The sequence below is a fragment of the Aythya fuligula genome, chromosome 24, assembly GCF_009819795.1.
Source record: "Aythya fuligula isolate bAytFul2 chromosome 24, bAytFul2.pri, whole genome shotgun sequence".
Lineage (NCBI taxonomy): Eukaryota > Metazoa > Chordata > Aves > Anseriformes > Anatidae > Aythya > Aythya fuligula.
The window spans coordinates 1,194,928-1,336,046 of record NC_045582.1 but is presented as its reverse complement, the minus strand read 5'-3'; the positions used below and the strand labels follow the sequence as shown (position 1 = coordinate 1,336,046).

Below are 141,119 nucleotides of genomic sequence, written 5' to 3'. Positions count from 1 at the left end.
GTTCCAGTTATATAATAACCATATAGCTCTCTTCTCTTCCCAGATTTGTGGGAATAGTTTTCACTCTGAATGCTGGAAAGCTGTAATGTCCAACTGCACTGTTCCATTGCCTCGTTGTCTTTTCACTGAATTGGGCATCTGGTGTTTTTCTGTATTTTTTTGATGCCAGATTGAATTTTGTTCGCACTAGAGCATAATAAACACACTGCACCTGAAGACCAGAGGGAAGGAAGTGATGTTGATACCTCTGTCTCTGTTAACTATTCCTGACCCTGTATGATGAAAAGCTGTTTCTTTCAGCTCTAAAAGCTCTCTGCCTTTTATGAGGATCAGTCAGTACAGTGATAAAAGGAGACTAAAACTAATCTGTAAAACCCAACTCAAGGCAAAACTCATTAGCACAAGCCTTGATAAGTCTGAAATAAAAATATAAAAAGCACAATCTTCAAAACACTATCTCACCACTGCTGCATCACAACGTATGGCTAAATTGTACTGTAATGCTCATAGGAAAGGGCAGGGTTATTTTAATTTGCACATAAAGTGCTCTGCAGTGTTGTGGTGCTACAGCAGTGTAAGAAAGGAAAGGGTAAGAAGGCTTCACTTGAAGATCAAACAATACCACATAGCATTTACACAGCATTTTTCACAACCAAAGCACATTACCATTAATTATTCTTTACAAACTCCCGAGGAAACAGGTTACAATTAATATCAGGCTTTATAGACAGAAAAAAATACAATAGTTCAATGAGTCAGGTCAAGTCACAAATGTCGTTGTGGCCAAAGATCAGCTTAAATTGATCCTTTCTTAAGAATTTAAGGATGTAAGAATATATTTGTTTGTTTTTGGTGTCTGAAGAAGTAACACCATCACCTCCATCTCCAAGGGAAGGATCCCCAACTCTTCGACCAAGTTACATACCCAAATTCCAGCATCCCACATCAGGCCAAGTTTCTGGCATTAACCTTCAGGCTTGAGCTTTTTATTTTTTCTTCATTGCCTTGCAGGCAACTTAAGATGCACTCTCAAACCAAGGAATTAAAGCATATTTATTTAGTGGTTATCAAGCCCCTAAATTAAACAGACATCTTTATCACTTTGCCAACAATTTAATGCCTGTGGCATGAGGTTATTTCAATGTCTTAAGAAAACAGCTTGGCTCTGGCTAAATAAATAAGTGAGGTCATTCTTCATTCAGGCTACCAGATTCTTTGGTGCAAAAACTTCCCTTTGGAGAGGCCTTGGGACATAGTGGCTCCTCTGAGACTATTTCCATCTGTCAGATTCTCTAATCTCTTCTTCCTTCCTTCCTCCCTTCTATTTCCTTCCCTTTCACTATAAAATGGCCAGTATTTAACTCTAATGTCTCCAGTCTGCACAACATGCTTTTAGAATTGGATGGGTATTATTTTTTTTTTGTTGTTAAACCAGAAATAAGGCTTAATTTAAGGTAATTACTCCCCCATTTGGAGGGTTTTGCTATTTGCAGGGCCTTATTTTATTTTATTTTTTTTCTAGTCAAACTAGCAGGAGAAGTTAGTTCTAAAAGTGATAGTTTTCTTCCAAAATTGTTCTTCAGATTAAGGGTGGTGGTCAGAACCAGAAACTTTTCACTCATTATGAATTTCTGGGTGTCTGGAAACAAAAGTAGCACTCTTAGGAAATAGTTTTTGAGGGGAGAAGGCTATTATACAGCCTTCCAATGAAGGGATGGATTGCATGTGAAATTTCAGTCTGCTCATCAGTTCATATGGGCCTCAGAATAAATGTGCCTTCAGGTCAGAGGGGTGAAGGTCCTCCTAGGAGCCAAAAAATGGAGAGACAGATTTTTCTAGAATGAGTTTTGTCATTAACATCTGCCATGTGGCATCAAGAGCTAGGAACTGGTCCTAAGGCTTATTCTTTGCACTTGCAAAAGTGCCCGAACAGCAGCGCTTTGGGGAGAGACTGGTGTTAATAAATGGAAACTCTCAGTGGAGCACACATCAGTGACAAGAACTGGTGAAGAGGATGATATGTTTAATGTGAAAACTGGCGCAATTTCAGAATTTGAGCATCATATCCTTGAACATGGCCCCTTTTTCTAGTTGGGAATGCCACCTGTCTTGAATTGAAGGGTTCTAGCTACCTTTCTGTGATCTGGGGATGCTTGGAACCTCACAGGCAGATGTGGAGGCAACTGATTTGTAGCATGGGCTGAGCAGACGGTCTGCACTGAGCAATAAACTCCATCCACGTACCATGTACTTTTAAGCTACGTGTCCTTCAAACATGTAATTCTGTCTTGGTCAGCAGTACTGTCACCCTCTATTTACTGAAACACACCATCATCATTTTGAAGTACATGTTTCATACAGACAATACACTCAATTACTTGAATTTGCTTGCATTTCTCTGCAAACAGCAGTGAAAATATAACTTTTAATAAAGAGAGATGGTCTGCTATTTAGCAGGCAAACAGGTGGCCCAAGAGCAGTGGAAATGTCATGCCGGGGGGCACTCCCTTAACCCCCCTGACTTAGTATAGAAAATGTATGGATGGTCTTTGGGGAGGTGGCAGCTCTATTAAACTACATTCAGTAGTAATAATATAGTGATTCTTCACATCTGCAGCACCTGACAACCTAAACATTCAAAAAAAACCACCTAATAAAAAAAAAATCAGAGAATTTCTGGAGTCCATGGGCTATGAACACCTGGACTCCAGGGATTGCTTCTAAGGGGCGTGAGGGCTGGAAACTATGAAAAATAACCCTGCACTGAGGATGTTCACTACACAGCAGAGCACACTTCCAGTGGAAATTTCCAGGTGTGTGGAAAGGAGCATTTTAGTCCAGTTACCTATGTGGGCACGACTTGCATCTCTTGAGAGCCAAGCCTGAGAATTCTTGGTAATGTTTCATCTCTAAAATAAAACCTTGACACACATAGCAGCTAAGCTTCAGCATTAAACCCAAATATTCTCAAAGGCCTCTCAGAATATGAACACGGAAGGATTAGCTTGCCAGGTGGTTTGAGCTGAGCTCTGCTGTCTGACAATTTCAATAACATTTTGGTATCTGAGCAAGGCCAAGGCCAAGTACCCAGTTTACCTTAAAACACAAACAACCTTCCTACAAACTTTGTAGGAAATCATCACATAGTTGTGTTATTTTGCAATAATTTTACTCAGATCTGATATTAAACTCTACACAGACACCAGGTAGGATTTGTTTCATTTTCTTTTATGATTGTATTAACAAATATAGCTCTCTTACTTAGCACGTTCAGTATTTTACTTTCTAATTTTCATTAGGAAAAAAAGTGTGGACATTTTTTTTCAGACTGAATAAGCAGGAAGACCAATATGGCATTTTCTTAGGCACATAGTTAACAATCATAGAAAACGTGGCAACGTTGTACACATTGTTGTGTATCGACAACCATAAAATTGACCTGTGTCTCCTAATTGCAAAATAACTAATTAATTAAATAAATAAATTAGAACTTACTGACCTGATTCACTGGTTTGTTTCTTAAGAAGAGGACCCTGGTCATGAGTTGCCTTCCAGGGGTGTGTTGAACAAATGTGCTTTAAAAACTAAATAATACAGCAGCAGGATTTACCCTTAAGCTGACAAACGATCTATACGTCCAGTATTGCTTTTTGTCATACACGTTAAGATGCTGCCACTGTTAAAAGTTCAATTCATTCCAGCCTGGTAGACAAATCTGAGAGGTCTAAAACCAGCCGGGATATTTTATGTGATCTTAGTTATGGAGGTCATAGCACTCACCTGTGAAAAACACCAGATACAAAAAGCATTTGCTTTGCTGTAGATAAATTATACTAAACACAGAGCATGGTAAAAATATAGCCTGCAGGTATTTCAGAAAAACTTTCAGGCTGCAAGTTCCTTGTGTACCCAGCGAAAGTACGGCATAAATACAAAATAATAACAGAAGAAAATAACGAAAGAAAAGCAAGTTAGACATTCTGGCACTTCCAAGAAAAACCAAAGCCTTAGCCTGAGAAAGGCACACGGTGCCCTTCCAGAGCGTGTCGGTGCTGCCACCAGCCTGAGGGCTCTGCAAGATTTAATTGCAGAGTGGGTTGTGAGTCAGGAGCCCATCACTGCAAGGGGGGGCGACGTAGGTAGCAGCTACTTTTTGTTTCTGAGAACATCCAGTTTTTTTGCTTGCTTTTTTATTACATGGGGGACAGTTTGCCTTTTTTTTTTTTTTTTTTAATGTGCCATTCTGTTTTCAAATAATTTTGCCTTTAAAAATATTGTTTTTTAACAACTGTGGAAGTGATAAAGCTGTGAATGTATTTCTAGAAGACCCTCTTTGTGTGAGTGTCATGGTGAGTGCCAAAGGCTGCTGCTCCGGAGGAAATCATTTTTCCATTTCTATACAATTTTCATTTCCATTTCTATACAATACATGTTTCTCTATACAATAATATATATATATATTTATTTAATTAATTATTTATTTATTTATTTATTTTGCATTGCCTACCATAGATCTCATGTTATTTTTCACGCAGTGCCCGAATCCAAGCCTCCTTAGTCAGCCATGGTCTTTTCCCTATTGACAGCATGCTTGGTGGTGCTAACTCACACACACACAGAATCGTCTAGGTTGGAAGAGACCTCCAAGATCACCCAGTCCAACCTCTGACCTAACACTAACAAGTCCTTCACTAAACTATATCGCTAAGCTCAACATCTAAACTCATTGCAGCTCTTTGGGAATGCCCATGCCCAGATCCCATGGTGGCTTCCCCACAAAGTCAGTGCTTCTCCTGCACAGCCTGGCAGCAGCCCATGGGTACGCGTGGTTATTTCCTACCTGTTATATGTTTATGGACAGGACAAGCCTGCATGGTCATTAAGGTTTATGTGGCAAAGCACTGCCTGATGGCAAGTCACTGTGCTCCAGTGCTGCAGGAATAGGATGCACAAGGGGGCCCTTGCTATGAACACCTACTCTCCTGGTGTTCCAGTGCTCCACCTAAATCATTGCCAAAAATCTTCTGTCAAGCATCACAGACCAAATCCCTCCTCCCCCCATTATTTTTTTTTTAAATTTGCCATAGCAAAATGACATCAGAATAAGGGACAGCAAACTTTCAACGTAAGTTTAAATAATTTCCCAGAAAGATGGAAAGTTTATATTCCATAAAGATACTGATCTGGTGAGAGGCTTGAAGCCGTATATCAGTCCTTAAAAAGAAAAGGGCGCATAGATCTCAATTTTTAACTCATCCGATAGCATGCAGAAGACCTAAATTAAATTATACGTTTGAAATGTATAAACTTCCCATTTAGAATATTTCTTTTTAACTGGGACAGGTGACACAGAGAGGTTGTGGGTTCTCCATCCATGGATAAATTCAAAACCTGGCCAGACACTGCCCTGGGCCACATGCTCTGGCTTACCCCACTTGAAGGGAAGCTCCTGTTATTTTAAATAGTTCTTAATAATATTAAATATTTAAAATATTTTAAATATTTTAGATATTTTAAATAGTAATGATTCATAACTAGTAGCTACAGCACCAAGAGTTTACTTATTGCTTTAAGTGGCAAATACAGACAAAAATCAGCAGTCTGTTGAGGTAGCTCAGCAGGCTGTTCTTATACAACAGTTTTCTTTTTAGAGTCCCTTTCAATTTCAAGACTTTGCTAAGTAAGCAAGCTGGTGAAAAATTAGGTACATATTAAATTCTGAGTAATCAGGCAGGATATATATATATATAAATCTGCAAGTAGAACACACACATAAGGGATATAGACATGAAAGATAGACATGAAAGTAGAATAAGATAAATGCATTGCAGTTATGGGGCAATGATTTATTTTTATTTTTATTTTTATTTTTTTTTTAAGGAAACAAAGCTGGGATACCGGCAAGTCAAATCAGACAACCTGAAATGGGATGTAACTTATTCCTTGAGCCCATTCTGTTTGGCTGACCAAAGGCTGGATGCCTGCATATGCCTGGTGTTTTGTATCCTAAATTACAATATCTGGCAAGAAAAAATAAATAAATAAAACAATATATATATATATAAAAATTGCCTTTGATCCTTAGTTAAAGCAGACTGAGAAAATCCCTTTATAATTACTTAATGGTTCACGGGGCTAAAATTGTTATTGTAGCTCAACCTGTGGGAACAACACAGGAGAAACTTTTCCTGCAGAAGGAATGCCAAAGTTTAATTACCGCACATCGCATGGGAGAGGATTTCAATTTTTAGGGCCCCGTGCTCAGGCAGTTACTAGGTAGCCAGCTCATGCAGGAATATTGATGCTTTGGTCTAATCTCTGCTGTGCCCGAGAACAGCGGAGGGGCCTCATTCTCATGATGGGGTGGGAGGAATGCTGCACATTGCGCCTGCCTGGGCCTTATCGCCTACATTGCTACGCCGGGCAGTTTAATTAATAACTGTCGACATCTTGTCATTTATCATTACCAAAACAGGAGGTGGGGACCCTTCCGTATGCATGCTGTACAAATAAATTAAAGTTTTCTCAACCAGTCCCACGGCGTTGCTGCTGTCAGTCACCGGTATTGCTCTCAGGGCTGTGCACCAAGAAGCAAAACCACACGCGTGCAAGCCTGGTGCACAGCCAGCCTCAGCCAATATCATCGCAGAGAGCCCAATTACCAAGTGCAAGATAAGCCATTTGCTATTAGATTGAAACAGACACCAAGAAAATATGTTTCTGGAACAAAAACATGTGCGGAGATGGGTTCTCGAGTTGGGGGAAATGCTGCGGACAAGAATGAAGCCACTGTAGGCTTTGTCACCAACTTCTAATTCATTGCAGCCACATCTCAGTTTCACATCACGCAGCTCAATACAAAGTATTGCAGTATATGTAAATCCTTCAGCTTTCTCTGAAATCAGATTGCCGTTCTGCACTTGCCTAAAGAAAGCTCAGAGCGGCTCTGGGGTCTGGGCAGGATTTAATTTCTCATCCTCTGCCAGAACCTTCTCATGAATGCCAATTCTCAGTGGCATTTCATAGCAAAGATGGATGCACAGGTGGACATAGGTCGAGTAGCAATGTAACACACTTCCAAACACACCCCGTCTTTAGAAAATAAAACTAAACTTGTTAGAGGTGCTGCTGTATCTCCAGGAGCACAGCATAGCAGGGGTTGCACAAAAAGATCCCACAGATCTCCTTGTTTGAGGTAGAAGACATTAAACTGAATTTTTTGTACAGAAAACTAAGCTGTGAGAAATTTCCCTGTTGATTTGTGGATGCAGACAGAGCTCCTCGTGTCTGCTGGAGCCGTGATGGAGCACCTCTGGGTTGGTTTTTGGCTGTCGGAGCCTATGGGAACTGTTGGATTCAGATTCCTGTAAGGGCTGCCAGTATCTCCCTTCCAGGGGAAGCGTGCTGGCTGCCTTTAAAGAACACATTAATCTGCAACTCCCTAAAGGGTGCGTTAAAGCCGCTGGCACAACTCGGGTCACACTGGCACTTTTTCAAGAGAAGAGTTAAGCAAGACCCGGGGTATGGCAGTTTGGCCATACTGAGTGTCCTGGCTCCGGCCTTGCAGGGCTTTTGCGTGGGGTGACCCCACGTAGCACTGGGTGACCTGTTTCTTACAGAAACTCTGCTTTACAGTGAGACATCATGAGGAGCATATGATCGAAGACCCCAGCATACAGCGAAGAAGAAAATCCTGCACCAGGGCTCGCACACTTCCCCTATTTAAAAAAAAAAAAAAAAAAAGTCAAAGGCACAAAAAGGGCCAGGCATTCGAGAGGCCCAAAAGAAGGAGAATTTCACATGCCATCTGTTGCAGAAGCCCATGCTAGAGCTCCTGCTCCGGGGCCAAGTGGCTGAACTAGGAGAGCATTTTAATAACGTGACAGGGTTGTAATGCTGGCCCCTCCTGGCCGCAGCTAATTGCCCTGTTTGGCTGGAGCCGAGCTGAAATAGCACGTTGTGCATGCACCAGGAAATGAGCTCATGATCTACGGAGCCTCGGTCTGTAGGTGATAAGTAAGGGCCCAACAAATTAATCTCATCAACTGCATTCATCTTCGGCTGACACTCGGTGCCAGGCCACAACGTGTGGGCTGGAGGCTATTTTTTTCATTTGTCTGACTTAAACAGGTAGTTTGAATGACTATGATACAACTGTTCTATTCTGTGCTGTCTGCGTCCTCGAGCCTTCTTACAGAAGTGGGAAGAAGTATCAGGTCATATTTTACAGACAGGGAGACAAATTATTGTGCTGACAGCTTGCTTTTGTCCCTGTATTTTGGATTGCACACGCTGTAAATCTAACGAAGTGAATTTGTTGTTTTCCTTAATCTTTTAATTTTAATGGCAAGATTCTTTATTAATAATTGTAATTTAATTATTTATGAAGCCATTCAGAATGCACTATGTTTTTTAATTGCTTTCCTCACCATATTATTAAGTCCTTGCAAGATCAGAAATCACATCTATGTGAAATGGGAAGGAAGAGTTGCCTTAGGCTCAGGAACAGGATTTATGAGTTGGTATGCTAATCAAAAAACCACACCAAAAAACTCACATTAATTCAAAGAGAACAACCACCCCTGATGTTAAAGAGCGCATTTTTTTTGCCTTTTTTTTTTTTTTTTTTTTCCCAAATACACAGCTAAGCTGTCAGTAAATTTTGCTGTCACAGGAATGCTCTGCAGCAGAAGGAACCAAACCCTCACCTCCCTCTCCTTTTTCCCCAGCTCACGCAGCAGCCCTGTTGCAGGCACAAGGCAGGCGGCAGCTGACTGCCTTCCCTCTTTCTGGTGTTCATTTCACAGTTAGCAATGAGAAGATTTTTGCTTCTCCCAAACATATTATTTGTTCTCAAACCCAACCATTTTTAGGAACATGAAAACCAAGCCTGTGTGCAGAGTCTAAAGATAAATTTATGAATATGTGCGCGACACATGCCCAGACCACACATTGCTGTGAGAAATAACCATTTTACTGCAACATCGGAGTGCTTTCTGATGAATTCCTAATCCTTGGCAGATGAGAAAAAGCCTGACAGCAACCAGAGAAGAGTATCTGTGATATCATTTGTCTTGCTAGCTTGGATTCTTCATTTTGTAAACAGCAGCAAACAACATTTAATAATCATAGTATGCATGACATATAGCAAAATTGCCCACAACCAATGTATGCACAACACTATTTAGTCCAAGATCCCCTGATAACTGTATCAGCCTCCAAACTAGAAAATGCAAAGGTGATGATGGAGTTGGACAGCTCGTGTATCCACCCAAGTCCATAGCTCTGCAGTACGGCGGTTGCCTCTATGGTGATTAGACCGGAGGCAAGAGCATTTATTCAGCTCTAAGAGAAAAGGGGAGAGAAAGGCTCAGGAGCTGATTAGTTCATTAGCAGGTAATGACATTTTGAAACTGTCACTGAGATAACAGACAGCACACAGGGCAGCTGGAATTCAAACATCAGGACAAGAAGCTTGGTTTTAATTCTATGAACAAGGAAAAGAAGTTCAGGTTCAGCATATGCTTGCTGTTGTTTTGTTTACGCTTTTTCCTGCTGCAATACACGGCATCAGCCTTGTGTTGGTCTGGCTTTTGGTCGTCTGCCTGTTATCCACTGGGGACACTACATCGTGTTGGAATTGGTGAAACACCCCGCGGTCTGCTCCTGGTGGCAGGATTGTAGCAGGAGAACGCTCAGGGGAGCAAATTCCTCCTCTGCATTGTCCCTTCTGCACCCTCGGGTGCTGCTGAAGGTGCTTGCAGCTCCTCTTGCATGACAAGCCAGCCAATTTGGCTTCCGCAAAAATTCCTGTCTTAAAACCCTAATTATTGCGTTGGCACAGCGTGCTGAGTGGTTTCCTGATTGTTTGTATTTACTTGCAAAGTCTCTCCTGCACAGGGCTCTGTGATAAATATAATTCCACTCCTGGCTAATTTGGTGTTTTTTGGAGGGAGGGGGGGAGAAGGGAGGGTAATTTCATGGTAAACCATAATTACCAGTACAACTAGTACCTTAATTGCCAATAGGGGGTAGCTGAGGCTCAAATCAGCTTAATTTGAATTCTACTTGTTCATAATAAATAAATAGTGATTGCTAATTGGACCTAGCCTACATTGTTTTAAAATGGAAAACCATTGTCAAGTGTGAAATTTTACGTCCGTTTGTCTTTATTTTTGGCCTTCTCCTAATGGCGTTGTGCTGACAGCCCAGCTCAGAGCAGAGCAGAGCAGGCATCCAAGTCCTCCACGGCTGCTCCTGTGAATAGCTCCTGATGGCATAGAGCCCTGGCAGGACCGGGGACCTCAGCAGGCAGCCTGTGCCCTCCTCCTTCTCTCTAGGAACTGCAATAGCTGGTAATGGGAACGTTATGCCGGCCCTATAAACGCATTCTGGCTTCTGCTCAGTACATGCGTTCAGCTGACGTGAGTCGCAGCAGCTTCATGTTGTTATGAATCCCCTAAAAACATACAGCTAAGGAGCGAGGTGGAAAGTAGCACAAGCAGCGTTTTGTGGCAACAACCTGAAGACTTGCGGCTCTTTTTAATGAGTAAGGATAATGCTAACTGCAAGAGCGACTGGCCAAAAGACAAAATATGCTCTCCAAGTCCTATCCCGTACGTTTGCCCTTAATATAGTCTAGAATCTTTAATTTATTGACATGTTGCACGTGTCTTACAACACAAGTGAGTCCTCTGATTTCTAAGTACATCTGAATGCACAGAAGATAGAGAAAAAAACCTGCATCAGGGTGCATAAACCTGCCAGTGTCAATACACGCTCCTAGCCACTGATAGCATGGTAGAATACACACTTTGGATTGGATGGATCAGTAGCTCAAATTAGCCCCATTTTTAGCTTTTTTTTTTTTTTTTAATTATTATTATTTGTTTTTGAGTTTGGGATCCTTCAGTTGGAAGGATTGCTATTTATTTACTTATTTATTTATTTTCAAGATAAGGGTCTGTTCTCATAGCTTCTGGGCAAATACCTCCTCATCTGCAAGAGGGCTCGGGGCCCTGGGAACCCAGCAAGGGGCAAGCGGAGGAGCTGCTCGCGCTCTTTCTTACCAAGTTAAAAATCACTTCTTCTATCAATCAAACCCTCCATGAGGCCTCCTTCAACTTGCAGCCTCCTCACCTTTGGACGATTATCCTGCCAGCCACTGTCATGGCAACTGCAGAGGCTGTTCCAGCAAAGAAAACGGCCTCGGAGATTAGGGCAGAGCCCCCGGACCAGGACAAAGCCTGCACAAAGATCCGATCCCTGCCCGGCCAGAAACGTGCCCTCCTCACTGCACAAGCCTCCCTGCTCGGTAGCACCCACTGCATTCTTTGAAGCATCCCCAAAGATAACTGTGCCCTTCACCACATCCCTACAGCTGCCTGGTTTGGTCCATAACAATTCTGGGGTAACAAATACTATCGTCCTAGAAAGCTCACACACCTGCCTGGGCATTCAGTCGAAGCTCTGATTTAGATGAGGCTTTTATCAGACACTTTCCCATAGTTAAGGCAATGGCTGTACTTGGCTTTTTTGCATCTTCTTTTCACTACCCAAACTTGTATTTACTTGCCCTTCTCTTGGGAAGCTCCCAAGAATCAAAGATAGCTTTAACCCAGAGAAATTATGTTCTCTCTACTGTTTGGGGAGTTTCAAGAGACGAATGTCTTCAGGAAAAGAGAGAACTTTGGCATGAGCAAACACTTCACAGCACTGTAGATAACAGTGCCTACTTTGCCTTCATTGTCATGGCCAGCCTCACTACTTCTGTCCTTTAGCCCAAGGAGGACTAATAGCAACAACTGCAAATCAGCTAATTCAGCAGCCCAGGCCCCTGCAGAAAATGCCCACTGCGTCTTTTGGAGTGCACTGATTGCTTTTTCTTACTCTTTGCTTACAGAGGTCACTGGCAACAGCAGGACAGTGTCCATAATATCTCATTTGAAGTTTCTGCAGCACTAGAACTGATCAAAATTTCCAAAAAGCTTTGTAAGCACAACGTAGGCACACCTATGGTCCTTTATGTAAGATATTAAACCTTGAGCATTCGGGTAACAAATGATGCAATGCGGCAAATTCTGAAGCAATAAAAACCAGCTCACTTCCACTCAATGTTTTTCAATGTTTTTGCTTGTATTGCTTCTTCGTGCATTTTTATTCTCCTCTCCCGGGCAGAGAAGGGTTCTGTGCATTAATGAGAAACACTTTCAGTGTTAGACCAAGACCTCAGCACCTCAGGCTTGATTTCTTGTTTACAGACACTTCTGCCACTAAGAATTCTGCCACAGAAGCTGATACAGCCATTTTTTTGGCAAGAACCTTGGCTAAGTCAAGGGATTGATACACAAGTGTCAATTCGGTATCTATTCAACCTCTTGCATTGGTTCTCTGTCAAATTTAATAGCGATTCCTTCCCTCAGTGGCCAGTCACAGCAATCCCTCCCTGTGTTGCTCCTTGCTCTGGCCCATCTCCTGCAGTTGCCCTGCACTGGTGTAAGAGGCTTTTTGTTCTAAGCAATCCCATAGCATCATTATCCTGTACACTTGGGCTTTTTCTGCAATTGCACCTTAATTTCACCGGTCTCATAATTCACAGGCTTTTTGGGAACCAGTTGCTTACACCATTAGAATCATTTTTCCTTTTTTTTTTTTTTTTTTCTTCATACAGGGAACTAAAAAGAACAAGACATGTAGTGCTCAAGAAAATGTGGAAATCAATTTTTTTTTTTTTTTTTTTTTTCCTGCATTAACCATAACAGCTACATCCTGAGTCACAGCAGAAACCATGGTGCCTTGCTGTCTTCGAGCAATGAACCACAGGAGTGACTGTCGCGGTCACCTTCTAGCAAAGGATTTTGTTCCTCAGACACATTTTTCCCACAATAGCAACAGTCCAGTGACAAGAAAAAAAAATAGCTGCTTCCCTTAGGCCCAGACAACAATCTGGCAAACACACTTATAATTTGCAGAAGGGGCCTAGAGCGTAGAAGCTATAAACATAAAATAAAAACAAATGAGGCTACAGCCATGGGGCAAAGGATGGAGCTGGGGAGGGGGGGGGAGCACGAATTCAGCAAATCTGGGCCCAATGGCCACACAGGATGCAAGAAGCCAAAAAGCTCAGCAGCTCAGGAGTTTGCCCTCGCCCTCCTGTTGCAAAAACAAGCCTTGACATTTCTGCTTTGAGAAACCCAGAATAACTGCCTTGCCTGGAGCTGTGATTTCCTTCACCCTTCACCATGAGCTGTTGGGGCTGAACTCTCTCACTTTTGCTAGCTGATCACCGAGGCATTCACTTAGGGTTTTCTGAGCTACTCTACATGCTCAGGGTGGGCTTCTTTCACGGCTTTGGTTTGCGGGTCCACAGCCAAGTTTTGCCACTGGGGTCGTGCAAGGGCCCTGCAGCTCCTGGGACTGCTCCCGGAGGCTTTTCAAAGAGCAAAACCAAATAACGTGCAATAACATAGCTTCGTAACACAGCATCTGCAGGCTCTGTGCTCTGCTGCCTTCTTAGTTTTCAGCAGAAAGAGGGAGGAGGAAGGCTGCGTTTTATTTAAACCCTAGCTGCAGCTTTACTGTTGAAAATCGGGGTCATTTAACCAAGACTCGCAGGTGGACATCTCCACCTGGTGGTGGGAAAGGAAGTAGCTTTACAAAAATCTGAAACAGTTTTATCCAAAGATGAAAACATAATTAAAATTACCTTCGTAAATGATCTTACAAAGCAAACTATGCTCCTTAGCAGCGTGCTAATGCAGAAAGGGAAAACTTTCTGTGGAAAACTTTTTTTTTTGGAAAACTGACCTCACATCTGTCTGACAGTGCATCATATAACCTGGTTCCACCAGCTCTATTAAAATCAGTTAAAATTATATATATATTTTTTTTAAGTGATTAAAAAGTCTTTAGAAAAAGGATATTTTGTAATTTTGAAAAACCTCTAACTATTTAAACAAGACATTACTTTGTGCTGTATCGGCTGCTCATTCTTTTGTTTATTGCCCAGCACGAAATGGAAGCGAGCTGGAAGGCGTGGCGAGGCCAAGGGGAACAACTCAAAACCTCTTTAAACTTATTTAGTCCTGGAACCTGATTTCTGCACAGCAGAACTTCCACCTCATGTTTCCTCCACGCCAGCAGATGTCCAGCCTGGGGGCTCCCACCCTGAGCAAGGACGCGATGCCCCAGCCTCAGCCCACCCTACCCAGGGCAGTTCCCTTGCTTCTGGTAGGAGCTCGTGGAAGTTGTCTGCAATCATTTGAGACAGTAAATTCCATGATTTCATCTTTATTTAGCCTCAGTTTTCAGACTTTCGGATGATTTATTCTGCAGCATGCAGGAAGCTATAAATTGCTCCTTTATGTGTTAAAAAATTTTAGAAAAATCAATTGCCATTTGACATTTTACCTTACTATTACCAACTTCTTTCAACTGCAATAAAACACCCGTCTGCTTTTTATTTTACAGGCAATTAGTAAGTCACCTTTTAAACATTTCTTTCCATTTTCTATTAAACAGCTCCAGAATTAAGAGAAAAGAAAGCTGCTTTATGGCATTGAATTTACTGAAGAGATTTACCTGTAGCCTTGCAGAAACTTTCAGCTGACAGCCCGTCTATGCCTGCTGGTTCAACCATATTACCTCAATCCTTCCAAGTGTAGGTCATAGACAGGCTGTCACACTGATTTCTTTGTTATTGAAACTCCTATGGAAATTCTCACAAGTGTTACTGGTGCTTTTCACTGAAATTTTCAGGTATCAAAAAAAAACTTTTTTATTTTTTATCTGACACAAAAGCGTATCAGCTATGTTTCAGATTCTCTGAATTTTCCAAAGGCTTGAAAAGACATCACCAACAGTGAGGGAAAAACCCTCCTGCTTGATTTCTCGTGGCACTGGCTGTATGTGCAAAAGAGTTTCTATTTCCCTGTCCATGCAAAGATTTATTTCAGACCCCACACCTTAACCTTTCCATTTTCCATGTTCTCAGTCTTAATCTCTTTCAACACCTTTTTCCACGCAAAGAGAGAGGCTGAAGAAGGGTCCCACAGCATCACCTCATTTTCTGCCTGATGCTCTCCCAAAGCTTGGCGGAACAATTAAACTTGGGCACTTTATTAAACAGACACCACTCAATTGCATTGACAAGAGCTGCCAGCGGAGGGAGGTGCGGCACCGCTAACAATTAATTCCAGAACTAATTAGCAGCCTCAGGTCCCGGCTGCTCCAGCCCAGAGGCATCCAACAGCACAAGGCAAAAGCTGCGGGGCTCTGCACAATTCCCACAGGGAATGCCAAGGGCTGGCTGCACTCCAGCTGCTCTCTAGGAGTCCACGGGATGTCCTTAGCACCAGAATTTATGCTGCTGTCTTCCAAACCATACCCCCTCCCCCCTCCAAATTTTCCAAATAACAACATTTTAAAGAATACTTTTGATTTTTTTCCTTTTAATTTGCCTAATTTCAATGCCCAGAACAGTCATTAAGATGAATTCCTGCTCTTCTGGGAATCTTTTCCATAATTCTCATTTAACTGCATTTAGTGCCACGTGCTCCAGCTCATGGAGCAAAGCAGCTCCAAAGGAGGGTCTCAAGAAAAGCTGTGCACAAGTCTAGCACTGAAAAATGAAATTAAAAAGCCTATAAGTTGGCAGACAATCTGCTGAAATTTATTTATGTTTGAGGCTCTCCAGAAACATATGGGATTCCTCTTACAACAAAAACTCCAAATGAAAATGTTGCACTCTGTCCCACCTCAGAACACATGAACCATACACTGAAAAATAAATATAGGTTTGTTAATCTATACCCACAAAAAAAAAAAAAAAAAAAAAAAAAAGGCTCAAAAAGTTTGAATGTTCTGTTCCTATCAGTTCCTTGGGGATACCATGGTTCCTGTTTCTTTAGTGTGGTCTGATGAAAACAACAGATGAGCTTTGCAATCTGCCAAAAGCTGAGCTAATTTTGTGTTTTTCAAAAAAATTCTCTGTCAGAATCTTTAACTCTTCCTTTGCTGACCCTCTCCCTTCCCCCAAATATTTGTTATTTCATAGAAAGCTTCTGGTGCCTTGGACTTCGTTCAGGACATTCAGCTCTTTGTGAATAACCACAACAGTATGCACAGTGTAAGGGCAGGACTTTTAAGTTAAAAAATAAAAATTAAAAAAAAATAAAGTTTTTGGTAAATGGTCTTTCCTGTCTTAAGAATTAATGCTGAAGCTGAGACTCTGCTTGCTTTTATGACCTTTCAGGGAAAGGAAAATCCTCATCTTTACATGGCACTAGGCCTCAAATCCAGAAAAAAATCCAGAAAAAATCCCACACCACTGAAGGCGGGGAGGGAAGCAGGAAACCCAGAAGCCGGTGTCTGGACTCCCCAGCAGAGATCTGAAACAACCAAATATGCTTTGCTCCCAGTAATTGCCAGGTCTCAAGGCATATATATATATATATATATATATATATATATATATTTACCTGTTGTCATTCATATTCATCCCGTAACAGCAAAGAGAAATAAAAAAATAATGTTTTAAGCAACTAGTACATAAATTCCAGTTAGCCAGGGACAAATCCAAGGTAAAAAAAACGAGCTGCATGCCTCTACCCAGCCTAGAAGTTACTGTGTCCAGTTCCCTGCTTTCAGTCATAACAGCATCACCGACTTTTTTAGGGTTTCACATCAACGTTTTGGAAACAAGACATTGCCAATGTCTCTGCCTGAGGTTTTTCCCCAGAGCTCAAGTAATCCTGCTAGTTGCTTGCTTGTCTTCTGCAGAATTTGGGTTTTGATCATCGGCTCCCGTGTGTACTTACACAGCTGCGTGAAGCAGAAGCTCCTCCAGTGGGAAGAGCTGGGGGCTTTGTTATCACCCCGGTACATGAGAAGCACCGGGGAAAAAAACAAAAACAAATTGAGAAGTGGCAAGGCCAAGTTGGAGCTCATTTACACAGTATTTTTCTTGCAGATGCAAGTGAGTTTTTGCTGTGTGTGAATTCTCTGAATCTCGCTAACCCGAGCCCACTGCCATTTGCCCATGGCTCATCATCACATCTTGCATTTGCAAACCACCCACCCCCCACTGTAGTAAAAGCAATAATAATAGCAACCAAAAACAGTCATCTTTCAAACAAGAAGGTTAAAAGTGACAGATTATGCATCACGTAACGTGATTAAGCAGTTTCCAACTAGTGGTTTTTTTCCTTTTAATATTCCTCCAAATTTAGAGCTGGTCGCCTGTCTCTTCTGCTTTTTGCTTCTCCTGCTCTCTGCCCTAAAATAAATTATCACATAAGTGTCTCTGAACATATCTTGGTGTTTCCTGTACCTGAAACTTTTTTTTTTTTTCACTACTGTGAAGCCATCAGATTTAATTAATACCGGAAATATTGACTTAGGGCTAAGAGAAACATTATCATTAAATGAGAATCCTTGCAATAGTGGTGCCAGCTGTGGAGCAAGTCAGACACAGCCTCTGAGAAATATTTGATAGGACAGGTAAGGAAGGAACATGGCTAGGAAGGAGCGTGGCAGGAAAAAAGCCTCCACGGCTCCACAACTCTGGCTGACTAACGAGGGCTGAACCCTCGGAGCACACCAGGAATCCTACTGCCAGGGCCAAAACACATTTAGGGGAAAACTTGAGAAAGTTAAAGAAAGTGAAAATTTCAGCACAGGCGACAAAAGAAAAGTAAAAAAAGCAGTAGCAAAAAGACAGAAGTTGAAGACTGAAAAGAAAAGATGAGCTGAAACAGAACAGTAGGGGATGAAAAGATAAGCTGAGGAAAAAGCAAGGTATTTTAAAATACCTTCCTTCACATTGCCAGGGTCTTAACCTTTTTAAGAGGTTGGAAGTTACAACCTCCTTTGAATAGCATTATGTTCAGTGTGAGCATGTTATCACATGCCTTAATTTGTAGAAAACTAAATAGAGAGGCTGACAAACACAAAATGTACAAGTGCTTTTAACAAAAAGGAAAATTAAAACATTAATTCCATGGCTATTCGCTTTGAATCACCTTCACGTGCCAAAGAAGTCAGCAGTGTTGCACTATGTGACAATTAACTCAAAACTCAAGAGATGCAACAGAAGCCTGGTTTAATCCACTTATTAATTTTGCAGCTGAAGCAGAAGCGTGATTTTTATGATGAAAGTGTGGCCAACAACAGATAACAGGATTTTTATTTTATTTTCTGGGCTTTTGGCAAAGTTCTTCCAGGTTAAAACCATGAATTGTCCACATAACCTAGGGTATGCATTATACAACCTTAGCCTGAGAAGCTGGGTGTTTGGCATCTGCTCTCCAACATTATTTCTCTGACATCACATGTAATTGCTGCTCAAACTCTCCCTACAAACCAACTGAAAAGTTGTTCCTAGAGAGAATTATATCATAAAACTGTGACAAAAAGTCACAGTTATTATAATTAATATAATTGTTATAATTTATAATTATATCATAAAACAGTGACTTTACAAAGCCACTGCCTTTTCGAGGAGTGACACAGACTTTCTCGCTCTCTGCATCTCCTCCCCCAAAATCATCAAAACCCTAAAACTGGTTTCTTGCAAATACAGGCCTTTTAAACCAGACTAATTTGCCATATGGGATTACAGCAAAATGCAAGTTAATGTTTCCTGACATTTTGTCCAATACCTAATGTCCTTTAACACAGCTCTTTAACCACATAGCTCTTTAGCTTTCATTGGTAGGAGATCATCTTTCCCTTCTAGGTACGCTGCCTCTATTAGCCCGAGCTTTACACTTTTTCTGTTCTTTTATCCCTTCAGGATACTGAGAAAACTATTAAAATGATGGATAGACCCAAAGAGCCCATCTCTGGGCCTGGCATTTCCTTCCAGCTGGGTCCCAACCCCTTGCAGGTGCTCGCTGCATCCCTGACCCCACGTTCTCCAGGCTCCCCTGCAGCGGGGTGTGCACCACGAAGCCCCCAGCACCCGATTCTCCCCTCTCCCACCTTGTGCTTCGCCTTTTTGCACGCTTCCTATCACCCCTACCAATTACTAATTTCCCCAGCAGCACTGTGCACGCCGGTGCAGACGTCCCCGTTCTCAACACCTGCAGCCCGCCGGTTGCAACAAATGCGCCAGCAATTTTTAGCACATGCCGTGTTCTGCAAATCCAGCTGCTGTGGTTTCTATTCCTGTAGATGTGTGTGTCCAATATTAAACCCTGCTACTGCCAGCTGCGTATCCCAGGACATCATATGCACTGCAGTACTTATATATACATATATATATATATATATATGAGGTAGAGAAGGTTGTATATGTATATCCTCAGCAGCTACTTAGGAACACAAAATGAAAACCAGACACAGAATTGGAGACTTCTGTCTCCTAGGGCCCAGATGTCATTGCAGGTCACCTCCTCTTTAGTAAGTGGACCAGATCTTGGTATTCGGGAGTAAAGATTTCCTCTGTGAATCGCTTGATGTCTCTGTGCCTCATTTTACCATCCCCAACTTTACTGGGCAGTTGTTTCCTCTCAGAAGTGAAAACACCCAGAGGATGAAGCAAACCCAGTGCCAGTTCCAGCCTTTTATTTGGCACACTCATCCTCCTCCTTCCCCGCTCACGTGCCGACACCAACACATTATTTAAGTTTTGCAGACTCATGAAAGCAGACCAAGTATGAGATTGCCAAATGACCAGCCTGACGTACAAGAACAGCTCGGTGAACAGGCAACAATGATTTTTCCTCACAGCACAGTGACTTACCCGTGTGGCAGGAGATGACTTCCTAATGGAATATTGAACTGTCTCCAGGAGCATCTGCCATGCCAACAAGTGTGATGTTAGATCAGTGCCAGCGCACTTATCATTGGGTCTTTGCTGATACAGCAGCCTCAGCTGGCAGGATCATTTTTGTTCATTTCTATTTCTGAATTTTCTGCAATGGATTTACAACTGCTGTAATGGATTTTGAGCCTATCGCATTCATCCTTTAGGGAAATGCTGCTGTTCAGCAGACATAGGATATTTGGGAGTATTTTCAAGGCAGGTGCCAGGCACAGGAGAGCAGAACGTCTCACAGATAAGGCCTGTGAAACTGAGCTGCATGATCCTGGGTTTTCCTTCTTCACTAAGAGAAGCTGCCCCGGGGGTCTCAGCTCAGCACAGGGAGCTCTCATTCCCAGCACTGCATCTTGGAGATAATTCAGAGCTCAGAAACGTGATTAAGAGGCCATGGTGATTGGCTTAGAGGAAAGATGAAAAGTCTGAAACACGTCTGGCTTGTGTTTAAGATGACTTTACATAGGTATCAAAAAATTTAAAACTGTCTTGAATAATTGCTCTCCACCCGTGTAGTGCCAATAGGCTGTGATTCAGAATGACGAGATCGTCAAAAAACTGAGAACTGGGTCTAGACACTAGGAAAGAGCAAAGAATTGTCATCCCCAAAGGAAAAAGGAAAGACAAACTGGGACACTTTCTTGGGTCTGGGCAATATCCTAGAAAATGTCTAGGAGAGAACAATAAAACCACTACCTGTGGGGAGACTAAGTAACAAACTTTTTCCATCCTTAATTTCTGCAGCTTAAGCACCCGCTTCCTGAATTTAGTAAGAAAATCATTGGCCATTTGTTGCTCTCCAGCTTTCTTCCATCAGTGCTAAAACAAGCAACAAAGCTCATTGCAAGGGCTCCTTCATGCAAGGGGGAGATCCCAGTCTTGGTCCAGGGTCCACATTGAGGAAAATTAACTACTTCAGTGCATTCATTGCAGGCCATGCCATGGCTTTGTTTAGTTTTTGCTTTGTTTTGTTTTTCCAAAAATGTTTGGAGAACACTTTTAAAATGAAGGGTTTCAATAACTTGCAATTTAGCAGCTCATAAAAGTTCAAGCAGAAACCTCCATGCCTAGAGTTTTTTCCATGACACACATATTTATTTTTATTACATATTTTATATGTAATATTTATTACATATTTTTCTTAAACTTCTGCTGTGATAAAAGTACCGTTGGCATCTCTGCTGCAAAGGTAAACCTTCCTTGGCCTTGTGATCAGGGTAAAAATCTTTAATCTAAGAAATCAGTTTGGATTTTGGGTGCAGGAACACCAGACAATGGCCCTGGGTCAGGTGCAGAGCAGAGCAGGATGCTGCCCCTGCGAGCTCCGTGCTCCAAGCAGCACAAGCCTGGAGGTGCCTTAAAGGAGGGCTGTGTCTCTGTGGCATGAGTTGGTTTGGGTCTGTCTTCGTTAGGAAAGAAAATCGCCTTGCCAGAGAAAGCAAGTGAAGGCACGGCACGACCTTTGTGGTTTCACCCTGCTGAAGTTATGCAAATTGCTGTGCAAGGTCTCGGGGTGAGCCAGAGCTCGGAGGCTTCCCAGTCTGGGAGACGGCGAGAAATGCTTTCCTGGGGAAGTCACAGCCTGACCTGACAGAGAGCTCAGAGAGAAATCCTCACCTCCCAGCCTTCGGCTTGTTAGGGGGGCATTCATCACAAAAAACGGTCTCCATCCATCCCATTTTTCTCGCCCAGCGCGGAGTTTGACAGAAGAGATGTTGACTTTGCGGAGGTTAAAGGTGGCTGCCTTGTCCAACAAATGGGTTTTAGCAAGAGGGGAGGATTGTTGTTTTTTCTTCTTTCAGGAATGAAGTGTCAGGAAGATGTAGAGGGCAAACAAGCCCCCGCTGAGCCGCTGAGTGACAGCACCAGCTGCAGAGGGTGCTGGAGCAGTGCGAGACCTGGGGGTTCCCACATTTGGGGAGGGTTTGCCATCTCCTTTTCCCACATCTGAAGTCAGAGGAACAACAGAGAGAGCTCCGCTGGGAAAACGGGGTCCAAGCAGTTTCGGTCAGAGTGCAAAGTGATGCGCAGGAACAGAGCCGTGCCCTACGGCCAGACCCCTGCTCGGGCCCCACGTGGCTTCCTGAATGGGAACCTAAACCTTGTCCTGCCTGAACTGAATACAACATCAACAGACAATCTCCCTTTCCTCCTATTCCCCCAAAGACGTGTGTGTGGACAGGAATGGGATATAGGTGATTGTGTGAATAGCTGGACCATGAGTAGGATTGGAAAACAGAGCTAGGCTGGAGTTCATATAAACTCCTAATAACCTCTGTGACTTCAGTGAGTGGGCATTTTACATACGACAGCACACACAGAGGATGTCAATGAAATACTTTGCATTGGCAGAAACTGTCTGGACGCTGCCTTGGATTCTGCCAGCACCCGGAACAGTTGCAGCATTCATAAATTCCTTACAGCCTGGCCTTTTGGACAGAGCAGTCTGGGGCTTTTCTCCTGCCAGTCAGTGGGAAACTTGTGAATGTTTCTTCTCCACTACGACACAGCAACTGATTTAATTATTTAAGGAGGGATCTTCTGAAAGGGTAAATCAGATATGCAGCATTTTGCAAGAAAGTCAAGATCCATGTGAAAATAAAAGAGTTTGAGGTTCTTGTTCAGAAAGATCTGAACTAAAGCCCACTTCTTTGTTTGGAAAAGCCCAGGCTCTAAGACCCAACAGGTATCCAGATGAGTACACCTTTTTTTCCCCAATTCATTGAAATTTTACAATTCTGGATTATACAGAAGCCAAATAAAAGTAGCACTTAAAGCCCTGGGAAAAAAAAAAGGGGGGGCTCCTCGTCCATCTGGTAAATCTCTCTGTGTGTAGGAGAGAACACAAACCCCAGCCCAAATGGTGGGAGGAGAAAGGAAAGACGTGCACACCGTGTAGCAAGGCGTAGCAGAGTAAGTGCTGGATATAGTTGCAAGAAGGCTATGGAAACATGGAACACGTGCATATAGAAATTATCATCAAAAACACGGAGAAAAGCCTTGCGAGAAGTTGCAGTAACCCTCATCTGGCTCTTCAGCAGGGTTTGGGGCATTCCCAGCTGCCACACCTCTGTGAAAAAGGGATTGGGAGCAGCTTCCCCGCTAACGCCCTTCCAAGTGCGGCGGCTCTACGATCTAAGAATCTGCTTTCTGTTAGGAAAAACTATAAAACTTTCAACAAAAGATGAAAAACATACCTCGCGTTGGCATAAAAGCAGGAGATTTCCTTGGAGGAAGGAGTGGCATACTGAAAATTCCCTGGAAAGTAGAATGCAGAAAGAATAACCGCCAGTGGCAGCAAGCTCTGACTATCAGCAAATACAAGGGTTATAAAGCTAACAACAACAACAAAAGAAATCCCTCCAAAATGTGCACATGTGTACAAGCCAGACTCAATACTTCCTTAAAACTAATGATTGGGCCTTAAATCATTTACAATCAATGAAGTACTCTCTTACTTTTATTTCCCACTTTAGTTCTTGAAATTTGGCATCTGTTGAATCCTGTATTAAGGCTTTTTCCAAATGCAAGACCTGGGGAATTTTGTTAACAGTGCAATAAAAATAACTTCATAGCGTTACAGGGAAACATTAAAGCCTCTTTGTGTGTGTGTGTGTGTGCGTGTGTGTGCTGCTCTTTCCTTTTTTTTTTTTTCAAAAAAAATACAGACATTGTTTCTTTAAAAGTCTCCATCTGCAAATCCCATTAGATGTGCATATAAGGTTTCGGATGATTAATAGGTGCCTGCTTTGCTTTGGTTGGAGGGAGCGGGTGTGTGTACGTTAACCCCTCCCTCCCCTCTCTCACATTTCACTTCACAAACTTGTCACTCTCTCCCCAGCACAGTATTTAAAAAGTGTTTCACTCATGTCCAGCACTTCACAAGGAAGCGAGCTTCAGGCCTTGGGAAATAATTCAGGGCAATCACTGCCTAGGTCTGGTTACTCTTTTCCAGTCGGGACAATGAAGACTTTTAGAAGAGTTCCCAAAATAACAAGTCTGCAACAGCCCCAAACCCACAAACAAACTGTTGTTTAGAGAGGAAATCTATCCCGTAACATTGGAAAATTTCCCCTCTTCCGATTGTGAAGCCTGAGCTGCAACCAGCCCCGAGCATCGGAGCGTGGACGGCGCTGGAGGCGAATGGATCCCACCATCAGCAGCTGCATGCGCGGTCCCCAGGCTCCAGCCCCGCTCTGGGGGTGCCTGCGGAGCACCCGTGCGGATGTCCCCACATCTGCAGGGCTGAGCCACTACCCGCCGGCACCCTTCTCCTTCCATCAAAAGTCAGATTTTGCTGCCTACTCTGATTTCTCAGCCTCCTGCCTGGTGACGGCTCCGCAGAGCTTCCCGCCCGAGGAGCAGCACCCTTCTTTCCACCACCCCGACTGGCACCAAGCGGCAAGCGAAGCCCGAAGACGGCTGAATCCGGGACTGGCCTTGGCTTCTGGGGAGTCAGAAGGCGGCAGCCCAAACCTGGTGAGCGCGGCGATGGGCATGAATGAAGAGTATGAGGCGCCGGTAAGCGCTGTGATCGAGACAGAGAAGAAGACATCCAAAAGAAAAAAGGAAAACTCAGGTAGGTGGCGTGAAAGCAGGGATGTGGGATGGTACGGGCTGTAGCATGAGAGCACCTACAAGATTAGAACTAGAGCTGATGAAGAAAGCATTTTGTAATTCTTGACTAGGGAACCCGCACAATAACACCATCGAAACGAAGTTGCTTGTTCCTTGATGACCTCCGGTGTTTGTTTCACTCCTGCAGGTCTTGTTAACTGACTGAGGTGTTTTATGCACCGGCACATGGCAAACTTGCTGTAACTAAGCAGGAATCACAAGGTGCGTGGACACTGAGCTCAGAGTCCTAGGCTGTGGAGTTGCATCTTGGATACCTGCCATTTGCCCAAGTGTGAGAGAACGGGAGTCAAAGGGCAAAGATCCCTCATCTTCAGCTGCCTGGGCCAGCTGGAAATACAGCACCGGGGTTTTGACATCTCAGTTCATAGCATGAGACGCACCAAAGTCTCCCTTTAGATACGAATTCTGTTTGGCCTCACTGAAAATTGAATGTTTTTATTGCAAAACGGGAGATACCAAAAGCTTGCCCATCCGTTCAATGTCTAACCATGTGGAAAACAATGTAGATGGGTTTCATTGCGTCATCCTAGTTAGCAAAACTCTTTCTACAGTACCATATTCAAGAGTTTCAGGTGTATAACCTCTGATTTGCTGCTATTTCAAATCCAGAAATGCAAAATATGCATAAAGTTGTTTTCCCCTAAGGAAGTTGTTCAAAAATACGACATTTATATGCATTCATTTGCTATAGTATTCATTTACAAACCAGTGTGCTTTTCCCCACAGCATTGTTATGAAGCAGGGATTATTTTCCAGCATCCCTATTTTATGGTTAGAGAATTGAGACACAGAGACATTTATTTGATGTAAAAATAATAAAAAAGCTTGTCAATCCTTAAAACTTTCTTTGAAGCAGGGATAGATTCAGAACAGTCAGAGAACAGCTTTGTTGTGGCAATAGCAACAGTGGTCTACTACAAACACGCATATATGAACGCACACACCCCCTTCCCTTCCTCTACAAGCTTTAATTATTTAGATGCTATATTCAGTCCTGACTTCCCAGGCTCAGCAAATGGCCTGAAGACAGCAGATAGCCTAGGGTGAGCTTTCACAGCTGCCCCTGCAGCCCTGCCACAAGCCACAGCTATTAGCATTCACAAATCTTTTTCTTGCAGAGGGCTCCAAGTATTCAATACTGTACAACCTAGCAAATAATTTATAGAAATGCCTTTGTAATTACAGCATTAAAGAGGCCAGAAGGCTTTGTAATGACTTCGGGTTTAATACATCTGTCATATACTACAAAGTAAAAAAACATAAGTCGATCAGTAAGGAAACTCCAAAGCTCTAAATTAATCTTTGAAACCAAAAGATAAGCATTAAAACTTTAGTGAAAGTCACTTTAGAAGTGAACTAATTTTCAGGTGAAAGTTGGGTCTAAATAAACACTTTACTCTGTTTTTTTTTTCATGCTAAATGTTTTTTAGAATCACCAGTTGCAGATAGTCTGGATATCCCAACCTTCTCACCACATAAGCTGAAGAATAAGGCAGCAAAAAATAAATAAAATAGTAGACACCTTTACTATTATGGGAATGAAATAATACAGAACGTTAATCAGAAAGTGGTGCATAATTACTCCCTTCCTTAACCACAAATGGATGTATGCTGTTGACTTTCAGCCATTGACTGAAGAATTCTGGGGGAGAAAAAACAAGGGGAAAATGTGTAGAGCAGAGCTGAATTCTGGCCTGCCATTCTTTCTCCCTCATGCCACTGACTAAAGAGGGTTTTCTAGGCTTGCAATACCCATTTACAGTCACGGAGGTGTAAAAAGCAATACGTAAGAGCAAACAGCAGCAGGTAGTAGCTGAAAACTTGAGGAAGACAGAAAAGGAGAGCACAGGCAGGTCCCTGGGCAATGTAAAGGGACAGATCTTCATCTGTCCCAGCCCCTGTGCACACCCTCTGCCGAAGGGTGCACATCTCATCCTTCCAGGAGGTGCTCGCTGAAGTAACTGCTGGTTACTTTATCATCAGCTGCCAAACGAATCAGCTATTCATGAAGTCACTTCACTTGGCCAACGTTCCTGAGAGCTTTCAGATTTTTATGTTCCATGACAGCAAAATCCATCTTACCACTTGATTTAACCACTTCCAATAAATATGCCCTCAAAGTCTTTAGTATGGGGAAAAAGTAACGTTGTGCAGATGCTTCAGATTTTTATTACACTTTCTTCTACTAAGGAAAAAATTGCAAGCGCTGGCAAGAGTTTGCAGGACAACAAACACCACGTGCCTTGCTCAGGGCTGTGGATCACCACAAGCATTACCAAGCAGGCAGCATCCTGTGTTACAGGCATTAGTCAGTCCCATGCTTCCAGGTTTAAGCTGCTGTGAGTGATACAAACACCATCTCTGGTGCCCAAATCCTGCACATGCACAGCGCAGAGTCCTTGTGCCTTCCTTGAAAGCACTTTTTACCAGCCAGCCATAAGACTCTCTACCTTATGTCCCTGCAATGCCATGTGGGGCAGAGCATGCTCTGGTCCCACAGACATTTAGCCATTTAAAATGATTCATATAATTAATTAGAGGTGAAGAGCAGTGATACCCTTAGAGAGGGTGTCCTTTGCAGAGGGGCAAGCAGTGAACTCCCATTTGTATCCAGCATGGGATCCATGCTTCAACTCTTGCATCGCCACTGCCCTCCCCAAAGCCCCATTTGTTTTGGGGAATGCAGTGAGGCTGGTGTTTGGTGAGAGATTGGCACCAAGAGGATCGGGAGCCAAAACAATCCTGATGTCCCTGCCCATGGCAGGGGGGTTGGAATTAGACGGTCTTTAAGGTGCCTTCCAACCCAAACCATTTTATGATTCTATGTAAACAGGACTAATTGCCTCGAAACGGAGGGCAGTACAGCTGCAGCACGTGGTGCACTGCACATCATCACAAACTTGAGCTATATGCAATTTCTGTTTCTGGTGGGCAGAGCTAAGATCAGATAAGTCACAAAGTCTTCAGCCACACCAATTTTTTCATCAAGGAAAAGGACACCTAGAAGATGCTCATTTCATGCTCATTGCTACTACTTTCTATACCATTTCTATGTAGAAACAGTATGTGCCAGGATGTGTGGTAATACTAGGACATGTGAAACTTCATTGCACACTAATTACACACAAGAATTAAGTAATTAGCACCCAATATAACAAAAACATTACTAACTCGTTCCATGTGGGGAGTGTAGCCAATTGCAGGAGCAAAAGAGGAAGGAGAAGAGGCCAGGAACTTATAACACCAACTGCCTGAAAGACTGGCACAGCTTGGGTTTTGCTCACAAAGCAAGGGTGCTGCAAGGAGATTCTTCACAAGCATTTCTTTAAAAAACAGGAGAACATAATAATAATAATAACAACAACAACAATAATAATAACAACAATAATAATAATAATAAAAAAAGACTGCCACCATCTCAGGCAAAGTCAGTTTGTGTTCACTTTTTGGCATAATTGGTGCCGCATCCCTTTGGCTATGGCTTGAAATTTAGCTTTAGAAACACAGCTCCTAACCCCAGGGATGGTTCTGAAGCCAGTCACACTAGTGCCAGCTCTCCTTCTGGTGGTTGTTCAGCACGGACTTGAAGCAGATAGGTGCCTGCAGCTCTGTGCACAGACACTGGCTCTCTGGAGTTGCTCATTTTCCCACATTCTCCCCTCCCAGTGTTCCCAGGCCGTGTGCTTCCCACCCAGGGTGCTTCCTCAGCAGCTTCACCCTACCCCTTGCACCACAGGAGGTCACCGTGCACCCACTGCACAGCGCCCATCCTGCACGAAGTTGCCTAGCAGTCTGCAAAGCCAAAACTGGGGGAGTGATAATGCATGTGTATGGAGCAAAAGAGGGGAGGAAGGAAATTATTGATAGCGCTGCGTAGATGCAAGGAGAGCTCCTATCCTATGGCTGCTCACTGCAGACCTTGCAGACCCAGCCTGCGCTCCTGTGCTTTAGGAGCTCATCGTCCCGCCTTCACCCCTTAAACCAAAATGCTGACAACACCGTGCTGAGCTCAGGGGGCACAACTTTTACACCTGATCTCTGCAATGCACGTGCTCGCACGGGTCAAGGTTACTGCAAATTCTCTGTGCTTGCCCCTTAGAAAACCAGAACTCGAGCAACAAAGCAGAAAGCAGCAGCAAGTCACGGAAGGAAAGGACGGCTTTCACAAAGGAGCAGCTACGGGAGCTGGAGGCTGAATTTGCCCACCACAACTACTTGACAAGGCTCAGGAGATACGAGATAGCTGTGAACCTGGACCTCACCGAAAGACAAGTACTTCCCCAACCCCTTCCTCCCCACCTTCTTCCCCCCCCATAACTTCTCCCTGAAGCTATAAAGCAGACTGGTTACTCAAGGGGGTATAATGCAACAACACAGAGGTATTTTAATACAAAACTTCCATGGTCTTTTGAAACACAAGTTAAAAAATCCTGTAAGTTTAGCGGAGGCAGATATTTCTCCCCTCTCACTGGGATCTCAGTCAGGGTTTCCTTATCAAACTTGGTGCAGAGGAATTGCTCAGTTAAATGAAGGTGATTGCAATTCCTGAAGGATTAGACTGGTTGGGGTGGATGTTAAAAGGTGCACTGTACCCATTGGAGTGGCATGTATAGCTGACAAAGATACCAGGCAAAGCACTTGTGCTACCTCTGCTGGTCTCAGCAACATCCTCCTGGAACAGCTTAGAAAGAACTGTTCCTGCCTTTGTTAGAGGGAGAGCACTTAAGCTTATGAGGTTCTTTCCAATTTTTCTTCCAGAATTTCACGAAACACCTCTGTTGATATGTATGCATAGGTCTGCTGAGACAGCTCAGCCTGAGGTCATAATTTATCATCTGCTTTCCATCACCCAGGTCAAAGTATGGTTTCAAAACAGAAGAATGAAGTGGAAACGCGTTAAGGGGGGACAGCCCGTGTCCCCCCACGAACACGACACAGAGGACATGGACTCTGCTGCCTCCCCCAGCTCTGACTAGTTCCTGCAACAGCAAGAAGAGCACGGGGAGAGGAACTGGACAGAGAGCAGGCACGACAGTGCCATGGGTCAGCTACGGCACCGTGCCATGGCCCCGCCTGCAAAACCCGTGGTGCTGAGCCTTCGAAAGGATGCTGTAGCTGGCAGAGGCAATCAAAGGGCACAGGGAGAAAAAAGCCAAAGGAGAGCAGGACTTTGATTTTCATCTGAATGAATCTAGCTCTCTGGACATGTCTCGCTGCCACGGGTCTACCTTCAGAATAAAAGCTAAGAACCACTGTATATAAAGCAGGAGTAATGTTGCTTAGGCTCTCGAACACTTAGAAAATACAGGCTATCAGGCAGAAAGAAAGGGTCCAGCTGGTGACAATGCAGCTGTGTTGTCATCCAGCCTCTCCCTGGCCACTTCTACTCATTCTGCACTTGGACTTGGCAAGGCACGTTCTGTTCTCCCTGTACCTTCCTCTAAGAGAAATGAGTGCTTTGATGAACTGTAACCAGAACTAAAACCAGTTCTGGTTTGGGACCAGAACTATACACACAATTCTGCTGACCAGCCTGAGGAGAGCTGGCTTACCACTCACAGCCCGAGAGGACAGGTGCCTTGCTGATAGTAGCGATTTGCAGAGGGACATTTCTTCCAGACCTACTGTAAATCCTGAAATCAAATTCCTAGATATCCCAGATATTCCCAGATTTAAGCCTGAAATGTTTTTTTCAAAGCAGCTATCACCAACTATCACAGAAGGTTCTCTGAATGCGATAGCTTTCACTGTTTTATTTTCCCCATTCACGTCTGTTTAAATGCAGGAAAACTGCTCCTTAGTGCTGCATTTCTTTTGCATTTAGGAAATCCCTCTGGATACCCAGTTTTCCTTGTGAATCCAGGATTGTCAGGAGAAGCAGAAAATGTTTTCTGGAGTGATTTAGCCAAGTTTTCTATCTACAAATTCTTGTTTCATTTTCCATTGGAGACAAAACTTTCTTCAGAATAAACATGCACATGTGTATATTTAAACTGCATACAAATACATCCGTTAATCCAGGTATCACGTGGATTTAGACTTACTACTTAGACTTCTAAATCAATATCTGCTTATGAAGTTTACAGTTATGTGACCAACTTAGCCCTTTTTGCAAACTGTCTATGAATAGGCTATTTTTGTGATTTTTCTTTGTTAATGTTTGCAACCGATCAGATATGCCATACAAATGAAAAGTAGCTGTGCTCTTCAAAACATGCCGACTTCTTGTGTCTTTTCTGTCCTTCCATTTTGGTTTCAGTTTGTGTTTGATTACCTCCACCTTTGAAGGGGTTTGACCAACCCCAAGACACTTTACTGGAGATCTTTAAAGCCACTAAAGCTGACACAGCCAGCTGCCCCTATTTCTTGTGTAAAGAGAAGGTAAAAGCAGCTTTCCAGTACAGGATCACAAACTGCCATGGCACCATCAGATATCTGAACACCACTTCCACTTGAAATTGCCCCCCTTCCAACCAAAACATGTAATACCACAAATTATGAAGTTCTAGAAAAGCATAGTGTCTGCTGCCATTTCTTTTGTCTTTTTGGTTAATGTGTTCCAATGCAATTTTTCCATATTTTAAACAGAATTTTCCAATGGCATACCATATAACGGCTATTGAGAATACCAAAATTTGTGCTTAAATATTTGAAAAGTAATCACAGCTTGCAGCTGTGGCATCCTGTTATACTATCTTCCCTTCACCTTACTCTGAACTGCTGTTAGGCTTTAGCATGGTCTGAAGATATGCTGGGTATAAAGCTGCATAGCTGCATGATATACTTGTAAAGTAAACCATGGTTGTCCCACTTGTAAAAGGCCTCAAAGTAGATTAATAAGAATATTTCTTTTGTAACAGATGCTGGATTCTTTTCAAAGAACTGAGAATTACTGTATCTAGCAGGAAAATCGGAGTTGGAGCTGGTGATGCTTTCTTTTAATGCAAACTAATGGTAAATAATAAGATAAACTAATTACAAGCGTACTTTTCCTCTCTGGGGGCTATATCTATTTGATATAATCTTCAGATCTTCACAGAAAGGTGAAGAAAGCTACAGAAGCAGCTTCTTTGGGGATGAAAACTTCTGGGCTCTTGGCTACCAACATAAACTAAAGTCAGAAAGAAGGGTAATAAATCTTCCCTCTCGCTGAAGCTGCTAACAGCAGCTTATTGCATTATTGCATCCTAATTCACTTAAAAGCAAGTCAATGGGACCTCACTTGGTACCCAGAACTACAGCTTGGACACAGTTCTTGTGCTGGCTGTGGGGCTGTAAGGCACAAGCCACCTGTGAGAGCATTTTACATTAGGCGGTTTCCACATCAAACCATCTGCTTGTCCTGAGCCCTGGGTACTTCGGGAAAGAGAGCTTTGCTCCCGACATCAAAGCCTCTGACCCCTGAACCCTCGGTGCCAAGAAGCTCTCAGACAAAGTCTGTCAGGGAGCAAAATCTCTGACCTGCAATTATTTCTCCCAGAAATCCACCCGGGTTTTATTCTCCTCGCGGAAGGGAAGACAGCTACCTGGGGATGTCTGACGATGCTTCCCATGCCTGACTCGCAATAAATCTCTCACCCGCCTAGCTCAGGGAAGGGCTGGCGGGTTTTCCACAGAGCTGCAAGACTTTCCTCCCATGCAAGGCCAATGCAAGCTGTCCACAGGGACCAGAGAGATCTGTATAAACCTGAAAATATGTGCTGCAGCCCTTTATGTCTGCGTTGCCCCTCCTAGCTGCAGGAAGAGAAGCACCTTCCTTGCAGTCATAGATTTTACAGACCTTTCAGCTACCTAGCCAGATGCCAACACAGCAGATGTTCTAATTTGGTTTATGTGTCCTCTGTCACTAGCCCTCGGTTTCTTTGTGGCTTTTCACAGCACTGAGCAGGCAGTTTCCAAGTCATGGATCTGCTTGGGCAACCCCAGCTGCTGCCCAGAGGTAGGTGGGACTAACTCAGGGGCTGCCCCTCTGCAAATGTGAATTCTTGAATGATTGTAGACACTCACCAAAGGAACAACAAAATATAAAGGCTACCAGCTGTAAACGTCCTGTTTATTTTTATTTACTGAGGCTAATTTTTTATGCTAATTTTTTAATGTTTATGTCAAAATGTTTTCAGACATATTACAGCTGATTCAAAGAGATGATGCTATGCACTGTCCAGTTAGATGCTTCAGTGAAGATTTACAAGAGGCTCTAGTATTGATAAAATAGATATGAAACTAGCAGTAATTAACTGTCAACATAGCTGAACCTCATGTGCACAGCTATGAGATTACCGTGCTATCAAAGAACTCGGTTGAAGCTTTTGTGCTGGCCTCATCTGTTAACCCTCCAGGAGTTCTTTCAGAGCTGAACAATAAAGGTCATCTTTAGCCACCTGAGACAAGTTTATGTGCCGAATACCTGTTTCAAAAGAAAAGATTATAAATCATTCCCTAGCAGTCATTACCACTCTGCGGTAAACGAGCGGAGCTGAAGGAAACACCCGATTCTTATCTTGGAAACATTTGTATTTGTTTCCCCAGGGAGCAGAGCTTTGGAGATCTGTGGCAGTTTTATGTCAGCAGGCCCATGGCCAGCCTTGGGAAGAGGTTCTTCCTTTGAAGCATTTCACCTCGCAGTGCTTTAGCATTTGCTGCAGACAGAATGAACTCTCCCCAGTGATTTTCTGCCATCACAGGGCTCAAGCACCTTGCACATGCCACTAGAAGCAGCAAAGCACCAGCCAGGGATGGTGTTTGATTATTTTTATTCACCTTGTTTGTTCTTTGTTTCCACCCCATATGTTTCTATTTGTCACTTACTGATCACAAACATCTCATCCCAGTTTAAACCAGACTCTCCAAACCTCTACCCAAACTGCCTTAGAGTGAATAGGATCCTAGGTGAGACCCTTGGAGAGCTCTCCCTGGGTCCAAGCAGCAGAGCGTCGTCCTTCCCATGTGCTTCAGCTCAGAAATGAGCTTCCCAAGAGCATCCTGAAATTGCTGCTGTGACCAGCGATCACTGGAGTCCAGGAGTTAGCACCCTGGTGGGGAATTTCCTACCATTTTGTCATGTCTTGCAAGGAGAGGGGAATATGTTGCAGCTAGATGGGAACTCGTTTGCACTAAATGAGCGACTTGTCCTCAATCGCAAGCTCCACCTAGCGAAAGGCTCCTACAGCACACGGTGGCATCAGCCTTCATAAATTATTGCTGTGCCTGGAGCAGCCAGACCTTTCCCATATACCATACCTCCTGCTGCTGCAAATCTCCGCCTGCCCGAGAAGGAGCCTTTCTCTGTCAGGATTACAAGCTGGTGAAAGGCTGGAGGAGCGGAGACTTGCTCACAACTGCACTTTTCACCGAGGCTGGTAATAAAAGGTGTCCAATAAAAACACGACACTTCCTTTTCCATAAGGTATTACTTAAGTGGATATGACTGTATTTCATCATGGAGACAGCAGAGTGAAAAATTGGAAGCAACAGCTCCATTTCCCTTCAAACACTTTTTTAAAGCTATGACATATCCTTGCTAATGTTTTCTTAAACCACCTGCTTGGACTTTTCCCTGACAGCATAAAAGGCAAAAATTGTGGAGAGAAGAGTAGCACAGCGCAACGGTGAAGCTGTTTGAATCACCCATTTGTAATTCAGAAATGCTGTGATGCCTCCTGCAACTGCTCCAGGAGACTTATTGCAAGGGTTTGAATATCCATGTTTATATAGGTAGGTGTATAGATATGTGTATCTGATAGGGCCATGTGAAAGCATTGCCTTGAAACTCTTAGGGTTGGCATTTCCTTATTAATTATGATAATAATCCTCCGGTTTCTTACAGAATTAGGAGCTGTCCCCTTCCACCTTTCTAAGGCCAAGTACGATCATGTCTTGAACTCAGTTTCTCCTGTGCATTTTTGACTTCTATTACAAATATTTAAGCCCATTACTTCCTGGGCCTAGGGGAGTCACACCAAGGCATTAATCTCTGCTGAGATGCTGCTGTGCTGTAGAAGCACTCTGTCAATGCAATGTGAAAAAAAAAAAAAAAAAAAAAAAAAAAAAAAAAAAAAAGAAAAAAAACTAGCTCGCCATTTTTCTCTTTTCACTGGATACACCTTATCATATGACTAGCAAAGCCTAATGTTTTGCTAAGGAGTGCAAAGGTTAACGCACACCAGATGGCAGAGAACCGTGTTTCTGGGGAAGCTGGAGAAACGCTCAGCTGAAAATGCATCAGGCTGCAAAGCTGAGGCAGAAGCATCAGAGGATTCTCAGCATTTGACACAGAAAAATCTAGTCTGAATTGAAATCCCTGAAAGTCCAACTGCCTCTTCAACACCTCTAGAGCTGCCCTGTCTCATGGAGCACCACATTTTGCAAAACACATTGAGACCAATGGACGGTTTGAGTATTTGCATGCGACAAATTACTTGCAAAGCCCTCTCCTAGGTCACGGGCAGCGTGCATGGTGCTGAGTTCGCAATGCTGGTTTAGCTTCATGACAAGAGCAGTGGAAATGGCATGCTACCAGCATGAAAGCAGAGGTCTTGGGGATGGCCTGAGCTCCAGTCGATCACCTTTATACCATGCTGTTACCAGCACCCCAACCACTCTGCCTTTCCTAACCCAGAACTCATTCTCCCAAGGATTCAGTATTGCTTCACACCCCAGCCACTGGGAAGTGACTCATTTCAGAGCCTTCAGCAACAAAGCAGTGCCTGGGGGCACAGAGATGTCACAGCTGCTCCCAGCCAGCACGCAGGGTGCTGAGGCATGCATGTGCCCAGCAGCTGGTGCAGGTTTCTCCTCCAGCAATCCTGCAAGCTCCCAGCCCGTCCCAGGCTAATGAGGGCAGCCCTTGAAACCCCAAGGACAGGCACGGCGTGACTAACAAACCAAAGCTTGGAAAACAGAACCATTTTAGGAACCACTTTATAGCCAGAGACATCGACTGGTTCATATTCTACACGAGCAAAGCTTCCAAATCCTACTTCCAGTAGAGTTTCCTATGCAGGGAGCCAAGCACACACAGTGGATCAGGGCAGCTTATAGAGCAGACGCATGATTTTTCTGTTACCGTGCTTTCTTCCCCCCCTCTAGCTGCACTCCTATTGAGTTTCATCAGCCACTATCTCGTATTTTGGGTAATTCCTTTCCCCTGGGGATAGCACGCTGCCCCTTCAAGAAATATTATATTTCTGCATTAGCGACTGGACTCCGAATACTGGATCCATGTAAGACTTCTAAGCAGATAGACAGGAAATCCATTTTCTTTCAGTGATTACAGTAGAAGGGCTTCTGTCTGACTGGAACTTGCCTGGTGTGGCTGTAAAACAATCTGAGCACCAGGCTATCACCTTTCAGACTATATTTGTGAATTACGACGGGGCAGTTTCCACTGCAGCGCTGGGTAGGGGCAGGTGTCTGCAGAGCCCTCCGACTTCCTTTCCCCATCCTTCCCTGCACAATGCCACATTGTTTTAATTTGTGCGTGAAGGAAGGGGTTTCATCCAGGACCAGACTTCTACGCCACTATTCCATCCTTCTGTAACGTAACTTTTTTTTTTTTTGTATTTTATTTTTTTAAATAACTTTTACCCAAGGGTAAGCAGCTGGATGTCTGGAAGCCCCTTTGGGAACAGATTGCAGAGATAATGGGAGTGAGTAACAGAGAGGATGGTGACTTCATACCACAGAGGCTTGAGTCATGTTTCTTTTTCTTTCCTTTTTAGAGAAGAAAACATTTTTCAAGCCTCCCTCTATCACACTGTGGGTCCCCAACTTTGGAGCAAGAAACAGATGAATTGACACTGAGGCTTCCTTACAGTTTATAATTTTTAATTCACTGAAAGATTTCAATGCCCTGCACTCGTACCATGATCACCTGCCATCCAGAAGCCCACATGGGGAGTATTTCCTACACATGGAAGTTTGTCACCAGCTGGGTGTAAGCCCAACAATACTATAAAGAAGTTAAAGATGGAAGAGACATCAGAAAATGATCATTTCCTCCTCTTAGACCAATAAACATCCTTACAGTTTTACACTTCTGCCTACTTTTCATTTTATACTACTGGTATTTTGACTCTTTCCTGTATTTCTACATTCCAGCCTTTTCCTTTTGATATTTCTTAGATGAGAGAAGATCAAGAAAAGTGATGCAGCTGATGTGGACCCATGTGGCAGACAAAGTTCAGACAAAGAAAATCCATCATGGTTTGATTTCACGCTCCTTAGCTGCAGGGAAGGAGGAGGACAGACCTCTGGTCCTGGAGTTGGGCACAAGGGACTCCGGACATTCAGGGTGCTCACAAATCTGGCCAGAAAGCTATTTTCCATGGAAAATAAGCATCACTATCTGTGATATTTATTTATAATTTGTTCTATTTGAAGTTAATTTAAAAGGAAATTTGAGGAAAAATATGGCCCAAGAAACTGAGCTCCATTAAAGTGCTTTGAGATTTCTTGCTCAGTTCAAGTCCTGCTCCCACCCGAGGTCAGCATGACTCTTCTTTCCTTCACTGTGACTATTTTAGGCTAACCTCAGTCTATGCTTGGATATCACTCGCTGATTTTTACTCAAGGGATCTAATTTCACGTACTCTGATCAGCCTGCAGTCTCCAGCTTTGCACACTGCAAAGAGGGAAGAACGCAGCGTTCTCACCGAGTACATGGCATTTTCAGACAACGCTGGAAGCAGGCCTCCAAACAAGGTGAGAGCAGATGAAATTGAAGAGCACCACGTTCCTAACAGGACGGACCCAGCAGCCACACTCCCTGATTATTCCACTTTCAATGCTGTGATGGTCACTGTCCTTATTTTTGAGGGGTAAAATCCAGAAGAGAAGCCAGCCACCAGGAGGAGAGGTACCTACGGCTGCTTTTGCTCTCAGGCAGGCAGGTTTCTATGCACTCCTTGGGGCTGCTTTGAGCTACTTTGCCACCACGAGCACTTGAAACACAACACAGCCCATCTTAGGCACTTGCTGGATGTGCTCAGGCATTGGCAACGACCAAGTGGGCTACGTACAGCATGTGCAGGATGCACACAGCAGGTAACAAGCCAAAGGGAACAGCCTGATCAGACCTGGCAGGGTGCTCTCACATGCTGGTAGAGAGAAAGAAAAGCTGGAAAGGATCCTAACACTGCATGGCAATGAGGGAAAAAAAAAAAAAAAAAAGGTGGTCTCCCTTTTAAGAGCTTCCACTCCAGTACATCACAGCTGCTTTTCCATATTTCTGCAGCAGCACTGGCTCAGATGCTCCTTTCTGTCAGATTTCTCATGACAGAGCATCAATGCATTCTTTACTTGTGTGTGCTGCACAGCAGATTTTAAATGTGGTGGAATTGGTCTTATGGACAAGGAGCAGAGAAGGACAAGGGTGCCTTTCCTCCACAGGGTGCATCACTCAGCACAGGGCTGGTGCCTCCCGCCTGACCACAGCTGATGGAAACCCCTCACTGGCCCTGCTGGGGAGAGCAGAGGCAGGGCAGCTGTGGGCAGCTCTAGGAAGTGTCTGGCGGGGCATTAATAGGGAAAAGAGTGATGTCACACCACAGAGGAAACTTGGACAGGAGAGGGAAGAAACTGCATGAAGGATTTTGCAATGAGAAAGTAAAGAGAAAAGGAATTCTGTGTCAGAGCACGCTTTCAGTCATGGGACAGTTGATTTAAATATTTGCCAATGCGTATGTGTATGTACCCTACACTCTGTATTTTACCAGGAATATGACAACTTGTAAAATAAGGCTTCTCATTCACAAGGACTAGCAGCACAGACTTGGATCGGGCTGCTGCAAGAGCCCTAATTTGGCAGGACTGAGTTAAAGCAAAGTCAAAGATCTTTAAAGCTTCACCTGAAAAAAAAAAAAAATATATCTATTAAAAAAAGAGAATGAAAGAATGAGATGAGAAATTGTCTGTCTCAGAAGGAAACATTTTAAACACATCTCTGCCTTGTTTATTTGCAGAAGAGAAGACAGACACAACCGGGGTATGTTTTACATTACACGACATAAGGGTTTGTGGCATTCCTGTCTGCACTGAAGACATGTTTATACTGTTGGGTTCCATTACGAATCTGTTTAATATCCTGTGAATGCTCAGAGTCCTTTGCACACTCCAGGCAGGAAGTCTTTAATGCACATACTGAGAAGACATTTCCAACCATTCAAACGCTAGACAAATAAGCATGGAAAAAAAAGTCATTCTACTGCAAGAATCAAATTCTTCCTGCTCTTGTGCTTTTGCAAAATTTCTTAGAAAAAGACTCCCAATTCTAGCAGAGCATTTATAAAGTCAGAGAAAGCCATAATGGAGACAAACTCAGTGGAAAGTATTCTCAGTTATTTATCCTTGGGTTCAGTAGCACCAAGAGACTTCAGCTGAGATCAGAGCCTCGTAGTGCTCAGCTCAGAGCAAGTCTTGCCTTAAGGCACTTTGTCATTTCAAATACCAAACTTCCAGAAGAAAGCAAAAGTGGTCCCCTGGTGCCCTCCTTTTCCAGATGGAAAGCAGGAATTTGGGAAATGCTGGCAGAGCACTTGTAGGGAACCGAGACTTCTGGAGCCCCAGTCAGGTAGATCAATGACAGCACCCTACTTATCCTGACAGCATTATAAGGAACAACTCCACTCATCTGGAAGATTGGTCTGGCCCACAGCATCTCACTGTCACTGGTACATAACCATTCCTACTGCAATTCTTTTGTATTGAGTGTGTTTCTCTACTGAACAAAGCAACAAGCTGAGAGGCAGCTGGAGAGGAGATGGCACCTGAAGCTTTCTAGAGCTGAGGATGGGCACAACAAATATTCTGAGGCCAGTCAAAAAGTTGTCCTTTGGAGATCAGCCTCTGGATGCTGAGAAAAACAGCTGCACTTGCTTTACTGTCTTTTGTGCATCTGAAGAATATAATACCATTTGGGAAACAACACAAGGGCAATAATGTTGGATTTGGAATCTGCATACAGCTTCAAATATGAAACTTGGCTTGGATGTTCACTTTCCTTTCACAGTTTTTAGGACTAACTCAACTAGCATTATTTTTAGGAGAAAAATGAGCTTTTATTACTGTCTTCTCTCTGCTGAAATCTCATTCTGTCTCTGCCAAAATCAAGATGAGACGATGCCAAGAAATAGGATGAGCTCATCGCATTTAACAGTATGAGGTTTCACAGATAAAAACCAATGTTACTCCGTCCAGAAGTAGACAGTGGTAGACAGGGTTAAATGGCAGGTAGCTTTTAATGGGGATTAAAAAAATATATATAATTATTCTTCAGATGTGAAGCTGGCTAGCATTGAGAATGCATCTCATGCAGCACTAAGCCCACCCCATGCCAGCCTGGCACAGCACTCATCAACAGCCAAATCTGCCTGTCCTATAGCTGTGTGTATGGGAGCGATGCTCAGATGTGCTGAATATTGGCAGCTCCAACTTGCTTTCATGGCATTCATTGTGCATCATGTAGTATCAGGCCATCATTCATAACCAGTTAGCCCTCTAGTCACAGTGAACACAACAATTTGGGCAGGTGAGGAGGCAACACGTGGTTAAAAATACACCTGTGTACTTTATATACAGATGAAGCCTTGCAATTTAGCCTGGGTAGCTCAGCCCCTGCTCTCTTGTAGAGCTTAGGGATATGGTTTAGTGGAGGGCTGTTAGCGTTAGGTTGGAGGTTGGACTCGATGACCTTGAGGTCTCTTCCAACCTAGAAAATTCTGTGATTCTCTTCTCATGAGATAGCCCAGCCATGCTCACTTGCCCCAATTCCAGTTTGTAACGAACCATTCTCCATCCTTTTTTCCATGCTTTGCAATGCCTATGCCATAACTAATAATATATTACTGTGCAGCTGTGGTTCAATTCTGCATCTCTTTTCATCTCATCACACAGGCATTTTTAAGGAAAAGGATCTAGGCTTTCTAAGAAGTTTCTCTTGCTGGTAGTCCTTACAAAATGGATCCAACTGCCCTTCCACAGAGAAAGAATTTCTGATCATTCACCATTATTGCATTGTTACTGCACTTTTACGCCCCTTCAGATGCCTCTGATGTGCACCTGAGCTCAAGACCCAATTGAATGGTCAGTTGGAGCACAAGGGCTTGGATGGGTTCACCCAAGACATTTCTTGCAAGCTTGGTAGCCCTCAGCGTCAAAGATTGCCTCATTCACTATGTTGCCAAAATTTAAATAAAACTTAAATAGTTTTCATGTATCCTTATAAAAAAAAAAAAAAAAAAAAAAAAAAAGCTTTAACTCTGCTGCTGAGCATCCCATGGCTCCTATTTAGGAAGCAATGGGAGGATATGGCCCATTCCTTCTCCTCTACTCTTCCTGCAGCATAACGGGATCAGAGTCCCCTGTGACTTCCTCAGTGGTGTCTGCTCCGATGTCTCACTGACACAGAATGACCTCATTTGTTATGGCTGGTAAGAACCGAGAGAAATGAAACCCAGGGCCTGTAATTAATTGGGGTCAGGTTGAGATGATTTATGATCCAAGGAATGTGCTCACTCTTGACACTATCATGCAAACAACAGTATCAACCAGGCTTTGGAATCAAATTTAAGTTGGGATTTCCAGAAAAATGAGAAATAGCATGGCAAGTCCTGAAGGAGGAGGCAGAACAGGGGCAGATGAGGCCGTATTTGAACTGCGGGGCCAGACACCTTCCCTTCCTAGCCTGTCAATCAGCAAACTCAAGTCCTGGCAACATCTCTGAATCGCGATAAATCAGGAGTGAGCCCACGCCAGGAAAATTTCATCTGTCTGGAATCTGACAGGAAAAAAGAGGCTTGGAAGTTTCAGAGGAAGGTGGGATTTGGGCTGGTTACAGTGCCTCTGTTTGTGTTCCCTCAGCTGGCTCACGTTAGCAAGGCAGGCTCGCAGAGACATTGTGTCAAACGGTTTTTCCATCACTTGAGAACCTTGAGCTTGATCCCGAGCCGGCTGCGCACCACGACCCGCGACCCCGTGCAGCAGGAGCCTCCGGCAGGTTCCCCCGCACCTTCTGCTCCACGTCCTAAACCAACAGCTTTGTTTTCTCTGCAGGCTGGAGAAAAGGATTACAAAAGAGGCACTCTATTTGCAAGCCCAAGGCACTTTAACACTTTGGAAGTTAAATATAACATGAAAATAAATGGATTCGATTTGGTTCTGATTTCCTTTCAAGAAGGATATCACCGGTGTTTTCCTTCCTAGTTTTACCTCCTCATCTTTCTTCTTGTTACCTTTGTTTCCCGTTCTTAATTGCCAGCCACGAGCCCAGTGCCACCAGTGACTGACCACAAACTGGAGCCTGGCAGAGACCCTTTTGCCCTCTGACACCAAGAGGTGCTTCAACAGACTTGGAAAACCCAGCAGGGAGCCCAAGCCTTACAGCCACTCCTAAAAACGCCTTACTCCAGGCAATTGTCCCTAGAGCAACTACCGTGACAAAGCACAGCCATTTGTATGTGCCAGAGGGACAAGGTCGGGGTTGGAAACAGTCAGGGATGCCGTTCGCATGGCTCCATCTGCTGCTCAGGATTCCCTCAGACTTCAGTGCAAGTTATAACCTTTGTGTCCCCCCGTACTGGCCTGGAAATGTGTGGGATATTGACTTTGCAGCCATTGGGAATCAATATTCCACGTTCTGCCTTTTAGAAAAACCTGGAGGGGAAGCAGTCATCTCCTGTTAGCATGCTGCTGCTGAGACCCAAGCACAGTACACATCTTGAAGACTTAGTTTTGTTCCTTTCTCATTTCTTTGCTTTAGTTTTGTTTTTAATCTGTTTTTGTTGTTGACAGTCAGATGAAAGTCTATGAAACAACCCATAGGGAGCAAGAGCACTAACAAAGATTGAAAGCTTTGGACAAAACTTCCCTCCTCTTTCAGGAACCCATCTTATTCCTGATGGCTGGGAGGTGTCATACTGCAGGTCTTGTACTTACCCTGGGCTTATTTGGCTTTTTGATAAAGAACTAAATACCTTACAGAATATGGCACTGAGTTTTGGTGTTCCTCCAGTCACCGTATTGACTGAGATACAGAAGAGCATCTTTTATAGGTTCAATAACTTCAAGTTAAATAATACCAGCCTAAGCTCAAAAGATTTGATGATATCATTCAAAAAGACAAATTCACTGTTATTCTACATCCAAAATGCAGAGGAGCACCTTGAACTGGCCAAGAACAGCACCAAGAGAAAAGACAGGGGTCACAGAAGAATACAGGCTGCGTGGAAGGCTGGTCTGCTTGAAGACAAGCAACACAGTTGAACTTACTATTTTTGAAATCACATTATTGAATAAAAACATGAAATGAAAGCAGATTCACTCCAGCAAGCCTGCCTTTTTCTATGCTACCATCTCCCTAGCTACAAAATAGAAAATTCATCAGCACAGAAGTCCTTTCACAAAAAGCTCTTCTCCAAAGATACTAATTCTTTTTTAAGTAGCAAAATCAGCTCTGTTCTGCCAGCATTTACCAAAATAGGCAGAGGAGTGGAAGGAGGAAGAAACTGCTGCAAGCTCAGGAGCAGTGGCTATAAGAAGTCTCCATAAGACCTCGTGCTTCTGATTGAACCCAATCTCAGCTGCTGGCTAAGTGTGAAAAGCATTAACCCTTTCTCAGCCTGTGTCCTAATGGGGACTTGGCACGCTATCTCACAGGGGCATGAACCCCAACCATGTAAAACTTGTTGGGAAAATGAATCATCACTTTGGAGGGATGCAAAATTCTGTATAAGGGCTGAGAATAACCATACAAAAACCAGCCTGCACTAGCTGAGCTATGAGCTAAACAAACAAAAAGGCGCTTGCTAAAAGACCAGAAGAGCATGCAGTCGAGCCACTTCATTCCCCAGTGGATGCCCAGAGCACTCCAGTTCCTGCACAGGGAGAGCTGGAAATGCCACTTGGTCCTTCTAAACCTCTCTGACTTGCCCTTATCTGCAGGACTGTTGGTGGATGCAGTGTGGCAATAAATACATTTGGCAGTGCTCTTGGCTACCTGTAGTTTGACTTCCAACCAAGCAGACCACAATAACATGGGGTATTTATTCAGCTGTGCCTATCTGCAGATCCTGGGGAGAAAGATATGTTCTGGCCCCATTAATCACTTCACTCTTTGCTGGAGTAAACAGAAGGAGCCACAGGGGGTTGTCTTTGCTCAGGAGGAGCTGCAATGCATGGGGTTTGCTGGAAGGGACTCCCTCACTAGAAGACCATGAAGGTCCCTTGCTGGAAGATGAGCTGGAATAACTAGTGTCTAACCTCCTTACAGATGAGAAATGGAGATAAAAATAGGAATGAGCAATGGCCCAAGCAACTCCTTTCTGTCCTTCCCAACACACCAAGCAGCATCTTGCTTAGCACACCACATGCTGTACCCAGGGTGTGGGATTAGCAATGCTTCTTAGCACACAGTCATTAGAAAAAGCGTGGTTCAGCTCCCACTGCTCCTGCACGATTTGTACCAAAGGAAGAAGGACGTACCTGGGCTGCAAGAGCTCCTGGATCCAGGGGCTTGGGGATTTTTGCATTCCATGCTCTAAAATGCATACCTTCATCTATGAGGCACAAAGCAGTGCCCCTTTTCACCAAGGCTTCTGACACAGATGAGGACATTGTGGAAGCTTGGGTTTTCACAGCCCAAGCACGCTGCAGCATCACTTTTCAGACAGATGCTGCAAGATGGGAGAGCCACAAGGCTCTGAGCCTCAGCTCTGCTCTGCTGAACATCTGAGACATGCCAGCATGGGCATGGGCAAGGCGGCTCCATGAGCAGATGAGATGACAACGTTTCCTGAGCACCACTAACCCCAGCCCCATTTTAGGTGGAAGCCTCTTAAAGCCAAAAAATATACACTTTTTTTTTTCCTTTAAGCCTGAAAAAAAAAAAAAAAAGAAAAGAAAAAAAAGATTGAACACCACTACCAGGCAGATTTAGGCTGAATTAAAACAGCTTCAGAATAATGATTAAAAAAAGGTATTTCGTAATGTAAATTATATTTGTATACATTGAGATTTTTCAGTGCCAGCCAGGCTAGTATGTGGTGTAAAGAAGCATGAACCATACCCCACCAGGGCTTCATTCAGAAAACACGTAGTGCTGTAAAGGGATGACTCACTTCTTCCCCTCACTAAGCACCAAGGTCTCTCTGGCAAGCAAGAAGCTTGGCCAAGCACCAGGACTAAACAGTTTATAAAGAAAACAAGGTAAAATCTGATAAAGTAGGAGCCTCTTTCAAACTTTCAGGATCTGGAGTTTTAATATTGCTCTTACTGCAGGCAAAAAAAAAGTCTCGACTCCTGCAGCTCTGACGTTCCAGTCCCAAGGCAGCTTCTTTAGAAAATACATTTCCTCACATTGTAATTCTATGGATTTTCTTACTGCTTTTTAAAAGGGTATGCAGAGGTTAAACATGTTTTTCACCCAGTCTCCTGGTGTTTACAAGTCTTTTTTTTCCTCCTTTCTGCTTACATGTAATAAAAAAGTCAGAGGCACCAAGTGAAGAGAAGAACAAAAGGGATGAGTGTCCAGGGGGCAGATGTGTTATAGCACTTCCAATACTTTTTTAAATTGAAATTGTGGAAACAGATCTGACTGATACTTCTGCTTCCACATGAATGTTTTCTCTTCCCTACCACGTGATTCATGTGCAAGAATCAACTCTGTAAGAACTGATGACAATAGAGCTCTGGATAGCTAATTTTCCCTTATGCCCAACTTATTTTGAAACAGTGACTTTGTTTCCAGCTTTACATAGTAAATGGGGACAGTGCATGAACTAGCACTTTTTGCAAAGTACTTTGCAAGTTCATTGAGCCCAATTAAGTTTAGCTGGAATTTAATGCATAGCCAAACCTGAAAGATTAGATTTTCAGGAGGTCTACGCTAATAACTTCTTTCAAGGTACTTTCTCTTTTTTTTTTTTGATGTGTGATTTAATTATGTTCCCATGTCTGTTGGATCTCTGTTTAGTTTCTGACATAACAGAGCAATTTCCTGAGAAGGGGCAGTAGCAAGGCAGATTCTGCTTTTTGTCTTCTGGCTGTAATGATCAATCACTACTGTCTAAAGCTAGACAAAGGAGAGCTGCTTTGGGGACCAAAAGAAGACCCCAATGAGAAATCAAATTAATGTGTGTGTTGTTTTTTTCCCCACTTTCTAGGGGCTGGTTTATTTTGAATTTTGGTGCCAAAAGACCCTTTACTTCGCAATGCTCTTCTGGGTCCGCCAAAATCACCTTTCATACTGCCCCAGGCAGAGGATGCTGTGCTGATTGCTGGGCTCCTGCCAGCTCCCCAGTTTGAAGCAGCTGGCTGATAATTCCAGGTACGCTGCGGAGGGACTCCTTGGCATGGGGAGAAAAGTCCAGTGCTCGGCAAGATGAACCCATCACCAGACCAGGGCTCCCCATTATCACCACCCACACTGCTGGGTTGTCAACTCCTCAGCTGAAGCCTGAAAAGCTGACTGAGTGCCCTGGTGTTCCTGCTGCATCCCTTCTCCAGCTGACAGGCATCGCTTTGCAGAAGCAGGAGCTGGGCTGTCTGTATTGCCCTCTGCTGGGCTGCAGCAGGACAGATGGCTCTCCTCTGGCACGGCAGGGTTTGGAGGGTTAAAAAGTCTGCTGCAAGTTTTGTGGCTTCTTTCCAAAAGGTTTCAGTTAACACCAAAGGTCTCCTGATAGCTCACTCACTTTAATAGATTTTTCCCATTGACTTCTCACTTTATAGACTATCATTTCCTTTTCTGCAGGGGAGCTATTTTCTGGGTCACTGATCCAACCAACTTAAAAGGGATTTCATTGATTAGGTTTTATTGGTGGTTACTTCAACCATAATGGGGTAAGTTGCTAGTACCTGCTAACAGCTGCGTGTCTTGCTTTGGTACCCCAGCTCCGTACAGCGACAAGTGAAGTCTGGGCTCCTCTCCTGCCTTGATTGAGTGCTCGGTAATTACTAGCACCTTCTTTACCAGCTCAGTTGCTTTTGTCCTCTTTCCCTTCAATACAAGGAGACATTCACACGGCCAAGTGCTACTACCAGCCTCCTCCTCACTGCACGTGGGCCCCTGTTCCAGCAGCTCCACACATCCCACAGCCACACCAACATCCCCCAGCTCCAGGGTTGCAGCCCAGTCGGCTCCACCTCAGCACATGAACCACCTCACCCCTTTCAAGATGGAACTGAGTGGGGGATTCTCAGGCAGAAAGTTGGGTTTAGAATCCATAACTGAGGAGCAGAGCAAAGAAAAAGGAAAGAGCAGAGCTTGCAGACATGACTGCTCTGGGACTGACCCCTGGTACTTGTGCTTCATGCTGCTGCTCTGTCCCATGTGAAAGGAAGGTTGGGAATCTTAAGGTTATACCTGTTAGAAGCATAGCTTGGTAATTAAGGCAGGCATTTGTAGAAATGCCTGACAATGAATGTATAACTTCTTTTTGACTGGACAACACAGTGTCCGTGCTCTAAGCTCCTCCAGGCTTTTCCTCAGCATCATTCTTGCAGCTCAGGCTGAGCTGACTCTCTTCCAGCCTCAACTCCATAATGCTTTTAAGAGTGACAGCCTATGTAAATCTTCTACTTGAATATACCTTTCAGTTTGAGTGATAACATGTAAACATTTAAGGAGAAGTTGCAATGATTTCTGCACTTAAAACAATGGTACCAAGCTGCATTATAAGAAAACAATTGCTATAATTGCTAAATGGGATCTTACAACATCTGGCCTTGGAAGCTGAAGAAGGGGACAGGGAAGTTCTCTACTTCATCTCTCCCCCCAGGATACAAGGAGGAGGAATCAAGGGTAGGTGGCTGCTGCTCACCCCCATTTCCCTAGAAGACATTCCCCTTTCTCTGCACTTAATCTCCATACATCCTGAGCACAAATTCCTCTATTTGCTGTCACAACCGCCCTGGTACATTACAGCAAGATGACAATCAATTAACTGCTCACTCTATCACAATAAAGAAGCCACCCTACCTTATATAACTCTTTTTAATTGTTTTCTTACATTATAAGATTTTGCTAAACTTATTCTGCCATAAGTTATATCATCTAATTTCTCAAAGTGCTAATAATTTAATTGCTTCCTTCCTGCAGACAAAGTGCCTGAGCTGTCTTCTCTCATTCAGAACATTATAAAAAGTAGCTGGCATGAATACTTAAGAGGGGCATTCTGATCACAAAACCCTATAGAAAACTGCTGTCGCCAGAGTCTGTTGTGTTCCAAACAGCTCCCAAAGAGCAAAAGCCTGCCGAGATGCTTTCTTGCACACTGGGACTGCATTGACTACAGAAAGTCACCCATAAGTGCATGGTAAGTCTCATAAGCAAACCTCTATGGGCTAGTGGAAGACTCCTGTTGTATTGCTCCTATATAATATATTGAAATGAAAATGTGAAATTCAAAATAACTCGTTCCCATAGAGCTTCTTGCAGGTTGCAGAAAGCCTGAACAAAAGTCATCCTTGTAATTTAAATATTCATGCTTGAGAAAGAACTTGCTAGCAAGAAAACACACTGTGCATTTTAAACCCTGATCAATAGCCTGTGTCTGCCAATTTTATCCACCTGTTTCTAGGAATATGGACCAATTGTGCCAGATCAGCTTCTGGGCTTCCTTGGGCACAGCCTTTCTTTCACTCTGTCTCAAGATGAGTTATGATGGGGTCACTGCCAAACATCCATCTTTGAAGTCAGATGACATTGTTCCTTTTATTCATTCTAGCTAGTTTTGATGTTACAGCTTGCAAAATAAAAGGACGAAGAGCAGACTGACTTAGCTGATGATGCTTCTGATCTGTGGACATAATGCCAGGCAATTATCAGATAACACTGTTAAAATGAAGTTATGCTGATGGAGGAAGACTCACTCTAACAAAGAGCCTTACCACTTTTTCATCTTAGTTTGCCAAAAATAGCAGTTCAAGGATATAAACAGCCACTCCCATTACTAAAATGGGTCAAGAACAGCAATAGCACCCCAAAATGCCCATTGATGAATGCCTTAGGAAGCACGTTGCAGAACAGCCTACACGTTAGAGAGCCAAAGCTCTCCAGTTCCATTCCAGTACTGATGTGGTCAGATGGCTAGCTGCTAAGCCCCACACTTTTAATGCTCCCTTCCTGACTGTGTGGACTTGGAAAACCCCCACTAGGATTCTTGCCTGAGTCACTCCGTCAGCCTGGCAGGAAGACTGCAAGTACTCCAAGGCAAACATCTTTGCCCACATATTCACTAGCTCTGTAGGGAAAAGCTTCCATAGCCTGAAGAGTGTTACCAAGAGGCTGCTGCAGAGAGAGTAGAATGCAAGGGAGCCGCGACAGGCTGTAAGGGCTCAGCCCCCAAGCCGTTCTTGTCAAGGCACAGACCACTACCACGCATGCTACAGGAGAAAAGTAGGCTAGCCAGCAGTGCAGACAAGGTATTTCCCCCTGGTGAAAGAAACAGCAACAGAACCCACATGTGTAATGCCTTTTGGACTGTCTGTTAAAACACAGAGTCTTTCGCTCTAGGAATACTCTGTAACTGATGCTCCCTCCAGTTAGCTGCCCCTCACTGCTTCTCTGCAGTGTAAGAAGCCAGTTTGGTGTTCCTGCCACCTACCTGACAGCAAGAGGCAGAAGCAGGGGCTGGGCATAGCTCAGGGAATATGCTCCTTCTCTCCAGGCTCCTTCCTGAGCACTGTCATTCACGAGGCTAAGTTAGAACTGCACACAAATATTTAGCAAGTGTTTCCTGCGTCAGGATTTCTGTGTTTTCTCAGGTATTACAAACGCTTGCTAGAGAAAGATGGCTAATATCAACGGGCAATGGGTAGACTCAGCACCTTATTCACAATCCTCCTGCCCAGGGAACAATGGGCTATTGGAGAGCGGCTGGGCTGATTTCACTCCTGATGGGAAGAAACCTGAGCTCTTCATCCAGCTGTTTCTTTATTCTGTTATAAAGGTACAGGTCTGTTCATGCTCTTTTCTACAGCACAGAGAGCTTCCACCCCCCCTTCCATCTTGCAATTTACCATGTTCTAAGATGTACTATTTGTTTCTGTTGGTGTCAGGATCTATGATTGGGAACTTTATGTTGCACTAACCATAGCTAGTGTGGACCACAGGGAATGTATCTGAAACTCAGGAATGGGTTTTCTCAAGCCTATACAGTAGATGGAAACAGTTAAATCATGGGGATTGACACAGGATTAGACCCAGCACCTAGTTAGCACTTAAAGAAAAAAGCTATAAGTGCAGGGACTAAACATCCCAGGCAGCATGAATTACATTACTAGAGTAAATCTATTACTAATACTTAACAAGAAAGAGACAGCTTCCCTCTGGTTTGTATATCACTTCTGAACTCTTCACGCACTCCACCACACAAAGCGAAAACTTTAGAAGGTAATTAATGATCCTGAATGCCAGCTCTTGAACGTATAAACAGAGCCCTATCCCCCCTTTTGATCAGTTAACATCTGAAAACACATAACATATTTATGCAACAAGTACATAAGAACAGGAGAGAAACCATCAAGCAAGGAAACGACACAATCTGGTACCTATAACTTCCACTAACCTTTTGCTTATCCTGAGTGCTTCCCAGCATGAAGTCAGCAGTCTTTTTAGGAACCCACACCTTTCTCTCCTGTTGCTTATAAACCCTGCATCCTCCATGCTACTAATCAACAACACTTTTATAATTTTAATAACTTGAAAACAAAAGGAGGGGTCCATATGCTCGGACTGGCGCACGCTTCGTTGGGTTAGAAACTGGCTGGATAGCCGGGCCCAAAGAGTTGTGATGAATGGAGCCAAGTCCAGTTGGAGGCCAGTCACTAGTGGCGTCCCCCAGGGCTCGGTGCTGGGGCCGGTCCTCTTTAATATCTTCTTCGATGATCTGGATGAGGGCATCGAGTGCATCCTCAGTAAGTTTGCAGATGACACCAAGTTAGGTGCGTGTGTCGATCTGCTTGAGGGTAGGAAAGCTCTGCAGGAGGATCTGGATAGGCTGCACCGATGGGCTGAGGTCAACTGCATGAAGTTCAACAAGGCCAAGTGCCGGGTCCTGCACCTGGGGCGCAATAACCCCAAGCAGAGCTACAGGCTAGGAGAGGAATGGTTGGAGAGCTGCCAGGCAGAGAAGGACCTGGGAGTGATGGTGGATAGTCGGCTGAATATGAGCCAGCAGTGTGCTCAGGTGGCCAAGAAGGCCAACGGCATCCTGGCTTGTATCAGGAACAGCGTGACCAGCAGGGCTAGGGAGGTGATCGTCCCCCTGTACTCAGCTCTGGTGAGGCCGCACCTCGAGTACTGTGTTCAGTTTTGGGCCCCTCGCTACAAGAAGGACATGGAGGTGCTTGAGCGGGTGCAGAGAAGGGCGACGAAGCTGGTGAGGGGCCTGGAGAACAAGTCCTACGAGGAGCGGCTGAGGGAGCTGGGCTTGTTCAGCCTGGAGAAGAGGAGGCTCAGGGGCGACCTTATCGCTCTTTTTAGGTACCTCAAGGGAGGCTGTAGCGAGGTGGGGGTTGGCCTGTTCTCTCACGTGCCTGGTGACAGGACGAGGGGGAATGGGCTTAAGTTGAGCCAGGGGAGTTTTAGGTTAGATGTTAGGAAGAACTTCTTTACTGAAAGGGTTGTGAGGCATTGGAACAGGCTGCCCAGGGAAGTGGTGGAGTCACCATCCCTGGAAGTCTTCAAAAGATGTTTAGATGTAGAGCTTAGGGATATGGTTTAGTGGGGACTGCTAGCATTAGGTCAGAGGTTGGACTCGATGATCTTGAGGTCTCTTCCAACCTAGAAATTCTGTGATTCTGTGATTCTGTGATATGTACCACTGAGGAGAGTACAGAGCAGAGGAACCAGTAGGTGGCCAGGTGAGCAGATTTAAAGCATAACTGACCCCCAAAGGCATTGTTGTCATCATGGTTAAATGAGGCTGGCCTGGGAAGCCTCAGATTCATGTTGACCTCACTTAACTCACCATCAGGACCAGCTATACCAGGATAATGACAGCCCCATTCTAGTACTGCACCTCTTGTATTGTTGATTAATGTTTTTGTTTGTTGGTTGGCTGTTTTTTGTTGTTTGGTTGGATGGTTGTTCTTTGTTGTTGTGGTGTTTTGTTTTTGTTTTTTGTTTATTTGTTTTTTCCTTTTAAGGTGAGGTACTATGTGCATCTATGAGCTCTCAGTTAACAAGGTCTGAACTGAGACAGAAATTTTATGTATTCTAAAGTAAAAGGCTGAGTCTGCTTGATACGTCATTGTTAGATCCTTAGATTATCTGACGTTAACAGAGTCAAGTTCCAGTGTGTCTATACAGCCTCTTGTTCTAAGTGTGTCGCTGCACTTGACAGCAATAAAGAGTGCTGGAAAGGTTGTTTTTGTGTTACAGAGACAGGGAGGTGAAAAGAATCATGCTGGGACACAAGGTCTCTCCTACAACAGCATTTCTGTTGCTACCTGTTGAATGGGAAATTAGAATGTCATAAAGTAAACAAATATTGCAGTAGAAAATCCCATCCACTTCAAAGCACAGCCATATGTTGAAATCAGACCTGAAATAACAAAGGTTCCATTATCTGTTAACCAGGAAACGCAGCAGAAATAAGCAAGAGTCAAACTGTTGTTTTGCAATGATCTGTATAGGAAAAAGTGCAAAGCACGAGTATCTGATGACTCGTAGACTTTGCAGAATAATTAAAGTATAAATCACCTAACAACAATCTAACTGGGAGAAATATTCTCTTGTGGCTCTCCAATTAAATTAAATTTAAATTAACAGCCTGAATAGATTGTTACAAAATATATAAACAGAAACAAAATCAGTAAAATTCAAAAGTCAAAAAATTAACTCATATGCTTTAGTGGCCTTCTCAGGCCAGAGTAAGTTAAATTTTCAGTGCTGTATTTATCTACATATTTGCAACGTGTGGGGATGTGGGAACAGTTAACACAGTTTCATTCTGCTCCAATGCACCAGGTAAAATGGCATTTTGGTCAGGTTCTCTGACAGAGTGGGTTCCTGGTAACAGCAGATCTGCATCTTGGCAGCAGAAAGGTTAGGATGTATGTTGACTAGATGCTTAAATGTATTGCTTTCTATAACAGATACTCCTTTCGTCACGGGCACATCAGTATATGTTAACTGTAGAGAAAACTTGTCAAAAATGCACAGTTTCCATTAAGTGTTAGGGATAATTTAGGCCTCTTGCCCTTTTAACATTTGCAAGTCAAACTGTTTTCGTTAGCTCAGGCTTTAGTTATTTTAACTCCAGATAGATGAGTGAGATTTTTCCAAATCTTGTCGAAACTTGAAGAAATTCCTGAACAGAACAGCGTCTGAAGAGAAACAACCTCAAGACTGTTTCAAAATGACTGCTGCGTGGGTGAGAATTGGCAGGCCCGGTCGTGTGCCCCGCTGGGTGGGAGTCAGAGCGCAGGCTGAGCACGCTGCCAGGCGCAGCTCGAGCTCCTCCGCAGCCTTTCATGAATGAACTTCGGGAGTTTTTTTATGAATGGGCGCTCCGTCCTTGAATGAACACCCGAGCGCCGCGAGCTGATTGGCCCCGGCGGATAAAGCCACGCCCACTCCCCCCTGGCTGAGGCCCTGCGCGAGCTGCGATTGGCGGGCGTGCCCGGCGCAGGGCTTCATTCAGGGAGTCAATGAAACAAAGGAGCGGGGAGCCGGGCCGGGCGGGCGGCGATGCGCCAATGGGAGCCCGGCCCCGGGCTCACGGCGGCCTGAGCGGGCGGGCGGGGCTGCCCCGGGCTCCGCATGGGCCGGGAGGCGCCGCCGCCACCACCGGGTGAGGCTCGTCCCGGGGGCTCGTCCCGTTCACGCTGGGGGGGCTCGTCCCGGCCAGACGGCCTCGCTCCCGCCTCGTTGATTCAAGTTTGGGGAGCGGTGAGGAGCCCCCCACCGGGTATAGGGTTCCCCCCACCCGGTGTGGGCTGGCCTCGGCAGGTGCGGGAGGCTCGGCTCGTTGTTAGTTTAACCCCCGCCGTGCCTCTGCCCCCCCCTCAGGTGCCCGCCGAGAGCAGGCAGCTCCGCGGAGGTAGCGCACGGGCGGCAGGATGAAGGGGTACCTGGACCAGCAGGTGCCTTTCACCTTCCCGCAGGTGAGTGGCGGCTCCGCAGGGCGGGGGGTGGGAAGGGTTTTTGGGGTCTGGGACGGGAGAGCCCCCGCTCAGAGCTCCCCGCACTGATCATCTCCACCCGCAGCAGCCGCCCGGCCATGCGGGGCCCGGGTGCGGGGCTCCGGAGGGCGCTGGGAAGAGCCCCGTGGAGCCGGGCTTGCCTCCGGTGCAGGATTCGGAAGGTAAGGGGGGAGGTGGAGGGGAGGTTGGGGGTGTTGAAGGCTTCTGGGCAGGGAGCAGGTCCTCCCCCTGCGCCTCCGCCCCCACCTCCCCGTCCCGCCCGGCATCTCCGCCGCTGGAGCATCCTGCTGTCCCTCCCCAGCGCTCCACTGAGGAACCCTCTCGCTTTTCGTGCAGACCTCTTCCAGGACTTGAGCCAGTTCCAGGAGACTTGGCTGACAGAAGGTAGGCTCCTTCCCCTCGCTCTGTTTTGGTTTGTTCGGCTCTCGCTCGTTCGTCTTTCGGTGTTTGTTCTGCTCCTTCGCTTCGTTTGCCTAGCTCCAAACGCTGAGTGTTTTTTTTTTCAGACTTGCCAACCTCTGGGCTGTGTAAATGAAGAAGCATGAATCACACTATTGTGCTGGGTATTTGCTTATGAATGGAACTTGGCTGTTAGCCCGTTTTCCTGGTTACAATTTTCGTTTCAGCCTCTACTTGTTACTGGTTTGATTTTATGTTAATTTTTTGCTTATCTTTGTTGGTTGCCAAAATATTGATATTTTCTTAAACAAACAATAATCTGTTATTTTAATTCGGGGAACAAGGTGCTTTTCTTAGTTGTTTTTTTTTTTTTTTTTTTTTTTTTTTTTTTTTAAAGATAATTCTCTGAAAGGATCTTCCTGGAGTTTGTCTTTCTACATGCTGCTCAGTTTGAAGTCTAAATTGTTTTGCCTTTTGATTTCAAGGAAGAGGAAACTTCAAGGTCCAGGGAGTGCCGTTAATTCAAAGTGAAAGTGGTTCTAAACGGCATAATGAATTTGTTCTGATTCCAGGATTACAAATGATCCCTTTTCTAGAAGAATTCAAAATGTATCCTCAAGTACAGACTTTTGATAAACATAAGAGAGCTTAATGCATCTAGGTACTTAACAAATATTTAACAATAGTATGAAAACATGCATGGCATTTTGAGCAGGTTTTTTTCCTTGAATTCTTCAACAAGTGAGGGACAAACCTGTCAAACAGTTTTCTGTATTTTTTTTCTAAAAACCTTCAAAAAGGTAGTAACCTAAGTAAGGTTAGTAAGAAAAAAAAAGTGTTTTACATTCTTTTCAAATTCAAATGAAATGTCATTGATCAGGCAGCATTCAAGGGTGTGAGGACTGTAAGGATGCAAAAGGAATTATCTGGAGGCTCCTCTGCGATTTAAGCAATTTGCTAATTTGGAGCAGAAAAATAGGTATTAATTGCTGATCATTTATTAGATCTGCGGAGTGTGCATGCTTGCTTGAGACCGGTTTCTCTTAAATCTTCAAAAACCTTGAGATGCCGATGAGACTTGTTTGCCTCAGTCAGATTCTGGTAGACTTTCAATTTTAGACTTTCCAATATTTTTAAATAGCTCCTTAATCCAAACAATTTGCACACAATCACTACGATACAACTGTCAGTAGCAGAGTGTTTGTAGAATGAATTCACCAGCACCCTGGGTGAAGAGAAGGTCATCCCAGGGTCTTGTAGCACCGAACGGAGAAAGAGAACCTGCTGTCCTGTGACTGAGAAATTGTAATGCAAACCTTAGAAGAAAAGTAGCAGCACAAAACTGTATTTCCTATTGAATACCTTCCACTTCTGGGAAGAAATCTTTAGTGGCTACTGGAGTGGAAGGAACTCTGGATTCTCCAAACAGCTCTGCTCTTTGCTTCCTGTCAGTGAATGGACTTTAGCTCCCTGAGTTCCTACCTTCTCGCTTGATCTTTAGAAGTATTAATGCTTTGTAGCATCCTTTGTTCAAAGGATTTCAGGAACTTTGCCACTTCCTGTATTTTTTTTTTCTTTGCAATACATCTGTCAATTATGCATTGCAGTCTTGATTTTCCGATTGGGATAGCTGAGTCCCAGAGCATCCCAACAGCTTGCCAAAATCACACGGCTCCGAATGGGCTCCAGGTTTCCCATTACCTGCTTTTGCGCCATAAACATGAAGAGCAATACCCTCCCCACAGCAGTCAGTGCTTCATAAAACTTAATGAGATTTTTTGATGAAAATGCAGAGAGATTTCTTGAAATTACTAATGAATCTTCAGAGCTGAGAAGACAAGATTTTAATAGGGACAAAATTAAATGAGGGTAGAGTCCAGAAGTAATGATCATTAAACTATGGTAGATACAGAAGACTTCAGAGATGGGTTTGTAGCAGGGGTTAGTTTGGAAAGGTCACAATAGAATCTGGATAAAAAAAAAACTCATGGAAGGATATTGTTTTTTTGTTGTTTGTTTTTTCTGTTTTGGCAAGTAGAATTTCCATTTCCATATCTTTTTGTCTTTATTAGATTAAAAATCCAGGGTGACTGCAAGAGAAACACTTGACTTTCTAGAAACTGGCTGTTGCAATGCAAGAAATGCCCAGTGATGATAGCTATTGCATGCTTTCAGAAAATAGCAAGTGGGTTTCTTATACAGCTCATCGCATCCGGTCATAGTCAAAGTGAGATTTTTGAGGAAATTCAGTGTGTGTTTTAATCATCTGATTTATGACTTTAGACTGCACGCATAGGGACCTATTTTCTCCCATGGTGATTCCCAGTTGCAGAATTTTAACCAAAAAAAAAAAAAGCCTTTTGAAGCAGGGTATTTAGCTTTTTTGTCTATTTTATTTTATTCTATCTTACAGTTACTTTTAAATTAAGGGGGAAAAAATAGGAAGGAAGCAAATATTAGATACAAATTTACAACAAACATTCCGCCATATGCAAAATATTAATAAAACTTCAACCATGTATACACTTGAGTATATATGTATGAATATATTTTTGTGTATATGTGCGTATGATTTCATTCTTGGGGGTATCTTTGTTAGCTTTTTAGAGTATTTTAACAGTAGCAATTAACACCTGATTTCACCTTTGCATAAAACACTATCTGCAGATAGATGGCTCTAAAAAGAAACAGATGCTTAGAAAACCCTAGGCCTTGTTACTAAAATTCTGAAGTCCTCATCTACACCATTTTAAGCAGAATTTGTTAGAATGTGATGTGGAGCTGGCAGCTGCACAGAAGTGATTCTTTGAGTGAGGTTGTCAGCAATGCAATGGGCAGTAAGCTGAGAAATCCAAACTCAGCTCCTGTGATGTGATCCCTGTTATTTCTCCTATTTTGATGTCACTTTTTCAAGGTAGTTCATAATTCCTTTTATGTAGGTTTGCTTCTGTTCCCCTCCTTTTACCACTTATGGTTCCCATTAGTTGTCATATAGGTTATTTTAAGGAGCAGTGAGAAGAGCTTGGCTCCTTCCATTCCAATCCGCAGCCTGTCGTTAGTGCAGTATTATTCCCTGAGGTTTATTTTTGGCTTGTCTTGTCTAGCTCAGCTTCACATGACTGAGATTACTGGGCTTCCATTCCTCATCTCCCCTTACTTTGACTACCTCACCTTTGCTTTAGAGCTAAGTGCAGTATTTTTGTTTGCATTGCAATATCCCAAACTGGCTCCGCTATGAACTAACAGCGACGTTATTTTCAGCCATAGTTTCTGAGAGATTTTGTGAAATAAGCATCTGCTGCAAAGTTCTCCCTTCCCTGCAATTAAAGGGACATAAAAGTAATTGTTGGAAGTAATAAAATATTATTGTAACGCGACACGTGCTGTGGTTAAGGGTTCTCTCTATGGCAATTTCTCCCAGAGCCTGCCTAGGTGCTCAGTTCTTTGTCAGGTCTGAATTCACCACGTCAGCTGCTATCTCTGGGTAGTGGAGGGCTGCTCTGGGGGTGGACTGAAGCCATCTGAGCTAAGGAAAGAGAGGAGCAAACCATCTTGTAGGAGGGTGTAAGCGTGCTGGGTTGTATTTATGGTTGAAAAATCTGCAGGAATTGTTTCCTCTGCAAATGTGCAAGGGCAGAGCTGATTAATGCTTCACTTGGCAAACGAGGGAAGCAGAAACTGGAGAACATGCGTAGCTGGCTTCTGTGAAACCAGAAGAGCTAGTAACCAAAATAAACAGACCAGCACTAGCTGCATGTACCAAAATGACTTAATTCCTATTCTAGCATTTGATTTTGCGTTACAATAATCTGTCAAGGGCACCTGTGCATCTTGCAATAAAACTTTTCCATCTTCTGGGCTGTTTCAGTATGTTTTAATTCCCTGTTCTGAAATGGCTTCAAGGCAACCCAGGCATGGGCTAAGGCCACCTCGAGGTAGGTGATCCATGAACAGGCTGATCAAAGCTGGAGCTGAGAAAAGGCAGGCAGCTGCGTGTAGGCAGGTGAGCAATTTCGTATTCCAGTGGAATATGGAATTCCAATATTTTAATTCCAGTATTTTAAAATAAGTATTTAGTCCGAAGAATGATGAAGTACACAGGGGAAGACTTTCCTCATGTCTCTGATGTCGATGCTATGGGAATCTCTCGCCAGCTTTTTTTTTTTTTTTTTTTTTTTTTTTACAGCTTTAGCAAAGTCTAGTCGTGGAAATCAGAATTACTAAATGTGAACCCCTGGCTCGCCCAGTGGCATCAAACTACAGACAGCGCACTTGTGACTTCATGCCACAAGCCTCTCCAGTTTGGCTCCAGGAGGCTTTAGGCCTGAAGCTTCCCAACATCATTGAGATGCTAATGTTGTTAACGATTTATCACCCTCAGCAACATCTTGTAGGGGGTGTGCTGCTGCCAGGTGAACGGGGCCTCTGCAGGCTTTCAGCTGTCTTTTAGACAGTCTTGGAAATTCCAGCAAGGTTTGAGAAATCCGAGTGTTCTTGGAGTGGTGCTACCAGTGCTGTCGACAGGGCAGAGGCTTTTAGAAATAAGCTTTACAGCACTGATCACTGGGAAAATAGCAGTGCTTTGCAGTCAGGCTTGCTCTTACATTTCCCACTTACAAAATCATACACACATGCAAGGCATTATTTATAATTTCTCTCTCCTGGTACCAGGTTATATTATTATTATTATTTTCTTCTGAAATATTCTCTTTCTGCTGATCTACATACTGTAGCCTATTCTGCTAGTGCCAACCTATCCACTGCTTCTGGAGCTACTGAAAGGATTGTTTCTGTTGAAGCCATAGATGTTCCCCATGCTCAGCGCTTTGGCATAACCCTGCCAAATCTATCAGCTGGTAATTATTTTCCCCCTGCTAAATGCTTAAAAATCTCTGCATATTATGTTTCTAAGGAAAAATGTGAGCCTTGAGCTAATAAACCCGGTGTCCTTTTTCTCTCCAAGGTAAGAGACCAAGAAAGTGGCAGGCTGATGCAGCACAACTGCAGGCAGAGGAATGGGATTCATTAATCCCAGAGGGAAAGTAGCCTTAGTCACTAAAGTGCATCCCCGCGGAAAGCTCAGATCTTTCCTGCATAGACTTATTTCTACCTTACTGTTAATTACACCGCGCAAAGTGCCAAATCTAATTCTCCTCTCTCTCTCCCTCCCCCGGCAGCTCAGGTTCCAGACAGCGATGAGCAATTTGTGCCTGACTTCCATTCAGAGAACCGTAAGTAGCGCAGGGGCGACGGGCGGACGCTGCATCTCGGTGCATCTCTGGGGAGAAGGGCAGGAGACACTTCACCCAAAGGGATATGTAAATGCAACACGCAGGCATTGAGGCTGCAGTGCTCCTTCCTGCATTGTTGTGACAGACAAGACACAAAAAAAAAATGCTAATTGTCCCCACCTAGACAATGTAAAGGTATGTGTGTGGTGGGAGCTACCAGTCCCTTATGCTGAGTGCTTCCAGCAGATGTCTTGGTTAGGGTGTGTGTGAATTATTAGCTATCCCTGAAGAGCATAGGAAGTGCATTAGTATGATATTCAAAGGCAGAATTTGAGCGATTGCCCCCCAGAGCAAAAGGAAGGGGGCTGTACGTGGAATTCCAGGTGCTGTACATGGGATTCCAGGTGCTGCGTGTCCCCGGGTGCTGCTCTGGGGCTCACCTGCGTGGCCTCTGGCTGAGCTCATGCTGCCAGCACGGCCTCTCCCTGCCCCGAGGAGCCATCTGTTGAAAACACGGCACATGTTTGCACAGGGGCGTGCGGAGCACACCGCAAACATTTGCTCTGAGAGCTGGGCAGAGCATTCACCTTGCAGAGGAGCTGAGCGTTGCGCAGGTCCAGGCGTGGATCTCGGAAAGTTCCCCGCTGGGGCTGTGCAACAATTTCTGCTCTTCTCACGCTGGGCCTGCTTCAGCCGGTCCTTGCAGGGTGCTGCCAGCTCAGCTGGAGCCTGGTGCTGAGCTGACCAAGCCTACACACTTGAAATTAATCCAGACCGTTCGAAATAGCTGCGGGAACCCAGAGCCTCAATTTCAGCGGCGTGTCGGGGCTGTGAGAAGATGCTTCCCCATCCTCTGGGCACGCACGCCTGGCAGCACAGGGAGCAGAGGTGCTCCTTTAAAGCTGCTGCAGTCAATTTTGCTCTCCCATGCCAATGCCCTTCTCTGCCTGGGGCGCTTTTCCCTGTGAAAACCAAAATGAAGCACTTTGATGCGGTGTTCTCGCCTACCTCCTTCCCCGCCTTGGCTCTGGCGTGCTCTCTGAGTCATACAGCTTGTTTCTTCCTCTCTTTGACCTAGAACTGAGGAGAGGGCTGCTCCCATGTTTCACTCCGAATGAATGAGCCAGTTGTAATGCGATAGCCTGTTCCAGCTATTAGGGGCCGGAAAGAATTGGCTGCTCCTAGCACATTTAGCTTCTCGAGGCTTCAATGGAGCTCAGTGTACTGGACAGAGCTTTTTTTTTTTTTTTTTTCTTTCCAAAGCCTCAGCCAAAACATCAGCATTTTTAGATGGGTTCTGTCCATCCCTTTACTCTGCATGCTGAAAAGAGCTGCTCAGAGCTGGCCGTGGGAGCCCCTTGTCCCTGAGGAGGAGCAGGAGCCAGAAGCAGGATGAGGCTCTGGTCTCTTATGGATGGATTTATTCCTACTGATTGTGCTGGGCTGTTTGGAGCCGTTTGGGTCCTGGTGCGATGCAGAGAGTGAAGATGGGCTTTCCTGGGGTAGGCTGAATCCCAAGGCAGGCAAAAGGAGTCAGACTTGTGGTTTGTTTTTTTCCTTTCTTGCTGAGAAAAACTATTTTGGGGAGGTGTGTTGGCAAACTGAAGTGGCCAGACCCTCCTGTGCTGAGAGAGGCAGCAGCATTTTTGCTAGCAGCCTGCTACGGCGCTTCTGAAGGGGCAGAGCGGATTTGCTGGGAGCAAGAGCTGTCCTGAGGGTGGCTGCTGCTCATACGGCTTGGGTTAGTGCTGAAAGAAACCCAGCAAAAGTATGAGGTATTTGCAGCTCAGGATGTGACCTTCCACCCTTGGAACTGTAATCACAGCTCTGAGCATCCCACTCCTCGTAAGCAGCGTTGTGTCAGCTCGAGAGGTGGGAGTAAACTGGCAAACGGGGACTGCAACGAGCCTTAGAAAGAGCTTACGGTTTTGATTTGGAGGACAGACCTCTCCCTTGTTTGAGAAACAAGCCTAGACCTGTGCACCTTTCTGGGGTTACTCTTCTTTCCTTCCCAAGTGTCAGCAGCCTCCTAACTGCAGTAGCAGAGCCCAGAGGCAAAGGCAGAAGATGCTTACCGTGTGCCCTGCAGCCAGGATGAGGTTTTCTGATGAACTAGTGAGGGAAGTTTTGCTCCCTGCTGGATTTAATTAAGCACAAGAAGTAACAATACCCACATCCTGGTGCTGTAAACTGCAGCCCACGTTTGTTATTCATGAAATTCTAACCAGCCCAGAAATATTCCTCCTCCTTGCACCAGGAGGGAGGCTGTGGAGAGGACCTGCAAGCCGCTCTTCCAGCTTGGAGGTGGCTTCTGGTGAAAGTGGGGACTTGGAAGTCAGGCTTCTGCTTTGTACTCTGCTCTAACACTGATGCAGCTCTTCTGGAATAGCTAATATCAAATAACGTATAATAATATATCTGTATAAGTTGGTTAGTGCTTCTGGAAATGCTACTTTCGTGAAGTGTCTGCGTGCAAGGCAGTCTGGTGACAGCCTGTAATAGGATGCAATGTATATAATGGTATTTTCCCATGGAAGGCTTTCAGCTCATTAGCTTTGTCTGCAAAAACCTTCACTTATTGTCCTACAAGACGAACTATGCTATCAGGAAATCTGTAGCGCAACATCATAGAAGTATGTTGTACCTTAATGCGGCGTTCCGTGGTAATGCTGCCCACAAGATGTGATTGCCAGGTGTGTTAATAAAGGAGCACTTTGCATAACACAAACCAAAGCTTTGCTTTTGTGGGCTCAAAAAAAACAGATATAGGCACGCTACCCCTCGGGACTCTCTCCATAACCAAGAAAAGCTTCAACTGAATTTTTCACGTCTTCCCCCACAGTAGCTTTTCACAGTCCTCCTGCTAAGATTAAAAAGGAGCCGCAGAGTCCCTCCTCGGACCCCACGCTGTCCTGCAACCACAAGCAGCCATTCCAGTACCGCAATGGCGAGCAGTGCCTTTATGCCAGGTAACGCCGCTCCCCCAGGCGCCTATGGGGAACCGTTTCCTAAAACAAAGAGCTACCACCTTATCTGATGGGGTGGTGTCACCACCATCTGACCTGGCTGCTGGGTGAGGGGGGTGCGGTGCAGTACAGATCACCCTGGGGTTGGTATCTCCAGTGCGTGGGGTAGCCCGGAGCCATGGGGAGGGGATCTGGGCCAACACCTTCAGTTTTCCCTGTTACTGTCCTGTTGCTGAGAGCAATGTTGACTGCAGCACTGTAACGCTACCGTATCTGTTTGACTGTCCCAGTGCCTATGATCAGCCCAGACAAGTCGGAATCAAGTCCCCCGACCCAGGAACCCCGATACAGTCACCGCTCCAACAGTTCCCTAGACAGGACCGGAGCTTCCTGACCCCTGCGGGGCCACCCCACCCCACATCCAGCTGTGGATACCTCATCGAAAACAGGTGAGTTCCCGCTAGGAGGAGCAGCTGCTGGCCAGGCTTTGGTTGTTCAGAACAGGAGGGGCTGCAGCATCCGGATCCAAGTGCTCAGCTTCCAGCAACCTCAGGATCCCAGGGAAAAAAAAAACTAAAGCACCTGGGACCCACAGCTGCTGCTGCTGCCTGGGGTTTGAAGAGGAAGTCTTCAGCACTGAGCCCACCATGGCAAATGCCTGCTGCTGGGTCCCTTCCTTGCCCCATGCAGCTCCTCCAGCCCTCGTAACAAGCAAAACAAGGCAGCTTGCCCCCTCGAGCAGACCCCTTGCAGCTCAGAGGGCCAGGCAAGCAGCCATCCCATGGCCTCTCCCCTCTTCCAGCTCTGCCTACCAGCCGCCCGTGGAGATGTGCCGCTCCTTCCCCTCCTCGCAGGGCATGGCCCGAGAAGCCCCCGTTGGCTACCAGCGCCAGCTGTCCGAGCCCGGCCTCCAGTACCCTCCGCAGGGCTTCAAGCAGGAGTACCACGACCCACGGTACGAGCAGGCGAGCCAGGCAGGCAGCAGCTGCCAGTACCCAGCAGCCGTGGTGGTCAAGCAGGAGCAGGTGGACTACGTGTACGACTCAGGTATAAACCAGGTTTTATCTTGTGGGGGTGTGTGGTCTGGGAAACTGGCTGTGGAGTAGGAAATGCAATTAATTTGGACTGCTTAGAGTGCCCAAGAGAAGCTTGGGACGTTCACTCTCCATACAATGTTTGCAGATAACAAACATGGAAAATGATCATGCAATGCCATGCCTCATCTCAGCCAGGCTGGATCGCTGTGTTAATAAATAATGGCAATTCCATTTCCATTAATGGAACCAGCCCTGGCTTCTTGGCTGGAGCCCTGACTCCTGCAATCTCTAAAAACACTTTGGCACCTGGCCAGCCCAATGCATTTGGGAGGTTTGGACAGAAATCTTGCATTCTTAGATATATTTTTATCTGGTCAGATAATGCTGATCGTTCTGGTTAGATTCCAAAGATGAGCCCTTAAAGGAAAGGAGCTTGTTCATGGGGGTTGGCTGAACTTACTGAAGGACTGGCAGAGAAAGTGGAGCTGGGGCTTCTGCCTCAGGCACATGAAAAGGTACAGCAAAGGAACCAGCTTGCCCTATTAACAAGAAAACCTGGAGCAGAGGCTCCAGGTTTGTGTTGCCCAGTTCCACTATTTGGATTATGCCTGGTGCACATTACAGATGTGCAAACAAATGCACAGGAATGGACATAAGGAGAGAAACTTTCTCCTAGCTCAAGGTGGTTGGAGGACAGTTCATGCCATGTAACTTAGGAGCTTGAAACTCCCTTATGCATTTGTATTTAATCTAATGTTATGGGGTGGTCTCATTATTCATGTAAATGTCAAAAGCTTATGAAGGACTTGGATTCAGTAAAAACACCCCCAGGGGAGTAGACTTCACACGATACTATGCAGTGTATAAAGGACTTTTTTCTTGCTTTAAATTTACCTTTGTATTTCTCCCCGTTCATGTCTCATAAGAGACCTCACAAACAGAGGAACACAGAGATGAATCTCAACACTATTTCTCCTCACTTCATATGGATGTCAGTCAGAAACCATAGCAGTGACTAGGTAAAAGCCCCTAAACCTGATGAATTAATGTGCTGGAGAGCGCTGTGCAGTGAGCTCCACCACCAGCCACTGAAGTTTCTCTCTCACGACACTAGAAACGGAGGAGAGGGTGTTCTGGTTTTGCAGAGAGTTTTGGCCTTGAGGGGGTTGTGTGGGCCGCTAGGTAGCAGAAAGAGAAAAGTGAGGTCAGCTTTAAAGGATTTACACTGAAAACCTTCTGTAAATGACAGCAGAAAGGAAGGAATCAAATATCTTGGAGCCCGTACAGAAAACCCATCTCGGATCCCTGCAGCAGGAGGTGACCTTCGAACCCCAGCAGAGGAGAGGGGCGCTGGGTGCAGGGGTTGTGCTGGGTGACCCCGAGCTGCGGCTCACGGAGCTGCCTGGCCCCGTGCCTCTTCCCTGAATCCCTGAATGGAGGCAGAGGAATTTCATTCACAAAATGGAGGCGTCGGGAGATGCAGCGCTCCCAGCCCGGCTGCCTGGGGATCAGCTTTCACTGCTGACAGCGGCTGCTGCTGGAAACCCGAGTGCTGCTCCCTACAGCAGCTCCCCGAGGGAGCTGGTGCCCCGTATGAGATAAACCTGCTCTGTTCTGACAAACAGATCCTAAAGTCTAAAACCAAAAGAGGCTGAAGAGACTCGGGTGGCTAACAAGAGCCTGGCCCCTTCCAAGGATGGGTGAGCATGGAGCTGGGGCTGAGCTGCCTCGTGCCGAGCCAACCTCCACCTGCTGCTTCCCATAGAAACAGGGCGCACAGAGCAAATAGCAGAGACTTCAGAGGATCACAATAGAAATAAAGTTTATAGTTCCCAAAATAGCTCTCTAGACACCAGAGCAATCAGGTAATTCTCTTACATTCCACGAGGGATAAATCTTATTTTTTTTCTGCAGACTTGTCCAAAGACTTGCTGCCCTGACATCGCTCGCCCAATAAGCTGTTCTAGAGGGAGCGTTGCTTCTGGTGTCCCGGTGTTTTAATGGACACTTTGAATTTGGTCACTTTAGCAGAAATAAATACTTGAAGAAAAAGCTCCCCCGAGAGTAAGGAATACATCGCTGCTGATACTACACTTTCACTGGGTCCTTCTGCCCAAACAGGGGAAGAAAATGTGCAAACCCCAAAGAATGCTTTTTTGAGAGTAGTTTATGATTGCAATAACGCACAGTCTGTCAGCTCAGAGTACCCTTCCGCCCTTAGCATCAGCAAAATGTCTGCTGAAGACAATGGCTTTACAGAGGAGCATAAAGGGTACGAGGTAAATCTTTCCAAAGCTCCCTGATACAGCTTCCATTTTGGCTGTGGACAGAAAATAAGTTTGTTTCAGAAAACGTGGGATTTGGAAATGAGATCTAGAGGATATAAATTACAGTGCCCAGGCAATGATACATACTGCACAGAGATCTTAAAAAGATCTGCTCGTTTGCAAACTTAGCTGAGAAAATGTACAGGCAAAAATAATCTGTCCAGGAGAACTCCCTGTCTTGATGGGAAGAAGCCAGGGAGATGTAAGATAGGAGATTTCTGAGCCACTGCCTGTAGAAAACATTCAGATGCTGCTGGTCTCCATTAATGCCTTTATAACACAGAGATAAAGCTTAGTTTGAGGTAATTGAGGGAGAGGAGTCATGCAAACCCAGCCTGCTGAATACATGACTATCTGAATACGTGAGGAACTCAGCGATTGTCATCCCTTCCCTGTGCCTCACTGCACTCTGCTGCTCCCCTGGCCCTGATGCCCTGTGTGGGTTTTTCTCTTTCAGGCTGCAGCTACGACAAGCAGATGAGATCCTTCTCTGATGACGTCTGCGTGGTTCCAGAAAAATTTGAAGGTCAGAGAAAGACTAACTTCTAGTTTTGCTGTAAGACAGGGTTATTCGGCATCCCTGCTAGCCGCTTGGCCGCTGTCCACGTGGTTCATTGCGCTGTGTTTTTGCAGGTGTGTTAGCTGTGGTTCATACTGCCCTTTTGGCATTTTGTGCTTTTTTTTTTTTTTTTTTAAGCAGCAAAGGCCTTCTGGCATCCGTAGCTTAATTGTGAGGGGCATCAGAGCTCCTCCTAGAAGAGCTAACGGTAAATTTGCTGCTCTGTTTTATGTGAACTGAAATGTTCTGGGTGCGTTTTTGTGAAATATGCTTTCTTTGCAACTTTTTTTTTTTTTTTTCTCTCCACGCTGTTACCCTTAGATACAGCTTGTTTCTCCTCCTCAGCAGGAGACATCAAGCAGGAGGTCGGAGGGTACCGGGAAGGACCTCCCTACCAGCGACGGGGATCTCTCCAGCTCTGGCAATTTCTTGTGGCTTTGCTGGATGATCCGACCAATTCCCATTTCATCGCCTGGACTGGAAGAGGGATGGAGTTCAAGCTGATTGAGCCAGAAGAGGTGAAACCTTCTAGCTTCTCCGCGGGCTCAGGGGAGCAGCTGCTGGTTCTGAGCATGCAAATTCCCTGGTGGTTTTCCTCTGTCCTGCGAAGGCTCCTGCCTCCCAGGGGTACTGGATAAACCCTGCAGCAAGCCCAGGTTTTTAGAAGAGGTCCAAACACCTGGGTGACACCCGTATCAGCTTGAACAAAGTCTGGCTGTAGGTTTAGGGTCTTGGCAGTGCAGTGGGCCAAATCACCCCGTCTCCACTTCCCAACACACGACACACTTCAGTCCCCAGCTCGCAGTGATCTGTGCTGTCTCCTCATGCTCCATGCCTGAGGCTGGCTGGCATCGAGGTTTGGGGTTTTGAACCCTACTGATCATGGAAGCTTTCATGAAAATCTGAAAGAAACCACGGCCTAGTCTAACGGTATTTTGGTATCAAAACTAATGTTAACTAAGGTGTCATTCTTAATGCCACCATGTTTAAAAAAAAAAAAAAAAAAAAATCCACCTGATGATGTCTAGGAGACTTTTGGAATTGTTTGTATCTGATCAGAGCTGCTTGTAGCCCTGTTCTTGCTGCATATCACCCTTTTGGGCACTTGCCAGTGCAGATGAGTTGTTTCGGTGGGCTGACCTGCTTACAAGAGATTCTTCGGCCTCGTGGACAAAGCTGAGCTCCACGTAGTGGGAGTAAGAGGCACGTTGTTCTTCCAGTGGAGGAGGGTTCCTGGTGAACTCATCTGATTCTTGCAGATCAAGCGTAGCACAGGATGAAGCAGTCCTTCAGCATCCTCAGGCTGTCAGAGTGCTGGAGGATGAGAAGTGGGGGCAGCAAAACCGAGCTCTGCAATGGCAGGAAAAATGTCTCTGCTTCAGTCTGAGTTCTGCTCTCCCTCTTGAAGAGCTGCTAGACAAATATTGAGCCTATTACTGAAATGTTAGAAGGGTTGCTATGTGCTTTGGCGTGGTCCTGCTCCTCAAAACAGAAACAGCTGGCTAATGGCCTTGTGCCCTTGGGCCGGGCTCTCAGACATCCACGTGCTTTGTGGCTTTGTCCTGCAGGTAGCCAGGCTGTGGGGGATCCAAAAGAACCGGCCAGCCATGAACTACGACAAGCTGAGCCGCTCCCTTCGCTACTATTACGAGAAGGGCATCATGCAGAAGGTCAGTTTGCAAAGCAAAGCCTCTCGTGAGGCTCTGATGGGTTTGCCGGGTGATTTTGCAAGCTTGCCCTGGTGCCACCCGTGTGCCTGCAGGATTCTCCTCTCTTCCCTGCAGGTGGCTGGGGAGCGCTACGTGTACAAGTTCGTGTGCGAGCCCGAAGCCCTGTTCTCTCTGGCCTTCCCCGATAACCAGCGGCCGACTCTGAAGGCAGACTTTGACCGGCAGATCAGTGAGGAGGACACGGTGCCTCTGTCTCACCTGGATGAGAACGCCGCTTACCTGCCGGACCTTGGGAGCCTCCCCCCGCAGCTTTATGGCAAAGGCTACACCTATTAGTGCTGCTGGGAGCCGGCTGCCACCCCCTGCTTGTGTATATAAGGAGATGTCTGGTTAGTATTCAATCCGTATAGGCATTTTCCCAGGCCAGCCTGAGGCTGCACTGAATGGTGAATACCTGCCACGGTCAGGAAAAGGGTTGGGGCAGATGCGTGGATAAACCAGCTGGCAGCTGACAGGGCTCCTGGGTGCTTGCAATGCCACCCTGGTGTTTGGCAGGATGGGACCAGGTCTCAGCGATGCAAACGTCTTCCGAGCAGGGCAGCCCCAGCTTCAGCAGCACCTCGGGTGGTTGCTGCCTTCTGCCAGAGCAAACTCTCCTGCTGAGCCCCTCTCTTTGGCGAGATGTTCTCCTGCTCAGCTTTTTCTCAGATGTGAGGATGCTACAGTGCTGCTGCTGGCTCTGCTCCTCCGGTCTTGAGCCTCTGGATGCCCTGTCCTCAGCAAGGGATGGTTCGGACCTGCACGGACTCACCTCTGCAAAGCCAGCCTTGCCTTCACCCCAGGTGGCTGCGCCACGGATCCGACGCCTTCCCTGTGGACTGCTCTGTGGGAACGGGGAATGCTCATCCTGTTTGTGCATGCTCCTGCCTCGTCACCTCCCTGCCCGTAATACTCCCTGCCAGGGCTGTCTGGTATGTTGGTGCTCTGTCTGAGCAAGGCAGCTGGAGACAGGGGCCAGGATGAGAGCGGGCATGGAGCACACAGCCCTGCTCCAGCACGGGGGAACTGCAGAGCTGCCTCGTGGTGTGTTTCTGGGGTGCAGGTCAAAGCCAATGTCACCGTCAGGTGGGGGGATTGCAGGAGGCAGCCAGCCCTGGGCCACCAGTCCCTCTGAGTGGCGTGGTTATTCCAGTCTGAACGATTTCTACAGCAGCCCTCGGGATCTGTGAAGACCTGGCAGGCTCCCGGGCTTGGCTGGAAAAGCAGCTGAGGCGAGAAAAGAACCTGGTGGGGCAAGTTAAGAAAGAGCTATACAAAGTGACCTAAACCAGAGTTCTTAAAATCTCAATTTAGACTTCACCACTGCAGGCGGTTGCCTGTTTGAAGGAAATTCAGCTGCGTCGGGAGGGCAGATATCTCTGCAGCCAAATGCAGCGTGTGCAGCTGAACCACTCTTTGCCCGTTTTTCCACAATACTGAAAATTTACAACGGGCACCACATCCCCAGTGAGATGTGCCACGCTTTTTAATTAGGTGCTCCGGCCGTGCGCCCAGCTAGACAAGGAGGAGTACACTGAACCCATACAAAAAAAAAAAAGAAAAAAGAAAAAAAGAAAAAAAGCTTTTTTCCCTCAGCTTTGGATTGACGTCCTCGCTGCTGAATACGGAGCCTTGCCAATGCCTGGAGAGAGAGGAAACTGTGTGTTGAGTGAAAGCCCCATTTCCCCCACTGCCTCACCCCTGCATGGCTAATGCCAGCCCTGCCAGCCTTGCTCCTGGGCCTGAGGCCAGGGAAAGCAGCTCTCCCTGCCCCAGACGAGGCCAGGGACGTGGGGCAGCCTCCTCTGCTGCTGCCTCCCTGTGCTCCTGGCAGCTCCTGGCCCTCCTCTGCCTTGCCCTGCTCCCACCAGGTGCCTCTGGTGTCCCAGAAGTGAGGGGGGAAAGGAACCCTGCCATTGGTATAATCTGCCTTTACTATTTATGAGTGTAAAAATACTATAATTAATAAATTGGTCTATGTCTTTGGCCAGCGGCCCTTCATTCAGCCCCTGGCTGGTCCTCCCTTCCCCTCTGTGCTGGGTTTGCCCAGCTTGCAGCCCCGGGTAGCTAAGCAAGAGCATAGGGAAGGGGGCTTACTCCTGAATTTTGGGGGTGTTCCAGAAACAAACGGTTCCCTCCCTGGATATCCTCCCAGGATTAACCCCATCCTAGCTGAAACTGGGACAGGGGCAGTCACCCTCACAGCCCAGCCTGAACGCTCCCCCGAAAACCCAACCTCTGGCTGCAGTGAGCCCATGCTCCCACCCTGACCACGCACCAACCACCGAGACGAGCTCTGTGGTTTTAATTAAAGAAATTGTTCCTTGCACATTGTCTCTGTCTTGAACCCACAGTTACACAGGCGTGGAGGAGCCCTGTCCTGCTGCATCTGCCTCCTTCCTCGAGGCAGGCAGATGTTTCCGAGGGAAGCGTTCGTGGTAATGAGAAGCCGACCTGTAGGTGTGGGATGGGCCCTGCTGTGTTACTCTCAGTCTCCAACAAATGCAGTTGGTAGCTTGTTTTGATCTGGCAGCTCTTTCTGCAGGATTCCCAGAGCATTTTGTGTTTGTTGTCTGCTATTCTTCAGGCTACCCTCTTGCCCAGCCAACCTTCCTTCCAGAAAGGGAATTTGAGGGGCTGATCCCCCTCTGCCTGAAATCGGAGCCCCACATTTTGCTCGGATCTGTCAAGTCAGTGCTCAGATCGATACCGCGCGGAGCAGTTCTGGGAATGGGTGAGATCAGGTTCTCAGAACTGAGGGGCGGTGACCTCGGAAGGGCAGAGATTGATAACATCAGCTCGGAGAGCACAGAGCCTCCCAACGCACCCTACTCCCCGTTCGGCATGCCAGAAGAGGCTGCTGCTGAGGGAAAGGTGCCGGTGGTGGCAGCCAAGTGTCACCAGGTCTTGTGCTGCTCCTGGAAGTGCTGGCCCCGTCCCATCACATGGGATTTATACAGCGTCGTCCCCCCAGTCACTCACATTCATGTCCCAAAGTTGCAATGACTGCTGCAGGCAGCGCTGCCCTGCCCTGACGTGTGTTTGGCACATCAGTGGCCGTGCCAGTACAGCACGCACATTGCCGCCCCCTCACTTCGGTGTCCCTTCCCCTTACAGATTCACAGCACAACTTTACTCCACATCAGACAGGGGGGAGAGGTAAGAAAGACAGCACTCTTCACAGAAAACCCTACAACGATGGGGTGCTGCTCCTAACAACACCAACACCTGGATGCAAACATACTGAATATTCTCCCTTTTTACTACAGTTCACTGATCATATTCAAGATTTCTCTGAGTGGCTTATTTCTCTCTGGTGCTTTGGGACCAGCTGGAAATAAATCCTCAGCAGTCCTTTCTTTCTAATGTCATTTTTTTCTAGCTTTTTTTTTTTTTTTCCTCCTCCCAACGTGCTTGCTGTTGTAACCGTGGCCTCGCTGTTACTCCACCGACAGCCACAGCACAGAGCCCAGCAGGACAAACCATAAATCCCTTACCCAGAACACGATGCAAAGTTCCTTTCTGGTCACAGTAAATAATTAACATGTAACATTACAGCACGTCCCAGATGGACCCTTCGCATCTGCTGTCAGGGGCAAAGGAATTAGCCCTAACAGGTTGCAAGTCGAGCTGAATCGTTCTGTGAACCACATCGACAGGGTTTTCTGATGCAATTTGTTGAGGCTGACCCAGTAAATATTTATATTGACAGATTTCATGCCCTGAAATAAGTACGAGTAGTGATAATGAAGGACGAGGGCAGCAGCAATCCTCCCCTTACAGGCTGAGCACTGACCAGGAAGGCAATAGAGTCAGCTGGAAGTGTTTTATGCAGAAAAAGCTGAAAGCAGAGCCAGCTGCAGCAGATATTCTTTTGCTGCTTTGGTGCTGGTCCTGTCCCCAAGCACAGAGCATCAGGCACCGTGCTGGACAGACACATTTCACACCATTACACCAGCCACTGCCAAGCATGGGTAACTCCAGGGGCAATAACGCCAGGACATTTGACTCCTTGGAATGTTTTATGGAGGTATAACACTCCTGAAAAAGACATTGGCATTAATTTTGCCAATATGCTCGAGAGAGCCGCTCTGATAAATGAGTCGGCCCTAATGACACCTATGCACTTCTCCCCATCCTCCCCTGCGTTGGTATCAGGGGAACGGTGCAATCTGCCACCACGCCGGAGCCCATTTCGCACAATTAATATTGATCCCTCAGCGCCTCGATGGCTGAGACACCGTGGAGATGAAGTACCCGCCAGCATGCTAAACACGGCAGTGGAGGAGAGCAGAGGACCCAGCCCCAACAGGAGGCTGCCCCTCGGTCCTCTCCCCCCCAAAAATTTGTTGCCCCTGAGCCCTGCGTGCCCCTCACTTGGGGAAAAAATCCCCTTCATCCCCTGCTCCCAGGGACGGCCACATGCAGCCTGCTCCTCTCCCAAAAAAAAAAAAAACACTTTAGCAGCTCCCAGCCTCCAACCAACAAATATCCACGCACCTCAGTGCAAGAACATGTAACAGGAACACGGGAATTATGAAATCCTCCCACTTCTGTTAAGAGAATTACAGCAAGAAATCAGCACAGCAAACCTCACGAGCATCCCAGCGGAGACAAGGAGCGCCTGCACCGACCACTGGTGCCTGCAGAGCTTCTGGGAGGTCTCCCAGGTTCTGATCCTTCAGGGGGTCCCTCAAGGGGCTGTTCTGGGGCAGGGCAGAGCCCTGCGTGTGCCAAGCTCAGGCGCTGCACCAGCAGGAGGCTGCTTCAACCCCCTTCAGCACGCCCTGATGCCACCCAGCACCCCGGCTTGGCCCTGGGCTGCAGGAACAGTGGCAGCGAGGTGGCTTTGGCCACCCCAGCTCAAGGCCAGCTCTTCTCCATGAGTGTCACCCCCATTTCCCAGCCACTTGCATGCAGCAAATTGAGCCCTGCTCAACCACAGTCACCTGGGCTATTCAAGGGACCCTGAGGCAGGGCACACGCCCTTGAATCCCAAGGCTAACTTACCTCAGAGATGATCCTGGAGACCCAGCAGCCCCCAGATGAGGTGTAAAGCAGCCTCCCCCCTCTCGTTTGCAAGCCAGCATGGGGCAGAGCAGGCTACCTGCACTCCTGTGGGTGGTGGCAGCCGGGTGGGTTCCCCTCAAACCCTAAATCCTGGCTGCAAAAGCTGCCAGGATAATCCCCACCGAGCCCCAGAGCTTGCAGATGAGCCCAGCCCAGAGGGGAAGGGAGAGAAACCCGGGGTCCAAAATGCTTCAGGTGGAAACCGAACCCCCCCTGGGTGGCTGTGAGCACACCTCAGCTCTTCAGAGAGTGAGGTTTCTGTGCCAGGGGTAGAGCAGAGCAGGAGCTTCCAGCACATACAGGTTTAAGTCTTAAATGGACATGGTAGAGAACCGATCAAAGGCAGGAGAGGTACAAGAACTTATAAGGATTATCTCGACACCCGATAGACTTTTTTTTTCCTAAACTTGAAGTCTAACACTGGATTTCCACCCGCAGGTTTTTCAGCTGCTGTCACTTGCAGCAGCTCCAGGTGGTGGAAATTAAAGGTTCCACTCCGAAACAGCCAGGATCTGCCACCAGTCGTGAGCCAATTCGCTCTCACCTCCTTGACCTTTTTCCGGTAAAAGGGGACAATTATTGAACGCAGACAGGAGATTTTTCTCCGTACCACTGAACTCTCCTTTCCCAGCAGTGTGCAGAGCAGATCTGTGTTTGAAGGACCCACCAGCTACGAGAACTCCCCCATCGTTTTCGATCCAAACCAAGCAGCACCACCCCGCATCACCACCCCGCGGGCACCGACGGCCCGGCCCGAGGATTTATGGAGGCTGCAGAACACGCGCATGCAAAACACGTTGGCTAAAAACAGATCCTCGCTCAGCGTATTCCCCGCTGGATTGAAGGAACAATGCATTCATAAATGAAAAATTCCACGGAACTGCTACGGGGCGAGTCCTGCAGCCTTCTGCGATTGTCACAGAAACGTCATGAAAAGCGAATTACCCCCAAACAATCCCCCCATTGTCCGAGCAGCACGTTGCTGTCACACCGGCTCTGGTAACAAGCCCGTTAATGATGTTAAGGTAGTTACTGTAACAGATGGAGCACGTGTGGGGTGGCTGTAAAAATCATATTTATCTTTCATGCATTAAGGGCAAAAGGTTGGTTTGGGATGTGTATGAGCGTGTGTGCGTGTACACGTGGATGTTTAAGTCATTCTGTGGCTCTGAATCCTTTGTGACCAGCAGCTAACACGTGGAAATCGGCCTGCAGCTCATGCTGCTGGAGTTTAGAACCAAGTATTGTTTGCTCTGTCTCTTCAGAGAGATTCACAAGCAGAATGAGGTCCCCGTCTAGGCAAGGAACAAAACACCAAACCCCAGGGGCCAGGGGCCAGCCACGCTCCATCCATGCTCTTTGCATTAAGTGTTACACCAGCCCACGTTACTCGGGGTGCTGAGGTTCACGGGTGGCTTCAAATTCCTCAGAGGGCCCATTCAGCAGCTCACACATCTCCTTGGGCTTCCAGGAAAAATACTAAGCTTTAAAAATGAGATGTTATCCATGTGCATCATTTTAGGTAAACTGAAAGCAACCAGCACAAGGCAAGAGCCTCCACCTGCCTCCCCATGAAGGCTGGTGCCAGTCTGCCTACCTCCAAAAAAGCATTCCACACTAGACTCATGGCCTCTGCCGGCAGAATTTTTGGCTTTAGATAAGAAACTTTTGTTATCAGTTCTCATTCACTAACTCAGGTCAGTGAAAACAAGCCAGAAAATCTACAGCTCATACTATTTAAGATAATCCAGACCATTTAGACAGGGGCAGATGGTAAGCGCTCATACAAGCGTCTCATCCAGCATTGCTCAAGAAACACTTTCTCCCAGCAAGGGGCTAAAACACGCAGTCAGCTGATGCAAGTACTGCCAGAAGAAAGCATTATGCTTGTGGTTTTATGCTGGGATGACATCGTGTGTTTTGAGGTTTTCAGAATCTTTTTACCATTATACAAGATAAACCAACCAAAAAGAATCACATCAACAGTAATTAGCATGTTAAGCTTAAAAGCTTCAGAATGTAATAGGTGGGTAAAACGTATTTTAAAAAAAAAAAAAGATCAGTTTTGGTTGTGGGGGGTTCCCAGAGGAAGCAGCTGAAATCCACGTGGAATTTCTGCAAATGAATTAAAAGATGTTATCGACAAACTAATTGTCAAAAACAAATAAACTGTTGATGCATTTTGCCATACCATGAGGTGAGAGAAAGAGGCTACACAAGAAAAGCAAAAATCAAATTAATTTGGAACAGAAATACCCCAAAATATGCTGTCCAACTGCGACTCTCACAATTTGCATTTTCTCTTTCACATACTTCATTTGGTTTTTGAAAATTAACTGCAAAGTTTCATGGAAACAATAACAGAAGCAGCTGCAGAGCTCTTAGAAGGAAAATGTGCTTGGAAGAATGTTCACACAGTGACATAATTAAAGAGTCTCCAACCCTACAAAGTTTTTAATTCTATTTAACTTTATAAAGATGTAACACCAAGGAAAAGCTCAGGGTATTTATACAACATAATAAAACACTATATACAGCATCCCTGCCCACCTTTGTACATAGATACAGAGTTCCAATATATCTACTTAGCAGTGAGAAACATCCTTCAAAGTAGAGTAGAAGACAACCTGCCAAGCTCATTCTACTCATTTCATTAATAACTTTAACAATGTCCCAGATTTAGGGAAAAAAAAGAATTAAAAAAAAAAAGTCAAATAATGGAGTCAAATAATTTTCATCTGTTTGCAACAGAAAAAAATAATTTACAGATAGCTTCAGCATGACATAAAACACACTGGATCGTCAAATCCATTTTTCAAGAGGGAACTGTTACACTGTGTTTTACAGACATTTCAGCTGTAAGAGAACATTCTATTAAAAAAAAAAACAAAAACACAACAGTTGTGATGTCACCAAGCATTGTAAGTGGAAATAGAACACATGACACATTGTAGAGAAAGTCTAAACATCTGTAAGCACTTATGTTCATAGACAGAGCCGTGCTGCAGAGTGGATGTGGTTAATTACCATTTGATATACTAGCCTTCAGCACACAGGAGATGGTGATGAAGGATAAGGCTTGCAGTCTGACCTGTGCCATTGTCCAAGTATAACAGACATTCTAGCCGGGTTTCAAGGGATCTTTCTTGTATTATTCCAAAGCCACAGATACTAAATACCTCACTGCAGATGGCTTGCGTAAGAGACAAATAGTTACAGTAACCAGAAAAATGCATAAAATAGGAAAAACTGAGGATAAGCACCTCCCAGAAAACTGCCACTGTCCAAGAGCATAAATTGAAATAAATCCCTTTTAGCAGGGTAAAGAAATAAATTTTTATTTGGTCATTCAGAGCGGTTAGGTTGGTGAACGACTATTTCTTAATCACCGTCTTTTTGTTGTTGTTCTGCTCAGTGCCCACATTTCTGAGTCTTAAGATTTTCTCTCTAAAAAAGGAGAACGACTAAAAAAGTGTTTCAAGAACCATTCCTGAAATGATGCAATACATTGAGGAGTCCCAGGACATTTGTCATGCAGCTGTAGAATCTGAGGGGCAACTGACATGAGCAAGCATCGCCCCCTTGTGCTTCTGCTCTGAAAATACTTTTCATGTTGTAGGTAAGCTTCAACTGCAAGAGTCCCAACAGAAAGGACACTCAACACTGCGAAATGACAAATATAAAACCAGTAACAGTCTAGGGGGGAACTAGGCTCATCGCCGTCTGAATGCACGTGATATCCTCCAAGCGTTGGGCTCCTCGTAGCGGTTGTAGAGGGGTTCAAGCCGCTGCTGCTTTTTCTGTTTGCTCAGTTTGGTTGGGTCGGAAACCTTGAAGAATGCTGGTGCAAATTCCACCAGCCAGCGTGGGTCAATAGTTGTCACTTCACGCATGTACTCCTTGGTGGTCAGCACTAGCTCATGATACACCACCCTGTGAGAAGAGAGCAACTTGGGATATTAGTATTTCCAAACAAGAAGAGGCACGGCAAGTGCTGCAGTATCTAAGCTCACCCTTTTTATCTCTGATTCTTCCCTCTTTTAGCATAAGACTCCTTATAAGCTCTGGTGCAGGCTATATAAGAACTATCCAGAAGAGTCATCATCTTTTTCCTCTCCTACCTCACACCTACTCTTCAGCATAAAGCTGCTCTCTTCTGTTTAAAACGATTCATTCTCTCCCTCAATATTTCAACATTGAAACTCCATTCCACAAGACAGGAACACAATCACAAGGCTTCAGTCCCAGCCTTGGTTTGAAAAGTAAGTCTCACATCTGCACAGGCACAGATTTTAGCAGCAGAAAGAGCCAAAAGCAGACTTGAAACTTTTCTCACTCTGCTCCTTGCTGAGAAGTCAGCAGCCTATACTTCAAGCTGTATTCTACAAATAGTGCACACCATCGGCTTCTCAGTTAGAAAGTCTGAACTGAAACAGAATTATGTAACAAGCCCTTCCTTACCATTCTGGCTGTCTGTTGAAAAGAGCACTGGATGGGTGGATATAGACCACCTGTTGATCAATGAGTGTCCGATAACCCTCCTGGGGATCCTTCTTTGCAGCATTTCGGAAGAAGCCGCTGCAGATGGCCTTCTGGACTCGAACCGTTGCCTTGCCACAGGACACCACATCCAGCTTGTGTCTGCCAGAGAAGAATTAGGGAGAAAAAAAAAAAATTAGAGTTCTCCACATTCAGGTAGAGCTACTAACAGACTAATAGGTTTTGTTTAGCTACTATGGTATAAGAACACTAAGAAAACAGTCAGTACTCATCCTTTCGGATGTGCTCACCTGTCCATAATGCCCAACATCTGCTTGCGGATGTCCTGTGCCCTGCGTAAGGACCGGGCTTGGATAAAATTTTCATAGCACCAGGGATTTGAAAACTTATTGTTCTTCCAGGAATTGTAGACAGCCAGCAGAGTGAGGTGGTCTCCTTCCGTCTGGTGGAACTTGGCTTTCTTTTGATCAGCAAGTGCTTGTTTATCCTAACACACAAAGTACGCATCCATCAGATACCTACAGACACTGACTCCTCATCACCCATACCGTGCTTTTTTAAGTCTACCCAGAAACAGATCATATAAAATGGGGAAGATGACACAAAATTGAGTGGTGACTTACTAAGGATTACTGAGGAGCATCTAAGTGTTCCTGGGACAGCTCTCACTAAGCCAAACCTACGCTTGTATGACAGGAAAGCCTAGAACTGCCCTTGCTGAAGCCAGACTTGCTGTAGGCTCCCTGAAGACTCTCACAGGTGACAAGGACCTGACCAGGAAAGATGAATTCTTTTTTTTTTTCCCCTCTCCTCATTTTATTTAATTTCTGCCCCTCATTTTGAAAGAGCACTTCAAAGGAAACTAATCACTTATACTGTAGGCAGTACAAGCGTGAATCAAACTAGGCAGTTTTATTGCTCTTGAAGCAACCTCAATGACTAACCATCAAAGGTACTGAAGCAGTAGCTTTGACCCCTCCATCCCTCCTCACTTGTCCAATCTGCTCATAAAAAGTTAATCAGACACTGTAATTACATAGTCTGTTAATTTCAATTTTGGTCTAAGTTGCAGCAGGCCATCATAATGAAGAAATAATGGTTACAAGAAGAGTCTGCTGTGAAAGAATACTACCACAGCACAATCTGCTGCTTGCTGACTTAAAAGTAAGAATGAAGAAAGAGAATGCCAAGGTTCTAACTTTCATCTTCCCATCTGCAAAGTAACTACCAACATCCATAGCTACAAGGTGTTTATCCAAAAGGTACATCAGGTACGTAATGTATGAACCAACAGTCTAACCAAGCCACAGGTTTATTTGGGTAAATACACTTGCTCCTTAAGACCTGAGGCAGGCAACAGAAAACACAAACTGTAACAATTCTTGGCTGCACTCCTTACCTTTGGCCTGTAGAACACATTCTGTACAGACAGCATGGAGACTATGGTCAGCATTTCCTCGCTGCATCCCAGATGTACAGACATGATCAACATCTTGCACAACATGGGCTCCAAGGGGAATTCTGCCATCTGCAAGAAAGATGTTTCAGGGTACCCTGCAGAAAAATTCCTCTCAGAAAAATCCCAAGTTCCCTCTGCAAGAGAGGAAAACTCTTTCTTCCATGCTTTCTTATCAAAACAGTGTGCTTTACCCAGAATAACTTTATTCAACATGAAACAAATTATATACACACTCCCAAGGATATCCCAATTCTTACAGGGGATTATTTTAGACATTTTACAAATACGTTTGCTTTTATTAGAGAAGTAATACCTGCTCTTTAAAAAGCAAAGATACATAACAACTACTCCCCTGTCATCCTCTAAAAACTCGCAACCCAGCCAGCACTATGAAGCATTCTATTTAACCTACCCTGCGCCCAAGTCGAGTGAGAAGTCCTTCATCATCCAGAGCTCCCAGAGTGTACAGCTGCTCCATAGCAGTTATGAGAGTTTCCATTGGGGGAGCGTCCATAAAGTCAAAGGAGAGCAAATCATTGATGCCCATGGCCTGAACAGAGGAAAGGGAGAACAACCAAGTTACAGCACTGAGGAGAAAGAAGACACTGAACTCAACACTTCAGATAATCTGCATTGGCCTGTGGCTTTCACCTATCATTCGGTTTTCTGGTTTGTTTCTTTGGTACTGTTCCATACCTCTTCCAAGCAAAATAATTTCATCTAGGCAACATATAGGTTTAGTGATGGTTTTGAGGACTTCCTGCCTTGTAAATAAGTGTGACATAACAGCCTCACTGGACATTAAGTATGTCTCCAGCCTTCCCCTTTCCCAGAAGAGGGGAAAGACAGCAACTTCCCCAGCTTCTGTGTACTGAGTTAAGGTCCTGTTTGTGGGCACTCAGAAGGATGATATACGCTTAGAAGATGTGTATCTTTGGGGAACAAAACCCACTCTAAAACAGTGTATTTTATCTGTCCATGTTTAACAGAAAACCACCTTATACAGGAAATAAATACTGCTCATAAGATTCCTGTATTTCAAGTCTCTTGCATCCAACTGTTCTGCTCAGCTAAGACTTGTAATTTAGGTGGATATTCAACACTAAAACCCTCAACAGAAAAATGCAGGAGCAAGCTCAGTGCCTAAGAACTGCATGTGATGCAATCTCCCTTTCAAAATACCTCTGTTCACTAGGAGGATCTGAGGCTTATAAAGACAGACTAATTTATTGAAAGGCTAATGATCAGGCTGGCTTGCCAGAAGTCAGAGAAATACCCACCTTCAGGGAGAGCACTGTACTGGCCAAATTTGTTCTCTGGATTTCAGGCACATTGGTGGTTAGCATTTCATCTCGATAGGCACGCTCTGTATACAGCCTATAGCATTTTCCTGGCCCTGTTCTCCCAGCTCTTCCTGCTCGCTGCTTTGCTTGAGCCTAAAGATAAAGAAAAGAATCTCAGTGAACAGGTGTAAACAAGTACAGTTGAAAACAAGTCAAATTAAATGATTAATTAATCACAATTTTATTTGTATTAATAGAAAAAGAGATTTCCAATCCAACCAAGGTTCCCACTACAGTTCCTTCATACGGCCTCAAGTAATCTCAATTGCCTTACTTTGTTTCCACGGTCTTGGACCATCATCAAGACACATTAGCAGCAGGAAAAAAAAGTGTCAAATACAGAATGCTCACCTGTGAAATTGGTGTAACAACCAGCTGGTCGATTCCAGTTTTGGAGTTGTAAACTTTCTGCTTTACAAAGCCAGGATCAACCACATAATATATTCCATCAATAGTAAGCGATGTCTCAGCAATGTTAGTGGCAATGACAACCTGCAAACAACAGTGATTCAGTAATCAGTGCTGTGTTTGGCTGGCAAGCCAACCATGCTGCTCAACTTGAATAATCCATCCTATGTGATATAATCAGTTCACTGTAGATGATATAATCAGTTCACTGTAGATTCAACTCTAATTGTTTAACATTAAAAGGAAAAATGTACTCAGGAACTGAGGAACAGCAAAAAATTATCTACAGTCAAGAATGGTGAGGAGTTAAACCTCTATCTACCTTTGTTTTAGATTTGGACAGTATGGGAAGAGAGCATAATAAAATTTGCAATTAAAAGCAGGTGAAAGATCACTGTAATTTTGTACACAGGCTGCAATGATTTCAGGGAAAATTTCTGCCTATCATTTAAACACAGTCCATATTGAGAGAAAAAACTTCCACAGACTGTATCTCTAGGCATTCATAAGCCGTCTTTTTCTTCAAAACTACCCCACTTTGTCTGAAGCGGTAACTAACAGAATGAGAAGTACTAAGAAAAAAAAAACAAAACAGCACAAGATGAAGCCACACTTAGCTGAAATTACCTTTCTGCTTCCTGGTGGGGCTGGGTCAAAGATCCTGGTTTGCATTTCACTGGGTAAAGCTGAATATACTGGCAGGATAATTAACTCTGGAACATCAGGACCTAGAGATTTCATCCTCTCATAGAGGATCTCACAGGCAGTGTCGATCTCTTCCTGACCAGTTAGAAATACCAAGATGTCACCTACACGGAAGTAAAACACACACACAATCAATTCTGCTCAGTACAGCTCCTGCATAACCAGCCCTCACCTCTTCCATTTAAAACAGAGATCCCCACATTTGCTAGCACCTGGGCAACAATTTTTAGCCAGCAGCAACAGTGCCAAAGGCACTATTTTACTCCTGCTTCTGACACACGATCAGTGACTCAAGAAGACCTGAATTACCAATCACCCTAGATTCACCATCCCTCATTCACTATTCCCCACTCACCTGGTGGCTCTGTTAAGTGGATCTGCATTACTGTAATCAGACTAGCATCCAAATAATCTGTCTCTGGCTCTTTTGTGTACAGGATTTCTACTGGGTATGTTCTGCCAGGAATTGTGAAGATTGGAGCTTCATAGAAATATTGAGAGAATTTCACAGCATCCAGTGTCGCCGACGTCACTATCAACTTCATATCCTGCCGTTTCTGTACTGTCTATAGCAGGAAAGAAAGTTCTCTGGTCATTTACTGTTTTTGGGACTATTAATACATAGCATTTGACTTCAGTCAAAGCAATACTTCACATTACAAAAAGAATTATGACCAGCTATATCAGGCGTTTTGACAGATTCCAAAACCTCTACAAGTAAAACAAGCAGCTCATTCCAGCATCCATTATTTCAAACAATCAACCACCAAGGTCACATTTTAAACCTTTCTCGGCAGCACCTATCAAAGAAAGCCTTTGTCAGAGAAGGAAGGAAGAGCAAAGCAAGAACATTGATCTGCTCATCCATCATTACGAGCATTCTGGAGTGCCAAAGCTCATTGTTTCTGTGAATTTTGCTTGCTTTATCTTCACCCAGCAGCTCTTTTTATGAAAATCCGTACTACAGATCCTTAGGAGTACTTGCTTTGCTCCTGAAGAGACTCTTAGAAAACATGAATGAACTTGACTCGTGTGACCTTGCCTCTCCTGAGGGGCTCCTACCCATACATAGCATACAGAGGACACCAAAGCAATAAAATCAAATGCTATATTACCTTCTTCAGGAGTCCAAAGAGCACATCTGTATGAATTGTCCTCTCATGGGCTTCATCCAGCATGATAATGGCATACTGGGTCAGATCAGGATCTATCAAGCACTCCCTCAGTAACATACCGTCTGTCATGTATTTGATGACAGTTTCAGGGCTAGTGCAGTCTTCAAATCGAATGGTGTAGCCAACCTAGAAAGAAGAGTTGAATACAAAGCAATGCTCTCTTATCACATCACAACTTAATCTACAGAACTAAGTTATTAGCACCATTAATTCCCAGTTTCATTATTCTGACAGATCATTTTTACAGCCTACATGGGAAGAGACATGTGGACATGAACAAATAAACTAGCCCCAGCACCGATTTTTCCAACTTTTCTCCATGCTTATTCTGGCACATTCTTCAACATGGAAATTTACCTCTTGTCCCAAACAGCAACCGAACTCCTCTGACACCCTCTTTGCAACAGACATCGCGGCCACTCTGCGAGGCTGAGTACATCCGATCTTTCCTCTTGATGTATATCCCGCCTCAGCCAGGTACTGGGTAATCTGGGTTGTCTTCCCAGACCCTGTCTCTCCAATAACAATCAGAATCTGGTTGTCATGCACAGCCTAAAGAAGGTCATAACAGATACACTTGTTAAAATTTAAAAACCGAGAACAAGAATCAATAAAGTATAGTTCAGACTAGACTGAGTACCTACTGCTCTTCCTCCAACTGACCCATACCAAAAATGATACAAGCAAGCATTCTCACTGACCAAGCCAGCAAACTGCTCAATCACTTAGCTGACTCACCCCTTTGCCCACGTGATCCTAGTTTCAATTTTGATTTACATTAGTAAATACCTGGAGCTTTACTAAAATATACAAACACACCCACACAAGTCATTTAAAATAATTACTCTAAGCTACAGTTCCACACTTAAAATTATCAAGTGGCTATTCATCTGTTAACAGGCTGGAACAGTATTTATATTAAATTACTGCTTGTTCAAACACGAATGATATTTCAAGAGTCTTACTTGTATCAGCTGCTCCTTCAGTCTGAAGATTGGGAGACTCTCTCTCTGCTCAATGATAGAAAGCTGTGTCTTCTTACCATAAGAGGCTTTGTTGCCACCAAATGCATGTTTCTTCCACTCTGGGATATCATTGGGCATCATCCCAATACCTCGCATGTTTGCAGCTATTTGTCTTCCATCCACTAGAAAAGAAACAGTTTCATCATCACATTAGGTCTGTGCAGCACAGATCCCAGTGATCCTGCTCCTAACACTCCATTATCCTTGCCTTCTACAGTTTTCTTGGGCATTTAAGTTTATATATTTTGCAAGTTCCTACACATACATTACCTCTATTACACTAATTTCCATGTTAAAAAAAAATGCTTTGCCATCCATCTTGCTTTTTGGTAATGAATCTTGATGGACAGCAGGATATACCTGCATGTTCCCCTGACACTTCTATTTTGCATCAGCAAAGACAAATTTCTTCTTTGTCTCACTTTTAAAGTGAGGCAGAAAAACAGGTTATCATGAGCTAAGCATTATGGTATTTCTCTTAAGTTGCTCAATTACCCCAAAAAATGCACAGTTCATATTTAGATGTGTTCAGGCATACCATCAGGGAGAGGATCCACCCAGTGTGTGTTGAGACCCATGGGAATAGAATCCATCTCTGCTTCTCTTTGTGCTTGTTTAAGTTCTCGTCTTTCTTTAGCTAAAGCACTCTGCATCATTGCAGCCTGGGACAAGGAACCATCCGGATTCTGAAAAACAAGAAAAAAAAGGTAAGATCGCAAGTACTCCCAATGTTTCAAATTCAATTATCTTTCTGTCACCACTGTCCTTTTGAAGTTTAGAACATTTTGGTTCTATTGCTCTATTTCACTGTCACCAGCTAAGTAAGAACACGAGTTTGTAAGTAAAGAAAGGATCTTGAGTTCAGTGACAACATTTTTCAGTGCTCTAAGTAAATGCCTAAGTGGAAAACTGGTTATTGGTTATTAAATTCCCAAACATTTATTTGATTAAATCAAGTATGCTGTCTTTAGTCTTGAAAATCTCTTACCTTTACTATTTTGATGGGACTCATATCCATGCTTTGTTTAGTATGACCTCGAAGGAATGGTGGCTCTTCTTCAACTAACTCAATCTCAAGATCCTCATCTAAAATCCAGAAGTGACAACTTTAATAGAAAGGTAAGCACCTTCTTTCAGCTACACAGTAACAACATTACCTCTTCAAATAGTGCTCCCTGTGTATTCTTAATTATCACATAATTAGTCAGTGTTAAAAATGAAAACACCATATAAAAAAATGCACAGATATTTGATGCATATCCAAATGTAAGGCTGGAGCAATCCTAGTTCCAAATGTTTAAGAAATTGTGATTTGTTTCACATCCAATCTCTTTTTGAATCAGAACATGTCCAGAAACAGAAAGCATATGCAACCATAAGACTACTCGGAAATACTACCTTCTTCATCATCGACTTTAGGAAGAATCCCAGTCTCCTCATCAAAGTCAGGAAACTCTTCCTTAGAAAGCACATTAGCTGCAATCATCTGAGAACAGAATGAATAAAACATGAATTTAAACCAAAGAATGAACACAGCTTATGCCCATGATGTCTCAGTTCTAATGATATTACCAGACTTGCATATCAGGAACAAAGGAACGTTCTGATTTCAAGAGGGCTGCACTAATAACTAAGTATCACTAAACAGGGATGCCCCAACTTGCTGTGATCTCTGGAGACAACTTGGTCCAGCCTCCTGGTCAAAGCAGAGCTAAATTCAGAGTCAGAACCACGCTAAAAGTCCCAGTTCACAGGAAGACAGCAATTTAGATAAGGACTAAGTTAAAGAAACAAACAAGGAGCTGTATTCTAGTCCACAAAACTCCCTAACAATTTTACTGAGCGGCACCTTATTTCCCCTCAGTACAAAACATACCTGTTTTATTTCCCATTTCTCTGGGTCTGAAATTCGGGTGAGGCGTTTCCGTTCCAGGGTGTCATCCTCCACCTCCGGGGCATTCACCAGGGACAGGTGGCTGGGTCTGTCTGGGTTTCTCATTGAAGTTTCTTCATTGGTTTCTCCAACCAGGTTCCTCCTCCGGTTTGGATTCAAGTCTTCCCCAGTATCTTGATCAACATCCTACATCAGATCGATTAATCAATTAGCTCTACCTAAATTTCACTTGTCATTAACAGCAGCAATTCCTCTAACACAAAAAACTGAGTGCGTTTCTCAGAAAGAATACTACCAACGACAGCCAATACATTAAAAAATGTTATTTTGTGTTGTGTTTTTTTTTTTTTCTTTCTAGTATTACGAGCCGAGTACGTCCCAAAGCCTGGGACACTCTGCCTTGGCAACTGCACTGATTTCATTCAAAATAAAACGCTTCTCTCCTACAGATAAAGGAAGCCAAGCATAGCCACTGCCTGAGGTTTGACCTCTCATGTCACTAAGTGACAAGGCAAAAAATCCTGTTAGTACTGTTACATCAGAAACACGCAAAAAAGAACCTAAGGAAAATGAGTAAAAAGTAACAGATCACTTAGAACTGTAACGCATACTTAATAAGTGTATAATGTTTAAAAAAAAAAATAAATAGAATAGAGATTACAGGATGCCCAGTGCCACAGAACACATTCTATACCTTCATGCTCAGGCTGGTTTTGGATCCAGTAAAGGATAACACTTTGACTTTTACTCTTTGTCCTTTGCTCACAACATCGGCAACGTTGGCAACCCGTCCTTCTCTTCGAAGCTCTGAGATGTGGACCAAGCCCTCCCAACGCTTCCTGTAGGTGAAACAGAGAAACGTATGACATTGACCATTATCACTCATGCAGTCCTTTAGATCATTCAAAGTCTAGATTAAAATATTTTGTTGTCAACTAATTGTGTACATTCATACACTGTTTCCTTTTCTAAGGAGAACATTATTTGCTGTCAGACTTATTTGGCTGAACCAGATCTTCATTCTGGCATCAAAACTCAGCATGTTTTATTATAGCATCATCTTTTTAAGACACTAGCAGAAAACAGAACACCGATGGAGCAGTACCAGATTTGCTGTGAACATCACAACATACCTTAGTCCTTCCAGCTGCACAAAGCACCCAAACTGCATTATACTTGTGACTTTCCCATTATATATGTCTCCAATGGAAGGCTCCTCAGGTGGTGGACGGTCTACGTGCTTGTCCCTCCATCTCTCACTGCCTTTCTCGAGATACTTCTCTCGATCCCTCCGGTCCCTACTAGGACTCCGACTCCTGCTCCGTGAGCGGTATCTGGATTTTCCCCTGTTCCTATCCCGAGTCCTTGAACGAGACCTAGAGTGAGATCTGTGCCTTCGTCTCCTGTCCCTGCTACGGCTTCGGCTTCTCCTCTTCTTCTTTGTCCTAACAAACCAACATTACATATTTGCACGTAAGAACAGAGCAAGCAGGCAATATTAACTGCCAATATCCATCCCTCAAAGATATTCTAGAACCATACCGGTGGTCGCTGTTCCTCTGTTTGCCTTGCCTGTCTGCACTAGGCATCAGAGCTTCAAGTTCTTTAAGCGCATCAGCTGCCACTTTCACATCATCTTCATCCAGCATATTCTGCAAGAACAGAGAATTATTCTGTATGAAGGCTGATAAGAAGTCTGTCGCAGAGAATTAATCTACAGAACAATATCATCCATCTCTATTAAGAAAGAATGCAAGTTAAAATAAGAAAAGATGAAACATGAAGGAAAAATGGAATTATGGTCTTACCCTTATGTTGGGATTGTCCGGCCTGCAAAGAGCTGGAAACAACTCCTTCAACCTTTCCTTTTCTGATTTGGGTTTGACAATGGTCTCTGATTTTGAGGTTAATAAAACAAACAAGCAAAAAATAAATAATTAGAAGGTCCAAAACGATCTATCACCAGCTTTTCTGTAATCAAATGCAAAGCTTAACTTTCATCTGAACGCAAAGTTAGATACGGATTTTACAGAGATTCTCTTCAACGATGATGTTACTTTCCTACAAACACAGTTATGCATGAATCTATGAAATATTAAATAGTCTGAGCAGTGTGCTCAGTGTGGTTTTTTTTTTTTGTATCTGAACAGCTTTCCTAACCCACCACTACTAACAGAGTCTTCCACATGCAACAGAAGGCTATGAAGATCTTGCCTTATAAGATTAGGATTTGTACTGCATCGAGCTCATGCAGTATGGCTAAAAAATACAAAAGACTTGGAATTATGTTTTTGTAGCTGTTTTTCCTTTTTTACACCTAACTGATGAAAGGGACAAGATTACACACACACCTTTATTTGTAGTTGGTTTTGATGGAGGCCGCATTGTCTGTATGAGACGGAGCAAATTACTAATAAGGGAATCCTGCAAAATTTAAAACAATAGGTTAAGAAGCATCTGCATTACTTTTGGTCATTCTTACAAAACACAAAATAGAGGTAAATAGGTCAAAAAAGGCTCAGCTCTTAAGATGTTCACTTTAAAAGAGAAAAGTGTTGCTACATTTTGCTTACACCCAAAAAACAATATAACTTGAATCTGAAAGTGATTAAGATAAATCAATTTAAGTGATTGTTCCACTTATTCTTTAAGCATTTAAGCCAACTACAGTAGCTTCTGAGAAGCTCATTAACCCCGCATCTAAGTACCACAAAATGCTTTAAGCTAACACTTAACTCCAAGAAAATTTGTTTCTTCCGTATTTTATATGCTAAACAAGACAGGAGACAGTAAACAGCCTCAAAAGAAGGCTTCACCAAGACTATGAGACAGGGAGACTCAATCAGACAGGTACATTCAGGTGCTAAACACTGCGTGGTTTTCCAGGTGAAGAAAATCAATAGTCAGTCCTCACACCTCTCTCTGACACACCAGGACAAAAACATGTAAGCAACACCCAGATCTCACTCACTGTGAACTCGGCACCATTCTTCAGAAGAACAGCTTTAAATGTGTCAAACGTAGTGTTTTTCTCAGCAAGGCTTATGACAAACTCGGCTGCAGAGAAGAAGCAGAAAGTAAATCAGAGCACAGGATTGGAAGGAGTACAAACAGCAGGGCAAAAATTGTTCTGTGGCATCTGGAATATCGTCTCCAATTCTGGGCCCCTCAGTTTAAGAAGGACAGGGAACTGTTTGAGAGAGCGAAGTGCAGAGCTACGAGGATGATTAAGGGAGTGGAGCATCTCCCTTACAAGGCTGAGGGAACTGGGGCTCTGTAGCCTGGCGAAGAGGAGACTGAGGGGTGACCTCATCAATGTTTATACATACATAAAGGGTGAGTGTCAGGAGGACAGAGCCAGGCTCTTCTCGGTGACACCCTGTCCTGGTTTCAGCTAGGATAGAGTTAATTTTCTCCTAGTAGCTGGTAGGGCACTATGTTTTGGATAAGGACGAGAAGAATGTCGGTAACACTGATGTTTTAATTGTTGCAGAGCGGTGCTTGCACTAAGCCAAGGACTTTTCAGCTTCTCCCTCTGTCCTGCCAGCAGGCAGGCTGGGGGTGCAGCAAGAGCTGGGAGGGGACAGACCCAGGACAGCTGACCCAAGCTGGCCAAAGGGATATTCCATACAGGGTCATGCTAAACAATATAGAGGAGGGCTGGCTGGGGTGGGGGGACCAGCTGCTCAGGGGTAGGCTGGGCATTGGTCAGCGGGTGGTGAGCAATTGCATTGTGCATCATTTGTTTTGGACACGTTATTAGTAGTACTACTATTATCGTTGTTATTATTTTTTTCCTGTCCTAATAAACTGTCTCTATCTCAACCCACAGGCTTCACTTTCCCGTTTCTCTCCCCCATCCCAGAGATGGAGGAGGAAGGGTGAGCAACCGGCTGCGTGGTGCTGAGCTGCCAGCCGGGTTAAACCCCAACACACCCAGTGACAGGACAAGGGGCAGCGGGTGCAGGCTGGAACAGCGCAGGTTCCCCTTAAATACGAGACAAAACTTTTTAACGCTGAGGGTGGCAGAGCCCTGGGACAGGCTGCCCGGGGGGGGGTTGTGGGCTCTCTTTCTCCGTAGACATCCAAAACCTGTGGGATCTGATCCAGGCGTTCCTGCTGCGGCAGGGGGCCTGGACCAGGCGATCCCTCGAGGCCCCTTCCTCCCTCAGGCCCCTTCCAGGCCCTGCCGCTGGGATCCCCGGATATTTGTTTACATGGCGGCGCCAGGCCCGGCCGTGGCGCCCTACCCGCCGCCGCCTCAGCCCCACTTACCCAAATCCTTGTCGTTGATGCCCAGGTGGTTGTCCAGCTCCGTGCACACCTTGGAGACCAGCGACAGGTACTCGAGCTTGGCGAGCTCCTCCAGAGCCACCAGGTCCGCCATCGCTGCCCCCTCACCGCCGCCACCACCACCACTTCCGCATCCGGCCGGCGCCGGAAGCCGCGCCGCACGCAGCCTGCCCACACTGACCATAGAGAGAGAAGCCGGCGTGCTAGATCTCCTCGCGCCCACACTGACCATAGAGAGAGAGGGTCCTCCACGCTGATCGGGAGGGAACCAATCAGCGCAGCCGAAGGAGCGAGCGGGGCTCGTGACGCGTCTGTTGCTAGGCGCTCCCCGCCGCCGCCGCCGCCATGTCGGCCTTCCACTGGGAGGCGCGGCGCAGGCAGGCGGCGCTGGAGCGGCGGCTGCGGGTGAGACCGGGACTGGGACCGGGACCGGGAGGAGGCGGAGAGCGGCCCCGGGACGGCGCTCACCGCCCCCTCCCCGTTGCTTCCAGGCCATGGCGAGCCTCGAGGGGGACCCCAAGCACAGCCCCGGCACCGGCGTGACCCCGAGCCCGCCGCCCGGTGAGGGGAACGCGGCCGGGAAGGGGGTGAGGGGAGCGGGGGGGGCTCTGAGGCAAAGCGGCTCACGGCGGCTCCGGTCCCTCCACAGAGCCTCGGATGTCCCGCTGCTGCTGCTGCCCGTGTCACCGAGCACCCACCACCAGCGCCAAGCTGCCCGACCGCTTCACGGTAAGGGCCCCGGCACCCAGAGGAGTCCCGGGGAACGGGCGTTAATTTCTTGGTGTGGCTCCTTCTGGGCTCTGGTTGTGGTTTTATTGTTATCACTTCTTGCTTGGTTTCAGTAGGGCTCACGGCTCAGAGCGGTAAGGAGGCGGTTGGTGAGTCCTTTGTGAATAACACGGAGTTAGCCCTCAGCTCCGTCACACCCCGAGGAAACCAAAGTGGTTTTTCACGCAGTGCTGTGCTGCTGAAGGATTAATAATATCGTTGTTTCGCTTTTAGGCTCTGCAGTACTTGCAGCAATGGTAAGACAGGAGTAGGCTGCAGGCCAGAAGTAAGACCCAGGATCTCCATCAGAAGCGGACAAGCTTCGTGAATCCAGCACTACGAGTGTACAGCATTAAGGGGCAGTTTCACCACCTTCAGCAGTAAAAGCTAATCCTTAAGTAAAACATCACATCTCAAAGGGATCCTGGTTCTATCATGTCGTGTCCTTCCCTCCTCAGAGCCCTTTCCCACAGCCAAAATCCTATTTCTTGCCCGCAGAAGTGCTGTTGCCAGTAGTACCAGACTCCAGGATTACTGGCTGATTACTCCAGGATTATTTAGCTGCTCAAGGGAGGAAGGTGCCTAGTTACCAGTTCAGTGTGATGAGACAGGGAGGAGGAACACTGCAACAGCTCTGTAAGAGTTAGGTGTTTGGGGAACATGTTTTGAAGAAAGGAGCAGAGGTTTTCTTCTGACTGCACCTGACACCCTGCTCTGCCTTCCAGTGGGCAGAGAAAGTGCTCAGCAGTGGAGTTAAAAGTTTTGTCCTGAAAATCCCAGGCTACTATTTGACCAGGCAGCACCCACACTAGAACCTGAGGCATACATTTAACTCATCCATGGCATAGGGAACACTAGTGTCAGCACACAGAAGGCTGCCAGGGCTGTTCTTGTAAAAGGCTCTTGGGTTGTCTTGCAGCTTTGCACAAACTAAAACACAAAAAAGGTCTGTTTCCTGACATTTGAGCAAACTATGCTTTTCTCACTCATGCTTGCTCATGTTCAGAGCATCCAGTGGCAAAGTGTACAGGAAAGCAATTCAACAAACAGCAGGTACCAGCTACCACATACCGCTAGCTGGAAAACAGCAAGTCTTCCACATTTTCTCACTGAGATGGATCCCGTTACAGAACAGCTGGAGGATGATCTTATTTTAAAATATATATTTATGTATAAAAAGACAAATCAAGGCATTGCATTCTTGCCTCCTACACCAGAGAGCTCAAACAGCAGGTATCAGAGTCACTCTCACGTGGTGTTTTGGCACGATATGCAGTAGGTTGTGAGTTTTTTAAAGAGAAAAAAAAAAACAATATAAGAGAGACATCAGTCCTGTTTCTTGCTCCCATGGAACAGGTTGTGCAAGTGTCAGACACTAGTGATACAGATGTGATCCAGCCAGGTCTCACCCCAGTCCCTTTGCAAGTTGTGAGCTATTAAATTCAGGACATCAGTACTAAATTGTGCAAGGAAGAAACAAGTAGGGGTAGACTAATTGGACACCACCTCTGATGGAGCAGTGAAACATGGCAGAGTGTGACACCCCATCCTCTGGCCACTCAGCTGTAGGGTCAGCCACGATAAGGAACTGAAAGAGAAAAAGCTGCAATCCAGGGGCAGTACAGTCCCAGTACGTTACCATTTTCACAAGGCAGATGGGAGCCTTGCCCAGCAAACACCAAGCCTCCTGGCTTAAGGCATGGGTTGAGAAGCAGCCCCACGAGTTTGTCTCCCTACAACTTGCCTTAGTGATGGAATACCCAGCACCCAAAAGCTCTGCCAGCCTGGCCCTGTCACGGTGGGCGGCGGTACAGTGCGTGAGGTAACGTAGCGTTCCCCCGGCAGTCCACGTACTGGTAGTCTTCAAAAGCCACCTGCTCTGAGTGACACAGGTACGTGCAGGTCAGGGTACCCCTGCAAGGCAAAAGCAGAGCAGAGCTGCACTTGTGATTGCCCCAGGTAAGACTTCTCATAATGCACAGGTGCTGTGGTGAGCTTCCACTGCTGTCCTCTTTTGTCCCAGTGACACAGCCCCAGAACGCAGCAGTTGAGATATCCTCAGCTCAATTTCACATGGTGGAGTGGAAAAGCATCTTTCAGACTGCATTAGTTTAAAGAGCTGCCTCAGGCAACAGAATACACAGAAGAGCCTGCTTTCTCCCGTCTTGCTCTCAGCACCTGCTGCTACATTTGGGGTCAGACACCCAGACAGAGCCAGACAGAGTCCAGGCTGATTCCCAACAGCACCAGGAAAGCAGGCATAATCAAACTAGTAATTAACTTCCAGCTCTGGGACGAAGAGCTACTTCACAGCTACAATTAGTATTATGGACAGAAGTCTGCCAGGCCTGCTTGTGACAGCTCAAGCTGTCACTGTTGCTTACATGAAGCCTGAATCCCAGAGACTTCTCACAGCAGCAATGGCTTTGGACAATCATCTCCCCCCACACCTCAGGACACCCATCTAGGTAACAGCACATTTGCACTGAAGGCAGTTCTGGTCTTAAAGAGCACTGACAGGCTGACCTTCTTTTAGAATGGTGTCCAAGAAAGAAACGCAGTTCACACACGTGTTACTTATAGCTCTGATCCAGGCAACACTTACTGTAGGTGCAGCAGAACGTTGTGAACTCTGACTTTTGTCCAGGTGCAAATGTTACTGCAAGAGAAAACAGAATTAATTTCACAGGAGCTGCCTGCACCACGCATGTCCTGTCTTCAATCATTCCACTGTTTCTCTGCTTCTCTAAAAACATCTCTGTGAATTATTCTAACAACTATGCAGTCAAAATTCTTTGAGAACAGCTCTTTCTACACCAGTAGAAGATGTTTTTGCCAGTATAACACAACTGCGGATATAGTAAGCACAGGTCTTGTATATATGCAATGCAAAGCCTGCCTGCACAGAAGCTTTGGTTACCATGAACTCTGCATAATTTGCTGGTTACTTGCAGAGAACTGTATTTTGCATAAGGTACAATTCCTTTAGCTTCTCACAAATGAGAGATTAGAAGTTTACAGCCTAGACATTGAACTGATACCATCGCCTCCTCATCAGAACATATGGAAAACAACATTGTTGAGCCAACACTAAGCAGAGAATAGAAAACAAGCTTAAAATGAATGTGCCAAACTTTTATCCGGATCGACTCCATGCAGTAAACTGAAAAGAACGTACTCACTGCACTGCAGACAGGACCAGTGCAGGAAATCTAGTCATAAAATGCCTACAAGCACTAGGGTTACTTAGTAATCAAAGGAAGAAGTCTTTATGAATTACTCACTAAGTGTTGTCATCCGATATAATACTGGCCACCATGTAATAGATCTGAAGAGAGCAAGAAACAAGAACTAGAGTTACATTTGCATACAACTGAAAAACTAAAAATAGCCAGAGTTGGACTGTCATTAGGTGTCTTAAACTGCATTTCAAGGCCTAATTCAATGCAATTATTAACAGTATGTAAAAAAATAATCAGAAATTCAGTCCAAAAAGACCTTAAGAAGGCCATCTAGGCCATACACATGACCTTCACAGTAAGGATGGATCAGCTGCACTCAAAGTGCTCCCTCCAGAGTCTTGTCTAAGACAGATATGCCTTGCCAGAAGTTGGTATGGCTTCAAACCCAGCAACAGGTACATTTTTAGATCACACTTTCTGGAAGTGGGATGTAGGAAGCTCCATGTTGGGGGACTTTGAGTATTTGGGAGGTATATGACAAAAGAGTGGGTCAAGTGTGCAAAAAGGACCTCCCTGCCTAGGACATCCAGATTAGTTTAGAAGGAAATGCAAGAAACACCAGAGCTTACCTGGCCGCTCTGCAAAGGGCTGACATTCAGCAGGGTTTTCACACTGGTCTTCCCTACTACCAGGGACTGGTGCAAAACCTCTATGTCTAGTTGCACAGCAGTGACCAGGTAGAAGTTGCTATTAGTTATATTCAGCACATTCTGAGGAAAGAAAGAAGACAAAAACCACCCTGTAGCAGGGCCACGGGCTATTGTTGCCAAGTAGCTTCAAATGTGTTCCTGTTATGGTCTTACAGCAGCAGCACAGGACCACACAGTCCCTCTCAAGACACCAGAAATACACTCAGCCTGGCCACAGAGGTGTATATGCTGCAGTGTCTCCCATGATAGCCAAAGGGGTACAGCCAAAAAGCTCAAGGATGCGAAAGAAAAAGGATTCCCAGAATTAATCACAGTGCTGCTTCTACACAGCCTCCTTTGGCCCCTTTTTGCGACCTGCTCGTATGCAGCCACACCTCTGATGCTGAAACATACTCCTGATATTGCTTCCAAGCAGCCTGAGATTAAACTGAAATGGCAGGAATGACAAGACTGACATCAGCCAGCCATCGGCTAGCCAGCCTACACGGAGTGGCACAGGAGATAAGCAGGGAGCCCTTCAAATCTGTTTGATTGAGAGCTGAGTGAGCACTTACTGTCATGTTGAGGTATATACTGGTGGTATTGACATCAAAACCAATGGAGGAGGCATTCAGCCCTGCAGGCAGCACAGTAATGGAGCGAGGAAACAGGAAGAAGATACTGAGAGATGTCATCAGCAGGCAGATTGTCACAGCAAGACATACGTAGAGTTTCCTGCAAAATACCACCAAGGCCACAGTCACTCATGGTTTGTCACCCTTGTCACAAGCACCTGCAGCCCTGCTCCAGCTGAAAGCCAGGGGACAAGAGGAATACCAGAAAACAGAACTATTTGCCAGCTCCCAAACCACAGCAGAAGCAGGATAGAGTCCCACACAGCGGCATGCTGAATTAGAGCAGAGATCACTGGAGATCCCCAACAACTGGGCATTTCCTCCCCCACAGAAGACTGTCCAACACCTACTGCTGAAGACACTGTGAACACTAAACTTACCGCAAGCCACAGCACAAACAGCAAAACACCCACAAGACTGATGCTTCCCTCTGCACACAGAACAAACATTCAAAAAATGAGAAAAAGGATTCATTTAGTAGGACTTACGTTCGTCTGGGCTTCAGCCTCTGGTCACCATATGGAATCAGTGCCACCAGCTGCTCCTCTTGCTCTGAAAGAGGCAGCGGCAGATCAGAGACCACACAAGTGAATAAAGCAAACTGCATTGCAGCTTAATGTCTGCCCATGCTTACAGGTCCAATTTAGAAGGCAAGTGTGAGTTAATTAAGAGTTAAGCTTGGGCATTCCCAGCTTGGAACTGAAACAACTCCTCAGGAGCTCCTTAATAGGCTTCAAATAATTATCTAAAAGCAGCACTATCTGCTTTCCCACCCCATTCTCCCCCAGCAGGGGCACCCATGGAAGTCACTGGTGAACCAGAGATGAAATGGTTCAGCCAAGGTCTTTGGGCAAAGAGCCATATTCCTACCTCAGAAGTCTCTAAAAACACAGAGGCAGCATGCAGAAGAATTACATACCCCTGGGGATCCTTCCTGTTCCCTGGCATGTTGGGCAATTGACGTAGCTTCGACGTAAGATGCCTGCACCAAGCATGCCAGGTGTAGCAGAATCTCCTCCGTTGATGCTCGCATAATTGGCGATTTCATCTTCAGCATCCAGTTGCCCAGGTAAGATCAGCTTCCCTTCACTCTCCTTTTGGGCAGATGTTTTCCAGAACTGTGAAATTTTTCCACCCATGGCTGAAGGAAGAATTCTGTGTCCAACACGAAAAATGCATTAAGAACATTGCCTGGGTAAATCAATCTACAAGAGCAGCACCGTCGGTGTTTACAGTAGGAGATCATGAGTATCACGCCATTTATATTCGCTAAGTTTCCTAAAGCACAGCTCTGAAGTTGCTTTAAAAGATGAGTGACTCTATCTTTTAAATATTCGATCTCCTAGACACTCTAGTTGCGGGAAAAAGTCTGAGGATGCCACTTACAAATATGCCAGATTCTTCACCTCATGGTATTTGGTAAAACGAGTGCAATGCTGACTCAAAGCACGTGAACATTTTAAGATAACAACGTCGCTCAGAAGTAGAACTCTCAAATTCTTGCCTAGTCTTTACTCACGTGTGTCCCCTTGGCAGTCCTAATCTAGCCTGAGTAAAATCAAATAGTACTCAATGTAAAAACATAAACTATCTTTATATTCTGTAGCCTTACGTTATCTCTAAAAGTTAAAGTGGCAGCTGAACTCATTTTCCCAGACTTCTGATAGTTAAATTCTCAGCTCCTAGTAATCCTCTCAACAGCATTAACGATACCAAGCAGAGAAAAGATGCATCTTCATCACAAAAAGCATCACTTGAACCCGGTTTTCTACTGGTGACAGTCTTTGCTGTAGGCAGTCTGGTTTCAGCGACTCAGAGGTAGGATGCTTAGCTTTGATACCAGCAGCCTCTACATTTGCCCAGATGATAGAGAGGCTTTGAGTGAATAACCCCTCAGGGCTCTATTACAAAACATACCAGGGAAGAAACATCACCACCTGCTAGTGGAGAACCACCACGAGAGTCAAATTGCATAGAATCACAGGGGATTTATCGCTCAGCCCAGAAACCAGAGCATATCTGAGAGCTGATTCCAGGGGCAGCTGTTCCTTTCATAGCTGACAAAGGAAGAATCAGGATCTCATTTATCCAGGAGCAGGACATGGCTGCAGCCCTGCAGAGCCACAGAGGAACCTTCCGCAGCCTTGAACCCCCTGGACTTGAGGAGGTTCTGCAAGACAGGTAACACTGTGTGCTGCAAGGTGGTGGGGAACACTGAGTAAAAGAGAAGGATGAGGACACCTGAAGGATTTGGGCTTCCCCAACACGGAAAGAAGAAGGGCCCCGTTACCATAGGGACTGCGTTACAATCTCAGCAGTCTTTCGAACGCCCCAGGAAGCAAAGCTGCAGCTTCTCTAATCTCTCAGTTAATGTTTACCAGCTTTTTCAGAAACAAGCAGTGAGGAGGAGAAGTAACAGATTCTTCACGCAGCTGGGACAAACAACCACGGAAGCTGGGGAAAGACTCACTTGTGTGTATCAGGGAGACCAAGTGCAAGCCGCAAGCAGGTGGAGAAGTTCACCTCAATCAGGTACTGCCCCCAGGCAGTCCTTTGGGTCTGCTCTAACCCACACACCCTGCCCCACACGCCACTATCCTCAGGGACAGTCCTGAGGTCTGTCAGGGGAAGTGGAAGGTAACCAACAGAGGCAAGCTTTGATAGGGATCAGGTCGCCTCACCTTGAACCACCACGGGGGCGCAACGAGCTCCTGCAGGCCCGACTGCCCCTGCGCCATGGCCAGCCCCAGCCCCACTGTTCCGAGGGGGCTTCTCTGGGCCCAGCCCCACACTCCCCCAACAGCAGCCCCAAGCCCCCAGCAGCCCTGCCAGAGGCCACCGGGGGCTGGAGCTGCTTGGGGTCCCTTCCAGCCACCCCGCTTACCGGTCGCCCACCACGGGTGGCTGCTGAGCCCAGAGAAGCGGAACCGAAAGCAGCGCGGGGCGGGCTGCGATCCTCCCCGGAAGGGAAGCGGGGGCGGCCGCCCAGCTGGGGCCCTGGTGCTGCCACGGGGGAGTGAGCAGCTGGGACAGCCCTGTATGCCCACAGCCGAGACCGAGAGCTCCATCCAGAGCTGCTGCTTGTGAAAAGCCCCATGAGAGCCAGCCAAATAAAGAGCTTTATTGTCAGCAGAAAGAAGAAAGAGGTGGTTTTCTGCCCTCCTCCCCTTTCCTCCCCTTCCCCAAGACACTTGACTTTAAAATGTTCACCCTAAATAAGATACAGAGGTCACGTTTTGCACTATAGAATATATTATAAATTATACCATGCATCCATTAACAAAATATACAAAGCCAACGGAAATACATCTTAAGCCCGAGCATACATTATCTAAACCCTAGTAAAAAGTAACCTAAGGAAAACAGCATTTCACACTTCACCTTTCAATCTGCAATGAAGTGCTTTTTCCTCATACATTTTAGTGTTTTGTTAATTTACAGAATACATTAAAATCCTAAGTAGAAAGGTACACACAGAAATAACAAACGTCCTGCTGGGCATTCCAGATCAAAGCAGACAACCATGCCAGGCTTAGGAATTCCACCAGCTACTGCACTTCATCCAAGTCCTTTCCTCCTCCTCATTCTATAGTAAGCATAAGCCAAAGGTACTCAAAACAGTATGTGTAAGTTACGGTTGGAAAATCCAGGAGTTTCAAGTTACAGAAAGATCTTCATCTGGTCCACAGCAGACAGTTGCACTGGGGTACAGACAGATGGGAAACACACTGCAAAATAGTGCTACTGTATTTCAAAATAAACATTTAAGAGTATATCTTCCACAATCTATAAAAATAGGTTTAAAACAGGAACAGTATGATACATTTTTTTCTTCATTTATTTTACTGGTATCTTATCTCTGAGGGTATTATGTCTTTTGAAAAAAAAAACATTACTACTACTGATCACCTGGTCAGTTACAATACTGATAACTGCTTCAGCTACATTGCGCCTAAACAGAAACACCTTATTTTGAAGCAGCAATAATATAAATATTTTACTATCAATCGTCTCTTCCTGCAGCAAGAAAGTTTGCTCAAAAAGAACGTAGCCAACACTGCTGTCACTTTCAGAGGACCAAACTGAACAGTTCCCTAAGGACACACCACTGCACAGCAGTGTATGTTGCTGGTTTCTTGTGATTCTTCAGAATCAAATCTCCTCTCGGCATGTTTAGAAGGGAATTCTTAAATTTCAAATTAAATATGGGTATGCAAAGCAAAATCTTGTGAGAAAGTGAGTCCTACAGATGTGTCTATGGAAACACAGCTAGAACCATCACAGGAGACCGTACACTTCACACTGCTTAAGTTACTACATTTTTTCAAAGTATAAAAAGTCACACAACCCCTACGTCGAGCATTCTTCCCATTCTCAAACACTACCAGAATTTGTACTTCAATTCAGATCTGACTTTTTACACATTCTTCAATTCTTCTGTGTGGTATTAACAGGTTAAGAGGTTTGATAAAAAGAAGATAGGGGTCAAGTTTAACGTTTTTATGAGGAACCTCTAAATGTTCTTAGAAAGGCTTAGAAAGGCCCTTCCCACATTTACAAATCCATCTTTAACCACATATTTTTACATAGGCTATATTTTCTGTTAGAGATATGATTTGCATTATTACTAGAGATGGTTCAACGGTAAAAATCACATTCATGCTTTATTCTGCTATAAGAAACAATGACTTTCCTGGTAAATGTCAGTTTAAATTAACAGTGGTTGTGATTTCAGACTGTTTGAGAACTGTTCGATGGTTCAAGACTAATTTCAGTCTATAAGCAATTTTTTTTTCTTAGAATGACTTGTAAGATTTAAATCTGTTACATTACTATCATGCATCGGACAAAAAAGATCAATGACTAAGTTATATAAGAAGAAACAGCTTCCTGTTTGTGGGCATCTCTTGTAGATCAGGCATGACTACATTTTACAGAAACATTTTACATTGTTTCCTATTCCAAAGTTTGTTAAAAGTCAACAAAACAAGAGCCCCAGCTGCCAAAACTATTTTACATACAGTAAAAGGGGAAGTTCTCATCTGGGTGCAAGTTTAAGTCATTGTCTACAATTCCCAGATAAAAAGGATCCAGTATAAAATGACAGACTTCAAGACCACTCATTTCACCAGGAGGTCCAAAGTATAGTTGGAATTCTGGTCTCCAATTCATAAAATGCTGTGACAAGCAGTTTGACATTTCCATGAAAGAAAAAAAAAACAAAAAAAAATCAAAAGCTCAAAGAAAAGCTAAAGTTATCTACACCTCCAAACAGAACACAGATGAGGAACAGCCTGCTACTGTTGCAGTGTTTAATGAGAGTTTGCTCAATTAAGGTGATTCATTGCTCCACCAGAAAGGTTCAGCACCTACTGCTGTACCAGTCACTGTTACTGATCTGAAGCAATTCAGTTACCACTTGAACCATGTTATTGTTGTGTTTCTTCAGCAGTCGCAGGTTTAACTGCCTGTCACAGAATCCCATCTCACACAGACTGGATAGAAGAGCGGCAGTGTGCTCTTCAGTAGCAGCAGGCTGCAAAAAACAAAAGATATGAAGAGATCATTTATTGTCTTACTTTTCCCATTTCAATTGGTGGTCCTGCATTAAACCAAAATATAATTAAGGCACTGAGGCCCTTTGTCTGCAATTAAGCTGTTGGTGTTCACTTCCATTGTTTGCTTACAAAGGTGAATTACTGTTTTTGCACGATGCTTTAAGAGATACTTCATCCCCACAGCATGGATTTCCCTATCAGCTGGTGAAGCAGCATACTTCAAGGGGATGCCATAAAGCTCAAAGTCTTACTATTCCTGCAGTGCATTGCAAAATGTCCTATACAGAATGTTGATACATTCATAAAACATACAAAATTCCAACCTTAAAACTTGTAGTGTAGGTGTAAAATTCACACAGTATACAGGAAAAAGACATTTACCTGTTCTGTAATGGGTGGTCCAGCAAATAATGCTTTGTAGGCTGAGGCAGCAACTGATAAAGCTCCTTTAACTAGTTCTCCTGCAATACTGCTTCCTTGTGGGTGTCTGCAGAGAAGATATTACTTTAGGTGTCAGCAAAGCCATGTGTGCATGCAAGTCTCTCCCCATTAGTTGGCTGAGACTTAATTCTTGTCAGAGAACAACCCATTATCCAAAGGAATCCCCATCAATCAAGCCATTTGGGAAAGTCACTGCTTCTTTCTTGACACTTTCTGATAAACTTTTTATGCTAAAGTTTTGTTAGCCTATTTTCCATTTGCCACTGTTTGAAAGGAATTAAGTACTGTCACCCCAAAGAACGCATCTGTATGTGGAAGTTGTGACACATCCATCCAGGCTACAGCAGCTGGCTTCCACTGATTCCTAGTCACTTAATCTTAAAAGAAGAGCCGCAGAATAAACGTCATTTGTGAAGTCACGGCTTCTGTTTCATTACCTTGGGTATTCTGAGAACCTCTGTTTTCTTGTTGTAAATCCAGAAGATCCCGGTCCATGACTGTCTTCACCACTAGGTTCTGGAAGAAGCAAAGACACCGTATCAACACGGACAGTAAATGAAAAGCTGAAGTGCTGCAACATGTATGTAAACGGAAAGGGGTGGGAGTCAGTCCAAGTTAATACTTTCAAGTTTAGTGATCCAGATGCAACCTAGGTATGCAAGATTCTCATCACATTCCTGACTATCAAAAGAATTCCAGGAATCATTCGGCTGATTAGTCAGTGGTTATCTGCTTTACCATGAGATGAACTGCTGTCTGAGCCCGAAATAACTGTAACAATAGCTTATACACAAGGCTCTAATTCCAGAGCAAAGTAATCTTCCATATTTATGCAAACAAACACTTCTGAGTACCCTCCTACCATTTCTAATAAATGCTCTTTTAACCTGGATTCAGAAAGCTGTATTGCTTTCTACAAATCTTCTGTATAGTAACATTTTAAACACCCAGAGAGAACTAAACATTATTACTTGGCTAGGTTTCTGCTCTCCTCTAGAACAACAAGACAACAAATCCAACCACAGGTATAAGGAATAGGAGATAACTACAAATGCACCCTTCAGTCAGTACTGTCAATACCTTCTCTTATTTGATTGTGAGTAGTGGAAGAGACATTCTCTGGAGCTGGTACGTTTGGTTCTTGGAAGATACAGTTCTGAAGAGATGCAAGATTCCTGAGAACATAAGGCAAAAAATTACTTTTACCACTTTCATTCTACACATACACATGCAGGCAAGTCAATCTATAGGCAACAGGAAAATCTTCACAGATTCCCTTCTTCCCTTCCCTACTCACTGATTAGCTAAGTGCATCAGGTTATATAAAGAGTTATAGGATATAGGACATTCACTCCATCATACACAACACTGATTTTTTGCAACCAGTTCTATTTGAATATTGAACTTGAGTGCAATTCCCCGCCCTGTTAAGCCTGCAGCCATTAACATAATGGCTTTGTTCCGAGAGCATACCTTTCTGTCTGGGGTAAGGTATCCGTGGTCTCTGGGGTCAAGGGTACTACAGGCAGCGTTTGTGATGTTGTCGAAGTATCAGCAACGCTGTGTATCTCTGGCTGACTTCCCTCATCTTGCCCTGCTCCTGTTTCAGTTTCTCCTGTCTTTTCCAGGCTGGGCTGAGAAAGAGCCGAACTATACATGGACTCCCCTAAAGGACGACTGGTATCAAAGCACTCAGGGAGAATAATAATATAATCCTCTGATGAAGCAGAAGAGCCTTGACTTTGTACATCATCTTTATCATCACCTTCATCTTCATCACCGGAATCGCCGGCGTTGCTACTAGGGTTTACTTTCTCGGAAAACAGAAGTTCCCCTAACAGAAAAAGAAAGAATAAAGCATATTAAATTTGTCCAAATTGCCTGGGTAACAGCAAAAGCAGTGCTGTCCCAGATATAAAATGCAACTACTCAGAAATAACTGTAAACCTTTGCTGTCAATGTTAACTGTCTGGTTTTCTTGATCTCTTGGGAATAGGTTGGGGGTATGGTGTGAAAGAGCAACAGATTTTACTGGTAAGCTTAAGCATAATTCAACAGGAATAACAGCTACACTGAGAACAGTTTTCAGCTCCTAAATTATACGTGTTGGATACAGTTCAAAGCACAGCCTTTAAGCTACATGTACAAAATACAGAAGCACCAGCCATACTTAGTCTTTGAGCACTTATCTGAATACTTGACTGGAACCATTATGTCTCAATATCACTTCTTAAAAAAAAAAAAAAAAAACAAACAAAAAACTCTTGAAATAGCTGCTTGTTCAGTGTATTGACACCAATTTTCTGATACATCAAGAAAATCGTTGTTGCAGTATCCAGTTTCTTAGAATAGCAGATATCTTCTTACAGCTTTTTTGTAGCCCATTACAATTTCACTTTAAATCTAGGCTTTACTTACCACTGCCATTTTCTGTCATGGCCTCTGATTGACAGATCTTTGATTCCTTTTTAGTTTTTATCCTGGGAGATTCTTCACTTAGTACATTACAAGTGAAGGTGTCTTGCAGTGTTTGCAAAGAATCTATACAATAATCAAGAAAAACAATTAAAAAGATATCGCCACCTGCAGTGCACAGCAATTTGTGGCCAATGTCTGAGTGCAAAGAAAGTAAAGCCACAGCTAGCCAAAGAATGCAGCTAAGGCAGTACTCACTCTTCATCACTTTCTTTTTCTGTGGGGGCTTATGGTCAGGTGCAGCATCCAGGGTAAGAGAGCGAATTACAGTTTCACAGACAAACTGAGTCCCACTCATGTCTTCTTCCCCTTCCTCCTGGTTTAGTGGATGTTCACCTTTCATTTTCACCATGCAAGCATCTGTAGGAAAGCAGACCTCAATTATTCCTTTGAAAGGAAGAGAGATTATTTAAACGTGACAACAAGGAAACACAAGTATGAGAAGAATTTGTAAGCTATCCAAGGCTAATGCTGATTTTGTGTGTGGATTCCTCCTTAAAGAGTGAAAGATTTTGGAAGTCATTTATGTTGAATGTGAAAATGATTGAGAAGTAGGGGGACAACATCTAGAATGGTTCAGTATTAATCTGGCCTATAAAGAGCAAATTCTGAATTCTCCCAACAATTCTACTAGGCAGAAAAAAATCTAGTTTTCCATTTCTGAATTGCAGATATTACACTCCAACATCCACAATCACAGTAGTGCCATACTACATGCTTATAAGCCAAACTACTGTTTTTTTCTTACACAGAAAGAGAACAGGAGTTAGAATTCTTCCAGTAAATAAAACATCACTTCTGCCCAGTCAGACTTGATGATACCTCCTCCCTGCTCCCCAGGCTCCCAGTGATTACTGCTTACCAGACACTGGTTTAAATCCACTTCCCTCATTCTCCTCCTCTATCTGACCTAAGCCAGGTTTTTCCACCAAGGGGCTATCATGTGGCAAAGGGGACATGCATGGAGTCATGTCTGAAAAACAAAAGCAGCAAAGATAATGAGCATTAAAATAAGAACCTTCCTTCCTCCAAGAGGCAGCCTTTTAAGAAGTTATCTTTTCCTTAAAGGATGTTCTTCCAAGACTGAAGCCCAGGTATCTTACAAAATACTTTGGTGAAAAGGAATTAGCTTTGCATGACACTGGCACTAGTTGAGCAGAGAAATTGACAGCCTTCTGCAATGCCTGGAATCTCATGGCCTTGAGTGGGTGAAGATGGAAAGAAGTTAAGACTGCAAATTACAAAGGACTATCAGGTATTTCCTCTAGGGCTGCAGAAAGAATTAAAATGGAAAGACATGGGAGCTGGGAGGACTCTCTAGCCAGAAGACCAAAAGTTTTTTGCATATAAAACCTTATCATTGGGTAAACAGTAGCTTAGAAAGCTAGAGATAACACACCAGAGTATCAAAAATCCTTACCAACAGGAGTGTTGTGTGGCACTCGCTCCAGTTCCTGCACAATATTGATATCCAATAGTTCAAAGGACAGTAAATCCTACAGAAAGAAACCCCACACAGTTTTCATCAACAAACCCTGAACTGGAATCCTACATGGTACTCCCCAGCATTAGGTCCCAATATCTTACAAAGAGGTCTACTTCATTTTGTTAGTTACTTAGCATGATCTCAGGCAGGGGATGTTTACCCACAAAGGCCATCCCCACATTACAGAAAGCAGTACATAAATTAAGGCAGCAAGAGGGAAACCTAAGTACTCCCTTGTCAGAGGTCAGGGAAAGACCCAATCCTGTAACTATAGAGAATTTTAGTTTGTCCTGCACATAATCTTCCAGCGACAGTCCCCCATCCTAATTCAGGGAAACAGCTCTGCTATATAAAATGCAGTATATTCTTCCTGAAAATAGAAGTGGCTATTTTAGGGTTCAGAAGCTACTTTTTTTTTCTTACGGATGTCTATGTACCTAGATATGAAATCCAAGGTGGTTTGGCTGATGTCTACCTGTTAACATTTTTACCTGTGCAGTGAGGAGATCCACAGATGGGATATAAAATTCTCTCTCGCTTGGCAGATTTTTCATCTTCAAAGGAAGAGTTGGCAGAGGTATCTCAGCCTGTTCCACAATTTCACCCATCACTTGAGCATCGCCTTCTGTCTTCAAGGAAGCAACCTGAAAAGGCCAAAAAAAGGCTCAAAAACATCTTAGGCAGGCAGCAAATAAAAGTTCCATAAAATGCAAAGCCTAAATACTATGTATAAGAACACCAAAAACAACTTGAAAAAATATTTAATTCAGCTCATTTTAGAGCCAAAAGGACAAGATTTAACACAAAAAAAAAATCTTGTAACATTTAATTTTGATCAAAGAACTATACAAGTAGCTGAAACAGACTGTTAACTTATCCCACGTCTGTCAAAAAGAACTACCATTTCAGAGCTTATAAACGCAAGAGAAGTTGTTTCTCTTCCCTACTAAGAATAAGATCAGAAGAAAAATCAACTAAAGGAATCCCCAAGAGATCAATGCAGTTAGGAACACTATGTCATTGCAGAGAACAATATACATTGCTCAATCTACTCAGCAATTCACAGCTGCCCTCAAAACAGTATGAATTACTTGCCTGTTTGTTACTGGAGGAGGATTTATCTTTTTGATTGGAATCGGAGTCCTTCCAATTGTTTTCTAAAGACTCAGTAGCTGGGGAGGGATCCACAACAATACTGCACCAGATCCTAGGCCCAAACTGTTCCCCTCTGTGTGACAGTCTCCAGTGAGAGGTGTATGTTCCTTCTATATTAGGAGCCACAAACTCAACTGAAACAGTTCCTACTTGTCCTGATGGAAGGGATGGCACCAACACATCCTTCTTCTCAGAAGATGCCAAGGTCAAGTTTCCCCACATAAGTTTCAGCTGAAATATACAACAGAGAAAGCAAAAGTTAACTTCACTTGTTTCTTTGTGATCTGTATGGAGTAAAGAACATTTCAAGTTCTGCTGAAAGGCCTTGCACAGATGTGAGGCAGAGAAAAGCAGCTGCTAGTCAAGGTTTTCAGTCTATCACCAGAAAAATATTTGTTTAAAGAGGAACTCAGTCAGCACTCGAAGAAAAACTTTTACATGTCAGAAGTGCAACATATGTGCTGTAACAAGGTTGAACTACTATTACATTAGAATAGCACTAGAAGACAGTTTCAGTGATTGTTATGTTGATTGCTTCCCTCCTACCCTCTGTAGTTTTAAGGAGGACCTAGATAGATTAACGCCCAGGAATTCCCAGTTTATAAATTAACTGGCCAAAATAAACCCTAAACAGGTTCTGAGAGAGAATTCAAATCCCTAATTCATGTATTTAGTCTTCTAGAACTATTTTAATGTGTAAAAGTAACAGCAAAGGAAAGATACCTTTGTGTCTGAGCCCCATTCCACATTGCCAGTATTTTTCATTCGCCAGTGTTTGATAAACTTTGTTCCCGGCTGCAAGCGAGTCCCATCTGGCAAATTTTCATCCACAAATACTGCACTTAGTGTTGGGACAATTGCTTGGACGGGTTGACTAGGACTCCTGGGATTCAGGGAAAAAAAAAAAAATGAACTGAGGAAGTCACTCAGCTGCTATTTCACTGGCTAAACTGGAAGAGGCTATTTAAAGATTTTTTTTCCTTTAAGTTTCTCTGGCTGCAACATTAATTTATACTGCATGCGCATGCACGTATATATAATGGTAGGTATTTTTCTTCCTCATAAATCTGTTCAAGTTTCTGGTAACAATAATCAGTTGCTTTGCTTTTTTTCTTCTGATACTCTCATCAAAAAGAAAACACTCCACTCTGCAAATTCAGTTTAGACAAAATCCTCACAGGGTCCAATCACAAATAATACTTCAAATGAGCAACTGATTTCATAATTTTCCTACTGTTATTTTAAAACTTGGTCTCATCACAGAAGGCCAGACACTGCAACTAAGAAATGCTCAGCTAACAACATCCCTTACAGTAAGGTACTGGGTTGGAGACTCTCAGACTTCAGAGTAGGTGAGCCACTAGTTTCCAACACATGGACAGAGTTCCACAGATGAATTTTCCTGTGCAATTTCAGTTGCTTTTTGAGCTCTCGGACCTCTGCCTTTCGCTGTTTCTTCTCTGCTCGTAATCTCTGCTTTTCTGCCTTCAGAAATCTTTTGTCCATCTGTTTCTGGAGCCTGCAGGGAGAGAGAACTACCTTATTAAACTGATTAGAACACAGCTTTAGCCAACACAGTCCTAGTCTTAAAGGGAATGTTTCATGGAATGTTTCACATTTCAAGACTGAATACCAGATGACTTTAAAAGAACAACTTCACAGTTGCTGGTGAAGACATTTAGAACTGCCCCAGTGAGAGGGTAAAGACAGATTAGAAAAAGCAAGCTATCCATGTCTACCATCCACCTATGAAACAAAATCCTATCTTTTCTACTTCGTTATCAATGATCCAGGAAGATATTTGTCTGAGGCCATTTGTAAGTAAAGAGCTATTTTTAGCTACTTGCACTACAGTTCCAGAGGATTATTTCAATTTCCTGTTATCTCTAAATCTAAATTCATAAAAGCTGAATATCAACCCCGTGACAGGTTTTTCCACTTTGCTACCAAGACAGCCTTATCAGGTGTTGACAGGTGCCACCATTTACCTAACTTGCTCCAGAGTAGCAGGCAGGCGAGGTGAAAACTGTGCAAGGTTGTAGTTCTCAGCAATACACAGTATAGGTCTTCGTAGCTTTAACAAGACGTGATTAGGATCGTGTGCATATGTTCCTGCTTCACACTGTTCACAAATATTGTAGGCTGGACAAAGGCTGCAAAGCAGTAGAAGTAGGTTACTGAGAGGCAAAGAATACAATAGAAAAAGACATTGAAGAGTACTTAATCCTTACATTTCTCCTGAGAAACAAACTCAGTATCCAATTATCATTTTAAACAGTGACCAAGTGAAACAGAAGCTGCTTATCCACTTATACATCAATATCAGGAATATCGAGATCGATATCTCTTCTTTAAAGAGCTGTAAGACAGTTCCCACTTCCTTCTTGAATAAGCATTGAAAAACCTGACATTTTCTTTAGCATGAGCTCCTGACAATTGTTGCTATAAAGAACAAAACTTCATACTGAACTCAAATGCCAGAAACAGCATTCCACTTGTGAAAATACAGAGGATAAGACAGCTGAAGTTTTCAGGATGCAAAAGAGATTGCTCTAGCAGCAACAGGACTGGTAAAAACAGATTGCCAGCTCATGCCAACGAGAAAAACATCCACAGGAAAACCTTTACTGGCATTCCATTCACTGCTGCTGCCTAAAATACCTACCTACAAAAGTAACTGCCTCATTCAAATTAAAACCTCACTTAAGACACTCATAAAAACATATTTCATATTATTAAGAAACTGCCAGAAAGCTCATTAAAAAAAAGGATAACTTCATTGAAACTCATTGACTGTCAGAATGGAAAACAACTTTTTTTTAAACAGTGTATGTAAGTTTTGCATTTTTGTTTAACTAACTTAGCCAAGCATTTTCCTTTACAGTTACTACATGCCATATGCAAAGGAAGTCTAAAAATGCTTGTGAAAAACATAAGATCTTTTACATTGTTTTAATGATCGTGTTTTTTTCAAAACAGTATTAATCTTGCTCTTATGCAGATAAGGGCTGTTCACACGAACAGAGAACGTAAGCTGTTTATGAGAGACATGCTAACGGTCCTGAGGCGTACATCATGCTGAAGATTAGCAAAATGGAAATCTGTGATGCTAAGATGTCTTTTCAAACTCTCATTCACACACACAACACACTGAGTTTCCCATACAGCCATTACTCATCATATCCTACCTGCACTGGTAGCGAACTCCAACAATTCGGGCCTGACAGTTGCAGCAGGAGATGAGCCAGTCACACTGGTTCTCATTCCCAGTCTGGGTCTCTGAAGCTGGAGGTGCTGCTGTAACAGAGCTCTCAGGAAAGTCTGGAGCCTGATTGTGATGAACAAGCTTCTCATACAACTTCTGTTCCAGTTGCTCAACAGTTTCCTTCACCACTTGCTCCCTGAACTGAAGAAGAAAGTCATGAATTGGAGCAACGCAAGCAGCTTCAAAAAGTTGGATTACGCTGCCCCAAATCTCCCAACTCACAAGGCATAAAGCAGTTCAGAATTCACTCAACTCTGCAACAACACATTCCAGATGAATTTGAAGAAATATCACATTCCTCAAAGAGAATTTATTTTAGAAAATACCAGCCCACTGGTTTTAAACAAGGCAGGACAAGTAATTTCACTACGATAAGAGTGATTAGATGCCTAAATGCCATTTAAAGCTCTGGTCACAAGTACCAGATATATATATAACTATATACCTATGATCAGATATATTGCTGGGCATTACAGGTATCTTCTTCCCATAACCTCTTATGTAGCCCTTTTATAAATAACCAAAATTCAGAAGAAAAGACACTTACTGTTTCCAAGTAGCTAGTAAACCATTCTGGAGGATTTTCATCTGTTCTCCCTGTTCTATTGTGATTTAACTTTTGCTGGTGGAAAAGGAAAGAGTCAAACACATTAAGCACATGAAGCTGTAAAACAAACCTCAATACAGCAGAACAACAACTTTCAAATGGTACTCCCCTCAACTCTTTTACAAAAAAGACTTCAAGTTCTTTGGAAAACAGCAGAAAAGTTACACAAGAAAGCCACTACAGTTTTCTGAAAGATTTTTACCTCATTAGCATTTGAATGTAATTACACATCGAAGCTAAAGAAATCAAGTCAACCAGAAGTTACTAGATGTCAAATCAGAGCTTCAGGTCAACATTAAAGAGCCTGTTTTTCTAAATGCAACATCAAAAACCTCCTCTTTAAGACATTCAAACAATTTCATGACCCGTAATGGGAGCATACAGGTAGCTACAAAGACCAACTTCTAATTGCATCAGTTTTTAGGTACGAGTAAAGATGATAATCAGTCTATAGTATGAATTACACTTATGAATTTTCTTTTAATGAATATATAGTCCAACTCTGCATCCTACCTGAACTGCCAGCTCCTTTTCATTTTTCAAGTCTTCCTCTGACCCCTGAGCTACCACAGAGTAGTGTGAAAGAGGTATTTTCTCATCTTTAAGAGCTGCCAACTGTTCTGTCACGGGTCTTTCACGTGGTTGTGAAGAACAAGATGGAGCATCTTTCAGCAAAGAGCCTTCTTCATACACATTCATCTGGAGTTGATTTCCTTGTTTGACTGCAATCTAAATAAAGATTACATGACAGACCCTATTTACTTCACTTCAAAACAACACTAAATATCCTGTAAAAATACAGCACTACACTGCACTGGAGAGGTCATGAGAAAAAAAAAAAAAAAAAAAAAACAAAAACAAGAATTGAGTCACATGCCAAGCTACAGTCAGCTGATTTTTTTTTATTCTGCCTTTCCTAAAAGTTACTGATATGCTTACTGGGAAGTCCACTATAAGCAAAAAAAATTATGCAGATATACTACAGTTTTTCAATCTATAATAAAGCTGTTTATATAAAGCCAGTAAACAATAAAGATTCTGTCCAGTAAATTCTCATTTGTGATTATTTTCAAGCAATTTCCAGATTAAAATTTCAAGCCATAAGCAAAAATGTTCTGAAAGCATTAGTACTGTACAATTTAAAGGAATGCAATCCTTATTTTTTCTAAAAAAAAAAAAAAAAACATGTAATCATTTAAGAAGTAACTAAGCACTGACATCACCAAAAGTTTTATTACCAGAGAGTGCAATGTTGGAGCCTGCATGGCAAGGTTTTTAAAGGGATCCAATAAAGGGCCAGTACCTCCAAATGTGGAATTCGTGTATTTGAGAGAGCTATTAATTTGACTCTCTGCTCTGGGCCCTGAATCACAACTGCATATTCAACTAATTATACAAAACGAAATTAGGCTGGTGGGACAATAGTATAGTGAATATTCAGGATAATGCCCAAAGCAAGGAAACTGAGCTATTCTGATTTCTACGAGTGAGATATCCATGTTTTTCCCCCCCCTCTGCTACATCAATTCTCATCAGAGAAAGTTGAATATATTGAAAAAGTCAGAAACCAGTTACCTTCAGAGCTTCTTCATATTCCTCTGAAGAAAAAAGAAAACAAATGTGAATTTTCCCTATCTCAAATAATACATGCAAACTTAGCACACTGTAGTTAAAAACCTAGGAATGTCTTCCATACCTTCTGTAAATTACTTTAAAATAGTGCTTCTAAAGAAAACACCTGTATGTATGGCAACAAGGAAACACACTTGCAGCCTGGAGACTTCCCATTCCATTAATTTACTCATTTTTGAAAAAATTAACTTTCTGTAGATAAAGAGTATTTTCCTTTTGGAAGGATTTGATGCCAAATCATACACAGATCCCCAAATCAACATGTAAGCTCTCTCATCTCCTTCTCCATAAATATAAGCAACAGCTGGGGTCTATTTATAAACCTCATTTCATTTTAATAAAGTAATAGCTCACCTTTGCTATTCACAGAGACCTGCAAAGAGAGAAAAAAAGTGATTAACAGACAATTAAATATTTCTGTGATTCCCTTAAAATTAACATGCTTTCAAAATAAATGTACTTTTATCCAGTGTTTCTAAAGTATCATTCCTTCTGGTATTTGTTATTGCTGCCATGCTTAATTATTAACTAATGACGTGGTGGTTTAAAGTAGACCATGTTCTTCATCAGGTTTGCATACTAAGTGAGGCCTCTCGCTCTGCTGGCATCCAGAACGAGCATGGTCTCATACAGTGGAAGGAAGCCAGCGCTGATATCACTGAGCTTTCCAGACAAATAAACAGAGCTTGGACCGTTTGCTGTTCATGGCCAGATGCAACACTTGCCTTGTTTTTTTCCTAATCAAAAGGACTTCACACCATGTACTTCAGGTGCTCATTTATCAAATTTGCACACAGAAGTTATTAATACAAGAAATTATTTAATCACTACAGCATTACGTGATTTGATCAGTATTTACTTTATCACTATGTGAAAGATCTTAAACAGATATTTATATTTAAATATCAAAAAATACATACATATATACATATACATTTTATATATACACAGAGAAAGAGAGAGGCTGGAAAATAAGAGCAGAATCTTTCCTTGAAATGTTCCTGGAAGCGTCCAGACATTTCCCATTGGGTTAAGAAAATAAAACCAAGGATCCCCATCTCTGCAATTTAGCAGAGCTGCAAATCAATCACTGGAGCATGGCAGCTATGTTCACATTCCGATCTAAATCTCTAGATAAACAGAATGTGAGGGTGAGGTTGTGCCAAGCAGGAAGTTACTCAACAAGGACAACTAGAAGTAACCAATTTGCTTTCTGAGTCAGTAATCTGCTTGGAGATTATAGCATTTGCATAAAACAAGCAGAGGATTTCAGTACACCAGATCTCTGAAGTAAACATATGCTAATGACAGGGGACCTACATTTTTCAGAGGAGGGAATGCAGATTGAAGAGACGGGGCTTTACCACAGCTGCAAACACAACCAGTTATAACATATTCTGATAAAGTAAATAAAATTAGAAATCCCTCAACAGACACATCCCTTCCCCTGAGCACAAAGAACCGCTGGCTGTTTCTATTCTGTTACACTGGTAGGAAAAAAAGAAAGGCAATAGCTTCAAAAAACATTTTAATTAAGAGTACTATATTATATTAAGATTGAAACCAAAAGACTAATAGCTATTGTCTTCTCTAAAGGACAAAAATGTCACCTCTGATCTGCAGAACAACCACTCATGCAAGGTTCAAACCGTTACATTTGGGAAGCAGGGGGGAAGGAGGAATGGAGAGGAGAAGGTATCATACCTCGTCCTTATCCTCATCAATGTATTTGATCTGAATGTTGTCCAGGTCAAACGAAACTTTAACCTGCAAGTAAAAGAAAAAAAAAAATGAGGAAAAAAATGCCAATACAGTGAGACAGAGCTGTAGCAGTTTTCAGTTAATCATGACTGCTAATAGGAAAAAGAAAAAAAAAGCTTTAACCCTTCCATCCCTCCCTTACAGTTTCTCTGCTGAAATAAATACACTTTTACCAAATCCATCCTCCTGGAGTTGAGCTACACTCCCAGTGCCTCGCTTCCGACCTTTACCAACTTTTTATAACGAAGAGATGAATTTCATTTATTTTGTTTTGCCTGCTCTAGTTAATGTTTACCCTAAAATCAAGATCACTGAGCAGCCTTTCCGTGGAAAGAGGACTTGTTGTCAGTTAAACTCAGACACGGTAAACACTCCCACTTCCAGAGGCTAAAGCCAACGATCTTTGAACACCAACTTTCACATCACAAAGCACCTGGAAGATAGCTCAGGGAGGTGGGCAGCTCCTCCCTCCCCCGCCCCCAGCAAACCCATCTGTGTTTTGAGAAACTAGGATTAATTCAAGTGCTAAGAAAAGCAAAGCATTGCATTCTACAACTCCCTGGCAGATGCACTGCACATCTGAACACGTAAATCCATTATACCTATCTGAATAAGAACAAAGCTGAACAGCTACTTGGTATTACCAGGGCAGAACCAACAACGGCACAGGAGCCATAAACAAAAGCAGCAAAACCCTACACTGAATAAATCTTTGAGGCTCAAGTGCACTTCAGTGTTCTTTACCTACACAAAATGCATTTTCCTCCCGAAGATTGCTGTATCTGAGCCCGGATCTAACAGAAGATGACTAGCAGCCTTGGAAGACAGCAGATGGCTGGGATTTACCTGGCCTCACAAGATGCTTCTTTAATTGCACAATGTGTGTGCCTGTCACGGTGCTCCAGTGATACAGCCCCAATTAATTTGGGGAGTGCAGCACGAGAACCAACTCAGCTGGGTGAGAAGAAACTGCAGTTACAAGTCTCTCTCTACATCATGCCCAGATTGTTCCCCTGAACACCAGCTAGAAGCAGAGATTTGGCGATCCTTTACCAACACCAGACCCTTTGACAGTAAAAAACCCAAGGAGCAGTATAGCCAGCGCTGCCTCAAAGCAGCAAATCCACGCAGCACAGCACAGACACCCAGCGCTACGTCCTGGGTTAAAGAAGCAACGTTAAGAGAGTCCCACACGAGGAACAAGCACAACTGTCACTGCGAGTGCTTGGGAGAAAGAGCAACACCATGCCCACACAGTGACCTGCTCCCAGCTTTGACAGAAGCAGGACTCTGACCCCTTCAGGGGTTCTTGCAGGGTTTACGGGCTAGCAGCTGTCCAAAGGCTGACCTAGCACCTCCTCTATGAGACCCAAACACAAGGAAGAGAGCAGATGATGCAGCTCACACTTTGAATTTGAGGCAGTGACCGTGCAAGAACCTTCCACGAGGTAGGCTACAGTAGCCAAAATGAAAGAGAAGAAGTAAAACATGGGTAAAACCTCTTAAGATACAACTTTTCAAACAATGTACCCACACAAACCAGGAGAGCTACTACAAAATTAAATCAATAATCGCTGCTGCTCCATCGTAACTCTGAGAATCCTAACAGCACAACATAAACCACATCCAACAAGAGAGTCTTGACTAAATAGGATGGGAAAACCTGGACGAAAACTTCTCAGTATGCCAAGTATCTGATATGCAGATCTTCATAGACACCTGCCTAGGTACGCAAGGCCTGCTGACAGGAACAGTTACAGCCACACGGGTACGCAAAGCACCAGGAAACAGGAAACCAAAAGCCTATGTTCATGACTCGGCATCCCAGAGGATAAAAAGAGAGAGAGAGAATGAGAGAAATCCTCTGTAAGTAACAGAGAAAGGCTAAAGTTGTGCCAGGGAGGTTTAGGTTGGATATTAGGAAGAACTTCTTTACCGAAAGGGTTGTGAGGCATTGGGATGGGCTGCCCAGGGAAGTGGTGGAGTCCCCATCCCTGGAGGTCTTTAAAAGACATTTAGATGTAGAGCTTAGGGATATGGTTTAGTGGAGGGCTTGGCAATGTTAGGTCAGAGGTTGGACTGGGTGGTCTGGGAGGTCTCTTCCAACCTAGGTGATTCTGTGAGTAATCCAACTACATCTAGTCAAATGGACAACAGAATGGCAGACGAGCAAAACTCAGGATTGCCAACAGGAACAGAGCACACAGCTCGGGTCCCCTGCCCCCACCCCAAACCAAACCCAAACCCCACAACCAACCCCCCAGCAGCTTTCTCCACAACACCCTTCCCACCTCCCCCCGAGCACACAACGAGCCCCAAAAAGCTCCAACCCCCCCCCGAGGCGACAGAACCGTGCAGCACCCCCCCCACACTCCCCCTTTAACCCCAAAGAGCCGGGCTCCGGGCTCACCATGGCCTCCACATCGGCCCACGTCGTGTGCGCCGAGTCGGACACGAGGAAGCTCTGGGTCTCCCCGCGGCAGCTGACGCGGAGATTCACCTGCGGCTCCATGGCCCGCTCCTCGCCGCGGGAGGCCCCTCAGGAGGGTCCGGAGAGGCCCCTCACACACCCGCTGACCCCACCGAGGCCGACCCGGCAGCCAGGGCCCCTCGGGGTCCCGCCGCCTCAGCCCCCGCCGCCCCCAGCCCCTCAGCGCCCCGCCGGCCCTAACATGGCGGACAGGCCCCAGACAGCTCCCCCCCCCGCCCTTCTCGCGGTGCTATTGGTCGTCCGCCCTGTCGCTCATCCGTCCCGCCGCGCTGATTGGTCGGGAGGCGGGGCCGCGCGCGGTGGAAACACAACAATAACACAGCCCGGGGAAGCCGGAAGCGGGAGGACGGGCGGCGAGCCAGCGGCCGCGCACTTCCGGTGCTCCCACAATGCAGCGCGCCGCACGGGCGCTGAGCACGCTGAGGCTTTGAAGGTCACGAGGTAACACCGCAGCCAATCAGACGCCTCGATCCCCGCCGTGGCAACAGAGGCAGGGCCCCTTCTCAAGAAAGCAGCGAATAAGAGAGCGTTTCTCGTGCCACGTGACTCAGCCGGCGGGTGCGATTGGCTGTTGGGGCGCGTTGTTTTTCTGGTTGGCGGGAAGGGCGCGAAATGTGACAGGGCGGCGGCGGGCGGGTGAGGAGCGGGAGGGGAGCGCTGCGGCCTCCGGGCGGCCTCCTCCGGGCAGCCTCCAAGCGGCCTCCCCCCGAGCCTTAGCGCTGGGAACGGCCGCGGGGCTCCCCCCAGTGCCCCCTTCAGGCCGTGCGGCGGGGCCCGGAGCCGTCCCGTGGCGCTGTCGGGTGCTCCTTGGGTGCGGGAGGCTCGGGGAGCTTCGCCCCGGAGCAGGGGCTGAGGTTCGGGCCCCGGGCTGGGATTTTTCCAGGCTGAATTTTTGGGGTACGCCTGTGTGGAGCCGGGGGTTGGGCTCGGTGATCCTTGGAGGCCCCTCCTGACTCGGGGTATTTCAGTGTTTTGTGACCTTTGTGGCGTCTCGGGGGAAGGGAAAAAACATCCCCACAGAGCGGAGCAGCCCCGGAACGCAGCGGGTTATTGGTGTGTTTTTTTTTTTTATTATTATTTGCAGGTATTTGGGGCTGCGAAGCATGGACCTGGCCGTGGTTGCCGCTGGAGAGGTGCAGAATGTGCTCTCGGCTATGCAGAAGAACTTGGAGTGCCCCATTTGGTACGGCCGGGGAATCAGCGCTGGGGCTTGGTCTTTATTTTCCTCTTCTGGTGAAGGGATTTGAGAGTGGTGGGGTCAAAAGAAAACACGAAGAGTAATGTTTTAAAGTCAGTTAACATTGGTGTTTTCTAAGAGCAAATACAAGACAGGAAGTGCATTTTGCTCAGATATTTTGGCAAGCCTTGTTTTCGTGTTGCCACCTCCGTGACTCGGTGCTCTATCCAACTGAAGTAAAAAGTCAGCTTATCCGATTAGAGCATTGTTTGTAAAGCAGTGTGGATCTTTGCCACCGGAAGTTAAGTGTGGTTTGTACTTCTGCAATGTAAACAAATGCTAAAATAGCATAAATTCTGTCTAACGCCTGAATATTTACAATGCCTGATCAGTTCTTAAAGGTTCTTGCTGCTGGTGTTGCAGATTTTTTTTGTCTATTGTGGCAAATATTTTTAAATATCTAAATTTTTCTTATGTGTGTTTAACATCGTACATTACTGCCTCTAGAGAATTAAAATGATTTCCATGTTGATGACATTGCTTACTGCAAAAGCACAGAGGAGAAAATACAGAATGTCTATAGAGCTACACAACAGGGAAAAAAAATCTTGAATCCTAATGAATTTCCTTATGAAAAGACAGCGTGCTTCTTGCTGAGGTGTGACCACTGGTGGCTTGGGTGGGTGGCTTGGTTATTCATGGGCTTAATGTCCCAACAGAATAGATAGCGAGAATAGAAACTCTTTCCTGTATCTGCTGGTTATAAGACATGAAGGTATACTTTCTTGTTTTCTATTACACGGGCTCTTGCACCTCTTTTTTACAAAGGCCTTTGCCCTTGCCATGGGAGGTCAGAATTGAAAAAGAAAAGCTGCTAGTGTTCTAACACCAAGTTTAAGTTTTGGAAACTGACTGCATTTTTGAAGCTCATTTTGTTGCAGTTATTTTCAAACAAGAACACGGAAGTTATGTTTTCCTTTTATATTTTTTTTCTGCAGTTTGGATGTAGTGAAAGAGCCAGTTTCAACAAAATGCGATCACATATTCTGCAGGTAGGTTTGCAAACTTCTAATTGCAATGCTTAGTCAATCTGTTTGTATTCACAGCAGCATTATGCTTCTTTACTACTAAAGATGTTTACTGTGTTTTGGTAACTTAATATGTGGCTATTTTAAGGGGAAAACATACATTCTGAAAAAGCAATTAATGCAGTTACACAAATGTACCACATTGGATTGATTAATTCATTGTAACATGAGAATGAGAATCTAGGTATTCTGCTTGAAAATGAAGGATTTCTACTACATACTGTGTTGTGATTATTCTTTTTCTAGGTTTTGTATGTATAAACTCCTCAGCAAAAAGAAGAAAGGTGTGGTACAGTGTCCTCTGTGCAAGACTGAAGTTACTAAGAGGTAAGGCATCTTTGCAAGTGGGCTTGGGGATGAGAGAGTCGAGCTCTGAGGAGGAGATGAATCATTGTTTCATAAATGTTTTGGCAGAAAAGTGAAAGAAAAATTGATTGAGGGAACTGTCAGCTTTCAAAGGAGTAATGCTTTGCCTCAGTACAGTGTGACCTGTGATCACAGGTCACAGACACTGTTCTTAGCAAATGTTTGTGCTATCAATTATAGGCTGTATTATTGTTCAGCCATTACAGCTAGTTTCTCTGCACTAAACCTACATGAGGAAAAGTATTATGACATTTTCCCTTTGTGATAATGTTTTAGTTACAATAGTAGGCTGTTTTGGGGAATTGTGTTGATACTTCTTGGCCACAGTTTTCTATTGTCTCACGTTCCACTTTGCAGCTTTACTCCTCCTTTTTTATTCAGTCTATTCTAAGAGAACTGTTGATAGCTTGCCCATACGTTTGTTTTAAAAACATGTCGTGTGGTGGTCTTATTTCAGAAGTCTGACAGAAAATTCCAGATTTAAGCAGCTGATTGAAGGACTGTTGGAAGCCATCCACGCATTTGAGCTTGACACTGGAGTAAAATGTAAGTGTTAGGAATTTGATACTTTTGTCATAGTTATTTACTGGGTGTTTCATTTACTGTGAAGTACTCAATATGGGAAGAATTTTTGAAAGTGTTTTCTTGGATATAGAAGCTCAAGTTCCCTTGAAAGTTCCCCTAATTTTCCTACAATAATATCTTAAACTTTCTCAAGGGTTTTTACTGCATGTTCCATGATTGCAAGCTGTCCTCTAACTTTCAGTTCCCGAACTATGGCTGAATGAGTATCAAATGATCTTTAACTTATAACTTTGTGGCAAAGACTTGTTCTTGATTTGTTATTACACCTAATCTTGCATCTCTAACTTCTTTGAAAATCTTGGGGCATGAATTAGTAAGTGCCCTAACGGTATATGTTAACTTGTTCCATTCAGCTCTGTGCTTTTGGAATCCAAATTGATCCTTCCTAGCACTCAGTGTATTTTAAAAGCTATTGGCAAATCAGAAGTTTTTCTATTTTGAATAACATGTGTTGGTAGTTCTGTTGAGATAGATAAATCTATTTTTTCCTTAGTAAGGAGTACATTGTGCTATTTAAAAACTAGACTTTCTTTTCAAGTTGTTCAGTCATTCTAAAATCAGTACTGCTGGACCCCTTTCATGCTAGATTATCCATAAAAGTAAAATTTTGGGGAAAATCAGTTACCAAGATCAAGATTTAACTTAATATTTCAGTGCTTACTTCAGGTAATAGGGTCAGTACTAGACTGTTTTATGAATAGATACCTGCTGTCATGCTCAATGTAAGAAAATATTTTTTTTTAATTTATTTCTGTTGACACTTTCTAGTTTTAAACAGCCATCACCTTCCTAAATCGTCCACAGAAGCCACAGCTGCAAAGCTTCCATGTAATGAAAGTTCTGTCATCCAGAGTAAGGGCTTCAGAAACAGGAAAAGAAGTGCTAAAGAAAATGAACAAGAAAACTGCACCTTGGTAATGTTATTTATTTTTTTTTGCGAGATGTATTTTTGGATTGGTTAGCATTTTATTTGGAGTATGTGTATGCACATGTACATAGGTAAATGGAATATGAGATTTCACTGTGCTTTCAGATTCCTGTTTGAGTATTATTTCAGACAAGAATATTTGAATATTTCTGTCTTGTTAAAAAAGCTGCTTGCATAAATTTACTTAAAAAAGAAAAATCATGAAAAGATAATACTGCCTTAATATATTCTGTTACTGATAGTAGGGTTGAAAGCTTTTTCTTCACAGCTTGTTTAGTGAGGCTGTCAAATAACTATTTGTAGAGGCTTTTTACTTTTTTATGGGTAAGATCATGAATTAACTGGACTTAAGGTGACTGCTAAGTGTATGAGTCTGTTCACAGTGCAATATTAATTGTTCTTAGCTACTTGTACTGATTACAATATTAAGTATGATAAAACTCTTACTGATTTAAGCTGTTAAATGCATGGCAGTTGCTTTTATTAATACGTTCCATTCCTGATACCGGAATGGATGATAGATTACAAATAATGGTAATAAGTTAAATATATTGGCAGTTCACATAGAGGCTGCCAATTTAAATACTTTCCTTTAGTTCTTTCATATTCGCCCCCCTGTGTAGTTCAAGTAATTACTTTGTGGTTGTTTTGTTTTGTTTGTTTGTTTTTAAATAATCTACTGTTATTAATAACTATTCCTTTCTGTTCTTCCATCAGCAGGGAGCTGACGTGGATGCACAGCGTGCAGACATCAGTGTGAAAAGGTGTTCCCTAAGAAACCGAAACCAGAAACATGACTTAGAAAAAGGAGTATTTATAGAGCTTGGTAAGAGCTGTTGTAGATCCATATTGGCTAAGCTCATGTATGATGCTTGCAAAGTAATGAAAGGTGGAAAAGTTCAGTGTCTTTAAAGCACTGGTTTATTCTCAGTGACTGAAGAGAGTAATATGTAAGACAGATTAACAAATCTGAAAAGTTATTTGTAACTAAATAACTGCCGTTTTGTAATTATTGCTTCTACCAATATTAAGCAAAGGATCTGAGCCATAAATTCAAACGTAATGCTCTGACTTCCAGTTCTCAATGCAGGCAACTGTTTCCTGTTTGGAAATTAGAAATGAACTCTTACTCTGTTACCAGTCACGATTTTTAAAAACCTCATCCCCTGGAACAGGAAGCAGACCTGTATCCTGGAGCTATGTAGATAGTTGTGCACTGAAATTGTGATAATTATGTCAATTGAACTTGATCTGATATGATGAAAGTTGAAAGCATCTGCCTCTGGAAAGAATTAAGTGCACAAGCCTCTGTGATAATAAACACTGACAAGTCGGCTTTCTCTGAATCCTTTCACGCAGAATAACAGCTGATTTGTTTTTAGGCACTGATTCATCTGAAGAGCTTTGCAAACAGGCAGGCAATACTGGGTAAGTAAGGGTTATTAAGGAATTTGTATTTTCTGAAGATAACAGTTCAGTATGCCCATTACTCTGCTTTAGTTACTTAACATAGGACTGACAGGAGTCCTCAAGCTCTCAAGTGGCTTTCAGCTTTGAGACATCAGGGTAGAATGGCTAGCTGATTCCTGTTAGATTGTCATATGGTATGCTGCCAAGATGTTTTCTAAATATTTTGTCTTTTACATAATGCTTCAGAATAAAAGCTTGTAGTATGCCTTAGAAAATAAAATCAAGTTCAGGACTAGGGGGGGAGGCTGTTAAAGTATCTGAAATCCTGAAGGGATGTAGTTGTGGCCAGTGTCAGTCATGCATGGTTGTCTTTACTCAGCAGCCTAATTTCTGTAAAAGCTATTTCCAACAGCAATAAGGGGAAAATTAAATTAAGTCTCCTATTGTGTCAAATCGTTAGCTCTGTAATGAAAATAGATTTATTTTTTTTTCCTTTCACAAACCTTCCCAACAGGTTAGGAAACAAAGAAGTGGTTCAGATTTCATCTGAAGAAAAGCTAGAAGAACCGAAGAGCCCTGAGAAGGGGAATGAATATTCTTGCAATACACGAGCTACCGAGCTGAGAGCTAAAGAAATAATTCTACCAAATGTCATAGGTATGTTCATTAATTTAGTGATAAAAATGGTTGAGAGGAAAGCTTGGAAGAAAGACCACGAGTTAACACTTATATATTTAATAGTGTGAAATTAATTCTTGTAGTCTTGTGTTCTGTAGTTTTGTTGATGCCTACAGCTAGTGACAGTGTAGTAGAAGACTGCCTGTAGACTAGGCACTTACTGAACACATTCTGTGCACAGAAACGGAAGGGAAAATAAACTTGATCAAAGTGGAAAGATCCTTTGGTCTATTTAAGCCATTATATTGTCCCTCAGAACACAAAAGCTTTGTCTGGTAATTCGCGTAAGTAGTTGAATGAACACGCATCGTGTAATCTGATATTTTCACCTTCCTCTGGAGAGAGGCTTGTACATTATAGCATCCTGTTTCGGAGGGAAACAAGAACTGTTCTTTTAAAACCAAATAGAAGCCATTAAGCTTGTCGTTGTTCCTGTGCATTTAAAATAGGGCTTAATAATTCATAATGCTTATAAATCTTCAGGTGAAAGTGATTTCTCAAAGGAAGCCTTGAGCAAGAAAAGCACGCAGAGCATCACTGAACATGCAAATCCTGACCAAGTGAACGAGATGGAATGCCAGAGTTCTCCTTTAAACATTCTTTCCCCAGACCTGCTCACAGAGAGGTGTGACAGAACAGATAATGCCAGTCCCTTAAAGGATGGGGACACGTCTCTTTCTAAGAATGCAGAAGAAACGGGTGCAGAGCAAACTCAGTGCAGTAATAAAAGCCAAGAGTTTGATTTAGAAGATAGTTCAGAGAACAGACCAGGTAAAAGCAAGGAAATAGATGCTGTTGTGCAAAGTGTGGAAGATGTGGAAATGTGTGAATCTGAGAACGATTCTGAAAAAGAATCTCCTCTGGAGAAGCTCCTTCAGCCAGAGACACCACACTGTCCTACGCTGCATCAGGTCTCTAGGAAGAGATTGAAACGAAGCATTCAGAAAGTCAATGAATGGTTTTCAAAAAGCAATGAGATTCTATCTTCCAATTCCTCACATGATGATCCTGCTGAGGCAAGTGATGTTTCAGGTGAAGGAGATGCTTTATCAGATAAAGATTCATGTATTTCAGAGAAGACCAGCCCTGTGGTGGGTTTCATGGAAACTACAGTGTCTGAAGGAAACAAGAGGTGGTCCAAAGAAAAAACAGACAGCATCAAAGACAAAATATTTGGTAAAACGTATGAGAGAGAGAGGAAGTCAAATCCCCCTATTATCCTGAGAGAGATTTTACCTACTACAAAAAAGGAAGATGTGCCTGCTGTTCAGGAGTGCTTGAATAATTCCAGAAAAGATAGCCTAAAACGGAAAAGGAAGTCTGTCCGTCACCTACAGCCTGAGGACTTCATCAAGAAAAAAGATGTTGTAGAGGCAGGTGGATGCCCTCAAAGTGTTAACTCGTGCCTTGGAGATGCTGAAAAGAAAAAATGTGAAGAAAGTTCTGCTGGTAAGGAGAATCCCCCACCTGAGAAAAGAAAGGGTAGTACGCTAGCAGAATTTGAGGAAGGAGCATCCATGTCGAAAAATGCTACTGAAAAGGTGACGTGTGAGCACTCTGGAGAGCTAGAACTGAGTAACTCTGATCAGAAGAGCACTAAAAATCCAAGTTCTGCAGCAAAAAGATGCAGACGTTCAACTAGAACTATGTGCGCTTTACAGTTAGTAGTGGATAAAAACTCTGCTTCCCCTGATCCAGCTGAGACGCTGATTGAGAGCTACCCAAGCAGTGAAGAACCAAGGAATGCTGATTCTGAGCAACGGCAAGTCAGGCGCAGCAGGAGGCTCCAGTTACTTTCTGAAGAAATGACAAAAGAGACAGCAAAAAGGGTAGTAATTAAAGAAGCGAGCAAATATGACGGTGACCAGGAAGGGTCTGTCTCTGGGGTTGAAAAGACTGTGTTAGTTCGTGATTCTGAATGCAAAGACCTGTGTGAGCAGCAGGATATATCGAGTTGCAAGCCACTCACCGATTTGGAGAGTGCTGATCTAGAAGCAAACGCAATACAGATGAGTCCAAAAAATTCATCTGAGACTGCAGAAACTGGAAAACGTCTATTCAATCCTGCGCCTTCACACCAGCATTCAGATTTGAATTCCTCTTCACCCAGAGCAGGTTCAGAAGAAGGTGAGGTGCTGGGTAACCCTTTGCTCCACCAGTCTCCTTCAAAGACTGTTGTGCAAACTGCTTCCCACCTGCCTGAAGGGAAGAGGGCTGAATCGTGTCCTACTTTACCCCAGGACGAAGAGCACAGTACACAAAATGTTCCAGAGGGCCTCAGAACTGAAAAGTCACCAATGGCTAAAAATGTGTCAGAACTGGCTAAGGAATCTGAAGACAGTGAGCTAGACACGCAGTATCTGCGCAATATATTTAGGAATTCAAAGCGTCTGTCCTTCAGCCTTTATCCTGCTCCCAGGAAAGCATGTGAAATAGATGATGATGCATCTGAGAAGCTAAAAATGTCGTGTGCTGATCAGGTAGAAAAAAGGCATAGTAAATACTTCAATACAGAAAACTTGCAGGAAGAGAAAACTGCCGAGAACTTGAGTAATGTTTGTGAGAAAGAGAAGATGAAGAACTGTGAATCTGCTTGTGCTAGTCCCGTGTCGTGCACTGTCAGCAATGCTGAATGTGCGTGCTCTGGGGACTGTCAGGATGTTTCACAGGTTGCTAACCAAGGGAATTTGATGACACCGGTAAGAATGGGTGCTGCTAGCAGTGAAGGCAAAAGCAGACCACAAAAGGGAGAACAGGGAAGTGAAGAGACAGCGTCAACTGACGCAGGGGCAGAAAGCACTTTGAGACAGAATCCAGGCAAAAGCAGTAGAAGTCAAAGTGTTCAGAGCAATACAGAAGAGCACGTTTTCCAGAGGACAGATCTTAACACAGTCAGTGAAACGTGCTTCAGTTCAGAAAGTGATCAAGCAGAAAAGGCCGAATTTGTTGACAGCGAAGGACCGGTGCTGTGTTTTCAGCCCAGCTCAATGGCTTGTCCTACAGCTTGTCAGCAAATGTCTGCAGAATTCAACTGCAAAGACACTGAGAAAAGAAGGAGCAAAAGAAGACGATTAATAGGGGATGAAGAGCCAGCAACCCAAACTGCCAGCACAGGGGTGCCAGAGTGTTTAGTTGCAGAGACTCTGGAAGAACCTTTTAAAGGCTGCGGTGACTGTACAGATACGTCTGAAACCCCTGATGGCTTAATGTGCTCCGATGATGATAGCGAAGAGAACGTCAGCTTCTGTGAAGCTCCTAGGAAAGACAGGTCTGCCGTGTTTGTAAAAAGTGACTTGGTGAAAGAACGAGACCATGGAGGTGTCAGTTCCCAGCCACAATCTACAGGGATTCAGAGGGCTCGGAGAAGGGCACAGAAACTGCAGTCTTCATCTGAAGAATCTAGTGAGGATGAAGACCTGCCGTGTTTTCAGGCATTAATATTTGGCAAGTCGGCAAGCACGCCTTTGCAGACCAATAAACAGGTGACGTCTTCGTTGGGGTCTTCAGGAAATCACAATGCGTTGCCTCGGGGTAGAAGTCATGAGGACAACGTGCAGAAAACGCCTGAGGCTGCCCTAAGCAATGGCTGTGCTTCACCAAGCCAGGAGTCAGAATGCTCTGTGAATTTATTTTCTTCCCAGTCCAATGTGTCTGAAGAGTCAGCTGAAGGAGCACAGGAGCCAAAGAAACCTTTATTACAAGTTCATGCGTCCAAACAACAGAGCAATGTAAGTGAGAGCAAAGAAACCCTTCAAAGTTGCGCTGGAGGGCTGAAGAGAAGAAAAACAAACTCCAAAGATGAATGCCAAGAAGACCCAAACCTAGGTACAAACCCAGATTTTTATTTCCTTGGCTGTGTTTGTAATGTCACTGCCTGTAAGTTCTTGAAGGTTGCACAGGAACTTTGTTCTGTGTTCACGTGGTGCTTGCTCTTGGAAAGGAATGTATCAGCTCAAAGCAAGCAAACAACAAACTTAGGGTGTGGGTTTTTTTTTTTTTTTTTTTTTTTTTTTTTTTTTTTTTTTTTTTGTTTTTTCCTGGAAATTAAGAAATTAAGCTTCCTAGTGTTCTTTGTTCAGAGCAAAAATGGATTGACTTGACTGGGCACCAGTTGCCAGCCTGAGTCTGTCTGATGGAAATTAATTTTTGAGTGAGATACTAGATTTGTTATTATAATGTTATACTTGGATCCATCAATAAAGCTTCATAGAGCCTTCCTAAGCTGTTTCTGCAGCTGAAATGTTTGTTGAAATTGGCCATAGAATTCTTTAGTATTTATTTTGACCTTTTTATGGCTTTCCTAAATATTTAGGACTCTTTCATCACTGTTGAAACACTTCCCTTGTGTTCTGTTTACTGTGCTGTACATGTGGCATGATGTTCTTTGAAAGGTTCACTTGAAGTAGACCTGGGCTTTTAAGTTAAGTCTTTCCAAACATTGTCATTTTATCACTATAGTTAAAAATTTGGCTAAAAGGACTATATGATAAAAATTGTGGATAGCTTGGTTTGTTATTGGTTTTTTTGTTTGTTTGTTTTTTGTCTATAACTAACTTGGATTGTCTTCCATCTCCTCCAAGGTGAAGCATCTGGATATGACAGTGAAACAAGTCATGTAGAGGATTCATGTGGGCCATTCTCTCAGGGTGAAATCCTTTCTACACAGGTGAGTGAGTTTACACACAGTTCTAAACATAGTTTATGTACGTTTCTAGCATCACTGCCTAGTATGCATTCTAGGATATAGCAAATCTGTGAAGTTAGTGCAATGGGAAACTGCTTTCAGCATAATAGGTTACATTCAAGGGCCTAATTAATCAAAAACTTTGAAATGGCTTCTATGTCGTGATGTGTCTGACTTTGTCTTCCATGGTAATGGTACATTTTAATGGCTGTAGCTTGTTACGTGGTGCTGATTACAGTGCTTAATTGTGGAAGTTGCTAGTTAATAAATCTCCATTCTTGACTAATGCTGGAAGCCTCAGCTTCCCATATTTAAAGGCTTCATTGCTGTGGAATTTATAATGAATGGTGATAAGTGCTACGAAAAATTCAGTCCTTATATTTAGAGGCATGGAGCCTTCCCTTTAAAGGGTAAAGATTAAAAATAACAAATCTGTATTAGAATATTATAAATGTAAATAAGAGTAAGAGCTGTGTTCAGTGAAAGATCTGTCTAGCACAGCATCTTTTCTCCAATATAAATTTTTTATTACTGTTTAATAGCCTGAAATCATGTATTAGGTTTTTGCTTGTTTTTGTCTTTGATAACTTCAGGGTAAGTCTCATGCCAAATCTCCCTCCTGAGCATTAAGATTACTGTGGGTTTTAATGTATTTCAAAGAAGGTGGAGCTGCAGTTTTGGGCTTTATGGGTGGTTGTTCCAAATACTGCATCAGTACACGACATGGTCAACTTGCAGGATATTATTAACGAAGCTACCTCACAGGGCAGAAGGGATTTGTCTGGCTTGAATGGAATAATTGAAGTATGGGAGCTTTTGTTTGGGGATTTTCAGTGGGTTTTGTTTGGTGGGTGTACGTTTTTATTTGTTGCTTTTGTTTTGTTTGTTGTGTGGTGGGAGGGGGGTTGTTTTTGTTTGTTTTTCATTGAATCAGTAACAGGGAATCTCCACATGGTGTCAGTGCTAGAGCTACAAATGGCAGCATTCAGGACTGTGGAAACCACTTTATCCTGTATGGTGAAGCTTTTAGGTTTTTAAAAGAATCCTTTGAAGCTCATGTTATGAGGAGGCACATGACGTGTTTAGTAGTGGGTACCGTAGTATTCAGAGACAAAGTAGGAAAGAGTAGGATGAAATATTTTATTCCTTTTGTAAGCAGCCTTTGTGGCTTTCACAAAGGAGGAAGGTGCAGAGGCTCAATACCTGATGTTCATTATTAATTTTTAAATTAAGTGGCTAATATAAGCTAATGCAACTGGAGCAAAATAATTTTTAAAGAAATTTCTGCAAAAGGTTCTTTTTTTCCCTGGCTAATTAAACTGTGGTGAGCCTTTAAATCCAAAATAATTTGAACAGTGAAAAAACTATGATTTGTTTTTCTTTCCTTTGACATAGCACGTGTTGTTTGTTAGAGTAAAATCATCATAGTTGCCTCTTCCACACATAATAAAAAGTAATTCATAATTGCTGTGCTAATTTTCAAGTATTTGTTAAATTGATAGTATTGTTTAAAACTTAAGTTTGCTAATGTTGGTGCAACCATGCACTGCTTGCAGCAGAAGAATGCTATGCAGAACAACCTGAAGAAACTACAACAAGAAATGGCTGCACTTGAAGCAGTGCTACAGGAGCATGGAAGTCAGGACTCCGAGGACTTACCCGCGTATAGGGAGCTGCTGGGTCCCAGGAGTGAAAGAATACTTGCAGTGGAACAAACAAGGCAAAGAGGTAAACAGCAAACAAAACCTTTCCTAGCTATCCTGTGAACGTTTGTGTGGCTATTATTAGCTCTTTTTCTCCTCTGCCACAAATTACAGTGTTAAATTCTGCTCGTGTATCAATTTAAAATTTGCTTAAATTCAGCTGTTCGGTGAGACAAACCTGGTTTTATTTATAACTTAGGTACTATGCCGTCCAAAAACACTCCTGTTCCAGATCTGTGTTGGATGGCGCAGTAGTATAAATAGGCCTTGTGGCTTGGCAGGACTAATCCCTGTTCCTGTTTTGTCATTTCTCCTGTTTTCTTCTTGTTTTCTTTTCACTGGGATGAGTAAGGGGCTGAGAGGGTGGCTGAATACCCAAAGGACTTGGCCTCTATTGCTGTGGTAGAAACTTTCCTCTAACATATGAAAGAATGAGACAGAAAGGAGTTTAGGTAGGTATTGGCAGTTAAAAGTAATAGAAATGAGGGTCAGGTTGCTGTTTGGGGCCAGGGTTGGGGGGGGAATACCCATAGTGGTGTGTAGATCGTAAATCCCCTCAACAGTACGTGAACACAAATGTCCTTGCCAGTAAATAAATGCTGAAGAATTCTTTAATAATCACCTGCTGCTGTCTGTGTGAGAGGGCTTTATATCAAGTTTTTCTTTGTTAGGGAGAGGGAGATATTGAGATTAGTGTTTTGACAAGCTGTCTGCAACAGAACATAGAGCTGTCTTTCACCAAAGCCTAGAGTAAGTCCAGATGTTCATTGTTGAACTTCTCACAGTGCGAGAAAGGCACCCAATGCTGATTTAAAGATTTCCAAAGATGTAATTCTTGTTGAACTCTTAGATAAATTGCACCAGTGTTTTATTACACCACTTTCTGCTAAATACGTATGTATACATTTCTAGTTCTGTGGCCTTATTTCAGCAAGTTCCCTTTGTTTTCTGAAGGCAATTAGGATAATTTAGCATTCTGGAATTCAAAGCCATTTAGTGTCTTATTAAGCCTTTACTGTGCGTGGTTTTTACAGTACAGCAATCTTACCTTTTTGGATATCTTAAGCCATTAATGTTAAATATATCGTTAAAATATTAAGGGACTGATTAGTCTCTAACCCGTGCTTATTTAATGAGACTTCTTAATTTGCATGGCAAGGTTTACTGCGGTTTGAGAATCCTCTCTCGTTTCATAAAACAGGTTTTGAGATGTGACATTTCTAAAGCCAGTAAGTCCAACTATTGCAGATACCTATAAATAGAACGTTTGAGGATTAAGGCAGCAAATTAACGATTAGTTTCCTTCAGGCTGGAAAATTAATTGAATTAATTTGGTGCATGTTTACGTTTTTATTCTAGAATATGGATTTCTGTCTCGGAAAAGCTTAAACTGATTAGCGTTATTGATGGCTTGTTAAAAACTGCAGGCATCTTCCAGCTGCCAAATAAATGCCTTTCTGCTGCTTGTGAACGCAGATGCAGTAGAGTGTTGAGGGGATTTGTAAATAAACTGCACTAAGTTGTGTAACTTTGGCCTATTTTCCACCTTTTTCCACCTAATCGGTCAGCTGGTATTTCGGCTTTGTAGATGGCAGTATCTGAAATCAAATGCAGTTATTAGCTGTGCTTCTCAGGGCGTAGCATTTCGTGTAGATATCTGTTTGGGGACACTGACCACTCTGAAATGTATGTAAATGGAGCTTTTGGAGAATGCTTGACTTCTCATCTGAATAAACAATTAAGAACAGTTATTTTGCTTAAGAATTGCTCTTTTTTGTTTTTTTTTTAAAGGAGCAGAATCAACCTCAGAAGGAAGTTTTGAAAATCACAAATGCAGCACTTCAAAGGGATTTTCAGCTGATGAGGTCCATGTTATACCAAGTGATTCTTCTAACAGTGAAGTAAAAGTATTAGAAATTGAAAGGTAAACTTTTTTTTTTGCTTTTATTTATAGCCTTGTATTCTAAAAAGATGAAAAGAATCTTGAAGTAAATTCCTCTCAGCTTTTGAGCAATTGTAGTAGTGTAGCTGTTGCTGCACGCTTGTCATTTTTTTTCACTCTCAGTATCACAATTCTTCCTCTCAAGGTCTCCTGAACTGCCGTATCCTTCTCTGAAATCCTCTTGGTCAAAGAGACCAGATCTGGAGGAAGACCTTCGGCATGATAGTGTTGTGGAGAACAAAGCTCCTCAGGAGACAAAGCCTGTGCAGGAAGCAGTGCAAGAATATAGTCAGAGTGAAGAAGGTAACATTGAAGAGGGATACAACATAGTTTTATTTCTGCTTTTTTCCAGATGTTCATGTGTTTTTCACACACACTCAAAAGCTGCTATTTGCTGACAAGTAAATCGAGGATTTTAACTCTTGTATTCCTGATCAATTTTAAAAGATGTAACTTCATGTTTGGCTGGTCTTGTTTGGCAGTCCAACTGTCTAAATGTATGGCTGTCTGTCAGGATGGAGTTGAGCAACATTTTTAAAGTGATGGGAGTCATTATCTGTCTCACATGTAGATCAGTGCTTCTTGCAGGACATATTGCTAAAAATTTTGCAGGTATTCTGGTGTCTCAGCTATCTGTCAGGAAAAAGTAATGACAGGCAAAGGTGAAATCGTAAACAAAGAAGCACACGAAATGATTGCAGCACATAAACTTAAAAATTGATGCAACAGCTTTCCACTGTGACTAAAAGAAGCATGAAATTATTTCAAGAATTAATAAGAATTAATTCCTTTTCCTTTAGAAAATGCAGACGAGAAGCCTGGGACTAAATTAAACAAGGCATCTGTCTTAAATGATCTCTGTGGAAATGTGACCAGGAGTCCACATGCCTCTTCCTCCTTTGTAAAGCCTCCTCACCTTCAAACTGCAGAGGCAACAAATACTTCTGCAGTAGCTCAAAATGATAACAAAAGCCGTTCCCAAGGATGTAAATCGAAGAGAAGCGTATGTTTTCCTACATCTGTCCTGCACAATGCATCTGGGAAAGAAAATGCTACAAATCCAGTTGTGACTAACAGGAAAAAAATGTCAATTGTGGCATCAGGTCTGAATCAAAGTGAGCATGTAAGTATATTTCAGAATGTTTAGAGATCTGTTTTTAAATCATGCCACTTGATCACTGTAGTTTTCAACACAGATCTAACTGCATTGGAAGGTAATCTTAGCATAATCTACAGATCATACTATAGTAGCTCAAGTCAGACTTCACTCCTAAAAATATGAGGAATGTGGCCTGTGAACAGCACTAGAAAGCTTACTGAAGTCTGAACTTTTAAAATGACTTCCTACTGTCTAGGGGAAAATCACATTATTCCAGAGTGAGAGGACTTTATTTTTAGAAAGCCTTGGCAAACAAATGCTGCAGTGCCTGCTCTTCTAAAATTTTCTAAAGCGAGATACATGCAGAGATCATAAAAAATGTATATGTCAGCTTCTTAACTCCCATGTTGTTCCAGTGCCTTTATGTTTATTGTTCAATTCATAGCCAGTGGTGCAGAGCATTGCTGCTTGTGTTTATGGCAAATGATTTGGTCAGCTTCTGGAATTAGTTCTCTTATTGGTAAAAAAAAAAAAAAAAAAAAAAAGGCACACATTTGTTTTTTTTTTTTCCAGTGTTTACCTGGTTTAAGAATGTAATCACAAGGGACTAGAAATCTGCCCTTTTCTCAGAATTTGCTTACAGCATTTGGTAGTCTGAAAGTCACTGTTGCGGAGAACACTGGGGAGAAATGCCTTGCTACATCTTTCACATTTCTCACCAGTCTTTTAGTGAGAGCTAAAATCACTATTAATAACTACTAAAAATTCTGCTATACAGATTTTTTTTTTTTTTTTTTTTTTTTTTTTTTTGTTCGATGCTTTAGTGGTTGGCTGTTTGGAAACATTCTAATTTTAAAAAAGCTGCTTTTGCTAGGTTTCAGTTGCACTAATGGCATGCATGACAGCTTTAACTAGGGAGGAAGTAATTTGAATGCTTTTTTTGTTTGTTAGAATGTGTTTAAACTTGTTAAGTTTTGTTATGAAAGCTGCTGACAAGTTTATCATACATAATAAACTCCGAAACTTGCATTGGGTTGTTCTCAGCTGTTACTTCATTATCCAAATTCTGCTCCATAGTGAGGATTTCTATAATTAATCAATTCTGAATTGCTAATAATCCTGGCAGAGGTATTGTATATCATTAGTCTTTGTTGCTTAGCATTTTTTGAATCTTGTGGCCTTCTGAATAAAGTAGCATAAGAAAGGAATTTTTTAATTATAGTCTTCTAAAACATTAGTGCTAGTTACTGATCCTTAATAAATCCCTCTTTTGTGACCATCAGTAACTAGCTCGAAACTGTTTCTACAATGCATTTCCAGGAGGAAACATTTTTTTGGTTCATAAACTGACTGGGAACTCTTTAGCCTGTTGGATGGTGCCAAAATTAGTGACTTTTATTGTGTCTTTAATGGAAGCATACACTCTGTGTGCCAACACAAATAAAACCACTAATTTAAAATAACTACTGTATGCTTTGCTACTATAAACTTGTTTTTATAATGTTTTGCTAGCTATTAACTCTTTTTTTTAACTGTTTTTCAGATGGTGGTCCAGAAGTTTGCCAGAAAAACTCAAAGCACTTTTTCTAATCACATTACTGATGGAACAACACATGTCATAATGAAAACAGGTTTGTTGGGAGCCATGTGAACAAACCCCATATTTACACAACAAGTGAAATAGTTGACTCTAGACTAACAACTAACCAACAAGCAGATGGTTCAGCAATAAATTTAAATAATTTAGAGGAAAAGGTATTCATAATTTTTGGTATTTAAGTTTGGGAATACAAATCTCTCTAATTTGATTTCACAGAATCAGTGTGGGAGTGCTTTGTTTCCCTGTGTGTTTTAATTAAAAAATGCTAAAAAGCAAAATATTTTCAGACAAATCTGGTTGTGTGGGCATGCTATATACTGTCATAGAAGCACTTCTGGATGGCTCATGTTTGGATAGAATCCATGGCATGAGCCTTCATTGCTTTTGAAAACCTACATAGAAAGGGAGCCAGAAAATCCTGCTAGCCCAAATCTATGGACTCGCTTTTTTTGTTCCTGCAGTATATCACTAGCAGGATGGCCATGTAGTTTTGGAGACAGAGATGGTTCTGCCTTCATTCAAAGAGCGTGATCTGTCTTCTGAAAGTTGTGCCTGTCCTTGTGGAGCAGAAGAGGAGCTTAGATAGCTAGTCATCTAAAAGTTTATGCTAACATTACTATAGCGATACGTATTCCTTGCCTGTTATCTTTAATAACTAAAAAAAGCGTCCAGAAGTTCTACATGTGACTAATTTCTGCTCATTTCCTTCAGTTGAGCGGGTTTGGGAGGGAAATTTTAGGACACGGAAATTTCTGATCCTCTCTGGTCTTGATATTTTGCAGCCTCGCTTAGCAAAATCTTTTGGTTTTCAGTACAAATTATCTGAGCTATTTTTCATTAATAACAAAACTAAAAGATCTCTATCATTGTTTATGCTGCAGATAAGGAGCTGGTGTGTGAACGGACACTGAAGTACTTTCTGGGTATTGCAGGAAGAAAATGGGTAGTTAGTTATCAGTGTAAGTATAACTTTTTTTTTTGAGGAAAGTTGTCTCTGCACTTCTACCACAAATGTACTTTCCTCTTGTTCCAGATAAAAATATATACGTATATATATCTTTTCCTGTCTTGAATATGTCAGCATCTGGTGTTTTGCAGTTTCTTCTAAATAGTTTTTTAAAAAACAAAGTAACATTGAGCTGCTTTAGCTTCTGAATACTTTTTCTGCTTTCAAATAAGGGCATTGGATTGCTCCCTTCCCTGTCATGTGCCTTTCCCATCATACTTTAAATCTTTGAGCTGCATGGTATCAGTTAATGCAAAATTAGTATTTAAAAAAACTGACAAAATTCAGTAAGTACGTTCAAGCAACACAGAGTATTTACTTTCCCTTAGTACAAATACCTTCATTTTAATATGGTGGTGAAGTCAAACTATTGGCAGTGGAAGAACAACTTTACTGTATAAAATGACTTGTCCTGTTCTATCTTTTTATTTAGGGGTAGTTCAGTCTTTTAAAGAAGGAATGATACTGGATGAGGTAGGTTTTTTTATGTTTTAGACTAAAATATCAAATGTGTAAACAATGCTGTTACACTGATGAACCTACTAGTAGTCTCAGATATTGTCTAAGCATGAAATACGTGCAAATCCAGCTGTGAAAAATCGGTTCCTAATTTTACCAAAAGCCACAATTAGATGACAGGTATTCAGTGTTATTGAATGGATCCCTTTAAGTGTTCCTGTTGATGGATTACAGCATAGAGGAAGAGATCTGTAGTCTGCATAAGGTAATAGTGTTGGAACACATCAATACTGATGCCTTGTTTTTGTTGTTCAACTTTGCAATAGACAACTACTAAAAATGTATTGTTCCATTACCTTTCCTAGAAGAAATAGTTTTTAATATGACCTTAATTTCAGTTATTTTTTTTTTTGTATTTCTGGATGGTATTAGGATTTTTTTTCTCAACTACACATTTCTGGGGAGTGTTGTATCAGTGAGAGTAGTAGAGAATTAAGTGTTTATTAGATTTACAACAAATAATAGTACCACATATATCTGCAAAATGAATGCCTTGAAATAAAACAAAAAAGATGTTGAATATACTGATAGCTATCTTCTATCAAATGAGACTTTACAGATAAATTAATTTTATTGTTGGAGTACTCCTATACTGTTTGCTACATTTCAACATTGTTTGACTACGTGTTTCTTTAAAAACTGTAGGATGCTGCAGGGATTTCATTTCTGCTCTCTTATTCTTGAAAAAATCTTTAGAATTAAATGTGTGCAGAAAATGAAGTTTCCAGTTCTGAAATCTGATATCTTTCTGTCCTGATCTGGAACTCTGACCAGGAAAGTGTTCTTAATCTCTAACTTCAGGCTTCTTGTTTATTTTCCAGGAGACCTTTGAAGTTAGAGGAGATGTAATCAATGGGAGAAACCACCAAGGTCCTAAGAGAGCAAGGCAGTCTCTGACTGAAAAGGTACAAGCTTATCAGGGAGAAAAACCCATTCCTGCCTTGACCATTTCAGATACGTGGTGAAAGTAGCTGACTATTTGTTACTTCTGATTTCTCTGCTGCTCTGTACATACGGAATTGTGCAAATTGAGCATATTTTCAGTGCTGCTGACAGAGCTCACTTTTCACGTATAAAAATGCTTAAATGACTCTCAGTGCTTAGAGTGGATGTCATTGCTTTATAACATCGGTATAGGGCAGTACAAGGTTGGTGGTTGTTTTTTTTTTTTTTAATTTGTAACCTGCAAAACAAAAGTTTCAGTTATGTTTTGTGAAACAGCATTAGCTTAATAACCGGTCCTAGAATTGCAGTGAAACCAGTGTGCTAAATGTTGCCCTGTAAGGGTGCCGTATGTGTACTCTGTTAACATGTTCCTTGTTTTTCAGATATTTAAAGACTTTGAGATCTGCTGCTATGGTCCTTTCACTGATATGACTACAGGTATGTCATTTTGGTGGAACTAAACAAATTCCCAGCATTAAAAATAAGTATGCACACACACACGTGTGTATCTGAAGAGGGGTTGTATGCATTCACCAGAATTTCACGTTTGAACTCTTTTTGGTTGCTTTTGTACATCTTTTACTTTGAAACTTTCAAAATATTTACGTGAGGTATGGTGTAGGTGGAGGATTTGATCCAATTCTATCTCCTAACAGAAAGTGTTCTCTTCTATTTGGATGTCCTCAGGAAAATGCTCTGGCAGTTCTAGTGTATTTAAAAACAGATGTTTTATCTAATTTATCCCTGCTTCTCTAGAAATGAAGGAAAAGCATTAATATCATGCTGTCAGGTAATCGTTTTAAATGCTACTGAAAGTTACGTTTGGAGTGCTTTTTTGCTGTCCTAATAAACAGTTTCTAAGGTATTTGTTTATCTAGTGGTTGACAGATCATCAGCGTAATCTTCTCTCTCTATTAGCAGATGTTAAAAGTGAAACACAACAAAATTAGCAGTTTATATGTGAAAGAAAAGCTGGGGAAGATAGCTTTTTGTTTAAAACTGAATGAAGTATAGCAGATGTCTTAAATTTAAACTAGCATTTTTCTATTTAAAATATTTATACCCTTTGTATTTTTGTGGTTTGGTCCTTTTTTTTACAGCAGGTACTTTCAATTTGTCCAATATAACTTTGGGTGAATTATCCTTGCACCTCTTGACATTTACGATAATTACTACAGAGGATGCAGTGCTTTCACCTGCTGCAGTGATGATCAATTATGGCTCTTATACTTGCGAGACTTATTTACTTTCTTCACTATGAGTTCAACAAATTGCTGGAAATTAAATACTTTAGCTACTTCTCTTAATGAGAGATAATCACAGTTCTAACTTCTGATTTCAATTTGAATTTCGTGCCTTACATCCTTATGGTAAAAGGAAATAAATTGTTGGTGGTTTTCTCTTTAACTTTTGGGCACGTGTTGTTTTGGATTTTTGTTGTTGCTCTGATTAATGTGGGGGAAGCACTTGGCAAAAGCGCCTGGGACTTGGAATTCCATCCTTTGGCTGCTGTACTTGATGATCCCTTTCATGATATTGTTACCCTTGCTGAAGAAGTTCAAAGGAGATGGTGTCTTCAGCAGGCTAGAAAGTGTACTAAAGCCAACATCCTTTTTACAGTGACAGTTTGCTTTGGAACAAAATACAGGGACTGGTGTCAGTTTCAGAGTGATATAAAGCACAATAGTAATAGACTTACAGAATCACAGAATCATTTAGGTTGGGAGAGACCTCCAAGATCAGAGTCCAACATCTGACCTAACACTAACACGTCCTCCACTAAACCATATCACTGAGCTCTACATCTAAACATCTGTTTTATCTGTTTGTTTATCTGATTTACCTTTTTATCTGACTTCTTCAGGGCATCTTGAATGGATGGTGGAGCTTTGTGGTGCCTCTGTAGTGAAGCAACTTCATCTGTTCACCCACAAAATGGTAAGTGTTAATGAATGTTGCACTTAGCTATAGACCATCCACTGCGTTACATAATGTGCATGTTGAAAGATTACCCAGTCTTTTTGGACTCCTCAAAGGCTGATGCATATGGGAATGTTTGAGAGAACTGTGCAGTAACAATACAAAACTGCATGGCTGCCATACTTTGGACTTGGAGTCAAGCTTACACTGAGCTGAAAACTGATCCAAGTACTCTATGCCAGCCAGCTAGATAATCTTTATTGAAATCAGCACTGAGCCTCACCTTACAGTGCAAAAAGCCTTTAGTGCCTTAACTTAGTCACAGCATTCCTGGAGAGAAATAACAGAAAAAAATTAGCAACCAATGTGTTTCTTCTTCCACCACCACTTAACATCCCCTGTGAAATCCTCTTTGAAGCTGAGTCAGCCCAGTTATCACCCTCTGCACATAGGTGTGAGAGTCATTTAATGACAGACCGATAACATTTTTATTTTCTTATCTTGGAATCCTAGAATTCCACTGCTGTTGTGGTTGTGCAGCCAGATGCTTGGATGGAAGGCACAAGCTATAAAGGTAAAACTGCTTACAGTCGTGGATTGCCTTATGGTACACGTTGAGTGTCTCTATTATATGAGTGGTTTTAATAGTTAAATATCAGAGAGATTTGTAGAGGAGTGGGAATAAACTACTACTACTTTTGAAGGGGGAGGTATGTCTTGAAGTCTGAAAGGACAGACTATATTATTTCAAGAATCAGAAATGGAGTTTCAAAAGGTGGTCTGCTAGTATAACTTGTAAACATGATACTGGTGGTGTGTGTTTGCTGTTGGCTCAGTCGTCCTGCATATCATCAGCTTTACAGAAACCTTTTGTAGTGTGGAAAGTTTGCTAAAGGGGAAGAAGCATCTCTGACTAATAAAAATCTAGCAGAAAGCCTCAGATGGGACAAGATTCTCTTGGTCTGGAAAGAATATCCAGCTACCATGTGTTAACTTATAAAATATGGAGAGAGATCGATACAGATTTTTTTTTTTTTTGTGCTGTCAAAAGCTTCCAGAGAAACAGTGTGACCTGGAAAGCACAAGTGGTCCAGACTTGACTTGCTTTTAAATGAGATACTGGGATGAACTGAAGCAAGTTAGGCTATGGTGGAGTTCAGCAAAACAATGGACCAGGAAGATGATGTTGCAAATACAACATGTCACTGAGGTCCTAAGTTTAAAAGATAACAGGGACTGCACTCTGATTTTAGTGTTTGTTCTGTGGTGTTCCAAACTTCCTGCTGGACCATTTGCCAAACAGCTGTTCTTTATGGAGCAGCAACATTACCTGCCTTTTTAAAAGGGATAGTGGCACACAGCTGTTTTTAGAAACTTGCTTTTTATCAAAGCCTTTAAGATGTCAAAGGTAAAACAAGTAGTTTAACCAGAAGGGTATCAGGAAAGCTTGCTGTTAACCTGCTTTGCCTCACTGATAATAGTTTTATCAAGTGTGCCTTTGTCTTGCAGCAATCCAGCAAAAGAACAATGTTGCCGTGGTGACTCGAGAGTGGGTGCTAGACAGCGTTGCTTGCTACGAGTGCCAGGAGCTTGACACTTACCTTGTGTCCTAAAGGGGTCTGCACTTCTCTTCCCGTTGCTTTAATTCTCCTCAGTGCTGATACTTTAGTAATTGTTCTAAGGGCTATGGATTTGTAAGTATCTTATGCAGAGAATTTGTGCAAATAGTGTGTTTTTGTTGGTTTGTTTTTTTTTTCAGGGTAAAATAACTATTTTTATTAATCAAAACTGTGTAAAGATGGAGTTGCCTGCTGTTCTGTAAAGTTCAACATTTGTAATTTTAAAATAGTCCCTTAAAACCCATGTAAAACAAATTGAGGTTAAAACCTAACTAGAATTTAGAACATGGCTTCCTTAGAGAAATGGTGATGCATTATTTACCATCCCAGCCAGTCCCTGCCTGTATGCTTAAGGTCTTTTTCAAGGAATACTTGTTTACAACAGTAATACTGGGCTCAGGGCTTGAATTAAAATGTACTTGCACTCCTGAGTAACTTCCATATTTGTATTTTGCATAAATACATAGCCCGAATAAGGATGTATGTATATCAATACAAAGAAATACTATTTTGTGATTACTTGTGTATCAGCATGGTTACTCTTAAGCTGTGGACTACATCTGTTTCAAAAACTATACGAGCAGCAGTCCTGTTGTTAGGACCCCTGGATACAACACATCCAACTGTGTGACTATACAAGTGTCCTACACAACCTGTAGGTGGTTTTCCTGGTTAGTACGAGCACATTCCCTGAAAAGCCAGCACTTGATTCCCAATGTAAACCACTCCTTAAAACAGCAAGCCTCTGTTTTCGTTTTTATTTCTGAGAAGTGTTTGTGGCACCTAAAGAAATAATAAATAGATGCACTTTAGTATCCCAGTGACCTACAATAAGCCCTGTAAGAATCTGCTTCAAATAGTCCCTGCCTGCAGAATGAGACTGCAAAGAAAACACGTTGCTTTTTATGGAAGAAAATATATTGCTTCTTTCTGTTGCCAAGCAATGCAACTTCATAAATAATTTTGTACTTTCAGAGCAGAAAGTGAACCTGTTTTCATAAAGTTGTTGTTTAAAAAAAAAAAAAGTAATAAATTGTAGCAATGTTCAGAGAATTGTTTGGATGCTGCTAGATTGTCTTGGAAACGTATAAAATATATTTATAAATACTGTAATGCTTAAAGTAAATAAACTGATTCTGGCAAGTATTTCATGTAATTGTTCCATTTTTATGTGAATCAGTCATTTAGCCTCTGCATCGAGGCATACATGAAAACATGTCTGGAGTCTAGCCTCCTGCAGTGGGGGTGTGTGTGGAGACGTACTGGAGGAGGTCATAAATGTAAATGAGAATTTCAGAGCTGGAGACACAATTGTAATTTCTATCAACACGAGAAGCAACTGCGTTATCAAGTGGAGGCAAATATAGTCTGACTAGGCACTGCTATTGGTAGGGTGAGTGCTGGAAGCGTTTGCTCAGCTGCCATACATTACGGTTTTCTTCTATATGTGACAGTATTTCGTAACTGCCAAGGCTGTTCAACACCGCCTCACCTTCAGACTGACACTCTTCTTATCTCTAGAGCCCACATTGGCTTTTTTTAATCTACCTCTCCAAAGATTATAGCTCTGGGGGACTAAATGCTGCCTCTTAGATGAGAGGAAAAGGCCAAGCAGGACCGGCTTGCTCCTGCTGTTATGAAATGGTCCCTCAGGTCTCAACACGAGGCTTGTCCTTCCTAGCAGGTAAGGTACTAGCCCCAGATAATTCTCAGTGGGAATGATGCCTGTGAGGGTGGCCTTCTTCATTGCAGGTGACTAGATCTCTAGAAATAACACTTACTTTATTAAAAATAGCATCTGTGAACTTCTGTAGTAATCTGCATCTCAATTTAAGATTTGAATCAAAGAAAGTCTGAAGTGGGCAGCTGGGTGAGGGAAGCACCTGTATCCAGAGAAGAGAGCTGTGGGCAGCTGATGTGGCCTCTGTCACTGCACCCACCTTGACTGCTCTGGTCTCATTTCCAGCTTCAGAGCTAAAGCCCTGGCACTCAGTTCCACAGCT

The 141,119-nt window shown here is 43.5% G+C and overlaps 6 protein-coding genes and 1 long non-coding RNA gene across 11 annotated transcripts; 4 read left to right on the top strand and 3 right to left on the bottom strand.

Moving 5' to 3' along the window:
• Positions 1–23,644: 23,644 nt before the first annotated feature.
• MEOX1 (mesenchyme homeobox 1) lies at positions 23,645–30,144 on the top strand. Its single transcript, XM_032202720.1, has 3 exons — positions 23,645–24,398; positions 28,557–28,729; positions 29,311–30,144. The coding sequence occupies exons 1-3, from the start codon at positions 23,963–23,965 to the stop codon at positions 29,431–29,433; spliced, it is 732 nt and encodes a 243-aa protein (XP_032058611.1). The 5' UTR covers positions 23,645–23,962; the 3' UTR covers positions 29,434–30,144.
• A 23,320-nt stretch (positions 30,145–53,464) lies between these two features.
• Positions 53,465–69,816, top strand: ETV4 (ETS variant transcription factor 4). Of its 3 annotated transcripts, none has more exons than XM_032202771.1 (11): positions 53,465–53,563; positions 53,670–53,763; positions 53,939–53,986; positions 59,179–59,232; positions 62,075–62,201; positions 62,489–62,647; positions 63,001–63,245; positions 66,020–66,088; positions 66,467–66,639; positions 67,690–67,791; positions 67,906–69,816. In XM_032202771.1, exons 1-11 carry the CDS (start codon positions 53,519–53,521, stop codon positions 68,125–68,127), a joined length of 1,338 nt encoding a protein of 445 aa, XP_032058662.1. In that variant the 5' UTR covers positions 53,465–53,518; the 3' UTR covers positions 68,128–69,816. The 3 variants fall into 3 exon arrangements, with proteins under 3 accessions (XP_032058662.1, XP_032058660.1, XP_032058661.1); XM_032202769.1 differs by having other exon boundaries at positions 53,667–53,763; XM_032202770.1 differs by having other exon boundaries at positions 53,466–53,563; positions 53,667–53,763; positions 66,470–66,639.
• A 5,538-nt stretch (positions 69,817–75,354) lies between these two features.
• On the bottom strand, positions 75,355–89,814 carry DHX8 (DEAH-box helicase 8). Its single transcript, XM_032202777.1, has 23 exons — positions 89,685–89,814; positions 88,381–88,466; positions 87,761–87,833; positions 87,218–87,303; positions 86,952–87,061; positions 86,543–86,854; positions 86,104–86,248; positions 85,392–85,595; positions 84,914–85,001; positions 84,504–84,601; positions 84,054–84,201; positions 83,456–83,637; positions 82,848–83,042; positions 82,431–82,616; positions 81,671–81,881; positions 81,238–81,419; positions 80,554–80,694; positions 80,140–80,295; positions 79,272–79,409; positions 78,800–78,928; positions 77,691–77,887; positions 77,362–77,541; positions 75,355–76,833 (listed from the first exon to the last, which is right to left on the bottom strand). The coding sequence occupies exons 1-23, from the start codon at positions 89,794–89,796 to the stop codon at positions 76,614–76,616; spliced, it is 3,579 nt and encodes a 1,192-aa protein (XP_032058668.1). The 5' UTR covers positions 89,797–89,814; the 3' UTR covers positions 75,355–76,613.
• Positions 89,815–90,049: 235 nt separating this feature from the next.
• On the top strand, positions 90,050–90,892 carry LOC116498554. The gene is made up of 4 exons (XR_004254188.1): positions 90,050–90,107; positions 90,194–90,263; positions 90,352–90,431; positions 90,705–90,892. It is a non-coding gene; the product is annotated as an uncharacterized LOC116498554 (long non-coding RNA).
• A 732-nt stretch (positions 90,893–91,624) lies between these two features.
• TMEM106A (transmembrane protein 106A) lies at positions 91,625–97,907 on the bottom strand. Its single transcript, XM_032202577.1, has 8 exons — positions 97,861–97,907; positions 95,896–96,131; positions 95,465–95,528; positions 94,917–95,076; positions 94,282–94,422; positions 93,755–93,798; positions 93,076–93,129; positions 91,625–92,384 (listed from the first exon to the last, which is right to left on the bottom strand). The coding sequence occupies exons 2-8, from the start codon at positions 96,113–96,115 to the stop codon at positions 92,264–92,266; spliced, it is 804 nt and encodes a 267-aa protein (XP_032058468.1). The 5' UTR covers positions 96,116–96,131; positions 97,861–97,907; the 3' UTR covers positions 91,625–92,263.
• A 298-nt stretch (positions 97,908–98,205) lies between these two features.
• On the bottom strand, positions 98,206–115,969 carry NBR1 (NBR1 autophagy cargo receptor). The gene is made up of 21 exons (XM_032202672.1): positions 115,767–115,969; positions 113,300–113,362; positions 111,950–111,968; positions 111,539–111,561; positions 110,477–110,692; positions 109,904–109,978; positions 109,280–109,497; positions 108,080–108,244; positions 107,404–107,610; positions 106,815–106,974; positions 106,032–106,322; positions 105,428–105,580; positions 104,871–104,946; positions 104,313–104,423; positions 103,649–103,810; positions 103,394–103,516; positions 102,449–102,809; positions 102,056–102,150; positions 101,413–101,491; positions 100,916–101,021; positions 98,206–100,512 (listed from the first exon to the last, which is right to left on the bottom strand). Exons 1-21 carry the CDS (start codon positions 115,866–115,868, stop codon positions 100,339–100,341), a joined length of 2,979 nt encoding a protein of 992 aa, XP_032058563.1. The 5' UTR covers positions 115,869–115,969; the 3' UTR covers positions 98,206–100,338.
• A 970-nt stretch (positions 115,970–116,939) lies between these two features.
• On the top strand, positions 116,940–139,250 carry BRCA1 (BRCA1 DNA repair associated). 3 transcript variants are annotated; one of them, XM_032202844.1, is made up of 22 exons: positions 116,940–117,030; positions 118,023–118,076; positions 118,359–118,439; positions 118,936–119,024; positions 119,832–119,977; positions 120,712–120,817; positions 121,374–121,419; positions 121,916–122,058; positions 122,563–125,904; positions 126,660–126,745; positions 128,320–128,491; positions 130,258–130,390; positions 130,554–130,711; positions 131,209–131,531; positions 133,051–133,138; positions 133,989–134,066; positions 134,547–134,587; positions 135,454–135,537; positions 135,961–136,015; positions 137,442–137,515; positions 138,011–138,071; positions 139,007–139,250. In XM_032202844.1, exons 1-22 carry the CDS (start codon positions 116,951–116,953, stop codon positions 139,108–139,110), a joined length of 5,544 nt encoding a protein of 1,847 aa, XP_032058735.1. In that variant the 5' UTR covers positions 116,940–116,950; the 3' UTR covers positions 139,111–139,250. The 3 variants fall into 3 exon arrangements, with proteins under 3 accessions (XP_032058735.1, XP_032058736.1, XP_032058734.1); XM_032202845.1 differs by having other exon boundaries at positions 120,709–120,817; positions 128,323–128,491; XM_032202843.1 differs by having other exon boundaries at positions 120,709–120,817.
• The last annotated feature ends 1,869 nt before the right edge of the window (positions 139,251–141,119 follow it).

Bases quoted from the DNA above. Each gene is read 5' to 3' on its own strand.
- MEOX1 (XM_032202720.1), top strand. From the start codon at position 23,963: ATGGATCCCACCATCAGCAGCTGCATGCGCGGTCCCCAGGCTCCAGCC. The intron at 24,399-28,556 runs GTAGGTGGCGTG...CTTGCCCCTTAG, and splicing joins AAGAAAAAAGGAAAACTCAG to AAAACCAGAACTCGAGCAAC. The intron at 28,730-29,310 runs GTACTTCCCCAA...TCCATCACCCAG, and splicing joins TGGACCTCACCGAAAGACAA to GTCAAAGTATGGTTTCAAAA.
- ETV4 (XM_032202769.1), top strand. From the start codon at position 53,519: ATGAAGGGGTACCTGGACCAGCAGGTGCCTTTCACCTTCCCGCAG. The intron at 66,089-66,466 runs GTCAGAGAAAGA...TCTCCTCCTCAG, and splicing joins GGTTCCAGAAAAATTTGAAG to CAGGAGACATCAAGCAGGAG. The intron at 67,792-67,905 runs GTCAGTTTGCAA...TCTTCCCTGCAG, and splicing joins AGAAGGGCATCATGCAGAAG to GTGGCTGGGGAGCGCTACGT.
- DHX8 (XM_032202777.1), bottom strand. From the start codon at position 89,796: ATGGCGGACCTGGTGGCTCTGGAGGAGCTCGCCAAGCTCGAGTACCTG. The intron at 87,304-87,760 runs GTGTGTGTGTAA...CCTCAAAATCAG, and splicing joins AAAACCAACTACAAATAAAG to AGACCATTGTCAAACCCAAA. The intron at 82,617-82,847 runs GTAAATTTCCAT...TCTTCTTTCTAG, and splicing joins GTTGCTGTTTGGGACAAGAG to GTTGGCTACACCATTCGATT.
- TMEM106A (XM_032202577.1), bottom strand. From the start codon at position 96,115: ATGGGTGGAAAAATTTCACAGTTCTGGAAAACATCTGCCCAAAAGGAG. The intron at 95,529-95,895 runs GTATGTAATTCT...TGCCTCTTTCAG, and splicing joins AACAGGAAGGATCCCCAGGG to AGCAAGAGGAGCAGCTGGTG. The intron at 94,423-94,916 runs GTAAGTGCTCAC...TTCTTTCCTCAG, and splicing joins GTATATACCTCAACATGACA to AATGTGCTGAATATAACTAA.
- NBR1 (XM_032202672.1), bottom strand. From the start codon at position 115,868: ATGGAGCCGCAGGTGAATCTCCGCGTCAGCTGCCGCGGGGAGACCCAG. The intron at 106,975-107,403 runs GTAAGGGATGTT...CCTGAATCCCAG, and splicing joins CTCCAACCCAGTACCTTACT to GAGTCCTAGTCAACCCGTCC. The intron at 105,581-106,031 runs GCAAGTAATTCA...TGGCCTTTTCAG, and splicing joins CCTCCTCCAGTAACAAACAG to GTTGCTTCCTTGAAGACAGA.
- BRCA1 (XM_032202843.1), top strand. From the start codon at position 116,951: ATGGACCTGGCCGTGGTTGCCGCTGGAGAGGTGCAGAATGTGCTCTCG. The intron at 125,905-126,659 runs GTACAAACCCAG...ATCTCCTCCAAG, and splicing joins CCAAGAAGACCCAAACCTAG to GTGAAGCATCTGGATATGAC. The intron at 134,067-134,546 runs GTAAGTATAACT...CTTTTTATTTAG, and splicing joins ATGGGTAGTTAGTTATCAGT to GGGTAGTTCAGTCTTTTAAA.